Source organism: Capricornis sumatraensis, chromosome 3, assembly GCF_032405125.1.
Source record: "Capricornis sumatraensis isolate serow.1 chromosome 3, serow.2, whole genome shotgun sequence".
In the NCBI taxonomy this organism is placed as follows: Eukaryota; Metazoa; Chordata; class Mammalia; order Artiodactyla; family Bovidae; genus Capricornis; species Capricornis sumatraensis.
The window spans coordinates 163,995,868-164,139,477 of record NC_091071.1 but is presented as its reverse complement, the minus strand read 5'-3'; the positions used below and the strand labels follow the sequence as shown (position 1 = coordinate 164,139,477).

The 143,610-nt window shown below is 45.3% G+C and overlaps 3 protein-coding genes and 1 non-coding gene across 6 annotated transcripts; 1 reads left to right on the top strand and 3 right to left on the bottom strand.

The window, feature by feature from the left end:
- Positions 1-37,463: 37,463 nt before the first annotated feature.
- On the bottom strand, positions 37,464-57,618 carry COPS7B (COP9 signalosome subunit 7B). 2 transcript variants are annotated; one of them, XM_068967761.1, is made up of 7 exons: positions 57,389-57,618; positions 55,538-55,715; positions 51,921-51,996; positions 49,612-49,700; positions 47,476-47,678; positions 45,010-45,115; positions 37,464-38,681 (listed from the first exon to the last, which is right to left on the bottom strand). In XM_068967761.1, exons 2-7 carry the CDS (start codon positions 55,697-55,699, stop codon positions 38,523-38,525), a joined length of 795 nt encoding a protein of 264 aa, XP_068823862.1. In that variant the 5' UTR covers positions 55,700-55,715; positions 57,389-57,618; the 3' UTR covers positions 37,464-38,522. The 2 variants fall into 2 exon arrangements, with proteins under 2 accessions (XP_068823862.1, XP_068823861.1); XM_068967760.1 differs by lacking the exons at positions 49,612-49,700; positions 51,921-51,996 and having other exon boundaries at positions 57,389-57,496.
- Positions 57,619-62,757: 5,139 nt separating this feature from the next.
- PDE6D (phosphodiesterase 6D) lies at positions 62,758-116,732 on the top strand. Its single transcript, XM_068968915.1, has 5 exons — positions 62,758-62,970; positions 112,730-112,818; positions 113,390-113,515; positions 114,199-114,304; positions 116,192-116,732. Exons 1-5 carry the CDS (start codon positions 62,921-62,923, stop codon positions 116,271-116,273), a joined length of 453 nt encoding a protein of 150 aa, XP_068825016.1. The 5' UTR covers positions 62,758-62,920; the 3' UTR covers positions 116,274-116,732.
- On the bottom strand, positions 83,811-83,883 carry TRNAK-UUU (transfer RNA lysine (anticodon UUU)). Its single transcript has one exon. It is a non-coding gene; the product is annotated as a tRNA-Lys (tRNA).
- A 15,197-nt stretch (positions 116,733-131,929) lies between the features above and the next one.
- On the bottom strand, positions 131,930-136,958 carry PTMA (prothymosin alpha). 2 transcript variants are annotated; one of them, XM_068967188.1, is made up of 5 exons: positions 136,730-136,958; positions 133,837-133,908; positions 133,482-133,578; positions 132,920-132,993; positions 131,930-132,672 (listed from the first exon to the last, which is right to left on the bottom strand). In XM_068967188.1, exons 1-5 carry the CDS (start codon positions 136,772-136,774, stop codon positions 132,625-132,627), a joined length of 336 nt encoding a protein of 111 aa, XP_068823289.1. In that variant the 5' UTR covers positions 136,775-136,958; the 3' UTR covers positions 131,930-132,624. The 2 variants fall into 2 exon arrangements, with proteins under 2 accessions (XP_068823289.1, XP_068823290.1); XM_068967189.1 differs by having other exon boundaries at positions 133,482-133,575; positions 136,730-136,957.
- Positions 136,959-143,610: the final 6,652 nt, after the last annotated feature.

Genomic DNA, 143,610 nt, shown 5'->3' with positions numbered 1-143,610 from the left:
TGCATTAGCACACCTAGATTTGCAGCTTGCCTCTGACACTTTTAACTGTATTTGTAGGGGGCTGTACTACAGAGTCAGTCCTGGGAGCAGCAGGGAACCCTGTTCTAAAGGGAACACACTCTACCCCTGGGTCCTTTCTGAAAGCAGCAGTTCCTAGTAAGGGAGCCCATGGGCTGTGTTACACTGACCACAGCTGATTGGCCAGAAGGGCTTCTGACCCATGAGTGCCTGGCATGAAAGGAGAATCAATCAGATTTTGTTTCAGAAATCTTATTTGGGAAAAACAAGGAGCAAGTCGTTCAGTTGGTCAAGAGGTGGGCTGGGGACCAGGCACCAGTGAGCAGCCAGAAAGCCTGGCCAGCTGCAGCTCTTTTATAAAAAAAAAAATTGGCCACCTCATGTGAAGCGTTGACTCATTGGAAAAGACTTTGATGCTGGGAGGGATTGGGGGCAGGAGAAGAAGGGGATGACAGAGGATGAGATGGCTGGATGGCATCACTGACTCGATGGACGTGAGTCTGAGTGAACTCCGGGAGTTGGTAATGGACAGGGAGGCCTGGCGTGCTGCGATTCATAGGGTCTCAACGAGTCAGACATGACTGAGCGACTGAACTGAACTGAAGGTATAGCTGATTAACAATGTTGTGATAGTTTCAGGTGAACAGCAAAGGGACTCAGCCATACATACACATGTATCCATTCTCCCCTGAGCTCCCCTCCCATCCAGGCTGCCACATGACATTGAGCAGAGTTCCCTGTGCTAAGGTGTATGTCCTTGTTGGTTATCCATTTTAAATATAGCAGTGTGTACATAACCTTCCCAAAGTCCCTAAGTATCCCATGCGCCTGTGGTTCCCCCCAGCAACCATAAGCTCTCTATTGAAGTCTGTGAGTCTGTTTCTGTTTTGTAAATAAGTTCATTTGTATCATTTCTTTTTAGATTCCACCTCTAAGAGATGTCATGATAGTTCTCCTCTGTCTGACTTACTTCACTCAGTATGACACTCTCAGGTCCATCCACGTTGTGAAGCTCCTCTTTTGAACAGATGACAGAATATCTGGTCCTGGAGTTGCCTTAAATCTACAACCACTCATCTTCAAGCAGGGGTACCCCAGGGTCCCTGTGCTTGGAGTGTGGCAGGACACTTCTCTGTCCTGTTATATAAAGAAAACACCTTTGCCTGGGGTAGAGGAGGAGGTGATGGAGGCAACCTGCTTGTGGGGGAGGTAAAAAAAAAGTGGGAAGGGTAATGCCTCTGGCACTTCTTTGGTGCTTCCAAAACATGGGCTAGGGGAGCTCTCTGTTTAGCAGAGAATATTATTGGGTTTGGGGTCCAGGGAGGCCCAGGACCCAGTGTTGGGGGATTAAACTGGTCAGCATAATGAGAAGGCCAAGTTTTAAGGGAGCAAAGTAGAATTAGCTTAGGTTGGGGGCACCTCTCTGGCGCTCTGGAGGCTACAGGTAGTTAAGAGGGATTCATGGAAATTCTTGTGATGGAGACGGAAAGCCTTAAGACTATAAAAATATTCACAGTGAAGCAGTTTGTGCCTTTCCACATCCAACACCTTCAATAAAATAGTACAAAATAGCCATTTAAAAGATACCGCAGAAGACAGCACCTGGAAATTTCCAGATTGCTCAAGGAGCACCCACAGCCCGAGACAACCAGAGCAAGCCTCTTGCTCCTGGAACCAAGAGTCTACAGTAGAACCTTGCCCACTGCGGGCTGCATGGACCCAGAAAACAGTGTCCACTGAGTGCCCAACAGCGCCTGGCCCAGAGCGGGAGCCCAGCACACATACCACACAGAAGTCAACCAGGACCAGCTCCAGAGTATCCACTGGGAGGAACATGCAAAGATCTTACTGAGATAAGCAAGAGCCTTGTTGACCTAGGGACTGAGAGGGCAGGCGCATTTGTCAGGAGAAAATTTAATGCCCCCGAAGCATCTTCCCCAGGTGCTAGATGCTTCAAAGGGACTACTGTGCCACCTGAAAGACCAACGTGCTCTGGATTTTGCATGGCCCATTTCCCCAGACCCTGCGGCAGTTACCTGTTGTCTCGCTGTTCCTCACTGTGCACACGGTTCGCTGGACCCAGGGTAAGCAAGGCACAAGTGGGGAAGCTGGAAGAAAGTGCCGTAGGAACTGCAGACACGTTTATTCTCTGCAGGCTGGCACAGCAGCTATAGCATTAGACACGCTGTATTCTCACCTCTCGTGGTTGATACAGCTGAAACACAGCCACAGGGGCTTCTCAGGTGGTGTTTATATAGATCAAAAGTGGCCGCTGGTCAAGCGGGTCCACCATGACATGCATGAGCAGTAGTATAAGTCAGCTCAGCTGTTACATGACCTTCTATTTACAAAACGCAGGGCAAGAGAGCCTGACCACGGCCATCTTGGCTAATTTGCTCTTTCCCTCCTTTCCACCCCTTCAGGGTCTCTCGCCTCACGCACAGTCCGTCTTGTGCGATATTCTCTTGGCGACTAACACCGACCTTTGAACCCACCATCTGCAACAGCAGTAGATGCTACAACAACAAACAGTTACACCCCCAACACATAGCCAGACCCAATGCCAGGTATCACCTGGAACTCTTGTTGCAGTCCTTGCCCTCATGGGGCTAGAAGAGCCACCCACCAGGACTGGGCCTTTATCTTCCATGGGCAAGGGCAGTCCACACTGTGTCCTTGTGAGATTGCAGGAAAGCCCCCACGAGGGCAACTCCACCTTTCGTTTCTGTTCCCCCAAAGACGGAAAAACCCCCAACAGGCACAAGGCCCACCCCATCAAGGAGGGGATTTTTGTGGCATTCACAGCCCACCACGTGATTCCAAATGCTTTCACACTGTCCTAAATCTGCAAGAGAAACAGATGTTAGTAACACACCATACACAGCCTTTACAGCACACTGCCTACTAAGTGTACATCATCTGGCCACCACAGCCAGCAATGCAGGCTCTAGGGCCAGGAAACTGCTTCAACTCTCCATAAACAAGGCCGCGTTCAGCACCGGCGTCAACCAGGGCTGTCACTCTCTGCACATTGGCTAGTGACCAGTGAATTGTACATGGGGCCTCCAGTGCCTGGCTTGGGCTCTTTGGGTGGGCACCTTGGTCTGAGGCCTATTCAAAGCGGAAAAGGAGCATCCTTGGGTGCCATGTAATCTTCTAACTGAACCACCTGTATCTCTTGCTGTGGGTGCTTCCCAAACTTGGTAAACTGCTGCTCCCACCTCAGTTGCCTCCACAGCTCCAGGAGTGGAGCATTGGGCTGTCCATCATTTTCATTTCTGTCAACTCCCGCTGCCAGAAAATCAGTCCACATTTGTGATACACGGATTGGGCCTTTACCAGCTCGGCCCCCTGCAGGGTGTATCTCACTCCTCATCCCCTTTGCCTGCTGCCATCCCTCGACTTCTCCCCAAGCTTGCCACTATCGAGGTAGCAGTTAGGGAACCAAAAAGAGCTGGACGGGGCATTGTTTAAAATGGCATCTCGTGTGATGTCTGTAAAACGCCCACCATCTGCTGGAGGCTCCTCCATCTGCCCAGCCGGTGTAAAGGCTGAGAGGGTGGACCTCCAGCTGGCTCCAAGCATCGCAGTAGTTTCCCCCATCGTCGTCCACCACCCTGAAGTGCAGGTCCACACTGTATTTCCTGAACTTCACTTGCTGTCCTGAGTGACGTTTCTGTCTGCAGACGCGGTGGCCTCCTCAGGGCTCCTCAGGGATGGGCTCGGCAGGCCCTGATCCAGCTCTAAACTCTCCCCTGTGGTTTCCCTTCCCTTTTTCCTTTCTTCTCTCTCTCCAGTGGGATTGCTCCTTGGTCCTTGTCGGCCTTCCTGGACTTCATCATGGCTGCAGAGTCGATGCTAATCCCCTCTGGCCTCCTCAGTGCCCAAGGCCTCCCGGGGCTTCCATGCCTTCTTGGCCCCATCCTGCTGCAGAACAGGCCTCGCTAACCAGTGGGGACCCTCAGTCTCAAAACGTTCCTTAGTTTCATAATGTTTATCATCACTGTCCCTTACTGCCTCACTCTCAGAGACCCTGGGTTCTTCAGGGCCACAGGGTTCTTGCTCTAATGTCAGCATACATTGCTCTAGTTCTTCCAAGCATCTCTGCACACTGCACGCCTGCATGGTTTCACATAGGGCACTGTCCATATTCGCTTTCAGAGAAGTCTGGAAAATCTGCCCCACAGTGCCAGCAGCAGTCCATGCCACTTTGTCCGGCAAATGGGAACTCACTGCCCATAACACATTTTCAACGTTCTCCAGTGACCCGTCCACTACCTCCCAGTCATCCACTTGGCCCATGCCGAGAGGGCCACAGCCACTGGTACCACATGCTATGTGGTGGCCCCTGGCTTCCTCCATCCATTGGTGCCTCAGGCTTCTCTACCTGCTGGGAATCCTACCGACCTATGCCAACTGTCTTGCTATTTCTCACTGTGCACACCATTCACTGAACCCAGGGTAGACAGGGGATGAGCAGGGAAGTTGGAAGAAAACTCGAGGAGCCATAGGAACTGCAGACATGTTTATTCTCTCCTTGCTGGTGTGGCAGCCTTAGCAGCAGAAATTCTGTATTCTCTCCTCTCGTGCACAACCCAGTGGACACACCTGTAACGCAGCCACAAGGGCTTCTCAGGTGACGCTTACATAGGACAAAGTGGCCTATGGTCAAGCAGGTCCACCATGATGCATGCACAGTAATATAAGTGATCTCAGCTGTTACATAATCTTGCATTTACAAAACGTGGGGCGAGAGAACCTGACCACCGTCATCTTGGCTAATTTACTCTTTCCCTACATCTGTATTCTGGGGGAATAACCCCCATCTACTCCCAAGAATGCTCCCCTTTGCAAAGCTCCCCACAGGCATGCTCTAGGAACCCCCGGAGGTTACCACACAGAAGCTCCTGGGGTGTTTGACAGCCACCCCATCTGTTCCAGGCAGGCACAGATGCCTCCCTTCAGCAGAGCCTCCAATACTTTGGATGCCTCAAAGGGCCAGAGCTGCACCAGTGTCCCCTGGGCAGATGGCACTCAAAGGGCTATGAAGCATGCCCAGAACAATGGTTCAGATGTGAGTCTTAAAGAACATGTCGTTCTGGGGACTTCCCTAATAGTCCAGAAGTAAAGACTTTGCCTCCAATGCAGGGGGTGTGGGTTCAATCCCTTGTCAGGGGACAAAGTTCCCACAAGCCACATGGTGAGGTCAAAAAAAAAAGGTCATTCTGCTCCTTGACCCAAGCTGTCAGAACCACCAACTGAAAAGGTGCTCAAGCCAGCTTCAACACCGCAAGCAAGTTGGCTCCAGGGTCACAGTCATCAGCTCGTTCCTCTACAGAGCAATGGCTCACTTATTCATCCAACATACCTGTTCCAAGGGCTCCGCCAGGTTTACACTGAACTTGGCATTTCCAGGCCAGATTCTGTGAGGGGTGCTCTGGATGTCTTGTGATAATCAGTGTGCCATCTGGGGCACAAACTATGATATGTTCACCAAGCAGTATTCCCTTCCTCCTAGGCATCTCTGGTTGTTACTGCCCAGTCTCGTGCTGAGGTGCGGGCCTGTGGCTGAGTTCCAGTCTGTAGGTTGTGGGCAGAAATGACATGTCTTGCTCCCAGACCTGGCCTGTGGAAAGCTCCCGTATGTGGGTCTCCATACTCCTCACCCCTCGGTCAGTTCAGGACAAGCATGATGACCCCAGAAGCGACAGGCTGCAGAGATCAGAATCCTGGGTGCAGGCATCAGTGCTTGGAAGAGAGCCAGTGAGCCAAGCACAATACCCACCTGGACTTCCTAGACGTTTCAGCCCTAGGTATTTTGATGTCTGTTTGTCACAGCCACTAGCACTATTTTAAAGTAAAGTAAAAGCTGGAAGGAAAGCCAGCTGGAAGATATATTTGACCATTAGAGAAAATGTGGTTCTATTCTAAACTTTGAAACCTAGATGTGTTTGTGGTAAACATCTGCTTCCTTCCTAAAAGCTGCTCAAACTAATTCGATTTTGCAAAATACTGAAAATTAGTCTATGGTGCTAAGGGTATGGGCTTCCCTCATGGCTCAAACAGTAAAGAATCCACCTGCAAGGTGGGAGACATGGGTTTGATCCCTAGGTTGGGAAGATCCCCTGGAGGAGGGCATGGCAACCCACTTTAGTATTCTTGCCTGGAGAATCCCCATGGACAGAGGAGCCTGGAGAGCTACAGTGCATGGGGTCACAGCGTCAGACACAACTGAAGCAACTAAGTGTACTGAGAGGAGCAGCAGGACTTCACTCCACCAGCTTAGCACACAAAAAGGAGTCTCACGTCTCTCTGAATTTCCAATCGCACGTCTACAGGCTTCTATGAGCAGGACACTCAGTGCTTCCACCTGAGGCCTCTCTAACATGCACCAGATGAGGGCAGCCAGATGCTGTCTTTGCCACTGATGCCATCACCCAGCGTCACTCTGAAAACTGGTCCCAAAGTCTGCAGGATGCTGAGGGCCACTGCAGTGATGCCCCTGCAGGTTCTGACCCATGGGTACCCCTCTTTGGGGCTCCAAAGCCTCAGTTTCCTTAGGCTATCTTCACAAACCTCCACATCAGCAGGGTGGCTGGACTTCCAGGCTCAGCCCACACTGTGCCAGGAACTGCATAGCCCTGTCAGTCAAGCAACTTTGGCCAGAGTCCGTTAGATGGCTCTACAGGCCTCCCTAACTTCAAAATCTCAGGCAGAAGGGGCTGGGGTCTCAGGAGGCCCTTGGTTTGCTTGTGCCAGATCTCTGCACACAGGGGAAGCCAGCACCTGCTAAGCCTGTTCTTCACTGACCCCCACCTGGAAAATGAGAGATCACTCTCCTTCCGTCATAAAACAAAGGGGCCACCCAGTGACTCCCCACAGACCCAGCTCTAAGACGTCTTCTGTCTTGGCTTCTTCAAAAGAAAAAAAAAGAAAAAAAAAACAGCTGGGAGCTTTTTCTTCTCTATTAAAAAAAAAATTTCTGCATATTACACTGAGCTGAGGGAATGGATGATGAGCCCCTGGGAAGAGATTAATTTCCATTTTGCTACAAAAACATGCAAGCAGGCTGCTGAGAATCTGATCCCCTCATTTTGTTTGTAAAACATGTTTTGTATTAGTTCCTTCCTTTTTCCAGAGTATATTAATTTGCATTTGCTCCTATTTAGAGTTTGGCTAATGACTTATTAATTTTTTAAGGCTGACTGTAAGGGAAATTGCCCCTTCAGATAAACATAACGTTAAATCCTCAAAAGAACCAATCCCCAAAGAACCTGTGAGCCCAGCATAACCAGTCTCCCCTCTCTGAGCCCACACTGGCCGACTTGTGCCCCAACTATAGCCAGCACAGGGTTTCTGATCCCCACCTGCTCTGGTCGCGGAGCAGGAAAAACCTTTTCCCCATCAGGGTGAAATTTTTTAAACTGTTACTAAAACCAAGTGAGACAGAGGGAATGGAAGACACAACAAGCAGCGTGAGGCTAGAGGGGGTTACACAGGGCACACACACTGCTCACCACAAGCTCTGCACCTCGCTTTTCCTGGATACTGGGTCCACCAGGTGCTGTCCTAACTGTGAGCATCCTCTACCCCGCCCCACGAACTTCCAGGCTGGCTGGGGCAGGAACTCCAGTCAAGAGATCATGGCCAGTGGGTGGCCACAAGGTCAACAGAACCCCCTGGCTCAAGCTCACCTACCTCCCCGCCACCCCCACCCCCCCTCCCCCAGCATCTGAGTAGAAGGAAGAGCCAGGCTGCCTGCTGCTACTGCTGCTGCTAAGTCACTTCAGTCGTGTCCGACTCTGTACAACCCTAGAGATGGCAGCCCACCAGGCTACCCCATCCCTGGGATTCTCCAGGCAAGAAAACTAGAGTGGGCTGCCATTTCCTTCTCCAGGGCATGAAAGTGAAAAGTGAAAGTGAAGTTGCTCAATCGTGTCCAACTTTTAGTGACCCCATGGACTGCAGCCCACCAGGCTCCATGGGATTTTCCAGGCAAGAGCACTGGAGTGGGGTGCCACTGCCTTCTCCACAGGCTGCCTGGTGGGACCCAAGTCTCTTCCTCCATCCTATCCCTCTTTGCCCCACTCAGCTGAAGGGCCATTTCTTCCCATGTGCTATTGATTAAATTTATCAATTCTCTCCTTCCTCCATTTTGCCTAAATTTATTACTTCCTTTTTCTCCTTTCTGTTGGTTTCTAACTTAAAGGGAACAAAGTTCATCAGGTATCGACTTGATTTATTGTTTCACTCTTTTTTTTCCCCTCCCTAATATAAGCCCTGGGAACAATAAATCTCCCCTAAGTACTGCATTGGCAGTTTCCCAGAAATCGAGATATGTCACTTGCATTCTTTTATTCTTTAAATATTCTGTAGAGTCCTAAATGTCTTCCCTAATGAAAGGTTTATTTAAGAAAGGATCTGCTCTGCCAAACGCAATAAAAAACAGCTGAAAAAGAGGTTCAACTAGAGGAAGGGAAGGAAGGAGATAAAATTGTCATTTGTTGATAATGTGATTTTATTCCTAAGATAATCAAATGAAAAATTTTTAGGATTGATAAAACTTTAGTTGAAGTGAATGGATACAAAGTAAACATTCACAAATCAATTCCTTTCCTCCATATGAACAATTAGAAAATAAGAGTCGGGTGGAAGGGGGGCAGATATCTCCATCATAGCAACTGTGAGAGTAAAGTACCCTGAAAATGACTTTAACAGTAAATATGCAGGAACTATATGAAAACTGAGGGTCATAAAAGAAGACAAGGAAATACAGAGACTCGTGGTAAGACTCAACATTGTAACGATGTCATTTTTTTTTTTTTCAAATTGATGTATATATTTAAACAATGTCCATCACAATCTCAGTGGAAGCTTTTGGGAACCATGCCCAAATGATTCTGAAGCTCATCTGGAAAAATAAAGAGACCAAGAGACTTGCCTTTCCCTACCTCTCCTCCTGGGCTGCGTTGAGGGGGCCTAATGGCAGGGGTGGGAGGGAAAAATGGGGACAGAGGACTAGCTGTCACTTGAGGTCTCACTGTGCCTGAGCTTTCAAAGGAGACTTTGGGTTTTTCCCACTGAGGAGGGTGTGAGTTTATTTTAGTTGTTCAGCAAATATTCACTGAGCTTCGGGTATGACTGTAGGAACCAGGGATGGAGTGCTAAACAAGACAAAACCCTGCCCTGCGGAGCTGATGTTAGCTGGGGAGGCCGACCACGGACCAGGAGCTTGTGTTAGACATCAAGGTGCTATAAGGACCCAAGCCAGAGTGAGTGGGAAGGAAGGCGCCCATGGGGGGTGGGATTATTGCTGTGCGGTCCAGAGGGCATCTCCAAAACTGGACCCGTGAGAGCAAGGGGCAGGAGCTGGGCAGGGGAGGGCTGGGTTGGCGATCCCCTCTCTCCTGCTTCACTCCCTTTTCACAGAAGCCTCGCTGCCCCAGAAGGCATGGCCATGCCCAGTTAGAGAGACACCGGACCTGAGACAGCCAGGCAGTCTCTCTCAGAGAATTTTAAATCAGACACATTGACTGAACAGAATCCTTGAGTAAAGGGGCGCTGAGCAGCAGGGGGTGGGGAGTGAGGGGCAGTGGGCAGGCTGGACCACCTGCCAGCTGAGGAGTGGGGAGATGAAAGCAGCTGAAGCTGTTTAAGGGAAAGCAGGGACTTGGGTGTCCCCAGAAGAGAGAGACAGAGAAAAACACAGAGGGACAGAGAGAGAAAGAGAGATGCAGGTGGAGACAGAGGGACAAAAGAGAGACAGAAACAAGGAAACAGAGAAACCACCCATGACCTTCCAGGGCCCCCTGACTCTCAGTTTTGGGGGGTCTCACAATTCTTTTTTATCAATTGTCCCCAAGTGATCACTTCACCAAATTAGATTGTACATTGATTTTCAAAGCACTATTTTAGGGAATATGATTTTTAATTGTTTAATATTCTTTTTTAATATCTTACCATCATTTTAAGAAATGTTCAAATTGTTGAAAACTATCCCAATTTAGCCTTTTGACTTCATTCTTTATGTTCAGTTCAGTTCAGTTCAGTTGAGTCGCTCAGTCGTGTCCGACTCTTTGCGACCCCATGAATCGCAGCACACCAGGCCTCCCTGTCCATCACCAACTCCCGGAGATCACTCAGATTCACGTCCATCGAGTCAGTGATGCCATCCAGCCATCACATCCTCTGTCGTCCCCTTCTCCTCCTGCCCCCAATCCCTCCCAGCATCAAAGTCTTTTCCAGTGAGTCAACTCCTCCCATGAGGTGGCCAAAGTACTGGAGCTTCAGCTTCAGCATCATTCCCTCCAAAGAAATCCCAGGGTTGATCTCCTTCAGAATGGACTGGTTGGATTTCCTTGCAGTCCAAAGGACTCTCAAGAGTCTTCTCCAACACCACAGTTCAAAAGCATCAATTCTTCAGTGCTCAGCCTTCTTCACAGTCCAACTCTCACATCCATACATGACCACAGGAAAAACCATAGCCTTGACTAGACGGACCTTAGTCAGCAAAGTAATGTCTCTGCTTTTGAATATGCTATCTAGGTTGGTCATAACTTTTCTTCCAAGGAGTAAGCGTCTTTTAATTTCATGGCTGCAGTCACCATCTGCAGTGATTTTGGAGCCCCCCAAAAATAAAGTCTGACACTGTTTCTACTGTTTCCCCATCTATTTCCCATGAAGTGATGGGACTGGATGCCATGATCTTCTTTTTCTGAATGTTGAGCTTTAAGCCAACTTTTTCACTCTCCTCTTTTACTTTCATCAAGAGGCTTTTTAGTTCCTCTTCACTTTCTGCCATAAGGGTGGTGTCATCTGCATATCTGAGGTGATTGATATTTCTTCTGGCAATCTTGATTCCAGCTTGTGTTTCTTCCAGTCCAGCGTTTCTCATGATGTACTCTGCATATAAGTTAAATAAGCAGGGTGACAATATACAGCCTTGACGTACTCCTTTTTATATTAAGATGTTCCAAATTTAAAACAATTCATATAGAAATTTTCAGTTTACACCGATTTCTCTTGAATTCTTTTGAGTTATCTTCTGTTTTGCCAATATTTAGCACTGTTAGAATTCTCATACCAATTTCTGAGTGACCAATCTGATAAGTTTAGCTGATGTACAGATGTACAGATTCATGGCCTCTCATTGTCTATAAAAGCTGACAATTTGTATTTCATGGAATGTTTTACAAGATGCAAAAGCAGTTTTGATTTTGTCTTCGATGGTATTCTAAGGAATGTTCAGTGTGCCTCCACCTCAGAGCAAAAGAGAGGAGAGAAAATAGACAGGAGATCTGGGAGGCTGGGGCAGAGGGAGGGAGGAGAATTCGTAAGCAAGTGGGAAAGGGGTGATGGATCTTAGGTGCACATGAAGGCTGTCAAGAGCAGCTGGGGGATTAGGGCAGACGCACAAGGAAAGTGGAGCAGACCACAGGAAGCCCCGGAGGAAGGATGAGAGCCTGTCCCAGGCCCCTGGCCGCCTTGCAACAAACCCCATATGAGTCTCTTCCTTGCAGCTGGAAAAACCAAAGTAAAGCACAAGTAAATGAAATATTTACCTAACCCCATGCATATGTATAATGAGGCTGTTTCTGCTTTTTTCTATTATAATAATGTTATACCAGATACAGTTGGACATTGAGCTTTCACCATGTATAGAAGTATTGTCTTAGGATAGAATGCCTGGAAATTAGTGGGTCAGAAAGTTAAAACACCAACGTTCATGCCAAAGGACTTCCCCACTTGAGGGAAGAAGGTTTTACCAGTTGATACCAGCAGTGTCTAACAGAGCCTATTGGCCTGTACCCTCCATGCCCAGTATGAGCTCCTTAAAGTAGCCTACGGTTTCATGATCTACAGCCGCAAGGGGCTTCCCAGGTGGCGTTAATGGTAAAGAACTCGCCTGCAATCCCTGGGTCAGGAATATCCCCTGGAGAAGGAAATGGCCACCCACTCCAGTATTCTTACCTGGAAAATCCCATGGACAGAGGAGCCTGGGGGGCTAAGTCCGTGGGGTCCCAAAGGGACAAACACAACTGAGCGACTAACACACACAGCTGCAAACCACGAAAGGGCAACTTCGGTTTCGCTCCTGAAACATAAATCAAGCCCGGCTGCCAGCTCCTAGCCTCTCCTGTCACACACAGCAGACTCTGACGGGGTGGAGCAGCGGCGTCTTCTGGCTCTGTTGCTGCATTCGAGGTGCCTCTCCTTCACGTTGGGTCCTGCCCCAAGGCCGCAGGTGCGGGGCCTTGCCCCAAGGCCGCAGAGGCAGAGCCCAGAATCGAGGACACCTCAGAGGCTGACTGAGCCCCTTTGCCAAAACCTCCTGATCATCACTAACAAGCTTCCTGACTCCCCATTTGGCAAAGATGCCCACTCCAGTAAACACCCTATAGCACCCAACCAATCACCTAACACCAACCTCCAGCAGGAATTTTCTTTGTTTTGAGGCTATAAAAATTGACTACTAACCCACAAAAACTGTCAACTCTCCCTGGTTTGTCAGGAGGTTGGCCCACTGCGCTCGCAGTGCCCACATTATCTCTGCTCTTTGTTCTTAATAAACTCCCTCCATTCTGAAATGCTTTGCGTCTGGAAATTCTTTTCCAACCCGTGCTTGGGCTGCCTCAACACTTCACATCCAATCTGCACATGCTGAACCTGGAGCTCTGCATTCCCCAAACAGAGGCAGTGACTTTCATCGCTGCGCACTGTTAACATTCTCGAGAAGCTGCCTGACCTGCAGAGGGAGTCGTGTCAGGGAGGGAAAAGAAGTGGTGAAGAAGTCCTGGGTAGAGCTCCAAACGCAGAAAGTCTGGCTGCAACAACAACAAAGTCTCACCCTTGCTTATTCTGAGAGTGAACAGAGTGGAGGGAGGAACTTCAAGTCAGCTGCCCTCACTTTTTTCTCTCCTGCAGGTAAAAGGGCTGATGACGGCAGATTGTGGTCAAGAGAGGGGCAAGGAGGGGGCCTCCATGTGGACCCTGATGTCTCAGTACAAGTAACTGTCCTCAGCAAACAATGGACAAGTTCAGAAATCATGCTACATCTCAATTTAAAACCCCACATAGGTTTCTGCTTTGAAATGCTCTTCATTTAGTGATCAGATGTGTGTGTGCTAAGTCACTTCAGTCGTGTCCAACTCTGCAGCCCCATGGACTGTAGCCCACCAGGCTCCTCTGTCCATAGGGATTCTCCAGGCAAGAATACTGGAGTGGGTCGCCATGCCCTCCTCCCAACTCAGGGGATCTTCCCAACCCAGGGGTTGAAGCTGCATGTCCTGCAGCTCCTGCATTGCAGGTGGATTCTTTACTGCTGAGCTACTGGGGAAGCCCTAGTGATCTCATATGAAGAGGCAGATTCTTGCATAAAAAATTTTTGTCTGGGTGTGTGTTAAGTCATTTCAGTCGTGTCCGACTCTTTGCAACCCTATGGACTGTAGCCCATCATGCTCCTCTGTCCACAGGATTCTCCAGGAAGAACACTGGAGTAGGTTGTCACGCCCTCCTCCAGGGGATCTTCCCAACCCAGGGAGCAAACCCTTGTCTCTTACGTCTTCTGCATGGGCAGGCAGGGTTTTTACCACTAGCACCACCTGGGAAGCCCTTTGTGTGGGAAAAGTATTAAACTGGTAGGTTTTTAATGGTTTCTAGGAAAACTGCTGCCTCAAAATCCTGGATTTCACACCCACTGCCCCCTCTCAACAGATGATGAAAATGCCCAGGGAACAGCTTTGGACTTTGTACTGGTCCAAAGGGAGAAACCAGTGTCAGCGTCTGGGTGGAGACTCCCAGCACCCTCCAGTTGCAAGATGGTCCCTGTTGGAATCCTCGGGCTGGGGGCCATGGACTTTGTTCCTGGATCTGACCAGGCTGCCCACACACTGACAGCTACCTATTTGGATTTCCTTAGGCACCCATCCAGGAGACTCCAAGTGACTAGCAGGAAGACTCTCAGAAGCCAAGGGCCTCAAGAAGAGGGTGACAGATTCTCTCGACTGGCTCTCGACTGGGCCCAGACCTGAGCTCCCAGATTCCACTGGGATTCCCAGACCACTGCAGAGGCTTCACCCATCGAACCCAGACTCCCCACCCCAAAGGTTCTGTCACTCCTGGTCTCACCTGCCTTCTGAGTCCCGGGGGAAAAGTCAGGAACAGTAGGTGGGAGACAAGCGCTCTGGAGGCCAGGGGGTTATCACCTTCCCCTGGAGAAGGATAACACCCAGAGCCAGAGCCAGGACTTCATTCCTAGAACCTGGACAGCTCAGGACAAGTCTCACTCTCCAAAAGGAAGCAGCAGATCGTGTATTCATGCATTCATGGAGCACCTACTGTGTGCCATGTATTCTGCTGGCTGCTTCTGTAAGGGTAGATACAAATCTAATTTAAAATTAATTTTGATTTCCCTTGGTGCCAGTTGTGTCTGACTCTTTTTCGGACCCCATGGACTGCAGCCCACCAGGTTCTTCTGTCCATGGGTTTTCCAGGCCAGAATACTGGAGTGAGTAGCCATACCCTTCTCCAGGGGATCTTCCCAACCCAGGGATCAAACTCGGGTCTCCTGCATTGCAGGCAGATTCTTCCCCATCTGAGCCACTGGGAAAGGGAATGTCCCTCCTCTTTAGCATCCCCTTTAGAAATGTGAAATTGGAATGCTTTCTCTGCCTCTGAGATGTATGTAAATCTTTTTAAAAGCCAGATAAGTCTGTTGTTAGTTTTGCAGCTGCTGGAATGCCTTTCTTGGTGGTCTTGAAGCCATCTCTGAAATGTGACCATCAATATGGGGGACCCCCTTCTGTTTGTCTCTATGGGAATTTTAGCCTAGGTGCTTGACTCCAGATGCAACTTCCTGCTGATTGAGAAGATCTGAGTTGTTTTACATAGAAAACAAACATATAGATACTAAGGGGAGACGTGAGGGTGGGGTGGATTGGGATTTTCAATTATACACTGCTATGTATAAAATAGATAACTAATAAGAACCAACTGTATAGCATAGGGAATTCTAATTAGCGCTTTGTGTTGACCTAAATGGGAAGGACGGAGAAGGCAATGGCACCCCACTCCAGTACTCTTGCCTGGAAAATCCCATGGGCAGAGGAGCCTGGAAGGCTGCAGTTCATGGGTTCACTGAGAGTCGGACATGACTGAGCGACTTCACTTTCACTTTTCACTTTCATGCATTGATTGGAGAAGGAAAAGGCAACCCACTCCAGTGTTCTTGCCTGGAGAATCCCAGGGACGGCAGAGCCTGGTGTGCTGCCGTCTATGGGGTCACACAGAGTCGGACACGACTGAAGTGACTTAGCAGCAGCAGCAAATGGGAAGGAAATCCACAAAAGAGGGGATATGTGTGTATGTATAGCTGATTCACTTTGCTGTACAGCAGAAACTAACACAACACTGGAAAGCAACTATACTCCAATAAAAAAAAAATAAGAAGAAAGAAAGTAAAGGATCTGAGCTGTTTTACCTTTCCTTCAGATAAAGACAGTTAGCATATATGTAATGGGCTGGCTCTGCCTGGCTATATGAAAGGCTGAGATTTCTTTCTGTCTTTCCAATCTCTTTGGTGGATACCTATAATGTTCATGCAGTCTTGTTCAATGTTTATTCAATAGTAAAACTGTTTTCTTTCTCTTCCACCTTTGTGGAGAGTTTTTCTGGGTTGGCAGGTATCTTAGTCCATTTGGGCTATGATAACAAAATAACATAAATTTATATTTCTCACAATTCTGGAGGAAAAATAGTTCAGAGTTCAGCGTGGTCAGGTTCTAGTGAGAACCATTTTCCAGGTGGCAGACTGACGATTTCTGTGTCCCCACTGGTGGAAGGGATGAGCTAGCTCTGTGGGGTCTCGTAAGGGCACTTACTGCAATCCTGAGGGCTCCACCTTCATGACCTAATCACTTCCCAAAGGCCTCATGTCCTATTACTATTACCTTGGGGGTTAGGTTTCAATATAGACATGAGTTTGAGCAAACTCCAGGAAATAGTGAAGGACAGAGAAGCCTAGTGTGCCATAGTCCATGGGGTCACAAAGAGTCAGACACAACTTAGCAATTGAACAACAACAATAGGTTTCAACATATGAATTTTTTTTTTTTGGAAGGGACACAGACATTAAAACCATAGCAGCAGGAACATTTATTTTTAGTTACTTTCCTAACAATTGAGATATAGCAGTGAACAAGGCAAAAATGGTCCTTGCTTTTATGAGTCTCCAATCTATTGGTTTGAGGCAAGATACAGAAACCTTTAAACACTGAGGAAGTAAAGACAAAGGGTTAGGAACAACCCTGAACAATAGGAGAGTCCCTCTTCTCAGGACCATCCAGGCCCCCTTTCCTGGGGGAAGACAGGGAGGCCTGTTACCCCCAGTTTCTCCTGGGTTATTAGCACATCAGCACTGGAAGTGTTACCCAGAATACAACTAGAACAAAGACCAAAAGAGAACTTGATCGACTGTAAAATTAAACTCTGCTGGCAAAAGGAATATACTGTACTCAGACGCAAAGGAAGAAATCACAAAGGAAAACGTGAACAGATGTGATTATATAGGAATTTACAACTTCTGTAGTTTTCCTCTTTTACCTTACCATAATCATAAGGCTTATCCAAGTATGGAAAATATTTACAGCAAACTTATATAAAGAGTTCATAAAGGCTGATAAAAACACTAAGCCCTTAAAAGCAGATAGGCAAGGGGGTGAAAACTGGTCCTTCTCAAAAAAGAAAACATAGCATAGGAAATACATTCCAGCTGGAAATAAAAACATCCGCAACTTAAACCGGCAACAGGAGACCATTTCCCACGTCTTATAAGTAGAGCACCTGCTGGCTCAGTAGTGAAGAATCTGCCTGCCAATGTAGGAGATCCCACATGCCACGGACCAACTAGGCCTGTGCGACACAACTCCTGAGCCCGTGCTCTGCCATGAGACACCCGCGCACCACAACTAGAGAGTAGCCCCTGCTTGCCGCAACTAGAGAAAAGCCCTGCAGCAGCGAAAACCCAACACAGCCAAAAAATTGAAAAATTAAGTAATTCATTTTTTAAAAAAAGAATTAAAAATGGAGCACCTACTAAGGGCAAGGGCTAGAGGTAACACAAAGAGGAACAGAGTCCAGTGAGCCTCGGGGAGCCTCGCACCTACAGGTGGGTGAAGAAGGGATTGGGTAAGTGCTTTAAGAGAGGCTCCTGATGAGGTACAGAAGGAGACAGGCACTGGGTGGAGGCTACGTTTGGGGAGAAGTTTTCAGGGAGGACTTAGCCTTGAAGGAAGGTGATTCGTGGACAGGGACAACTAGCAGCAGGAGGGAGAACTAGATGACAGAAGAATATTCATGTGGGCTGAAGTGTTGTGAGAGAGAAAGCAGGAGAGAGAGGGCTGGCCATCCTGCAGCACATACATTCACACAGGGAGTGGGGCAGAGCATATGGGAGCAGGCGTCAAACTCACACCCAGGCCCCAGTTCCCTAAGAAACAATCCTGCCCTGTCCTGCAAAGGCACCTATGGGCCTCATACCAGCCACATGCCTGCTGCCCCGAAGTAAGTCCCGCCCTACCAAGGCCTCTGCCTGGGGGGTCTGAGCACCAGGCCTCAGGGGACAGCTGATGAGAATCATGGTTTTGGAAGCGTATCATTTATAAAGGAATTTCACTACGATGGGAGCTCAGTTCAGTTCAGTTCAGTCGCTCAGTCGTGTCCAACTCTTTGCAACCCCATGAATCACAGCACGCCAGGCCTCCCTGTCCATCACCATCTCCCGGAGTTCACTCAGACTCACGTCCATCGAGTCCGTGATGCCATCCAGCCATCACATCCTCAGTCATCCCCTTCTCCTCCTGCCCCCGATCCTTCCCACCATTAGAGTCTTTTCCAATGAGTCAACTCTTCCCATGAGGTGGCCAAAGTACTGGAGCTTCAGCTTTAGCATCATTCCTTCCAAAGAAATCCCAGGGCTGATCTCCTTCAGAATGGACTGGTTGGATCTCCTTGCAGTCCAGGGGACTCTCAAGAGTCTTCTCCAACACCACAGTTCAAAAGCATCAATTCTTCGGCGCTCAGCCTTCTTCACAGTCCAACTCTCACATCCATACATGACCACAGGAAAAACCATAGCCTTGACTAGACGAACCTTAGTCGGCAAAGTAATGTCTCTGCTTTTGAATATACTATCTAGGTTGGTCATAACTTTTCTTCCAAGGAGTAAGCATGTTTTAATTTCATGGCTGCAGTCACCATCTGCAGTGATTTTGGAGCCCAAAAAAATAAAGTCTGACACTGTTTCCACTGTTTCCCCATCTATTTCCCATGAAGTGATGGGACCGGATGCCATGATCTTCATTTTCTGAATGTTGAGCTTTAAGCCAACTTTTTCGCTCTCCTCTTTTACTTTCATCAAGAGGCTTTTTAGTTCCTCTTCACTTTCTGCCATAAGGGTGGTGTCATCTGCATATCTGAGGTGATTGATATTTCTTCTGGCAATCTTGATTCCAGCTTGTGTTTCTTCCAGTCCGGCGTTTCTCATGATGTACTCTGCATAGAAGTTAAATAAGCAGGGTGACAATATACAGCCTTGACGTACTCCTTTTCCTATTTGGAACCAGTCTGTTGTTCCATGTCCAGTTCTAACTGTTGCTTCCTGACCTGCATACAGATTTCTCAAGAGGCAGGTCAGGTGGTCTGGTATTCCCATCTCTTTCAGAATTTTCCACAGTTGATTGTGATCCACACAGTCAAAGGCTTTGGCATAGTCAATAAAGCAGAAATAGATGTTTTTCTGGAACTCTCTTGCTTTTTCCATGATCCAGCGGATCTTGGCAATTTGATCTCTGGTTCCTCTGCCTTTTCTAAAACCAGCTTGAACATTAGGGAGTTCACAGTTCACGTATTGCTGAAGCCTGGCTTGGAGAATTTTGAGCATTCCTTTACTAGCATGTGAGATGAGTGCAATTGTGCAGTAGTTTGAGCATTCTTTGGCATTGCCTTTCTTTGGAATTGGAATGAAAACTGACCTTTTCCAGTCCTGTGGCCACTGCTGAGTTTTCCCAATTTGCTGGTATATTGAGTGCAGCACTTTCACAGCATCATCTTTCCGGATTTGAAACAGCTCAACTGGAATTCCATCACCTCCACTAGCTTTGTTCGTAGTGATGCTTTCTAAGGCCCACTTGACTTCACATTCCAAGACGTCTGGCTCTAGATTAGTAATCACATCATCATGATTATCTTGGTCGTGAAGATCTTTTCTGTACAGTTCTTCCGTATATTCTTGCCACCTCTTCTTAATATCTTCTGCTTCTATTAGGTCCAGACCATTTCTGTCCTTTATCGAGTCCATCTTTGCATGACATGTTCCCTTGGTATCTCTAATTTTCTTGACGAGATCTCTAGTCTTTCCGAGCTCAGTGGCGGCCGGGAGGAGACACCCCGCGTCCGAGGTCAGGGGCGGCAGCCAAGAGGAGCTACCCCGTGTCTGAGGTCAGTGGCGGCTGGGAGGAGACACGATGGGAGCTCATTCTTGGTGAAAGTTCGGCTGGTTTGTTTAACTCTCCTATGTGTGTCGAAGAACCATACATCTTCAAAGAGCTATAAAAAGAAAGCTTCTGAGCCAGATAATAAACTTCCATTGTGCCATTTACTGACAAAGATAAGGAAGTTTTTCAATGACAGTGTTAAAGTATAAGTGAGGTGTTAAATGCCCATATAAATTATGGCTGAGGCCAGGTTAATTTTTTTCTAGGGTTACATATGGATGAGAAAAAGAGTGTTCGCATTTTTATGAGGTCACAGAATGTCAGAGCTGACTAATGTCTCTGGTGAACTATATCATGGATAGAATTTAATCTCCCAGATGCCTCTGAGAGGAAAGCCCAGATAGGGGGACAGCCACCTAGCGTCTGCCATGCTTGTGTTAGAGTACTTACTTTCCAATGTGGAGGCCCATGGACTCACTCTTCGTGGCAGAAAAGCACTGATGACCACCCTCCTGTCCCTTTGGGATGCTGGACCAAACAACAAAACGTGCACATGCCTGTCACCATACTCACTGTCTTCACGGTTTGGGAGTCACATTTCAGGCCCCATTCCCAGAGGCCCTGCAATAGTGCCTGATTAGTTATGGGTGAGTGCTTGACAGCACTCCTCAGGGCTTACATTAAGGCTTTTCCCACCTCCCCAGTAACGTAGAAGACAGAGGGAAAAGACTGTCCTCTAAGTGGTATCAAAAACAGCCTGGAAAGAACACTCATCCAGGAGTCTGCCTGATCCGTCTCTGACCACCACCTTTCAACTGAGAGAAGGGCTAACATTCGTGTCCAGGTTTCTGTGCAGACGTGTATTTTCAGTTTTCTTGGGTATACACCTAAGAGTGGAATTGCCATGTCAAATGAGAGCTCTGGGTTAAACTTTTTGAGGATTGCCATATTGTCCAGAGTGGTTGCACCATTTCACATCACCACCAGCAGTGTATGAAGCTTCCCGTATCTCCACATTCTCATCTCACTTGGCATTAACTGCCTTTTTGATGATAGCTTATTCTAGTAAGTGTGGCATGCATGCTAAGTCGCTTCAGTCATGCCCAGACTCTCTGCAATGCCATGGACTATAGCCCACAAGGCTCTTCTGTTCATGGGATTTTCTGGACAAGAATACTGGGGTGGGTTGCCATGCCCTCCTCCAAGTAAGTGTAGAGTGGTATCTATTTGTGGTTTTCATTTGCATTTCCCCAATAAAATATGTTGGGCACCTTTTCAAATGTCTATTCAGATCCTTTGCCCATTTTTCAGTTGGTGAGTGGTTTTTTTTTTCCTGACACAAACATGTGGTATCGTTTCCAGTCTCACTTTTCCAACCTTCCAGCACCAACTGAAGGGAGTCCTACAATTTAATCCTGTACTGACACTACCTGGAGTGAGCATCAGATTCCATAGGTTTAAGAACTGAGTCCTCTAAGACTGGCCCATTTCAGACACCAGCCACAAGGATCAAGTTCCCAGGTTACCTGTAATTCTGTCCAACTTGGCTACAGTCAGAGACTCCCACCTGCCCCAGGTTCAACAGTTTGCTAACAACTCATAGCACTCGGGAGAATGCCAGTGAATCCTGAGCACAGGGGCCTCTGTCCCTATAGAGTCCCTGTGTGCACCCTTCTGGCATATGGATATGTTCACCTACAAATCAGCTCTCCAAACAGCATGATTTAAGGGTTCTTATGAGAACTTAATGTGCCCATTGGTGGCTTTTTTTTTTTAACACTTTCATTTTTTATTTTTGGGTCTTTGCTGCTCGCAGGCTACTCTCTAGTTGCAGTGTGTGGGCTTGTCACTGCAGCAGCTTCTCTTGTTGAGGAGCAGGGGCTCTAGACACTTAGGCTTCAGAAGTTGTAGCTCTTGGGCTCAGTAGTTGTGGCACACTGGCTTCGTTGCTTCATGGCATGTGGGATCTTCCTGGACTAGGGATCGAACCCGTGTCTCCTGCATTGGCAGGCAGATTCTTAACCACCAGGCCACTACTGGAGTCTCGACCATTGGTGATTAACTCTATCTCCAGCTCTTCTCTCCTCCCTGAAGGTGGGGTGTGGAACTGAAAGTTCCAAGCTTACAATTAAGGCTTGGTCTTTCTGGGAACCAGTTCCCATCCTGAGCTACCTAGGGGTACACCCAAATCACCTCAGTAGTAACAAAAGATGTACTTTTACCCTTATCACTTGGGAAATTTCAAAGGTTTTAGGAGCTCTGTGCCAGGAACTAGGACCAAACATCTTTCTTACTATACCGCAGTTGTATTGTCTTTTAATTATTGAGCTATAAGAGTTTTTATATAGTCCCATAGCAGATATATAATTTGTAAATCTTTTCTCTCATTCAGTGGGTTGTCCTTTAATTTTCTTGTTGGTGTCTTTTGAAGTACAAAAGCTTTTGCAGAAGTCCAATTTACCTTTTTTCCCCTTGGTTTCTTATGCTTTTGGTGTCATATCTAAAAAGCCATTACCAGTAAAGGTGATGAAATTTTACTCCTGTGGATTTTTTCCTAAGAATTTTATAGTTGTAGCTCATATTTAAGTCCATGATTCATTTGGGGCTAATTTTGTATCTGGTGTGCTGAGGGTTTATAACTTTAACTTTTTTGTACTTCAGTTTCCAGTTGTCCCAGCACCACTGGTTTAAAGACACTGATTTGTCTTGGCAACCTTGTAAAAATTCAATTGACTGAAAATGTGAGGTTTATTTGTGGACTTTAAATTCTATTCCATTGTTCTACATGTCTATTCTTAAGCCACTACCACGCTGTCTTAATCACTGTTCTTTTTATTAAATTTTGAAATTGATAAATCCCCCAACTTTCTTCTTTTTGAAGATTGTTTTGATGTTCTTGAGTTTTCATATGAATTTTAAGGTAAGTTTGTCAGTTCCTGCAAAGAAGCCAGCTGGGATTATGACAGTATTGCATTGACTCTTTCGTTGACTAGAGGGCTACTCCATTTCTTCAAAGGAATTCTTGCCTACAATAGTAGATGTAATGGTCATCTGAATTAAATTCACCCATTCAGGTCCATTTTAGTTCACTGATTTCTAAAATGTCGATGTTCACTCTTGCCATCTCCTGTTTAACCACTTCCAATTTACCGTGATTCATGGACCTAACATGAATCTGTACAGCATAGGCCTTTACTCCCATCACCAGTCACACCCACAACTCGGGGTTGTTTTCACTTTGACTCAGCCCCTTCGTTCCTTCTGGGGCTATTTCTCTGCTCTTCTCCAGTAGCATATTGGGTTCCTCCTGACCTGGGAAGTTCATCTTTCAGTGTCATAGCTTAGTAAATTTTAGTAAATTTACTGGATATTAAAGGGGAAAAATCCTTTAGACATCCATGGGGAAAGGAATAAGTGACTTATGAGAAAATGAAAATTAGATTATCATCAGACTTTTCAACAACACTGCTTTGCACCAGAAGAAAGGGGTGTGACCTATCTAAGGGGGTGAAAGAGTAAGCCAAGGAAAACTGACTTTATATCCAGGAAAACTATCAAGTATAAAAGGTACAAACTGTTATCAGCATACAAGAACTCAGGGAGCATTGTTCCTAAGAACCCTTCCTGAAGGGTTTACTGGAAAACAAGCCTCAGGCTGCCAAAATTACTAGACCCATCAGCATAAGATAGCATAAAAACTAGCAGAGAGCATTAAATACATTACTTGGAGTACCAAAACAATATGAGGAGTAGAAGGAAGAGAGTATAAATGTGGACTCTAAAAAACAACACAAATAAAACAAAAACAGACCCTTGGACACAGAGAATGAACAGGCAGTTGCCAGAAGGGAGAGGTGGGGGGGAGACAGCAGGGATTAAGAGATACAAACCTCCAGTTAAACAATAAGTGAGTCACGGGGACGTAGCACACAGCCTAAGGAATATGGTCAGTAATACTGTAAGAACTGTATGGGAACAGATGGTTACCAGACTTACTGTGGTGATCATTTCGAAATGCATGCGAATGTCAAATCGTTATATAGTACACCTGACCTAACGTAATCCTGTACGTCAGCTATGCGTGCATGTCTGCTAAGTTGGTTCAGTCATGTCTAACTCTTTGTGACCTCGTGGACTATAGCTCACTAGGCTCCTCTATCCATGGGATTCTCCAAGCATGAATACTGGAGTGGGTTACCATGCCCTCCTCCGGGAATCTTCCCGACCCAGGGATCGAACCCTTGTCTCTTATGTCTCCTGCATTGGCAGGTAGGTTCTTTCCTACCTGTGTCACCTGGGAACCCCATACTCCAACTGTGTTTCAATAAAAAACATAAGCTAAAAATAAGAGAAGATGGTATAAGAGGCTATAGGCTCAATTGATGTAGATATTCAATAGCTATAATGGGGGTGAGAACTTTAAAACTATTTTCACTTATCATTCTGGTGGTGGTAGCATTAGTATTCCCTGTTGTGTGTGTAATGTTGCCTGAAACAAATGAGTAATTATGGGATATTTTAAGTGTTATCCCCTGTGTCCTGAAACTCAGGATTCTCAGTATGGAAGAAAAGAGATACAGCAGTAATTTTTTTTTTACGATTAAATATAAAATCTGTAGTTCTGAAATTTAATTGAAAATAACAGCATGACCTTATAAGGTATTTGATCTATCATTCTATCTGTATCTATTAGCTCTAACCACTGAAACGACCTAGGAACCACGACCCACTGAGTAGCACTGAGAATACCCAGAGTCCACACTGTGGTCAGGAAATACCATTTCCCACTAAAAGTCATGGCTGTGTGGAGAAGTGACTGATTGCTGGTCTGGGGAGAAAATGTACAAAAGGAGCCTGGAACATCTTGACATAAATGACAGCACACAAGCCACCACAGATAAGCCACATGCAGACTGGACCAGTGCCAAAAGAACCCAGGAGGGACTGTCCCTGTCTGTCCAGTGATTACAACTTCACCTTCCAGTGCAGGGGGTGTGGGTTTGACCCCTGGTTGGGGAACTAAGATCGCACATGCCTCGTGGCCAAAAATCCAAAATATAAAACAGAAGCAATATTATAACAAATTCAATAAAGATTTTTTAAATGGTCCACATTAAAAAAAAAAAAACCACAAGCACCCCCAAGAAGCTGCCTGACAAACAAGAGACGAGGGTTCAGTCCCTGAGTTGAGAAGATCCCCTGGAGAAGGACATGGCAACCCATTCCAGTATTCATGTGTGGAGAATCCCAGGGACAGAGGAGCTTGGCAGGTGACAATCCAGGGGGTCGCAAAGAATCTAACATGATTGATTTAACAACAACAAAAACTCACCAAATTTATTTAAATCCATGAGTTCATGATGATACTGAAAAAATGAAATGGTCTCCACCAGAGGATAATAAGGAACCAGTTCACTATTTTGCAAACTGGCAAATACAGGAAAAGAAGGGAGCATTTATCCTGCCTATCTTCTGTGAGCTATACCACTGGGTAGCCTCATGATAGATGAAAGGAAGCATCTGTTTATGAAGAATTCCAGCAAATACATGAAAAAGAAATGATGGAATGAGAATAGCATCATCATTTTGCAGGGCGGAAGCTGTAGTGCTTTTCATTATGTAAAACACGGGGACAGTCTCATCAACGTTGCCATCATCTGTTGAACTCAAGTATATTTTTCTCAAAGCCTATTTACTTACAAATTGTGTGGAATGACAAAATTAATAAGCAATAAAATGTGAACCACAGCACAGTGAAAAGAATGTATATCACCATGTTGGCCCCCCAGTGAAGTAATGGATCCAGGGCCTGAGCCTCCACGGCTAAGAACATCCAGCAGAGAGGCAGCTGGTGCAGGAACCCATAGAGCCTTGTCAAAAGGACAGAAGCTGGGTCTGGTGGAGTCACTAGATCAGCTGACCATGGGCAGCAAGCACAGAGGGCAGAGGAGCGCAATGAACTGTCCCAAGAGTGGGCAGCAACTGTCCCAAGAGTGGGCAGCCAGCAAAATCCAGACTGTGGGAAACAATGCAGTCAGATGGCCTGGTTTCCTCAAGCAGTAAAATGAAAGGAAGAGAAAGCAATGAAGGAAGAACTTGTGCCTTATAAGAGGTAAAATATTGGGTGTTTTTAAGGGGGCAAGACTGAACCATAGTTGAAAGATGCACAGTTGGATGATGAAACTGTCAAGAAACATGAGGAAGTGACTGCAGTAAAAGTCAAATGGGGATGGTGGAGGAGTAGGTGGACGTGGAGTACATCTCTCTCCATGGGTACATCAGGAATACACCTTCAGACACGGAAGCGCTTGCAGAACACCAGGGGAGAACAGACAGGAGTACCTGACCACGGGGAAAAAGCCAGGTGGCGGTTCCTCCCGCTGTGGCAGAGAAGGGCTACCACTGGAACAGGCAACATGGAGGAGCTGCCGGAGTGGCTGCAATGTTCCATCTCTTGGGTTACAAGAGCACTGGGGGTATTTGCCTTATTAAACTTCATTAAACTCTATGTTTATCTCATACCTTTTTCTGTATTTTATTTCACAAAAAGATGTTCAAAATAAGGACTGTTTACAAATTGATGCATATCTATTAAAAATAAGTCATAAACTAGAATGGCATGAACAGCATGCCTGGAGAAATGCGGACCTTTTCCATAAACCTGAGTGACCCTAGAAGCCACCTTGCCCACCTTCCCACGCCCACTGGGAACGGATGGACTTCATGGTGGGGAGTAGGGAGGAGCAGAGCAGGAAACTGATGTCTGCACTGGGCAGCAGGAAGGCACCAAGGGCAGCCAGTGGGCATGGTGCGCTGTGGGGAGTCCTGCCTAAACACCTCCCAAGCCCTGCCCAACATATACAGTTGAAGCCCAGGATCCTACTTCAAACATAGCATCTCCTCTGTTGCTCCCTGGGCCCCTGAAGACCTACAGCAGGCCAGGGGCAGTGGCTAGAAATGCCATGACCAGGGTAACGTCCTGAGGCGAGGGGAGATGAGCAGCAGCACTGTTTTAGACACATAAACCCTGACTGTGGTAGAGACCTCCTGGGGCACCTGTCCAACAGTCACTCCCCGGAAGCAAGAACTGACCCCTATCCCAGGAGACATGTCTGTACCACATGGTCCGGTCCTCCCGGTCACAGCTGATTTGATCAGGGAGGGACAGACTCCATGCCAAAGATGGGGGACACCTACGGTTTACTGCCAGCATCTATTCCCGCTCTCTAGTAATATCACCCCAAATTTCTTTTCAGACACTTCCCCTGTCCCATGTAGTCAGGGTGGAATAGACCAACCTTCTGTCTGAGATTAAACCAATAAATTATCCCAATCACCAGGTGTTCATGGAGGGGTTAGGAGTCCAGGCAAGAGCCAACTAGTGTAGCTCATTCTCCTGGCCCTGTGATTGGTTGAGGTGTGAGCCCTGGATCCAAGCGAGTGCAATCAGAACGAATCCTACAACTTCTATAGGAATGAAGAGACTCGCCCTACCCTCCCCCCCAACCCTGCATCTTCTGTGGTGTGGGATGATGATGAAAGGTCTGGAATCACCACAGCCACAGCCACAGCCACTGTTGGGACCTTAAGGGAGGATGTCTGAGAATAAAACCAGAACTGAGATGTGCAGAGAGAGGGGTCACTGCAGAAAAAAGAGTGAGCTCTCACATGACCTCCTGAACCACTGACACCAGTTAGGTCATTCCTCTGGATTTCATTACATGAACCAATATTCCTCCCCCTTTCTTTTTTCTTTTCTTTTTAAATTGAGCCAGTTTGCATGAGGTTTTCTGTACCTTGTAATTAGATGTTATGGTTAGGAATGTTAAGGCTTCAAGTACAAAAAGCTCTACGAACGATAAGTTAAACAAATACAGGTACCCTTTTACACAAAGCCCAAAAGATGGAGATCCAGAGCTTCTCATACAGCCCAGCAATGTCACGTGTGCGCACACACACACACACACACACACACACACACACACACGTGCATGAATTGGAATAAGGCCTGAATTGAACCAAAGTCAATTTCCTGGTTAAAGTTACATGAGATGTTATCATTAGGGATAAGTGGGTGAAAGGTACACAGAGCCTCTCTACTGTTTTTGCAACTATGTCTGAATCTAGAATTATTTAAAAAGTTAATTTTTTTTTACCAGGGCTTCCCTGGTGGTTCAAACAGTAAAGAATTCCCCTGTGGTGCAGGAGACTCGGGTTCCATCCCTGGGTCAGGAATATCCCCTGGAGAGGGAATGGCTACCCACTCCAGTATTCTTGCCTGGAGAATTCCATGGACAGAGGAGCCTGGTGGGCTACAGTCCATGGGGTCACAGAGAGTCTGACATGACTGAGCAACAAACACACAAATGTAAGTACATAGACAATTCTGCATATGATTTCAGGGGTTTTTGATCTCCCTGAGGCTCATCCAGCTTCCTCCTGGGAGAGGCAAAGAAGTACCCACTGGCTGGCCCCCTTCTAGGACCCCCCACTCCTACATGACTACCCAGGCCCTGCCTATCAAGCAGCTTCAATTTCTCAGTGAGACAGAGGAGAAGCCAGCTCAGAGAGAGAGGATAGTATATGTGAAGCTTATTCAGCTATCTTTCTAGAGGGTGGGTGTACATTTTTATTCACACACATACCCCATTATTCTGGCGACAACCTGAGTCTCCAATCAGACACTCTGGGACCTACTGGTTTATCCTCTTCTCGTTCCTAGCCCACCTATAGACTTTCAGACAAATAATTCAACTTGGAGATGAAATTAACCACATTATTTGTTCTAAGTTTCCCTAATCCATTGATGCCAAGGCCCCAGGGGCCAGGCTGTGTTTTTGTCCAAAATATACTGTTAAGCTTCAGGTTCCAGCACCATCCCCTTGGTATCCTGATGCACTGCTGCCCTCTGCTGGTGACTTCTAGGTATTACTTAGAAATTCTTGGGCTTCCCTGGTGGTTCAGAGGGTACAGAATCTGCCTGCAATGCAGAAAACCTGGATTCAATCCCTGGGTCAGGAAGAGTCCCTGGAGAAAGGGATGGCAACCCGCTCCAGAATTCTTGCCTGGAGAATTCCATGGACAGAGGAGCCTGGTGGGCTATAGTCTGTGAGGTCGTGTCGGACTCTCTGTGACCCTATGGACTGTAGCCCGCCAGGCTCCTCTGTCCATGGAATTCTCCAGGCAAGAATACTGGAGTGGGTAGTTCCAGAGCTGGACACAACTGAGTGACTAACACTTTCATTTTCTTTTCATGATCCTGACCCCACTGGAATGCAAACATCTACAACCAAAATATGAAAGTCAGTTACCCAGCACTAACACCTGTGCTCATAGCAATCTGGCTTTGCTTCCTATAATTCTCACAACACTTTACAGAGGAAGGAAGAAGTCAGAGGGGCCGGCCACACTGCCTGCTGCCGAGTTGCTTCCCCAAGCAGCAGGCCATATTGCCTCTCCCTGGCCCTGCCCCACTCAAGACCTCAGGTGTTCAAGAAACTTGTGAGGTGAGTGAAGGTGCTCTTCCTGCCAGAACCATCAGAACCTGCCAGAACACTCCGATTCACAACTCATTCTCAATGGCCAGCAGCACAGAAAGACCAATGGTTTAGTGGGAACATCCTGGCATATTTACCGAAATGACAATGTGGTCCCTGGAGTTAATATATATGGTACTTTATCATGTTAAGGAAGCATCCTTCTCTTAGATTCCTAAAAGGTTGTTTAGGATTGTATATCTAATTTTATAGAATTCTTTTCATCTACATTCATAAATGAAATGAGACCAAGGGGGGAAAAAAAAACTAACTTTGTTAGATTTTGGTTAATAGGACTAACCTAGAAACTTTTGTTTTCCATTCCATTTTTTTAAAACAAAAACCTGTTCAGCCTATGATGATGAAGGGAATCACTGAATCATTTAATAAGAATTCACCCAGTAAATAATATGAACCCGGAGCCTTGTGAAGCCTTGTTAGGGGCTTCCCTGATAGCTCAGTTGGTAAAGAATCCGCCTGCAATGCAGGAGACCCCAGTTCAATTCCTGGGTCAGGACGATCCACTGGAGAAGGGAGAGTCTGCCCACTCCAGTGTTCCTGGGCTTCCCTGGCGGCTCAGCTGGTAAAGCATCCACCTGCAGACCTGGGTCTGATCCCTGGGTTGGGAGATCCTCTGGAGGAGGGAAAGGCTACCTACTCCACTATTCTGGCCTGGAGAGTTCCTAACAGTCCATGGGGTCACAAACAGTTGGATACAACTGCGAGACTTTCACTTTCAGACCCTTGTTAAAGATACATCTTCAGTAGCATTTAAGTTTCATTTCTTGGTTTTTAGCCAGTTCTAGCATTTTATTTCTTGAGTGAATTATGGTCACTCAATTTTCCAGAAAATTCTCTTTATCACTGAATTTCAAATAGATTGATGTAACATCTTACAGTTTTAAAAATGTTCTCTTTATTCACTTATTGCCTTTTATTAATTAGATTTGCCAGGTATATGTCTTTTTCATTATTTAAAAAGCCCTCTTAAACTAAATTTTGATCTGGCCAGTTAATCTATTTTTGCATTTATCTTTATCGTTTCCTTCCAGATACTTTTCTTTTTTTTTTTTTTTTTTTTCATATGAATTATTTATTTTTTTTCTTTTTTTTTTTTTATTAAATTTTAAAATCTTTAATTCTTACATGTGTTCCCAAACATGAAACCCCCTCCCACCTCCCTCCCCATAACATCTCCGTGGGTGATCCCCATGCACCAGCCCCAAGCATGCTGTATCCTGCGTCAGACATAGACTGGCGATTCAATTCTTACATGATAGTATACATGATAGAATGCCATTCTCCCAAATCATCCCGCCCTCTCCCTCTCTCTCTGAGTCCAAAAGTCCGTTATACACAGCTGTGTCTTTTTTCCTGTCTTGCATACAGGGTCGTCATTGCCATCTTTCTAAATTCCATATATATGTGTTAGTATACTGTATTGGTGTTTTTCTTTCTGGCTTACTTCACTCTGTATAATCGGCTCCAGTTTCATCCATCTCATCAGAACTGATTCAAATGAATTCTTTTTAATGGCTGAGTAATACTCCATCGTGTATATGTACCAAAGCTTCCTTATCCATTCATCTGCTGATGGACATCTAGGTTGTTTCCATGTCCTGGCTATTATAAACAGTGCTGCGATGAACATTGGGGTACATGTGTCTCTTTCAATTCTGGTTTCCTCGGTGTGTATACCCAGCAGTGGGATTGCTGGGTCATAAGGTAGTTCTATTTGCAATTTTTTAAGGAATCTCCACACTGTTCTCCATAGTGGCTGTACTAGTTTGCATTCCCACCAACAGTGTAGGAGGGTTCCCTTTTCTCCACACCCTCTCCAGCATTTGTTGCTTGCAGATTTTTGGATCGCAGCCATTCTGACTGGTGTGAAGTGGTACCTCATTGTGGTTTTGATTTGCATTTCTCTGATAATGAGTGATGTTGAGCATCTTTTCATGTGTTTGTTAGCCATCCGTATGTCTTCTTTGGAGAAATGTCTATTTAGTTCTTTGGCCCATTTTTTGATTGGGTCGTTTATTTTTCTGGAATTGAGCTGCATAAGTTGCTTGTATATTTTTGAGATTAGTTGTTTGTCAGTTGCTTCATTTGCTATTATTTTCTCCCATTCAGAAGGCTGTCTTTTCACCTTGCTTATAGTTTCCTTTGTTGTGCAGAAGCTTTTAATTTTAATTAGATCCCATTTGTTTATTTTTGCTTTTATTTCCAGAATTCTGGGAGGTGGATCATAGAGGATCCTGCTGTGATTTATGTCTGAGAGTGTTTTGCCTATATTCTCCTCTAGGAGTTTTATAGTTTCTGGTCTTACATTTAGATCTTTAATCCATTTTGAGTTTATTTTTGTGTGCGGTGTTAGAAAGTGATCTAGTTTCATTCTTTTACAAGTGGTTGACCAGTTTTCCCAGCACCACTTGTTAAAGAGATTGTCTTTACTCCATTGTATATTCTTGCCTCCTTTGTCAAAGATAAGGTGTCCATATGTGTGTGGATTTATCTCTGGGCTTTCTATTTTGTTCCATTGATCTATATGTCTGTCTTTGTGCCAGTACCATACTGTTTTGATGACTGTGGCTTTGTAGTAGAGCCTGAAGTCAGGCAAGTTGATTCCTCCAGTTCCATTCTTCTTTCTCAAGATTGCTTTGGCTATTCGAGGTTTTTTGTATTTCCATACAAATCTTGAAATTATCAGATACTTTTCTTAATTTCATATTTTTAACTTTTCTTTGGCTGTCTTCCTACTACTAACATATAGTGGGTATCCACAGAGTACACTGAATGAATGAATGTTCAAAGACATGAAGAGGCAGAAAAATGGGGAAAAGATGGGTTCAAAAACCACTAAAAATAGAATAGTGAGGATGTGGTATATCAGATGTGAGGTAGGAGGAATTGAGGATAAACCCCCAAAGGAGGAATTGAGGATAAACCCCCAAGTTCTGGCTCAGGTAACTGTGTTATGGGACTGAATTACATTCTCCCCAAATTTATATATATTAAAGTTTTAACCCCGATATGACTGTACTAGGCCTTTAAAATAATTAAGGTTAAATGAAGTCATAAAGGTGGAGCCCTAATCTAATATGACCGATGTCTTTATGAGAAGAAAAGACACCAGGGATGCAGAGGCTCAGAGAAAGGCCATGTGAGGAAACAGGTGATGTGCTGTCTGCACGGCAAGGAGAGAAGCCTCAGGAGGCATCAACCCTGCCAACACTTTGATCCTGGACCTCCAGCCTCCAGAACTGTGAGCGAATACATTTCTGTTGCTTAAGCCAGCTAGTCTGTGTGCTTCATTATGACAGCCCAATAAAACAATTCATTTGATGAACTGTGGGCATCATCTACTGTCTACGAGAATAGACCTGGGAAGAAAACCACCAACAGGTGGCTGGCAATAGGAGACACGTGGCAGAAGATTTAGGTGTGGATGAAGGAGGAAGTAGAAACAAAGTGTACACAACTCTCAAGAAACTTGTTAAAGACAAAGAGCAGTGGCGGTTATAAAGAGACACCAGGTTCAGAGAGGGTCTCCTTAACGTAAAATTCTCCATCACATACAGCCACTGCTGCTGCTGCTGCTAAGTCGCTTCAGTTGTGTCCGACTCTGTGTGACCCCATAGGCGGCAGCCCGCCAGGCTCCCCCTTCCCTGGGATTCTCCAGGCAAGAACCCTGGAGTGGGTTGCCATTTCCTTCTCCAATGCATAAAGTGAAAAGTGAAAGTGAAGTCGCTCAGTCGTGTCTGACTCTGCGACCCCACGAGCTGCAGCCCACCAGGCTCCTCCGTCCATGGGATTTTCCAGGCAAGAGTACTGGAGTGGGGTGCCATTGTCTTCTCTGCGTACAGCCACTTCAGTTCAGTTCAGTCGCTCAGTCGTGTCCGACTCTTTGCGACCCCATGAATCGCAGCATGCCAGGCCTCCCTGTCCATCACCAACTCCCGGAGTTCACTCAGACTCACGTCCATCAAGTCAGTGATGCCATCCAGCCATCTTATACAGCCACTAGGAGAGGCCAAAGACAAGTGAAAACTCTTGGGAGAAGAGGTGAGGTGGATTCCTACCACACAGGTGGACAAAGTACACTCCTGTGGAAGGAGGCTGTGTTTTCCACTGTGTCAAGAAGACATGTAAAGGGTGGATGTAGGTGATTCTGTAGATGAAACACAAGAAATCTTGTGAGATTTTCACTCTGAAGTAGGAATATAGTCATCTGCTGAAAGTGAGGGGTAAGGTGGAATAAATGATTTTAAAACAACAGTGAATCAACACAACACTGAATTAAATTTAAAAAAAAAAAAAGAAACTTAGCTCTAGGGAACGAGTGAGAGCTGACAAGAGGTGTGTGATGGGATGGCCCCACAGCTCTGCGGAGCCCGTTTAGAGACAAGAGGTACCACCCTGCAGCTGTGTGCCTTCTCTAGTGCCTGTATGAAATACTGTATGAGGCCCCATTCTCCTTAGATTCCATGGGCTCTCTGTTGTAACATTTCTTCAGGGACAGCACTTCCTTTAGAACCCACCAAAGTATCTGCTACGGTTCCACTGTGACTTCTTTCACTTGTATACATTCTCCACAGCTTATATGATCCATACCCATGGTGACACCCATTTCCTGTGACTCAAAAATTTGGAAAGCTAACCAACTGGATGAGACCTTAATAGGGTTTTGCTAGGAAAAAGCAATATAAGACAGGAACAAGTGACCCCAAAATTTGGGCTGCCTCTGATCTTTGCTCTCCCAGTTCACTTCATTGTGGGTTTCATCCTTAACCAAAGGATAAAGTTCTCAACCCTAATGGACCAACCAGTCTGTTGTTCCATGTCCAGTTCTAACTGTTGCTTCCTGAACCTCATACAGATTTCTCAAGAGGCAGGTCAGGTGGTCTGGTATTCCCATCTTTAACAATTTTCCAGTTTGCTGTGATCCACACGAGACTAGCTCCAAATAGGGAAAGGAGTACGTCAATGCTGTGTATTGTCACCCTGCTTATTTAACTTATATGCAGAATACATGAGAAACGCTGGGCTGGATGAAGCACAAGCTGGAATCAAGATTGCCGGGAGAAATATCAATAACCTCAGATATGCAGATGACACCACACTTAGGGCAGAAAGTGAAGAACTAAAGAGCCTCTTGATGAAAGTGAAAGAGGAGAGTGAAAAAGCTGGCTTAAAACTCAACATTCAGAAAACTAAGATCATGGCATTCAGTCCCATCACTTTATGGCAAATAGATGGGGAAACAGTGGAAGCAGTGGCTGACTTTGAGGGTCTCCAAAATCACTGCAGATGGTGACTGTAACCATGAAATTAAAAGACGCTTGCTCTTTGGAAGAAAAGTTATGACCAACCTAGACAGCATATTAAAAAGCAGAGATATTACTTTGCCAACAAAGGTCTGTCTAGTCAAAGCTCTGGTTTTTCCAGTAGTCATGTATAGATGTGAGAGTTGGACTATAAGAAAGCTGAATGCTGAAGAACTGATGTTTTTGAACTGTGGTGTTGAAGAAGACTCTTCAGAGTCCCTTGAACAGCAAGGAATCCAACCAGTCCATCCTAAAGGTAATCAGTCCTGAATATTCATTGGAAGGACTGATGCTGAAGCTGAAACTCCAATACTTAGACCACGTGATGTGAACATGCACTGGAAAAGACCCTGATGCTAGGGAAGATTGAAGGTGGGAGAAGGGGACGACAAAGAATGAGATGGTTGCATGGCATTACTGACTCGATGGACATGAGTTTGAGCAAGCTCTGGGAGTTGGTGATGGACAGGGAGGCGTGGCGTGCTGTAGTCCATGGGGCCGCAGAGTCGGACACAGCTGAACGGAACTGAATAGATCAACACTCCCTTCTTAGAATGACCATGTATTGTACCCACTTTTACAGTCCTAAGGTCATTATAAATAATCTACCTCATGTAAGTTCATTTTTTTAAATGATCTGTTTATTTTTTGGCTGCACTGGGTGTTCCTGGCTACGCACAGGCTTTCTCTAGTTGCAGTGAGCAGGGGCTGCTCCTTTCGGTGTGCGGGCTTCTTGCTGCAGTGGCTTCTCTTGCTGTGGAGCACAGGCTCTAGGTTCGTGTGCTTCAGAAGTTGCAGCAAGAGGGCTCAGTAGTTGAGGCTCGCAGGCCCTAGACAACAGGCTCAGGGGTTGCAGCACACGGATTTAGCTGCCTTGCAGCATATGGACTCTTCCTGGAGCGTGGGTTAGACCAGTGTCCCCGAACTGGCAGGCAGATTTTCAACCTCTGGACCACCAGGGAAGTTCCAGACATAAATTTAAAGGATCTACTTAATGGCCTCAGGGTAATGTAAAGGAAATGTAAAATGAAATTTATAGTAAAAAATATACCTTAATCTGTAAATCTCAAGCGTAACTATAAGAATAAAGACTTAATGAAGTAGTCAAATGCTCATGGCTGTATACAGATCCCCAGGAAGACAGGATCACAGACTGAAAAGGGTATAATACACTTGGAAATCAAACACATGAGTACTGAGACACTCCAGCAGGTCCAGTAAAAATGAACCAACTGCTGCATTTAAAACAAATGTTTGGAGTCTCAAGCTGTTAATGACTTTAAGTACAAAAACTTAAATGTGGTTTGGTTTCAGGTACCCCAGCGCATGAGATACGGAAAACTGCCTTTACATAAAACATCACAGGTACTAGCTTCTTTGATGACCACCCTTTCCCATTACTCTCAAGTTTGGAGACGGAAATGCTATCAGTGGTGGTCATCTGATCTGGGGGACTCTGACCGCCTCCCTCATGTTATCCAAGAAGAAACATAATGCCTCTCATCCGGACAGAAAGTAAAGACGACCAACGAGGCCTCGAGGAAGTGGACGGGTTAGGGGTCAAAGACGGGCGCTACTACCAAGCTAACTGCTTCATACTGCAGTGTCTCCTTCCCGAACTCAGAGGGTTCCCTGCCGCTGAGGACACCTCTTCTGAACATTCATTGTGTTGATATGGAAAATACTCATGCAGATTTTAGACCGAAGCCTGCCTAACATAGCAGGCCAGGCGGGAAACTGCAGAGCTCGGAGGGCAGGCCTCCTAGAGCCCAGCAGAGCCAAGAACCTCCAGCTGTTCCCACGATGCCTGGTGCCCCACGCCACCTTCTGCTTCCTTACCAAGTGGCTGGCTGGGTCTGGGGGGGGTAGGGGGACAGGCTGTGATGCGCTGGGCGTCAGTTAAGAGTGAGAGGGGCCCACAGAGGAATAAGCAAGTAGAAGGGTACTGAGGGTGTTTGGGGACCAGCTAGAGAAGACAGCTGGGCACTCAAGTCCAGAGATCCAGGAGTCTTCGTTTCACCCCTGAACACCAGGGGTCTCTGAATCTCTGAGCTTCCATTTTCTCACATGTAAAGTGAGGATGGCTCTAACAATACTTACCTTACCAATCTCAGGAGACTGTTTAGTGGGAGGGACTTACTGTAGATGAAGCCATTCGGTAGGGCTCCTTGTGGGTCTTGTTCTTATGACTGTCACTACTATTTGTAAGGAACAGCAGACCCGTGGAAGGTGAACCTGGAGCCCCTGAGGGCCTGGGGCAGTCAGACAAGTGGGTGCACACTTCCTACAGATGAGTCACGTTTCCTAACCTGCTCCCTGGCAGGAAACATAAGGATCGATGACCACTTGCAAGAACAAGTGACTATTTTGGATCTAGAAGGAATAGGTGGGAAAACCTATAAGGCTGGGAGGTGTTTTTGAAAAATACTATGTTTCCAAAAATATCCCCAAAATGTGTTCCACTAAAAATAACCAAAAAGGATTGGGTGCTGAGATGAGTGTGGGAACCGGCTTCCTCCCCCAGGCCTCCTCTGAGACCTTAACAATGAACTTCCAGTGAGGATATGGGATGCAGGATGTGCCAGATTTATTTAACAACAGAACCCCCTTTCCACAGAGCATCTACCAAAGGGTTTCATGAAACATACTTTGGGAATTAAACCCTCCAGCTGGGCATGTAATATGGGGACATGGATTATAAGAAAGGAAACAAGAACACTTTGTTAACATTCAGTCAATGGCAGGCAGCTGCTGGACATTTTGGAAAAAGGAGAAATCTGTTCTTCACCATGGCACTGACACAGTATCACCTGTTCCCTGAACCCCCTAATTCCAGCCCCTTGAGATCCACCAGCTATGCAACCCCACATTTTACAGTCACATACATTAAATCTACGTTTATTTTTTGTTCTAAAATGTGCTTTTTCTCTCTTTAATATCGGCCCAGGACCTCCACCTCCCCTTAAAAAAAAAAACCAACAAACACCACCACACGCACACATACACACACACCACCCTCCAAGCAGGTGAAAACCCCCGGCGATTAGTCTATAACAAATATTGACACGAGGGGGAAAAAAGGCATGTTGAAATGTATTAGAATCAGAACCTGTACAAAAAAAAAAAAAAAATTAAAATATAACCTGAAACTGTTCAAGTTCAGAAAGGCTACTAGTCAAGTCCTTTTCTCTTGCCAGGAGAATGCCATCATCAGAGGGCTCTGGGGCACCAGCCAGGGAGGGTGGGAAGAAAGAAACAGAAGCAGCAACAAATCCTTCACCGGAGGGGCCGCGACACACCATCCCCACCACAGATGCAGCCGGGAGGAATTAAAGACCTCGGGAGAGTGAATGTTGGCAGACAGCCCCCGTGGGCGGCCGGGGCCTTCACACCAAAGGCCAGTCTGAGTAGTCACAAGGCAGCAGGGAGCGAAGCCACCAGAGAACACCAAGCTGGAAGAGACTTCTGCCACCCAGCAGACCCATGGCAACCCAGCACTGGTGCTCAGATACCAGGGGTAAAGACAGCCCAGTGCTCCCAGCTAATGAGAGATTGGAGCTGGGCATTAAGAGGCTGAAAACCCGCAGGTTTGGTAAACACAGCCCAGCGTCGGCATCCCTCCATGGCCTGATCGGAGCTGCCAACAAGGGGTAAGGCAGGAGAGGGAAAACGAAGCATTTTGATACCTGGCTACTAGAGAGCGCCCACACCTCTGTGGGTACTGTGTACAAGGGGCTGGAGAAGGAATGCGGCCCCCTCACTCAGAGAGCACCCATCCCTGTGGGCCAGTTAAAGCTGCTTCCGGCTTATGAACAGCCTGACAAAATGACACGAAGCAAAAGGAAAACTGGGAGGGAGACAAGCCCTTAGACAGAAACAAGAACCTCCTGGAGGGAAGCTGGGCAGTGTCAGCCCTGTTGGGATGGCATCCGTGGAGCCCCTGAGTCTGAAGGGAGCAACTGGGGACAGGGGCGGTGGGGTGGGGGGAGGGACTTTAACGGTTCTTCTGGAACAGTACCAACGAGGGGGGAGGCGCTGGTGAGGGGACGGGCAGGTCTGGAACTCACGGAAGGTGGAGAGGGGAGGAAGCAGGCCCTCAGTGTCCCCTCCCCACCTGACCCAGGCCTGGTGAGTGCCAGCTGCCCCAGCCGGCCCTAGTGGCGGCTGGAGACCAGACCTTTCACTTTGGACATCTTCTTAGTGGGCTGCCTCTGCTCGGCGTGAGGGGGACATTCTCGTTCGGCCAACTGCTGTTCCATCTCCTGAGCCGAGGAGGACGCGGTAGCTTTGAGGGTCTTCTTAATGTTGGTAACCTGGAGGGAGACAGAGAATTGGCGTGCTCAGCTCGTACGTGCCAGAAACTCACAAGTTGCTCCTGCAACAACCGGGGCCACTCAGCGAAGAAACCAGAGCCCTCTGCAAGAAGACCTGAGATTATCTCCAGAAACCCACACAAGGGGAGAATGAGCAGGGGCTGCTCACAGAAGGCATGTGGAAATGAGTCAAGCAGAAAAGCGGAACGAATGATGCTTTCTTGGTTGAAAACGGGAAACAAGCCAAGTGGTAGTGGACCATTTGGCAAAAAGGTACAACAGAGCAGGTGAAGAAAGCACTGACTGAAGTGGCCATGGAAAAAGAAAGGGTGACACAAGATGCTATACTCAGCTGACCGCTGTTGAGGTATGAAACCGCAGACTATTTTCACAGGAACTCTGGAATACAACTGCACGAGCCTTTATTTCGGCTTCCCTGGTGGCTCCGATGGTAAAGAATCGGCCTGTAATGCAGGAGACCTGGGTTCGACCCCTGGAGAAGGGAATGGCAACCCACTCCAGTATTCTTGCCTGGAGAATTCCATGGACACAGGAGCCTGGTGTGCTGCATTCCATGGGGTCACAAAGAACACGACTGAGCAACTAATACTTTCTTTCTTGAATAAGCAACTAGAAGGTAAACTTCAGCCAACTAAGTGACCAATGACAAAAAATGTAGTCAAAATCAGCAGACCTTTCTTAATGGATATTTAAGCACCTCCTCCTGAACATATCCTATACAGTAACATGGATGTACTGTTCTACGAATGTTCTACCATTTCTTAATTAGTTCCTAGCTTGCTTTTCACTTATGTATGGTGCTTCAATGAACAGCCTCTGCATACTTTTGTGAACACCTGTGGAGCTTTCCAGATCAAAGGGTTTACACATTTTACTTTAGTTAACTACTGCTATACTGCCTTCTGAAACATGACTGTACCAACTTGTCCTACAAACTGTGTGCTCCTATGCCCATATTTATACACGTTTCCCAATGCCAGTTCTAAAGGATCATTCATATCTTTGCCCTTCAGCTAGCTGAGAATAATAACAAAGGGAAGAAAAACAGAAGAGGAAATATCAACTTTTTTCCCCAATCATTAGAAGGAAGGAAGAGGAGAAGGCTGGTGCAGAGAAAAGTGTACACTTGTTGGTAAGAAAGTAAGCAGCTTCGTCTGTTTGGTGGCTTCTGTGTTCTCTGGGAAGAAGCCCTGGTTTCTTACAGAACAAAAAGGGAGCTATCACCGTCAATACTTCTCAACAGTCAGAGTATCAGGAGCTTGAGTAAGAGACAGTCCAAATGCAGAAAGGAAAGCAACATAAAAATTAGGTTCCTGGAGGAGAGCTGTCATCTGCGAAATGGGCCTAGACTAGACTGCAGGTCATTTTGTTTTTGTTGTTCTGAGATGTAGGAACAGCCACGCCTCAAAACTGCTGTCCCCTCAGTCATCTCAATGACATTTCTAAGAGGACCATCAACAGAGGGCTGTGAACGGGGACAGTGGACACAGAGGGCCACCGAATCCAAGGCTGGGTGCATCCAGTGTCTGCCAGGCCAAGACTTGCCATCTCAGGACCCCAGGCATCCCACGTTCCCACGCTCACCGCTACTCTGTTATCTCCTGTTCAAGAGAGTTACTTGGTGAGGTAGTGAGCGAAGAATTTGAAGCAAGTGGACAGCCTGCTGCTCTTTCTCTTACTTCAAGGCCTATTTTGATGGCCGTGGAGGAGAGATTAAGAAATGTAACTTCTCAGTTATCACTGCTTTATAAAACAACACTCCAAGGCTTGTCCGGTTTGATACGTTCTCTAAGCATTCAAGTGCCTATTTACCTCTTCAGTTTCTTATAGAAACTATCTCCCAATAAGCTGATATTTGGGGTGGTTAGTGACACTGGCATGCCACATGAAGAAATGAGACCTACCTCAAAGACAAATCTGGCTTGTTTTCCATTTCTGACACACCACTCAAGACCTTGTACCATCCTTCCCTTCACAACACATGCCCTCCATTCGAGCCACGCCAAGTCCCCGACCGCACACGCGGGAGCAGTCATTTCCCTCTGCCTAGCTGCCTGTCCTGCACACCCTGTCATTCCAGCCTGGGCAGGCCTCCTCCTTCACTAGCCCCCTCCGACCCCACCTCTTCCACAAACTCACCCTGACTACTCACCCACGCTGACCTGTCTCCCCTCAATTACACTGCCTGGCAGCGCCTCTCACTGTGAGATGGTGGCCTCCTACATGCTGTGTCCCCTCTGTGTTTCAGGGGTTCCAATCTGGCTTCCTGTAGTTACGACTACATGCTGACAAAGCTGAGCCCTCCACAGTTGGGTAAACACGACCCAGGTGAAAAGAGGGCTTCCTGAAGAAATGAGGCCCTTTATCCTCACAAGGCCTCTCAGCTGGATGGGGTGGGGGTGGGGTCATGACATGGCTCACAATGGGTCGTTATGCATATACCGTGCTCAATCAGTTTGACTGTTGGCATTTAAACACATGGAACTTACAAAGGAGACTGCTGAGCCAGTTACAGACTCTCAGAGTTGAAAGGGAGAGTCAACCAGCTTTCTATAACTCCCCAGGTCTAACCATAGACACCTCCTTCTAGAACCCAAGAGTGGCCACTCAGGCAGGTCCGTCAGTTAAGTCTGTCTCAGCTCCATGGAACAATCCTGAGAAGTCTAACTCTGCCTTCACAGAGGCACCCTTGAAACAATGACTGATATCCTGCAGGCTGAGCTTCTTTGGCCTCAGTGTCGTGCTGCCTTCTAATTTTCTTCCTTGAGCAGTCTGGCTTGCAGGCCAGCGCCATCCCATTACCCCAGATGACCTAGAGTTCGGCAGGTCCCTCAGATTATGAGCGCCTGCTAACACAATCACAGCCTAGTTCTACTAGAGACTTTAGATATTCAGGTAAAAGGAGAATCGAGACAGCTCTCGGGCAGGAAAACACCTTTGAGCTGTGGGGCTGAGCAAAGGCAGACAACAGCAGCAGAGCACACAGTAGGGAAAGGGCCACAGGGAAAAGGAGACCAGGGAGACGGCAAGAAGTCTCCCAGGAGGCACGGGGAAGCACACGCCAACAGCCCACGGGCTCAAGGTCTGTCACTAACTCAGCTTCTGGGAGATTCTCCATATTGAAAAAGAAGAGTGTACTTTGTCCAGTTATGCTGTATTACCTACCGGACTGGAAAATGGCCTATTTTGTAAATGCAGCAAGAGCTATACGTTGACATTCCACAGAACATCAGACTTATAAGCACATTCAAATAGGAAGAAGAATACATTCCAAAATCAAATATAAGTGATGAGGTACTTTGTGGAGGTGATCATTACCTCCCTCCAGAGCATTTGCTTGGAGATGACAAACAGTTCGTGACGTCACTGCTCTATCTCCTGCAGGTATGCTGGCATTGTGACTAATTAGTGTTATTTCTGTGAAAGACTAAAAGGAGAGATTATTCTTAGGCAGTTTGTATGGGGCTGACTTCATTACGAGGGAAGGCTCTTAAAGCTAATAGCCACCAGAAGTTTGCTGTTATAAGATTTGAGGGGAAAAAAAACGAAGGTTTCCCCTCTGAGAACACCAATCTAACTTAAAAATAAACACAGATCGACTTAGCTGAGAAGAGGACTAAACAAGCTAAGAGCAACAGAAGCAACAGAAGCATAGGTACAAGCAGAATAGAACAGAATTACAACTTGGTGGTAGATCTGTTTCCAAGTCAACAAACACTCAGGGAGCACCTTCCCTCTTGTGCCTTCAGCCAGGGCACAATCAGCACCCTGCAGGTAGTAGCCAGGCCAGGCGTTTAGAAAAACTGACTAGGCTCTGGGCTTTAGCCACGCTCCCACTCTTCTCATAGTTGTCTGTTCTAGATTTCCTAGAAGAGTATCAAATTAGTGAAAAGTCAAAGTGTTAGTTGCTCAGTCGTGTCCAACTCTTTGCAACCCCATGGACTGTGGCCCGCCAGGCTCCTCTGTCCATGGGATATTTCCCAGGCAAGAATACTGGGGTGGGCATCCATGCCCTTTTCCAGGGTATCTTCCCAGCCCAGGGATTAAACCCAGGTCTCCTGCATTATAGGCAGATTCTTCACTGTCTGAGCCACCAGGAAAGACCAAATTAGAAGGCTGCTTTAATTGGTAGTAGAGGTAACCTTGGTTGTTGTCGCTGTTCAATTGCTAAGTTGTGTCCAATTCTTTGTGACCCCATGGACTGCAGCACATCAGGCTTCCCTGTCCTTTAGTTGGCCCAAATTTCTTTCTCTTGCACTTAAGCAAGCCCTTACTGCCACCTGGTGGCAGCATCAGGCCCTGCCAGCTGGAGCAGCTGTGTTTTCCAGCAGCGGACTGCTGACGGCAAGTCCACGCGTGCTGGCTCTCTCGTTTAATAACCGTACTTTAAGAAGTCCACACTGTTGTCTAAGTACTGGTCGGGCTTCCACATTAGGCAGTCAGTGCCTTCTTTCATCAGATGCCATTTATTATGGAAATAAACTGGAGCCATTCAAAGTTCTACAACTAGTATCATTCATTTTGGCAAACCACCACAATCAAGCCCACCACCTGCCACACAATTGGCAGCAGTCCAATCACCCTGGTTCGCTTCTTGACTCAGGAAGATCCCGTGGAGAAGGGATAGGCTACCCACTCCAGTATTCTTGGGCTTCCCTTGTGGCTCAGCTGGTAAAGAATCGCCTGCAATGCAGGAGACCTGGGTTCAATCCCTGGGTTGGCAAGATGCCCTGGAAAAGGGAAAGGCTACCAACTCCAGTATTCTAGCCTGGAGAATTCCATGGCCTGTACAGTCCACAGAGTCACAAAGAGTCGGACACAATTCAGTGACTTTCACTTCACTTCAACCACACTGGGGCAGCCAGCAGTGATCAGGCTCCTCCTGGGCAACCAACCAGGTTAAAGAGCATTTCAGGTGATCCCGGGTCAGGTGGGCATTTTGCCTCTAAATCTCCTATTTCCTAGGTCTGATTTATAGGGAAGAGTCAGTGAAGAGGAGAGAGAGAGGTCGGTGAAGAGGAGAGAGGTTAGCCTTTCCTACTTCACTCAGACATCCATCCCAGGTCAGAGAAAAAACTACAATCTTCAACAGGGGATCACAGAGCTCATTAGGGAAACTGCAGGCTTATTTTCCTAATTGTATCTGTCTTTGACTAATGCTAAACTAAATATAGATCACACTTCTCCTGCAAGAAGTAGGGTTAAAAATTTACAACAGGTGGAACATTCCCAGAGTAGGTGTGCCTGTGTAGTATACACGAGTGTTTGTGCACATAAAATAAATTCTCTCTAGTTTGTGAAAAGCAGACTTCGGCAGTTCTCTGATACTTACAGGGTGTGCCTGAAATATATAACAATCATTTGAGCACTTATTATGCATAAGGCACGGGACAAAGAGCTGGTCTTACAAAGATCAGGTTTTAATTTAAATAAGATACAGGTTTTATTTTCAAGAAATACATACAAGAGTAGGGGAAATCTTCAAATTTCACAAATCCCCCTTTGAAAGACATGACCACCTATTTCTTATGTTCCTTACCTCTAACTCTGGGTTCCAGTCTGCCATACTCTAGGACACCTGACTTTTAAAATTCATTAAATATCATTAATGCCTCAAGCTCCACCATACCAGAAAAGAACTTTCAGTGCTAAAATTTTGATCTTCAGAGCTCCAAACAAATTGGGAGATGACTCCCACGGGTGTCCAGGCTACAGGCTCACAAACGCCCATTCAGATGCAGGGCTGGAGCCTGCGTCTCCCAGAGGATGAAACTGTCCTGAATAACCAGGTGTCTAATACCACAATCACACACTTTTACCTTCACTTGTGTTCCATCCATTGAATTTTTTCCCTTTCTTTCTTGTTCAGGATAAAACATATGATGCATTTTCAAAGGTTATGACAAACACACACAGATTAGAGAATAAAATGAACACGGCGTAACCACCACACAGCGGAGGAGCACAGCATTAGGCCTGGATGCCAGGTGCCTCCCCCCAGCCTAGTAACCATCAACTCTCCACCCACCCTGAAGGCCATCCCCAAACTCGTTTCTTGTGTTGTGCAGCTGCAAAGTGTGTGTGAGCTAAGGAATTACAACATGCTGGTCTCCAAGCCCACTCACCCTCTGGCGACCGGGAATCAGAAAGGAGACGGAGAGCACCAAGCCCAGGGATGGGTCACACTGTCCTCTACACAAGCACCTTGCCCAAGGCCCACTTGTGAGCACTTCATCTATGCCAAGATTCAGGAGACAAGGAACAAACAGGGATACCTGGGAGTGGGGACAGACAGTCCCTGCCTTACCTCGGCCTCTACCTGCTGCTGAGTTCGGCTGTGGTTCTCCTTGTACTGGTTGGCTCTCAGAACTTGCTGCTCGATGCCCAGCAGGACTGCCTCGCAGCCATCACACCTACACAGAAGAGAACCAGCCCCGAGCTGCAGAGAAGCCTGGGAGTCCACCAGTCTCCCAAATCTCCCTCCCCAGCTCCATAGACACTTGCTGGAACATTCCATCTGCAGGGGCTCTTGCCCCTTCACTCCTGCCATAAGACAGGTTGTTACTAAATACATAAGACAGGGCATATGGAAACAAACACAGAGGACATGGAGCGATTTCCCAAGAGTTTATTTTTGACCATGGCATGCAGAATGCAGGATCTTAGTTCCCTAACCAGGGATAAAACCCACGCCCCAAGCAGTGGGAGCACGGAGTCTTAACCACAGGACCACCAAGGAAGTCCCTGGGGTGGTTTCTTAGAATACAGCTTCAATTTCCAACCTCTGTGTCCCACAAGAAAGTGACACAGACCATGCAATTAAAGGAATTAGGAGAGACTGCACAGGTGGCAATGACTGATCAGTTTTCTCAACAGAAAAAATTATTTTCTAAAAGCATTCTATTTTGAAGATTGCCCTTTTTCTTAGAAGTGTGTTACTTCCTGGTTGCCACCCACCTCCTCATTATTTCATTTTCCACACTTTTTATTTTGCAAATTTTTAAATATAAAAAAAAAAGTTGAAGCTATAGTACAGTAAATACCCACCTCCCCTCCACTTCAGAGTCAGCAGTTGTGAACATTCTGCCGTACCTGTGATATCACTCTATGTACCAGCTTTGTTTCAAATCTAACTCCAATGCCTAAAAACAAGGGGTAAGAATTCGTGGCACCCTGGGAGCTAGGAGAGCCCTGAGTGCAAATACGCTGACGCCAGATGTTGGAGGTGAAAACTGTGTTGGTCATCTCAAAGACAGAAACAGACAGCCAACTTCAGCAGGACTAGACACCGAAAGCTTCTCTTCCAGACCATGTTCACGTTAGGAGTATTTTGTAAGTTTCTTTCCCATCTATTCTGACTTAACAGTTTTACATTCTTTTGAAAGCTCCTGTTTGTGTCACATGTTGTAAAGGGAAGATGTATAGAGTCACACCTAGGACAGAACCCGGGGTAAAGCGTGGGCAGCAACAGCCCGGGGGTCTGACAGGAGCTGCAGCGAGGGAAGCTCAGAGGGCTTTGGACCTCTAGAAGGTCAAAGCTGGGCCGTACCTCCCTGGATATACACCTCCTGCGGCTAAGCCGGGAGAAGGAAATGGCAACCCACTCCAGTGTTCTTGCCTGGAGAATCCCAGGGACGGCGGAGCCTGGTGGGCTGCCATCTATGGGGTAGCACAGAGTCGGACATGACTGAAGCGACTTAGCAGCAGCAGCAGCAGCAGCAGCAGGAGCAGCAGCAGCTAAGCCGGAGAGTCAGTCTGAGAGTCAGTCTGCTTAAAGACAATTTTCACCCCCACCCCTTGCACAAAGCTGACCTGCCCTGCTTCATGATCTCAAACATGCCATGAGCCCACCTGCAACTGTACTCTCCTCACCTCCAACTATACTCTCATCCTGGCCCTCCTTCACAACTTGGTTTTTAATAACTATAACAAATTCTTGTAGAATGGGAATGTGCAACAGCTCTCACAAGCATCCAATTCCATTAAAATAGCATATGTGCAAATATCCCACTCCTTTTTATATACCAGAATATGGTTATCAAATATTCTATACCTGAGTCTATGTCCCAATTCAGAATAACCCATTCCTTGTCTTCAATATCCCTCACGGTGTTTTACAAACGCTAGCCCAATGTTACTGATGCTGAATATGGTTCTCTTATCCACAAAGTCTTACTGACACAAATTCCCTAGCTTGGTCAAAGGCTGAGGGTGAGTCTGCAAAGCAATAGGATCAGTGTCAGGCTTAAGAGACTCCACCTGCCAACCCTGGGCACTTCACAGCCTGCTGCTAAATAGCCCCCATTTGCACAGGACAAGAACAATTTTACAACTATGACATTAGGCAGCCTGAAGTGATTCTTGCTGTCACAAAGCTATAGTCACAAATGCAGCTCACACCCTGCTTGCTGTCCTAAGGTCCCAGCACCCAGGCAGCCCCCGCTGATACCTGAAGACCACATTTCCCCAAAGAGAAGCACAAAGGCCAGGCTAGATATGCCCTTCCTAAAGGCGGGTGGCAGGGGGCAGTTGGCTTCCCTGGTGGCTCGGTGGTCAAGAATCCGCCTACAGTGCAGGAGATGTGGGTTCAATCCCTGGGTCGGGAAAATCCCCTGGAGAAGGAAATGGCGACCCACTCTAGGATTCTCATCTGGGAAATCCCATGGACAGAGGAGCCTGGCAGGCTGCAGCTCTTGGGGTCACAAAAGAGTCAGACACAACTTAGCGACTAAACAACAACAAAGATGGGGGCGCCTCCTTCTCTGAGCCTCACCATTCATGCAAGGTCTTGACAATATTATTGATATCTTTCTTTCGGATGTCACGGCCAATGCAGAAATCCACTTCCAGCAGCTGGTTTCGCTGGTCCAGCTTGCCCTGGATGATGTCAGTGTAGACCGCCTCAATGATGAGGTCCTCCAGTTCCCGGAGGTTCCGCATCTCCAGGTCCCTCAGCAGCACGGAGTAAGGGATACACTGTAGAGAAGGTGTGCGTCATACTTACAAAACCACTGGTAAACATTCAAGAAAATTCCAGTTATTACCCAGATAGCCAACGTCTGCCTCAGGACTTTGGGAAGTGCGGTCCAGTGGTAATTAGTAACATTTACAGTGCGGTGAGATCTGGGCTTCCCTGGTGGCTCAGCTGGTAAAGAATCTGCCTGCAATGCAGGAGAGCTGGGTTCCAATCCTGGGTTGGGAAGATCCCCTAAAGAGGGGAAAGGCTACCCACTCCAGTAATTCTGGTCTAGAGAATTCCACGGACTACACAATCCATGGGGTCACAAAGAGTCGGACACGACTGAGCGACTTTCACTCATGGCAACAAGAGATGGATAAAAGAGCTGTGAGACCAGTGGGATCCAAACCAGACCCACAGTATCTTAGGAATGCATTCTCCTCCATCCTCTGCCTAGTGGACGTTGCTCACTTTTCAGCTGAGAAGAGAAAAATACTCAGTATCTGGCACTGTGCTGCCTTCTGGAAGCTTGCAGAATTTGTGTAACATGCTAGGTCATCAAAAAACTCCCAACAATCTCAGACACCAGAGAGACAAACTGGCTGCTTGCCCAGCAGAGCACAAATTTTAAAAACTTAGAGGCTAACACACCCACCTACAAGTGGCCACTGGGTACTGCCAGCTCAAAGGTCATCCTGAAATTTACATTTGCTTTCTTAGTCTCTTACCCAACAAAGTCAACTCCCCAATAGTAGTCCTGTAATGGGCTGTACCAAAATTCTGCATAACTCCAAGGAAACTGGATATTTAAATACCCAGTTTTCTGCAATTCCTCTGACACATCACTATTCGCTTGAAAATTAACAGAGCAATCAAATCTGCAGAAACAGACAGAAGGAAGATGTATGCAGAGAATATGACAAACCTATCTGAGGGGTGTTCTATGACTAAAGGTCTGAAATCCAGAGTTGGTACATGGGCTTACAATGAGAGGTTGCAAAAACGAGGTAAAGAGTCACTACTACTCTTTGCTATACTTGAGAAGTCCATGATCAGGACAAAAGAAAAAAAAAAAGAGTTCAGGTCCTCATTCCCTAACAAAACAGGCCTCCCACCTGTAATGCCCAGCTGAGAATCAGAAATCTGTGATTAGACCAGATAAAATAATATTAATAAGTGAAAACAACAATCCAAGAACAAATATACATCTTTCTGGCTCAATCACAGAGGGAAAATACAAAGAGCAAGCTTTTTCAAAGGCACAGCTTCACGAAAACTGAAGAAATTTAGGTTAGGATTGAGCAGAGAACCAAAAACCAACTATAAATTGACTGAACCTGGATCTTCTTTGTTAATGGCTATGAGCAGATGGTTGCATGTCATCTAAACTGAGTGGAGCAAAGAACTCAGAGATATAGTGGAGTGGTATTTTACAGGAGGTTAGGGTCAGAAGTTAGCATAGGGAAAAAGTTCCAGTTAGTATATTCAACCTTGAAAATCCCCAGAGGAAGGCAGCCTATTAAAAAATCGACCTCTCAGTAAGTCCAACATACAAGTTATTCCTCCAGCACGGGAACAGTTCACTGTGTATTGAGCAACAGCTGAAGTGGCTAACTTGCCTTGAGATGCCTTGCTGTTTGAAAAATCTGTATCTTGAAACAGCAGTCTCCTTTAAGCATGGCAAATGCTCGAGCACGTGGGGTACCACGGCATGCCAGAACTGAGACCTGCTGATTCACATCACTCCTGGGCATACTCTTCCTAAACAGAATCGTGAGTAATTATCTACACTATTTTAACTGCTATCTTATTCTCTTTTGTCCTTTGCCAGGCAAATTTTATGCATTTATGATGCAACTCTGCCGTGTGCAGCTGGGAGTTTCCACACTGATGCCAACGAGATACCTGCCTCGAGGTGAGGAAGAAGACAGGAAAGGGCTGGGGCCGTACCTTCATCCTCGACGCCAAGCTCACGATGGTGAGGTGCTTCAGCTTGTTCTGCTGAGCTGTGCTCAGTTCTGGCAGGCTCTCCTTGTTGGCTGCTCAGTCCCACCCACCACAAAAATCAAGACACAAAACAAAATTAGGATTTCTTCATGGAATAAGCACACAAACTCCCCACATCAAACCTACTACTGAATCACTGTCATGACTCTGCACTTACTCATGAGGCAAATGTTCCATCAGCGCCTCCTGTCTTCACTCAAAGACCATGTGCTTCCAAAGAAGAAAAAAACTGAATGTCTACACCTAAGCTGGGTCTCCTAAGAAGCCAGGCATGACTGCACAAAATGATATGAAAATTATCTTAATGGAATACTATTTTCAATGTCTTCCCAGAGTACCTGTTATGTGCAATGCACTATCTTAAGTGATTCAAGGGGAATAAGATGGGCCTTATTGGGGCTGCTGCACCCCACAACTCCAGGAGCACCAACCACCACCCAGAGCTGGGCAACTCAATGGCCCTGGACTTGTCCTTAGTTGTCACCTGACGTTTCAACAGCTACAAATGCAAGACAACTACCAGAAGAAAGGTACAAGTTACCAGAAGACGACAAGAGGGTGAGAAGAACAAAGGGAAAAAGAGAGCACACAAGTGAGTGCAATCAGACTGGGGAGATAGAAAAACAGAAAAAAAGGTGGAGCTTCAGATGACTGTGGAAGGACGGGCACAATGTGAGCAACAGTAATAATGAAAACAACAGCGATGACAGCAGCCAAGGGAACAGACGGCAAGTTGTACTTAGTGCAAGTGTACACACAGATACACACGTACACACACACAACCAGGGAGTCCTCACAACCACCCCACAAATCAGATTCCTAATGTCTTTGGTTCCTTACCCATAATTCTAGATTCCAATTGGTGAATCCAAACTGCCTTTTTTCCCCTTTGAGCACCCTGCTGAAATTCACGTGGTACCAATTCCTGACCTAAACTGAATTAGGCTTTTTAATCCCATTTGTTGTGAATAGTCATTTGTTTTGCTGCAAAACTTGAATGCGTTTGATTACCGGTTTTGCCCACATCTCTCAAGGGTGTTACATAAAAAAGTATATGCATCATACTTTTAATATCATATAACCTTTTTAGAATCCCTGAAATTCTAAATGATGAAACATCCAGCCCAAGAAGTGCAGATACAGGACTGTGGACCTTTTTATCACTCCCCTTTGACAGATGAGGGGACTGAGGTACAGAAGATCACTTAATTTGCCAAAGGACACACAACTGGTGGAAGTGGAGACAGAGTATAAAAGCCCAGAATCCCGGTTCCAGAGTCTGTAAAATGCTGCTCTTTCGTGAGGATGGAGACAAAGGATTCACTCACTGGAACAAAGTGCAGGTCAGAAAAAACTGTCAAGTGGCAAACTGTCCAGTGCGATGGCAGCACAGAGTTAAGTGGAAGTGACCAAGGGGAAAGAAAGTGCAAGAAAAGAGCAGTCAGGGATACCACAGTGAGGACCTTGAGTCACACCACTAAAATAAATGCCAGGTCTATGTCATACCACTAAAATAAACTAGGAAAGCCAGACAAAAATGGTTTGAGTGGAATGTAAGTTAGTGTTTGGACATGCATGTACTTCATTCCTGACAGTTACAATGACTATGCTGTACAATAACTTACAATGACTCAAATGATCTAGAAGAGAACTGGGTAAGTAGATTATGGAGTATTAGATTATGAAATATTAAAAATGACTATAAAGATGTAAAACATGGATAAACGCCTATGAAATAAGTGAATAAAGCAAGATATAAAACTGCACACATAATCTAATTATACCTATAGAAATCATAAGCACAAGGGAGGAAAAGTCCAGGACCATAAAACGAAAAGTGGTTATGGGTGGTACAACTACAAGTGACTTTTTTCCCTATTTTCCAAACCTTCAATATGGTGATGGTATTTAGATAATATTTAACACTTAAAGACTTTCCAAATGGGTATTCTGACATTTCAAAACACTCCAAGTGCTCTACCAACACCAGTCCTCAAGAATCTCATCTGAAAAAAAACAAGGGCTGTATTTATGGATGAGCATAAACATAGTCCCCTTTAACCCACTGGAAAATAAAAGGAGGGAACCAAAGTCCTCATGGCATGTCACCTACAGAGCACAGTGAGATGAGAAACAGCCAGGTAAGCGCCCACCCCATTATATCCCAGACCTCTGTGACCCTCGGGAAGACAACACATCCAGGCAGAGTAACATAATGAAGAGATGTCTGTGGAGGATCTTAACCAACTCACCTATGTAATCTGGGTATGTTCCATAGGCAAACAGATTCAGCAACTGCAAATAAGCAGCATTTGCTCCCTCTGCAAGCTGAGGAGGGAAAAAAGAAAACAGTTCACAGAGTGAGCTGTCTACCCATCACTGCAGCATTTGAGCAGAGGGCAGGTGATCACGGGCCACAGTTCTGTACTGTTTTATTGCTTGGTCCCTGAGATCCCTCCCAACTCTGATTCTTTGGGAAAAAATAAATAAGGTTATTAAGGGCCCATATTTAAATTATCTCTCTCAGGAATACACACTTCACACTCTACCCAGCTTGCCCAAGGGAACTACTTTTGTCACAGAGATGCGCGTACATGCACACAAAGTAATAAGCACTGGGAGCAAGTGGAATTTTCTCAGCATTCCCCATGATTGAAACAAGGACTGGGGCAGCTTTGTCAACACCCCAGCTTGGTGGGTGCAGGGTAAGTCACTCTTAATCCAAACTGAAAAAAGTACAGGGGTGGCTCCAAGTTTCAGGACTACAAGTAGACTGTGAATGCTGGAGATTAGCAAAGCCTAAGATTTGATAGCACAGCACAGCCCCAAACAAAACTGTCCATTAAAATTACCTACTCCTCGCTAATACTAACGGCAAAGAGCCACCTGTGGAAGAAAAAGAAAAGTGGTCCTGCTCTGCTGAGAGCTGCTCTACTCTGCTCTGCTCTGCTGTCAATCACCATAACTATGTGCTTTCCCTACTCGCAAATATGACCTGTTACTCTCCCAATTTACCAAACTCAGGAAAGTCTAAACAGGAACCAAGTGGCATTCTGTAGAATAATAATACCACTCAACTTTAAAAGGTTCCAAAAACTACATCTGTAATTTCTGACCACTGAAAGGCAACTAGCTTATTCCCAGCTCACAAATGGAAAGAAAATCAACTGTGGGAAGATAAAGGTGCTCTGCTGAACACGCCAATGAGAACTCTGGCATCCTAATACCCTGGCCTACCTTCTCAGATTATCAAGAATCTCCCGAGGTCCTGAATCAGAAGTGGATGAGACCATCAAATCTAGTCCCCACTTTTCAGACAGACAATTTCAAAACTAGCCATAAAAGACTATTTTCTCTAGGGCAGACACTCCAAAATTTCGCCCACTGGCCCAAATCAGTAACATTTTTCTGACTTTAATTTGCATCCATCTCCTCTTACCCAAACTTCCATAAAAAACAACTACTTGTTTATATTCATTCAGGCTTTTCACAAACCTGAAGAAACAAATTACTCCTGGCCATCTCTTCTTTTGAAAGATGATGACCTATCAAGCCACAAAAAGGCACGGCGGAAATTTAAATGCAGTATTACTAAGTGAAAGAAGCCAATCTGAAAAGGCTACATATGTATGTTTCCAACTATATGACATTCTGGGAGAAGTAACATCAGTGGTTGTCAGGGACTAGAGGGGAGGAGGAGAATCTTGGGGGCAGTGAAACGCTCTCCCTGATACTGTAATGGTGGATACATGCCATCAAACGCTTCTCTAAATCCATAAGGGCTTCCCACGTGGTGCCGTGGTAAGGAATCCACCTGCCAATGGAGGGGACACAAGAGACATGGGTTCAATCCCTGGGTCAGAAAGATCCCCTGGAGGAGGGCACGACAACCCACTCCAGTATTCTTGCCTGGGAAATCCCACGGACAGAGAAGCCTGATGAGCTGTGTAGTCCATAGGGTCTCAAAAGAGTCAGACACAACTGAGCACACACACACACACACACACACACACAGACCCCACAGACTGTACAACACCAAGTGTGAACCCTAACAGAAACTCTGGTCTCCAGGTGACAGTCATGCATCAGTGACATTCCACACTGGTGGGGGACACTGGTAACCGGGCAGGCCATGCATGCATGAGAGCAAGGGATACATTAGAACTCTCTGTACCTCCCTCTCAACTTTGCTGTGAATCTAAACTGATCTCAAACAATTAAGTCTTAAAAAAAAAAAAAAACTCAAATTTTCTTAAATTTTCCTCACAGGATTCCTTTTCTATCTCTGGTAATTAAATTTTTACTGAAAGTCTATGGTGTGTCAGAGTACATAAGAAGCTCTAAGAAAACAACAGGGAGCAGAATAGACCTTACCCTCACAGAGCTTACAGTCCAGCAAGCCAGTCTGATGTTAAATAAAAATTTACAAAAAAAAAAAAGTGGGTCTTTCTGTTTTCAACTGTTACAGGGACAGGAACTGATGCCACACCCATACATCTGCACAGGATGATCCAGGGGAACTGCTCGAGCTTCTTAATCAAGAGGAATGAGCACATGTACAACAGCAAGTTCAGTAACCGGAAGACCCAACTCCTTTTGCTACAACGGGCTGACTCACAGCAGGGCTATAAGCGTGAAGCCAGCAGCCAATGGCAAAGGCATTTGTCTTGCTGTCATGAACTGAAGAACTAGCCAGTAAAGGTCAGTCACCCGATTTACATGGACCATCATCGACAAGAAAGCCCGGGCAACTCTAAGTAGCATCATGCACCTGATCCTCAAGAACAAGGACCACCAAGACCTGCACATGGCAGCCTTCAGCAGAGCAGGAGTAACACTGGGCAACCAGGAAGAAGTTCTGACGCTGTAGAGGAAGCCAGCCTTCCATACCAAGAGCTCCTGGTGTAATAAAGTATGTAATACAATAAGGTATGTAATAAAGTATGTAATAAAGATGTCACCAGACTTTTAAATCAATCAACATAAGAGCATCAATCAATAAATATGAAAATATCCTAGGTGGAAAGCAGAGGTGGAAAAGTATGGGATCCTTTACAGCTCTGTTCCACCTGATTATTCTCATTTTTAAGATACAACAACCAAAGGTGATACCCAAGGTTTTAATAACCACTACCAAACAAGCAAACAAAGCAAAAAGAACTACTTCCCAGCTTTTCATGTCACATTGTTTTTACACATCTTTAGCACTCAACTGCCCTTTTCACAGAAATAATATATTCTTTATCCATGCCCATCTCATGCTCAATAACAAATACTTCCTGCTAGTATGTGCCTGACCAATCTTCAATGTCCATATTTATACCAGAGGCTTTTTGTCCCTACGAATGACTGAAACTACCAGTAACATCATTCATGCTGATACTATACTTTTCTAATTTATCAGGTTCAACTGGATTTTTCCCCTATCTTTCAAATTACTACCACTTCCCTGGTGACTCAGAGAGTAAAGAATCTGCCTGCAGTGCAGGAGACCAGGGTTCGATCCCTGGGTCAGGAAGATCCGTTGGCAAAGGGAATGCCACTCTAGTATTCTTGCCTGGAGAGTTCCATGGAAAGAGGAGCCTAGCAGGCTACAGTCCATGGGGTCACAAAAAGTTGGACATGACTGAGCAACTAACGCTACTACTAATCTCAATTTACTCCAAATTCAGATGAAAATACTGACCAGAAGGAACCCAGAATTTCATCCCCATTCACTTCCCCTGGCTCACCAATTCCCATCCCTCACTCAAAAATAGCACCTCACAGGTCCACAATGCTTCAGCACCAATAATCCCTGGAAGCCTGGAGAATCTCGGGAAGGTTTAAAACAAAGAAGACAGAGAAATTGTCTGAAAATTGCCCTTACCTCCTGCACGTTGGCCAGCTCCAGCAGTTCTCCGAAGACATATACTCCAGGAGCCTCCAAAACTTGGCTTATGAGAGCAGTGAGGGCTGAACCACTGGTACCTTTGGCTAGTAAGATAAACTGTTCCAGGAGGTTACTTGAGGGCTTCTGTTCACCTGCCATTCTCTGGCCTTGAGATCTGTCCAAAAGAAAGCATTTCAGTCATTCTTCCTCCTCCTCTGCAAAATCTATGCTTATTTCATGCCCGATCAGACATCAGAATAGTTTTGTAGTATTCAAAACGAAAAAACAGCTCCTGAGTCCAGATCTCACTTTGTGACATGGTAGGGTCTAACCTGGAGTTACAGGGATTTGGTTCTTTTTCTGAGGTTTGAAACATTTAATAAAAGCCACTTTATTCCATCTGAACCTTCCCCAAAGGCAGCACCTTCGAAGCCCTTAAACCTAACCAGGACCTGAAGAAACACACAGGAGTATCTCAGTAGCTGTCTTATATTCACCTCATTTTTAGACTCTGGTTAAGAAGCAGAGACTCTTGTCAAAACACAGAGGCATCAGATGTAAGCAAAAGCAATCAGTTATAGCTTCCATTGTGTCATTAGAATCCCACCTACAACCAGCTACAGATAAGGAAAAATAAAAGGCAGACAACAAAGATGATGCATTTAATAAAAAATATCACTGACTGAATAGAAAAGGGGAGGGGGAATCAACTTGAAAGATAAAGAGCAACATATTCAAACTAAGAAAATACATGCACACATGCTGTTTAAGTCCATGTGGAAAATCCCTTTATTTGGCCTCCTGCTGGTATGTAACATTTCACCAAATACGACTTCAGAATTTGTAGAACACCTCCAGAAAACAATAAAAAGATTTGAGGAAACAATGAAGATAGCCATCCTGAAGACATTAGGACAGGAGGGTTCCTCGATTGTAAAATCTACTGACAACAAGCTGAGTGTATGTGAACATACACACACTGTATATCTACTCTACAGGAATTACTTCTCTAAGAATGATATATCCTGGGCAGTGTGACAAAATGAAGGAGTAGTAGAGGGAAGAAGAGAACAAACCGAAAAAGGATAGCTTGCTACAACAGAAACTAAGTTTTCCTTTGGAGGCAGGCACCAAGAGCTGCAGTCCTTTCATAGTATTACAGGAACAAGCAAGTCGTTTCACCAGGGTTACTTAGAAGGTCTTGTTGGAAACAGAAAAAAATGAAGTGCTAAATAAAAGGCATAAAGGTTGCTAAGGAAAGGGGAAACTGGAGGGAGAAGAGTAGAGGGTATGAGGGAGATGTCGGGGGAAGGTGATGTGTTCGGAGAGGAAAAAACAAAAACCTCCCTTCCAAGTGGAGATGTGTGAAGACACTGAATGATAGGGGATGGAGAAGGGGTAAAAACATGGACAGAACTTCGGTCCCTCAAAAAAAAATCTCGGCCTAAAAAGCAAACCCCGTGGGGGCAAAGAGATAATAAGGAGGCGCTGATAACCGCTTTCTTCTGGAGTGGGAGGGCCCAAGGAGGCGGCTAGGAACTCAGGGGAGAATTCCCGTCCTGCGGGGGGCGCTATTTTCATGGACCGCAGAGGGGCAAAGCCGCAGCCTTTGCGGGTGGAGAAGCGAGAGCAAGCACAGTGCGGACGCTGAGAGTCGCGGGCTGGGGTGGGCTTTAGGGCGGGCAGCGTGTACCGCGCAGGGCCGCGGGTGCAGGGTGAGGAGCAGAGGGGCGCGCTCCGGGGCGGGGGCGGGGCGGTGTGGCCGCGGGCTTTTCCCACGGCTGGCGCTAGGCCTGACCGCCCAGCCGCGCCTGGCGCGCCGGGCCCCACCCTCTAGCCGGCCCCTACCTGTCCTCGGCCGCCTCTCTGTCGTCTCGGTCGCTGGCTTGGCCTCCCGGCGCCTGCCCGCAGGTTGTCAAGCGTCCATGATCTGCCCGGCGTCCGACGCTTTTCTGCCTCCGCCGACCCGTTGCCCTTGCGGCTCCCCCGGAAGCCTCCCTCCGCTGCACTCGAGTTCCGCCCACACTCGGTTCCCCTGCCGCGTTCGCAGCCTCGGAGCTCCAGAGAGGCCTCCACCAGAGAAAGGGGGTCCGAGCCGGCTGGGGTGGGGGTCCTGAGGAGAGTAATGCAGCCTAGGCAGGACTAGGGGCCCAAACCATCGCCATCTGCAGCTTTGGGCCGTAAATCCATTCTCCCTGCCTAACTGTGGCTACCCATTGGGTACAGAGCATCTTTGCATATGCTGGTGCCGAATGCTGTACACCGTCTGGTTGAATTCTTAAAACAACTCCAGGCCTGTAATATTATTCCCATTTTTTAAGATCCAAAAGCCAGTGTGTCGAAGTCTGCTTTGAAACCCAGGCTCTCTGAAGCCAAAGACCATGTTCTTCGCCTCTATTCAGAAAATGTTTAAAAATAAGTAAAAGACGGGTTGAACCAACCATGATTCTGTGACCAAAATGATATTTGTGGCGTTGCATCTGGTATTTACCAACTCCCCTGGAAGATGGCTAGGAATGCCACCCAACTGAACACCTAAGCTGGCTCCTTTAACATGTACACCAGACTAAGGTCTTGAAAATGAAAAGAAAGGGGAAAAAAAGGGCCCTATTTACCTTTCGTGAATTCAAGTGCAAAAATCAGACAGCGGCAAAGGTGCGGAGCACCACCACATTCATTTTGAAAATTTCTTTGGCGCCTATTATGTTCTAGAAGGTTCTATGAAGATAAAGTTCTTGCCCTCAAAAAGCTTCAATCTGTTAAGTGCTATGAGAGAGAGAGATGACACTTTGGAAGCACAGAAGAGAATGCGCTGGGGAAGAGAAAGTGGGCATCTTATGGGCAAGAGCTGAGAAGAAAAGAGGTCTGCACTATGTAGCGTACACTGATGCAAAAAAGAAACCCAGAGTGACTGGAGCCCAGGGATCATGGGTGAGAGATGGAGGCTGCAGAGCTGGTATCAGGTCATCTTGTGTTCTTGGAAACCACATACAAGACACTATACCCATAAAAACCTAAATACAGCAAAGTTCCTACCTGGGAGAGTTCATGGTTCTGGGGGAGACAGGCCTGTCTGGCCAGGACAGATGGTGCCACAGTTATCCCAGGAGTCCAGCCAAGGCTCTCCTGACTGTGCCCTGGGGAGAGGTGATTCAAGGCAGGCTTCTAGAGCAGATGAGGCTTGAGTTGAGCCTGGAAGAATGAGCAAGCAAATCAGAAAGAGGACAAGCCATGTGAAAGAGTTTTTCTTTTATCTTAGAGGCACTGGGGAGTTGTTGAGGGTTTTTAAGCTGTGGAGAGGTCTGAATAATTGCCATTTTGGACACTAGCTGCTATAGGAATGGACTGGATATGGAGAAAACTAGCAGCAGCAGCAGCAGCAGCAGAGGCTGGGAAACCCTTGAGGTGACTGATGGATTCCCATTAAGAGATGTGAGATCTTGAACAAAGGTGGCAGCAGTTGGGCTTGAAATAGAAAGGTCCTTGTTGGAGATGTTTAGACCATAGAATCTATCAGACCTGGCAACCAGTTGAATGCAGGGATAGGGAAGGAAGATATCACCCAGGATTCTGGCTGAGGAGGCCAGAGCTGTCTGGAAGTGGTGGTAAGTGAACAGGGCTGAGGAGGAGAAGGGACAAATTTGGTGTTGGAAGGAGGACTAATAAGTCTTGTTTAAGTTCATAAATATTCTGGCTGTGCCTCTGGTTCCTCCAGAATAATGTTCATATTTGAAGGCTCAGTATGGCTCCCCCACCCCATCCCGCTTTGTCTCATTGCCCTCCCCCCATTAGAGCTCAAACTCCATGCCATCCCAACACAACAGGACTCAGATCTTCCCTCTCTGACACCAGGGCCTAGGCTCAGACTTGCTCTCTCTTCCTTTGTGCAGTGCTCTTCCCTCATATTTGTCTGCTCAAATTCCACCAACTATGTAGGTAAAGAGTTAAAAAATTAAAAAAGTACTAATCATGAAAAGGAAACACTGAACTATGGCCCTTCATTAAAATTAAGAATTGCTCTTTCTCAAAAGACACCAGTACAAGACTAAAGGGACAAGCCACAGACTTGGAAAAGATATCTGTAAAGCCTGTATCAGACAAGGAACTCCGTATCTAGACCATATAAAGAACTACAAATCAACAAGAAGATAATCAGCCCAATTTAAAAAGTGGGCAAAAGACTTGAACAAGCACTTCACAAAAGAGGATAGCAAACAGTCAACAACCATATGACAAGGATTCAACACCAAAGACAATGTAAACAAAAATATAATGGGATACCACTTTTAGTCAAAATGGCTAGGATTTTTAAAAACTGACACTGTTCTCTATCGCCAAGGATAAGAGTCAGCCAGAACTCTGTTATGTTGCTGTTTAAGGTGAAAATTGGTACAAATATTTTGGAAAACTGGCAATATCTACTTTTGCTGATCACACACCCTCCACACAAGCCAGCAACTTCTCTCCTACAAATAAGTGCACGAGTCCACAAAAAGAACCGCTTAAGAATGTTCACTGCAGCTTTGTTAATAAAAGCCAAAAATTGGTAAATGAAAACGTAAATGGCCATGAACAGTAGAGAAGATAAACAGTGCTACATACCTACAATGGAATACTACTTAGCAATTAAAAAGTAAAAAAACTTAGGTACTGCTACATACAGCATAGATGAATCTCACAAAAATACTGAACAAAAAAAGCCAGACTTATACTGTACATGGGAATTCAAGGGACTTCCCTGGTAGTCCAGTGATTAAGAATCCACCCTCCAATGCAGAAGACATAAGTTCAGTCCTTGGTCTGGGAACTAAGATCCCACAAGCCATGGAGAAATAGGGCCCATGCACCACAACTCCTGAGCCTGCCAGCCCTAGAGCCCATGCTCTGCAACGAGAGAAACCACCACAATAAGAAGCCAGGGCACCGCACCTAGACAGTAGCCCCCACTCGCCTAAACTAGAGAAGGCCAGCATGCAGCAACACAGACCCAGCTCAGCCAAAAATAAAGAAATAATACATAAATAAATGAAATTCAAGAACAGGCAAAACTGATCTATGGTAATAGAAGTCAGAAGAGTGATTATCAGGATGGAAGGATGACTGGGAAGGGGCAAAGGGGTGCTGGAAACATTACCTGGATTTAGGGGTTCATGACACAAGTGTATACATAGGCAAAAATTGTGCCCTTGCTGTATGTGTTATATTTCATTAACAAAAACAATTTACAGATAAAAATTTTAACATAGAAAAAAATCCTACTCCTGCCACCTCCTCCATCAAGTTTTGCCAACTGAATATATCTTTTCATGGGGGCCTCTGTAGCATTCTAATGTCCTTTCTTTTGTACCATTCCTAACAGTTCATCTTGAATTTCAGTGGAATCTCTTTATTTCCCTAACTAGATGGTTATCTTCCTGGTGGTAGTGACCATGTCTTTCACCTTCTACCAACAAAGTCTGACAAATAACAAAAACTGAAAAAGGTGTTTGTTGAATCACACGGAAGGAAAAATCGGGTGGGTGCCCAGATGGGCAAAAGAGGTAAAGGAAGAGGAAGGAAGGCCTAGAAAAAAGAGTAGCAGATCGCTACAGAAACTTTAGCTTAAACTACAGTATTTATCTAGTTTCTGAAATCATATTAAAGCTTTACTGTCTGAGCTACCAGGGAAGCCCTTGAACACAGAACAAATCAAAACACCAAGTCTTACCTAGACTGAGGATAAACAAAGACTGCACTCCTTCACTTGCAGGAAAGTCACCAAATAAATGTTCACCTAATATCCACTGAAGAAAAACACACAACCTAAAACTTGCAAGTTAGGTTTTATACAGGGACCTTACTGAGGACTATAGCCCAGGAGACAGCCTCATATAGCCCTGAGGAACTGCTCCAAAAAAGAAAGGGAGGAGCCAGGATATTAGCAGTTTTTGCTGAAAAGAGAGCTTGTAGTTGAACATCAAAAGATTACTGCCAATTAACAAGAAACAGACAACTCGAATGATTTCTGTGGTTTTCTATGCATGGGAAGATGCAAGTGTCTGGGCTCATTGAAATCATTCCTTAGACATGCATCTTAATTATCTAGGGCAAGTTCCTATTTTTCTCCCTCCTGAATCCTCCTCTGGGCCCATCTTCAGCGGTGGCTTCAGTGGCTGATGGCTTGACGGTGGGCAACGTTTGTTGTTGTTTACTGAAATGTCAGGCAACATTTTTTTGTCCACAGTAACTTCACCAAGGAGAGGAAGATTGCATAGCCATGTTGCTAAAAATATCACTACCCTAGTGTAGTGCAAAAAGCCCAGACTGCAGTAGTCTTAGAGCTGAATTTTAACTCTGCCCCAACTTTCTGTGACCCCGACCATCTCTCTGCCTCTCTGGGCCTCAGTTTCTTCATACGTAAAATAACAGAGGTTGGATTAGCAAATCCTCTGAATTCTGACTGCATTGATAGTCTGAGTACACAACCTTTACATCTCTTGGTCCACCGCAGGAGCACACCAGAAATCCCTGCGAAATACCTAACCGGCTCCCCAGGCCAACAAACAAGTACGACTTGAAGGAGTCATTCTGTTACATTCTTTTTCATGATTTAATCAGTGTTTGTGTTTGTTGTTTCAGCCTTACCACGATTTGCAGGAGATTTCTGGGTTCCATGTAAATAGAAGTTACTTGTCTGTGGGCTGTCATCTTTTGAGGCTGAAGAGGATCTTCCCGCCCGGTTTCAACCCCTGGGATTCAGAAACCACCAAGCCTACAAGCAGATTTACGGGTTTGCGCACACTGCGCGGCACACTGGAATCGAAGTTAGAGGAACTGAGTGCGGGGAATGCTGGGATTTGTAGTCCCTGGGCTTTCTGTTGCTTGCTGGGATCTGTGGTCCCCCCGGGCGCCCCCTGGAATGCTGGGAAGTGTAGTCTCCACCACATCGCACAGGGCAACGTGCTGTCATCTCAAAGCCCTACTGTACCCAGCCGCAGGAGAGCCTCTGCAAATCTGAAGCAAACTCTCCTCTGGGACAAACTCTAGGCAACCACGCCGAATGAAAATTTTGTCCTACGGGACTTCCCCGTGAGGGCCCTTCCCATTGACGCTCTCCGTCCCCATGTGAAGCCGCTGAGTGTTTCTATTGGTCGATCAAGATGCCAATCGCCGAGGCAGGCTTCCTATTGGCTTCAAGGCGGGCGCTCAGAGGCTAGAGGGAAGAAGAAGGGATAAGGAGCGGGAGCTGAGGGGAGGGAGAGGCCGGTTTGGGTCTGGCCGCTGCAGCTGTTCGCCCGAGGTCTTCAGGCCGGCCTGCGGCTCCGTCTTCAGTTCCTGGGCACCGTCTGCGAGGCTCCGCCAGGCCGGCGTGAGAGAGCCGCAGGCGGCGGCCGCCGCATCATGTCAGCCAAGGACGAGCGTGCCAGGGAGATCCTGAGGGGCTTCAAACTGTATCCGCCCGGGAGCGGGGCGGGGCCGGGAGGACTCGGGAGGCAGCCGCTCGCTGAGGAGACGGGCCGGGGGCGGGGGCCGCGCCAGGTGGGCACCCGAGGAGAGGGTGGCGGGAAAGGGGAACAGGAACGGCGGCCGGGGGGCCCCGGCGGGACCCGGCGCGGGAGGCGGGGAAAGGGGCGTCTGGAGGAAAGGAGGGGACGTTGATAGGAGCCCTGTGGGTAGAGGCAGAGGAGCCGCCGAATGGGGCTGGGAGAGGCTCCGGGGGTCGGAAACCGGAGTCGGGGAGGCGCGCTTGGGTCCGAGAAGGGAGGCCGGGAAGGGGCTGCGGCCCGTAGGGGAGGGCCGAGGGGGCGCGGTGGGCTGACCTCGAAGCCTAGCAGCCTCTGGCGGGAAGCCCACCGGACAGCAGGGGGAAAGTGACTTGGAGCGAGTGACCTTGTGTGGGACAAATACAGATGCTGGTGTTGAACTCTCAATGCGAGTGGGGTTCTCGCATCCCACTCCGCACCCCCCAACCCTACCCCAGACGCCACTCCCCTTCTTGTTTCCACAACTTCTCTTCCTCACTTGTGGCTCCTTCCAGGGCTGGAGCGGAGGAGGTTGGGAGTGAGGAGTCCGAGATGGACCTCACCTTAACTCTGTCTTGGCCCTTGGAGGCGTTGGACGGTCGCTGCGTCTCCCTCAGCTCCTCAGTTGTCTTTCTAGCGAAATGAGGACCCTAGATGTGTGTGTGAGATGCCTTGAGGCGTTTTGGTTTTGCACTGGGACTCCTGGTGAAGGGGTGTGTCTGCTCGCACAAGTTTGTGTGGTTAAGGCGTAGACAGGCTGAACTGTCCAGCAATTATTTGATTACGCTGGGGACACGGTAGGGTTTAGTAGGGTGTAGAAATCATTGCCTCGGGCCTGTTGTGGTGCTGCGAATACTACCTTCTTACCATAGTGAAACTGTGTTTGAATGGAGTGTTTATCTGTGACCATATGATGCAGATGGAAAAGTGCAACCTTCTCCGTTCCAATCTCACATTTTCCTGCTGACCTTAATCTCTTCTTACATCCTATGTTTACAATATGGAACATTCTTCACTTCGTCTCTTAATGAACATATAGTCATCCCTGTAGGGCTCCTCCCCTGGAGATTTAGTCAAGCACTGTTCTCTGAGCTGACTGTTTCCAGTGTCCATTTCACCCTGCAGATTTTCATTGCCTTGTCATAATCAGAAACCAAGTTGGTGGTAAGTTTTAGAACCCAACAGCAAAAAAGTTTAACAGAAAGTTTTGGAGGTACAAATTAAGTTTTTCAAAGGGGAACTGATCTACTATGCTTTTTTTTTTAAGGGAAGGCAATATTACCTAAGCTTACTGCCATTCATGATAAACTTTCAATACTTTCATGCAGTGAAGTTTCCTAACAGCCTCTTTTACATATTAATAGCTTCATATAACTTCCCCTGTTTCTCTTCCTGATAGTGCCTATAGATAGGAATGGCTGAAGTGTTACAAAAGCTATGATGTGGATTTTTTTTTCCCTTAAGTAATTTATATTGTTACTTTACATTTATGCTGTAAACAGTGAACTGAAGACTATGAAGAATTGAGAGATTTCAGAAGCCATGTTTTTATCTGATTGGAGTTAACATGTTGCTGAAAATAAGAACGGGTCTTTCAAACCAAAAAGGGAAAGTTTGAGCTACTCACCTTCAGTCTTGGTTCTTGAATGTTGTTCAAGAGAAACTTTGGCTCTTGAGAAAGAGGCAAAGGACAAATATGGAAAAGAATAGAAAGTAGAACCTGTGTTGTTTAGTGCATCATGAAACAGGCTTTCAGGGAAAATTTGACCAGGGCTGATTAAATCACAAGGGGAGCAGCCACCAAGAAAATTTAGCGTGGAGACAACAGAATATCCTCTGGTAGCTTTTATTCACATCCGAGAATTAAGAGAGAAAAGAAAAGAGTTCTAGGATTTGTTACTACCTTCAGGGAAAAATAAAATTAATATTTTAATAAGAAAATACCTGTTATCCATCTTTTATTGTATAAATTGTTCCGAGTATCTTTTTCTGTAAGAAGAGTCATTTCTACAAAAAGAAATCACCATTTTATTCTGCCAACAATGTTGATAGTACTTATTTTCCACATTGACTGTGTTGGTCTTTTTCTTTTTGTCAGTTTTAACAGTAGATGACATCTTGTTTTAACTTGTGTTTCCCTGATACTGCTATCTCTAGAGAGGTAACAGCATAGTGTTTAAGAGATACACTGTCTTGAGAGCTTTACTATCTGCAGTGGAATTCCAGCTCAGGTTGTGTGTCCCTGAGGAGCTTCTTTTAACTGCTGTTACAATTTCCTCAGCAGTTAAAAAAGGATAAAAATAGTATCTTATCTCCTAGAGTTATTGTGAGCATTAAATGAGTTGATATCTAAAGCATTTAGCCAAGCACTTGATGCCTGTAAGCACATTGTATTAGCTATTATCGCTGTCATTGTTATTATTAGAAGAAGTCACAAAATCTGTTTGGCCATTTCTTTTTCTTCTGTGAATTGTTTGTTGATTTTGTTTTTGCCCATTTCACTATTGAATTGCGTATTTTTCTTATTGCTTTGTAGGTGTTCTTTATTGTAATGTCAATCCTTTGTGTATATTACATATTGCCAATGTTTTCTCTCGCCGGTTTACTTTTTTTGTTGAACAGAAGTTTAATACTATAAATTCATCAATATTTTTCATGTGACTTTTGAATTTTGTGTCTTGTTTAAGAAGACCTTCCTTATCTTACTGTTAATAAATATCCTCCTATGTTTTTTCTCTTTTCAATGTTTAGCTGTTTAATTCACCTGAAATGTATTTATACATATGGTAGTGAAGTGAAGTCGCTCAGTCGTGTCCAACTCTTTGCGACCCCATGGAGTGTAGCCTACCAGGCTCCTCCCTCCATGGGATTCTCCAGGCAAGAGTACTGGAGTGGGTTGCCATTTCCTTCTCCAGGGGATCTTCCCAACCCAAGGATCGAACCCGGGTCTCCCGCATTCCAGGCAGACGCTTTAACCTCTGAGCCACCAGGGAAGTGCTAATACATATGGTATGCGGTAGAAATCTAATTTCCTCTGCTGTTTGGATAGACCGCTGTCCACTACCATTTACTAAGTAGTTAGGCCATCCTTTCCCCACTGTTTTGAAAGCTATCTTTGTCATGTACATGTACTAAGTCTCCATAAGACCTGGGTGTATTTTTGGAATATTTTGTTTAGCTCTTCCCATTCCTTTCCTGTATGCATTGGTTTAATATAGTTTTATAGCATGATTTAGTATAGTTTACAATAGGATTGATATGTCACAGAGTTATGTGTTTTAAGTCATATAAGTTCCTTATAAATATTCATGTACTGTTTATACAAACAGAACTTTGCCCATGTGCTTATAATAGGTATTCAATAAATATGAATAACAGTACTTCATAAATCAGGGATAATCTTTGTGTCTAAGAGAATCCAACATGAACTTTATATTTGTCATAATTTTTTCAAAAATGAAATAGTAAAAAAAAATTTTTGGCTGCTCAGGCTTGCAGAATCTCAGTTCCCGAGCCAGGGATCGAACCCATATACACTGCAGTAGAAGCTCAGAGCCCTTAACCAGTGGACCCCTGGGGAATTCCCAAGATTTCTTTTTCACATCACTTCTACACCACCTGCTTTTAGCTCATACACTTTAGGAACTAAAGTTGTGAATGAAATATGACTTGGGGAGCAAATGTGATTCTCCTGCAAGGTTTTGCATTTGAGTATTTAAGTAGCTAATATGGAGATTTTGTTTGTGAATTCTGCATTCTGTATTTTATTCATTCAATAAATGTCTGTTGGGCGATTTCTGAACAGGACACTGTGCACTTAAGGGACATAAAAATGAATGAGTCACGGACCCTTCAGAAGTCTAACTATTTTTGTGTCTGTTTAGAAGGGGTATCTTATAAAGCAATGCATTTTTTAAAATAGTATTAATTTTTCTTTTACAGACTCCAGCTACCTAGATATGACCTTTGTTAATATTTTAATATAATCTTCTAGTGTAGCTAATATTTATTGTATTTCCTTTTATTAAATGGAATCATAAGTATTATTTTGAAACTTTTTAAACTGAACAAATTTATCATGTTCATAATTTTTGAAGATAGGTATTAATACTTTGAGTTGCAGTCAGTGACATAGATTTGTCACGGAAAGCCTTATACTAGTTTTGTAGTGTAGGCTGTAATGCACTGTTCTGCCTATCAGATTAATTTTTCCTCAACATAAATCTATAATTTTATTAAGTTAATATCAAGAAACTGACATACTGCCAGAAGAAAGAATTATGTTTTTATGATCTCATTATTTTTAATCTGTCTGGAATTTGCTTTGGTATAAGGTATGAAGCAGTGATTTAATTTTTTAATAAAGATTACTAATTATCTTTATTTCTTCATTTCCTTATACTCCAAATATTAATATAATATCCAGAATATAAGTGACTGCCTACAAATCAATAAGATAAATACTTAATTCAAAATAGGCAAAGGATATGAAAAACAGTTCACAGAAGAAAAATGCAAATGACCAATGAATAAATTCAGAGATGTACAACCTTCTTAAAACAACAAGGGACTTCCCTGGTGTTCCAGTGGCTGAGACTTCTGCTTCCACTGTAGGGAGTGTTCCTCGATCTCTGGTTGAGGAACTAAGATCCCATATGCCTTATGGTGTGACCAAAAAAAAAATTTTTTTCCCAAATTAGTTGACAAAAACTTAAAAGATTGATAATAGTCAGTGTTGGCAACTATTGGGGAAAAGGGGTGCTTTGTTTGTTCTGTGTGTGTGTGTGTCTGTGTAAGACCTTATGGAAAGTGATTAGTATCTATCAAAAGTGTATATATATAGCTGCAGCAAAGCACAGAGCAGTCTTTGGAGCATGGACTATAGATTCAGATTTTATTACCTCTACCACTGTGACCCTAGGCAGAGCCCTCAACTCTGAACCTCAGGATCCATTTCATTTCTTTAGAGGGTTGTTAAGAGGATTAGATGAGACTGCATATAAAATGATTGGTACAGTGCCTGGCTCATAGTAAGTAATAAATGTTAAGTGCTATATTATTTGCTTTATTAATACTTATTATTATTAACAGTAATAGTAATGTTAATATTACTGTAAGTGAAAAAAGTGAAAGTGTTAGTTGCTCAATCATGTTCAACTCTTTGTGACCCCAGGGACTGTAGCCCGCCAGGCTCCTCTGTCCATGGAATTCTCCAGGCAAGAATAGTGGAGTGGATAGGCATTCCCTTCTGGAGGGGATCTTTCCAACCCAGGAATCAAACCCAGGTCTCCTGCGTTGCAGGTGGATTCTTTGCCCTCTGAGCCAACAGGGAAAGCCACTTATTTTTCTGAGGTATAACCAATGACTTCATGCTATCATTATTACTGAACAGCTATAATATCTGTTTTGCTTCTTTGAAGAAATGGTTCAGTTAAGTAGCATCGATGTATACCTAGTATTTATTTTGTTTTCTAGCAACTAGTCACATTCCAATTTGTGGCAGTAAGCAAAAAAAAGAACAAGTTTGACTCAGAGGTTTCTGAAAGCAATTTTCACTTATGTTCTCGCATTTCCTCTCTATAGTTTGCTCCTGGATCCCCCCACCTTCTCTTTCTCAGAGCACCTTGATCTTTGACTTTACTTCCAGTCAAAAATAATTGGTTTTGCATCATCTAGTCACTTAGATTTCCTCGTTAAGACTACTAGACTGTTGAACTTTCTTGAATGTCAGTATTGCCTAAGAGATACCTTGACCAAGTGTTAAAAGTGAGTCCAGAGTTTATAATTCCTAAAATATAATTTTAATCTTATCAACCCCAAATTTGGGGAAAGTAAAACACACCACCCATACAGCCTGTGAACACACAGACTTTTTTAAAATATTGATTGATTTTATGTATCTGGCTGCCCAAAGTCTCAGTTGCAGCTTGCAGAATCTTTTGGCATGTGGAATCTAGTTCCCTGACCGGGGATCAAACCTGGGCCCTGTCTTGGGAGCGCAGAGTCTTAGCCACTGGACCACCAGGGAAGTCCCCAAACAGGTTGTTTTGATCATAGATCATAGCCTGCATGGAGACTGTGATTGGTAGTCTGTTCTCCAGAACCTCTCTGCGTGGGCTTGGAGAGGTAACTGTTATCCTGAATTGATTAAATGACGATAGCATCCTATTGTTTTTGTTATTTAGGATTTTTAAACAGGAATTGCTGCTTTTGCATTTGGGGGAGGAATTTAGAACTTAAATTCTTCTTCAGACCTTCTAAATTTCTTTCCAGGATTATATTTATAGTGAAATATAGTATTGACTTCTGGAAAAATGGAACAGAATATGGTAAAACTGTCATGGAAAATTCCAGTTGTATCATCATTGTATTTGATAGAAGACTAGCAGTGGTGCTGAGGTTTGCCAGCTCTAGGTTCTTATTAGGCTTGACCTCACTTTTGCCTCACAGGCATCACTTGTCAGGACTCTGCATCCACAAATCACCATGTTAGAGGAGGACTTGACTTCTAAAAGTATGGGCCTGTCCCTGTTCCTGAGCTTTGGCATCAGAGGTAGATACTATAACGGCAAGGCCATCTTGTCTAATAAAATCTGTTCCAACCATTGCTTGAATGCATAAAACTCAAATCAAGATTTTAGGAACAACATTCTTCTTTTGCTTTTCACCTGCTGATAATTTTGAAGTTGAGAGGAAAAGCAAATATATTTTCTTAAGTCCAATATCCATAAAGATCTCAGTGGATTGGACTAAAGACGCACACTGTTTATAGAGGAATTTGCTTAGACTGCAGTGAGGATGGGGGGACACAGCGATGTGGAGCTGGTCCAGAGAAGAGACACTTGAAAAATGTGAGCACAATAATTGGAGAACTGAGGAGGATTAACCCGAAGATGAATTGGGCAAAGGATATGAGTGTTGTAAAGTTTTAGAAAACTGTTCTAAAGAGTTAAAATTGAATATATTCTTTGTGGCTCTCAGAGAACACAAGGTTAGCAGTTATAAGGGACAGCGTTTAGCCCAGTTGTTTTTTGTCTTGGAGGATTTAGCGGGGTGGGCCTCTGTGTAGCAGGCAGTATCTTAGTTCCCTGACCAGGGATGAAACCTGTACCCGCTGCAGTAGAAGCAGAGTCTTAACCACAGGACCACCAGGGAAGTCCCAGCCCACTTTTAATAATTAGAGTTACCTGAAGAGAAAAATTTTTTCCAGAAAATATTTTAAGCAGCAGATGGATGCCTATCCATCAGGAGTATTGCAGAAGGGAATTATATATGCATCAAACAAGATATTAGAGTAGATGGTTTCCAAAAGGACTCAAATCCTTTCAACACTGCACTTCTTTGATTTGGTGACAAACTTTCTTAGTTAACAAGGACTCTTCAGCAGCTTATTTCTATTGAGATATGTACTACACCTAAAATAGGCAAAACACTTTTTGTGATTTGATATAATGAAAGCATGGTGTCGTTTCCTTTTTGTTTTTCAGACAACTCTTTAGGAACTCAGTATTGTTAATGTGTTTTGTTTAGTGTATTGTGGATCCACTGATTCAAAGTTATAGAGAGCAATTTTTGCCTCTGAATTTGAATACAGTCTAGAGAACTAAACATAAGTAGCTCTAATATAAAAACACTTTATATGTAGCCACAAGAAGAAAGGGGATAGTCTAATAATACCTCACATTCTTGTAGTCTTTTTCAGTTTTTCAAAGCCCTTTGATGTATTATTACATTATTATTATATACAACTCTACACAATATTAACCTCACTTTATTGACAAGAAAAGTAAGGATTGACAAGGTTGTCACTAAGATAAAGGCAGAATCAACTTAAACCTTGGCTTGTCTTTTTACAAACTTACTATTTTCTATAGCATATCATGATGCCTCTCTGGAGAATTTATTTTTGTTGCTATATTATCGGTTTTGAGTTTGAGATTTTTCCTCAAAAAAAAAAAAAAGAAAATTTTCTTCAGTGGTCAAGTCACAGATTTATTTTTCAGTTGGAAATTATTCTCTTCTGTTTTGATCCTACCCCCTATATTCTTTGTTTTTCCTCAATTCTCAGATACAGAGGGCAGGATTTAGCTTGGGGTAAGGGAGAATTTCCTAACAATTAGAGTTAGCTGGGGAGAAGGCAATGGCACCCCACTCCAGTACTCTTGCCTGGAAAATCCCATGGATGGAGGAGCCTGGTGGGCTGCAGTCCATGGGGTTGCTACTAGTTGGACACGACTGAGCGACTTCACTTTCCCTTTTCACTTTCATGCATTGGAGAAGGAAATGGCAACCGACTCCAGTGTTCTTGCCTGGAGAATCCCGGGGACGGGGGAGCCTGGTGGGCTTCCGTCTATGGGGTCGCACAGTCAGACGCGACTGAAGCGACTTAGCAGCAGCAGCAGCAGAGTTAGCTGGGGGGAAAAAAAGATGTTTTCCAGAAAAAGACATTTCCCCCACAGACTGGGGGCCTTCTCACAGTTCTAGAGGCTCGGAAGTCCAAAATCAAGATACTGACTGATTTAGTCCCTGGCTTCCAGCTGGCCACCTTCTCCCTGAGTCCTCACGTGGTGGAGAGAGAATAGATGGGCAAATCGTAGGAGAGTCATAACTCTACCACATGTGGCACTGCTGCCTGGCCAACAGTTCTACTTGGAAAGGGTGATTCGTAGGCAGGTCACTGCCAAATAAACGTTTTTAAGGGACTAAATCTGAGAATCTAGCCTGATCACTTACCTTCATGGAATAGAAATTGAGAGATTTAAAATAAACGTCTTTTGCTTTTGAGCCACTTTCTGTGAGAAGGATAAAGGCTGAGGAACTCTGGCCTTAGGGCTGCTGCTTACTGGTGGTTCATTCAGACATTTGTTAGCAGGGTCTGTAACTGCCAGGTAATTTACTAAACCCAAGAGATGCAGAATAATAAGCCAGTTTCTGTATCCAAAGAGCTTTTATGAGGGAGGGAGAGACCGAGACAGAGATGATAACAAGCAGAATACAATGCGATAAGTGCCTAGTAGTATGAAGTACTGAGGAACCTCAGAATACTGTGGAACCTGCGGCTGGAGGCGTTCTAGAAGACTTCAGAATTGTCATTTGAATCAGGTCTTGGATGATGAGTAGGTGTTGAGCAGTTTAATTTTAAAGATACAAGACAGTAACATAGAGGAAGGAAAGTGATGGCATGGAAAATGAGGAAAGAGAGGATTTCAGAGGGGAGTTGGGGTCAAAAATGAGAAAGAGGGCTTCCCTGCTGGCGCAATGATCCCCGGTCTGAGAAGATTCCACATGCCGCGGACCAAATGAACCAGTGCAGCACAACTACCGAGTCCATGCCCTGGAGCCCACGAGCCGCAAGTACTGAAGCCCGTGAGCTCTAGAGCCCACGTGCTGCAACTCCTGAGCCCGCATGCCTAGGGCCCAGTGCTCCACAGCAAGAGAAACCCCCACAGTGCCCTGAACAGGCTAAACAGGGTGGCAACACTACTTTAAACCTCATTCTCTTATGGAACCTGCAAAATTTGCAAGCTGCAGTAAAATCCTTTATTCAAATGCTGAATTAAAAAAGAAAGAGAAGCCACCACAATAAGCTTACACACTGCTACGAAAAGTAACCCCTGCTTGCTGCAGCTACAGAAAGCCCACTCACAACAACAAAGACCCTGCACAGCCATAAATAAACAAATTAAAAAAAAAAAATGAGAAAGGATGAGGATCAAAAACAAGTCCTTGAGATTGCTGGAAATTTCATTCACTCATTGACTATTTGAGACTCTACTGAAAGTTCCATGATCCTTTCTTGGTGATCTTTTTGAGAATAGTAGCTATTTGGGGAAACAAATTAACTACCAAGATTTAAAAAGTGGATAATAGATGAGGAAATAAATTCAGAAAGAATAGGTTACTTTTCCAAGAAATCTGGTGACCTGAGAAAGCAGAGATTAGGGAAGTAGCTTGAGTAGGCAGAGAGACTTTTTTATTAAAGAGTAGAAGTCACTTATTAAAGCTTACCCAACTTTATGCAAGTTGCTTAACACTTATAAGACAAGGATAATGCTTGTTCCATCTGCCTCATAGAGATATTATGAAATTTGAGTGGAATAATGTTTGTCACCTCACTTTAAAAACGGTAGCCTGTTAAATTATTTATCTTTGCTTTAAATTTCAGGATTGCTTTCTATTTTTCAAATTTTACGTTCCATGTTTCAGGGTGTTGATAAAACCAGAGCCTTAGTGATCCTTTTTTTAACTCCAGATTAGACATCTGAAGCCTTTTTCACAATTCTGGAGGGTAATTATGGCTGCTGGAGTCATGAAATAAGCCCCCTCCAAGGCACATATGCTGCATTTGAAAGCCAAAATCATCTTTGGTTTTCCTTTTTTTTTTTTTTTAAAGGGTTATAACTTGAGGACATTGATTTTTCAATACTGTAGCATTTTTAAAGCTAGGTAAAATTTGGGATCTCTAAATGTGGATTTCGATAGGATTTAAGGTAATATTCCTGTTCCTCTGAATAATGTATAAGAAACAGCTGCTGATCCTTTTGGGAAAGTACCCTGTGTTGTCTCTTCCTCCATCAGGAGGTTTTGGGAAGTGAGTAAAAATGCGAAGGGAGTCTCTATGAATCTCTTTGGTTATGTCTCTTCTAGCTTATTTCTGAGCAGTTTCAGGCACATAACCACACATATATCAGTAGAAGAATACACCTACTAGAAAAAGAGAGGTTTGTTTCATTGTTTGTCTTTGCTAGTGAGAAGGCTGTTATGTTTCAAATACTGATCTTTTTCTCCTTATAAATTACTTGCCTCCACTCTTTTCCCAGGCCAGTTTGCATTTTGATTACACATTTTCCAAGCATAGAACCTCTGCCAGGCCAGAGTATTATTTCACTGGGATATCACCACTGATCACGGTGTGCATATTATGTTTCAAGGATACTGATACCAAGTTTCTCAAGGATCCATTTATATTTTCTCACCTGTGCCCATGTATATGAGAAATACCACATGGAAAAATCACTGGGAACTTATCGGGCAAAGAAAAATGTTGTTGTTCAGTCGCCACATCATGTCCAACTCTTTGCAATTCCATGGACTGCAGGAAGCCAGGCTTCCCTGTCCCTCACCATATCTTGGAGTTTAAATGCCCATCAATTAGAACTGGTTTTTTAAACATACTAAAAAATAGGATGCTCTCTATAACCAGTGCTAGGGCAGAAGGAGCCTAGAAGGAGGGTTTTGGTATTTAAGAATTAATGAAAGGCAGGGGGAGTTATCTGGTGGTTCAGTGGCTAAGACTCTGTGCTCCCAAAGCAGGGGGCCCGGTTTCCATTCCTGGTCAGGGAATTAGATCCCATATGCCACAACTAAGACCCAGTGCAGCCAAATAAATAATCTTTTAAAGGATAGCTGAATGAATACCTTATTTAAAAAAAAAAAAAAAAGAATGATAATGGGAATAAGAGAAGGAAGTGAATTTAGAAAGTGAGCAAGGAAGAGAAGGTTCTAGAGGGGAGAGATCATAAAGGCAGAGTGTTAAAGTACAGAGAACAAGAACAAAAAGAAAAAGCTACAACCAAAAATGAGGAAAGCAGAGCAAAGAAAGGCACTCCTATGATGAAAATGCTCAGAATACCACTAAATAGAAACTCCCTTTGTTTATTGCTGGTCATTGCAGCTGCTTCCACCCCAGAGGAATGAGAAGGGGGAGGTTTTTCCTCATGCCTGTGACCTTGGTGTTGACGCTTTGCCTCCTATTGCTCAGGTCACCCATAGTAGACGTTAGCATATGTCATTTATGCTTAGTCAGCCATTTTGCCTGACAATTCTACTTACCTTGAAATTCCTCCAGACTATAGGTAATGAGCCGCATTCCCATGTATAATTTACTCTGCCAAGTGATGAATTCAACTTAATACAGAATGGGCTTTTCATTCTAGTGTGTTTTCATGTACAGTTTGGCTTAGTGATGAAACTGTTCTCCCTAAGGAGAATGGGGTTTTGGGGTCTGTTGCCTTTTTTTTTTGCCGAGCTCCATCGCTAAGCTGGCCTTTCCATAGCCTATTGAACCCTGAATGAGCAGCTCTACTTGTTTGGCTTCTAGGCACTTTTCAGTGAGCCTTGCTTTCTGGTTGCTCAGCCTGAACAAGAATCCTATCAACCCCTCTGACTTGCTCTCTGATGCTCAGTGTGGTTCAACACGTATGTGAAAGGCAATTATGTGCTGAGCACTGAGAAGAGAAGGGTAAATAATACAGTGCCCATGGAATTTGACTCGCAGATTTATATTCATGGTACATTCTGATAAGTAATGTGATGCAAGTTTAAACAAGTGTAGAAGTGCACTGAAGAGGGATAAGAGCTTTGCCTCAGGGTGTGTCAGGGACCATGGTCAGAGAGGTTGACAGCAACACTTGAGTCCTTAAGAAGAGTACTGGATGGGGGGATACACATTCTAGATGGAGTGGAACACTAGTCTGTTAAACATTCAAACAAAAGAAAATAATGTCTTTGGGAAGTATAGCAATTAGGGGTAGCTGGAGGGTAGGCTGTGCCTAGGAACTAAGGTAGGAGGTGACTGGAGAATGGAAAGGATGGCTGAGACTAGACTCAGTGTCTTCCTCCCTCCAGTAAGCCTTGACTGACCCTCTTAACTTCACTCCAGGCTTTCAGCAGTTCATCATACCTACTACCCTCCTGGCTGCCTGTTGGTTTCCTGTTCTTTATTAAATTGTCCTTTCTACTTGACCTACCTTCTTATCTCACCCTTCTCCATTGTTCTTTTAACCTATTATTAACTTACAACCCTTAAAAAAAGGGTCAGTATTCCCCAAACCTATTTACAAAGCTTGAACTTTATATAAAGTTCCTTAGAAATGTGTGTATCTGAGGATGGAAAGATTTTTTTTAACGCTCACATGGGATTAATTGTGCCCATGTCAAGCAAGAGCCAAGGTCTTATCTTTCTGTCCTCTCGAATAGGGGTCCCCAACCTCTGGATCTAACACCTGATGATCTGGGGTGGAGATGATGTAATAATAATAGAAATCAAATGCACAGTAATTGTAATGCACTTTAATCATCCTGAAATCATCCCTTACCCCAATCCAGGGAAAAATTATCTTCCACAAATCCAGTCCCTGGTGTCAGAAAGGTTGGGGACTGCAGCTTTGGATCAATGCTACTTAAACTATTACTAGTAACAAGCCAGATTTTCACTTCTAATCCTTTATAGACTGATGTTTTCATAAAATAAATAAAAATGAGTTATTAGAAAGATGACATACAAAATGCCAAAAATTTTATTATTAGAATCAACACTCAAATTACTCTGCTAAATTCCTGTTAAACTTTTTAGACCCTTGTCATAGACAGGTAACCAGTGCATTCACAAACCAGCATCAGTCTGTGGACCACGTTTTGAGTAACATGGCTGTAGAATCCCCAGTACAATTTGTGCCTGATACACAGTCGAACTTCAATGTGTGTTTAAAGAGTAAGTATGTGAATGAGATGGTTAGCATGATTATAGTAGTAGAAAAGGGAAAATGAACAATGGCAGCTCTCTTTGGAGAGTTGAAGGGAAATAATTTAGTGAGAAAGTAAAGAGTACCGTAGCAGTATTACCCTCCATGTAAAACAAGCTTTCTGTCATCACTTTCTGAACATTGTGCCTTTGGCTCTCTACGCAAATGCTAGTAAATAACCTATGTGAATTTATGAGAAATACTAGTTTTGATCTTGACAAAAATATAAAAGTTACTGTGACTGTCTGTAGAAAACTGTCAACCTGCTTATCTGAACTAGTTTTCAGGAGCAAAGCTACAGTTGGCAAGGATTGATTCAGATAGTAACTCTGCTCTTTCAGTCAAAGTATCCTCCGTGTCATAATATGGACCATACTGCCAAATGCTTTCCCTACCTAAGATTTCCTTGTTTCCTTTTGCATCTTTTCAAAGATTAGCTGAATAAGGTAAGATGTCTTTATATCAAAAACTTTATAATAAACAACAAGCTTTCTGTGTCAGGTAAGATAACTTCAGATTGCTTATTACACTACAAATTTTCAGTTCCTTCAAGCAAGTTGTAAGGTCTTGAATTCCTTTCAAATAAGAAATCCATGCTATTGTTCAGAGGATAGAAAAGCAGGAGGTGTACTCTGATATTTGAACGCATGGCTGCATTTCAAGGAGATCATTAATCTAGAATATTTAATTAACTGAATGCAGCTTATAACAGGGGACTTCTGCTGTCATAAGTAGAATCTTGTTTCCATTGTGGATCAGTATAAACCAGCCTTCCGTATTCATGGGTTCCACATCCAGGGATTCAACCAACTACATTATCAGAAATATTTAGGGGACTTCCCTGGTGGCGCAGTGGTTAGGACTCCATCCTTCCAATGAGGGGGCATGGGTGTGATCCCTGGTTGGGGAACTAGAATCCCACATGCCTAGTGGTGCAGCTAAATTTTAAAAATATATATATTCAAGAAAAAAAATTCCAGAAAGTTTGCAAAAAGCAAAACTTGAATTTGCCATGCCAGCAACTATTTACATAGCATTTACATTGTATTATGGGGCTTCCCTGGTGGCTCAGACGGTAGACCGTCTGCGTGCAATGCGGGAGACCTGGGTTCGATTCCTATGTCACGAAGATCCCCTGGAGAAGGAAATGGCAATCCACTCCAGCACTCTTACCTGGAAAATCCCATGGACAGAGGAGCCTGATAGGCTATAGTCCATGGGGTCACAAAGAGTCAGACATGACTGAGCAACTTCACTTTCACTTTACATTGTATTATATATTATAAATACTCTAGAGATTATTTAAAGTATAGGGAGAATGTGCATAAGTTATATGCAAATACTATACCATTTTATAAAGAAGGGATTTGATCATCCACAGATTATGATATGAGGGGTTCCTACAACCAGTCCCCCACAGATAACTGAGGGTACAGCTATACAGCATCAATAGCTCAATCCATAGTCCTTATTCTCTACTAACCATATCCCAAGAGAACATTGTTAGGTGGAGCAAAAGGACCATTTTTGTGGAATGTTTGAGGTCTGCCTGCCTTTATCATCCTCTCATCAGTTTCTTCAGCTCTTCTAGCACTGGAGGCCTGTCTTCATAAAGATACCCAGGACCTTGCAGCTGCCTGAAGTCACTTCTTTTCAAGAACATGTAGTATGGACAGGTCTCACCTGAATGCGAGCTGTGTTGAGTACCTGAGTACATTTCTCATGAGTTCCTGAGAAAGGAACTTCTGAGATCAGTTTCATGTGCATGTCATTATCAAGTGAGATAAGGTTGAAAAATGGAAAAGGGAGGGGCTCTTAGGACAGTGCTCAACTGGTATATTGAATGTAGGTACTCAGATAGTAGTTCTTTCCCCTGCCTCTTTCTTTGAAAGACTAGCTTTAAGCGATTAATGTAGCCAAATAAGGCTGGAAATACTGTTTACCTTTTCCCTAGTAAGTTTGCAGTTATCAAGTTGAACAAGACTGCTAGGAAATAGGCTTCTCAGGTGGCTTAGTGGTAAAGAATTCGCCTGCTAAGACAGGAGACGTGGGTCCCATCCCTGGGTGGGGAAGATCCTCTGGAGAGGGAAATGGCAACCCACTCCAGTATTCTTGCCTGTGAAATTCCACGGACAGAGGAGCTAGGCGGGCTACAGCCCAGTGTCCCAAAGAGTTGAACGTGACTGAGCACGAATGCATGCTAGGTAGCTAGCTCTGAGAAATGCAAAAAAGTTAGGACTTTCTTTATCTGTCTGCACTGGTAATGAATCATTCATTAAGAATTATTGATCTTTGTTGCCACTGTTCTGCTAATACCTTCAGTGGGGTTTCCCGTAGCCTTTGGAGATTTTTACAGAAACTCAGTAGAAAGACAGAAACCTCAATATGAGACACATTTCTTTTTTCCTAGTCCTGACTGGACTAGATTATCCAGCAACACCCCTTACCATTTGAATGTGAAGGAGACCAACCCCTCAACTAGTACTAAATCTCTTATCTGGACATTGTTGTGGCTTCCTTGACTTTATAGGGTTAGAGTGGTTCAGTAATTTCTGGAAAGCTTGCCTAGGCTAAAAGAAACTATGTCTATAGTCACATAGTGTGTCCCCTTTGTAAATAGGTCTTCTGCTCATCCAGAATATATAAAAGATCAAGAATCAGGGACCCCAAGGTAGGGGGTCCAAAGGTAGATGAGTTCCGACCCATGGAATACACCAGCAGCATAATCTGAGCTGACATGCCACAACACCATATGGCATCCTGTATTCTACAGTGTTTGAAGTACCTTTCCAGCCTCGTGTCCCAGAAGAACTGCTTGTCCTGTTCCACAAGCTTAGACATCGTAACTTACCTTCTGTCCTCCAGTCTTAAGTATAGTTTTTCCCTGGTTCAGACTTAGCACACAGGAGGGCTGTTTATGTCATATAAATATTAAGAGAATACGTATTGAAATCAGGCACTCAAAAACCAGCGTTATGACATACTGGCTTCATGACCTTTGAGCATGGTACTTGCCATCCCTAAACCACAGATTTATTATCCATACAAGGACTGTAATAATCATGCCTATTTCATAGGGTTGTGCAGATTAACTTAGCTGTGGATAAAGCACTTAGCCAACATCTGGCACTCAACACATGTTAACCATTACCATTACACAGTAAGTGCCGAATATACAGATCAGTGGAACCATTATGGTTGGGTATGATTCTGCCAAAGATTCTTAGATCCAGGAGATGTGTAACATGAATCATATGACAGAATTCTTTTCATTACTTGGTAAAGTCTTCCCCTTTAGTTTCTTCCTCTTTAGTTTATTTGAACAGAACTTTACCCAGACATGGCTGAGCTGATAAGGAATATCCGATAAAGTATACCAGCTGATTCAAATAATTTTCCAGATAAGTTTATGCAAAAGTTTTCCTATTTTATTGTTTTTAGAAGGTATTTTGAAGGAGAGTCTGGTGATTTATGAAAACTTATGTTTTCTGTTTATGAATACTTACATAGTTTGTCATTCTACAAAATAGGCTAAACTTTTCTAATTTTCAGGAGGAAAAAAAACCCGTTTTTGTTCCATCTCCATTGAAATTAAGAAATCTGAAATAGAGTGTTACCAAGAAGCTTCATGCATGCTGAGTCGCTTCATTCGTGTCCAACTCTTTGCGACCCCATGGACTTAGCCCGCCAGCCTCCTCTGTCCATGAGATTCACCAGGCAAGAATACTGGGGTGGGTTGCCATTTCCTACTCCAGAGGATCTTCCCAACCTAAGGATCAAACCCCTTTCTCTTAGATCTCCTGCATTGTCAGGCAGATTCTTTACCACTAGTGCCACCTGGGAAGCCCCAAGAAGCTTCATAAGACCCCATGTTTGAGCATCTCAGTGTTCTTTCTGCACACAGTGAGAAGCATGTGGGCAAATAGTCCACTGTTTGTTGTTGGTTCCTTAAGTGCTGCCAGGAGAGACTTATACTCCTGGGGTCTCTTCTTAGGTCCCAGGAGTGGGTTGATAGAGGATGGTTAGTAATCTGTACCAACTTCAGTTTATTAGCTGTACTGCTTCCCAAACATGTTTTGGCAGTGAAATATTCTACAGATCTCCTTGTAGTGTTTCTCCATCCATTGCCAGCATAGCAGCCAAGGATTTTATTTTTCCCATAACAACTTTTAGACAGTTGATGGTTTTTTTTTTCCTTACACTGCCCACCTTTCTTGTCTTCATTCTCTCTTGTCCTTCTTTGTGCACATGAACTATATAAGCTCTAGTGACTGTTTTCCCCTGAAAAATGTAGTTATTCCATACGTTCGCTTCCCTAAAATCTTATTTTTTAGAAACATCTTTTAACTCCCCGTATCAGTTCTTTGTCCATCCGTGGTAGACTGCCCTCCCTGCCTGGTGGCATAGAGCGTGGGCTTCAGTGGCTGTAAATTGTTTTTTTCCATTTAAGAGTTTTCCTTCCCAGAACGCTGTAGCTACTCAGACCATGGCCCTTGAGCCAATGCTGAATCTCAATTCCTACCCCAGACCTACTGAGCCAGAATCTAGATTTTGACAAGATTTCCACATGATTTATATGCACATGAAAGTTTAAGAAAGCACTGCTATAACTCACGTTTTACTCAAAGCAGGGAAAGCTGTCAAGTAGTGGTTCTCAACCCTGGTGTTCAGTGGAGTCACCTGGGGAACTCTGAGAAATACTAATGCCTAGGTCCCATCTCCAGAGATTCTGATTTAATTGGTCTGTGGGAGTGGTCCAGACATTGGGAATTTTAAATATTCCCCAAGGCGATTCTAATATGTAGCCAAGGTTGAAAACCACTCATGTGCATGAATCTTATAATTTACCTTAGTTTCCTAAAATGTCATTATATGTTAATCAGTGCAAGACTAATGACTAAGCAAAAGATTAAGTTTTTCACAATTACATTTATTGGGAGGACATATATATATATGATAGAAAAAATTGGAAATACCAACACAAATATTAAATGGTAATCTCTGGTTTATAGGAATACAGCTATTGTTTTTTGTCCTCTATTTTCCAAATTTTCTATAATAGACATGAATCCTTTTGGTAAAAAACCCTCATATATATATATATATATATATATATATATATATATGTACTTTTTAATAAATGTGATCACATAATATGTGTTTTGTAAACTTTTTAATTTTAAAATTTTATCTTTTTTCACACACCAATAAATAACATTTTCTCATACCATTAAATGTCATTTAAATAGGTTTTTATATTCTTTAAAGTGAATCTTGACCCAGGATTGTATTTTTACTTAAAAGATACGTTTATATACTGACTAGAATCTTTGAGAGACTAACTCCTAGAGAAACCTATAGTGTTTGGAAGCTTTCCCTGTCCACAGAAGGAACTGTGTTTAAATGAAGACATCAGAATTGCAGTGAGGTCAGGTTAGACCTTCCCAGAGGCTTTTGCAACTGTCATCAGTTGAGTACCAGCATTTTTTGAGCACTTGAACTTAACACAGAAAACTTGACTTTACCATCCCAGAAGATGCTGCCCCCTAGGAAATCCTTAATGATACTTGGATTGCAGCCTACATGTCCTGTTGAAGGGCATTATATTTCTGAATTTCCTCTGCAAATCCTTTTAGGTTTAGTTGGAATTGTGCTTCAAGACAATAAATGCCTTTCACAGTTTGAGTCTCCTCTGCATTACTGTGTACATTATGGTATGTAAAGCTAGAATATCCTTTGAGCAAAATCTTGAAAACATCAACAGTATATTATAGTGGGCCAGGCTGTGTTGTAATTAAAAAGATTCAAGTACCTCCTTTTTCCCAAACTTGGGAATAAATACTAGTCCTCCCCCAACTTCAAAAGAAAAAATAAGTTATCAGCCTATTCTTCTTGACTGTTCTATTCTTGACCGAGTCCAGTTGCACTATATGGGAAAGGAATAATTTTGCTGATAGTGTCTTTACAATTGGAAGAAAGGAGATACATTCTATAGTTGGGGAACCTTTTAAAAGATATACAGTAGCTGACTTTGTGGGAGAAAAATTCTGCTTTTACTCCATTTAACCTTTTCTCTACCAGAATCTATATATAAAAGGTTCAGAAATATACAGTCTTTAATTTCAGAGAAATAGGCTTAATGTTTTATTTGCCTATTTGTAGTTCTAACTGAGCTTTTAAACTTAGCTTTTCTTCTGAAGAGAAAAATTTCGAAACACTTCACAACCTAAAGACTTCAGGAGCTATACCTACTAAGATCATGAGGGAATTTATGTTCCTTTGAGTAGTATTTGATCTGAGTTTGTGCCTTAACCTGAGACAGTAGTGCTATCAACCTGGGCTATCTTGCCTGATTATGCAAATCAGGAAGAGAGGAGACACCTGGGTATGACACAGTACTGAAAGGTGATACAGGTCAGTGAGTGGCTCTTCAGCTTTAGAGGCATGTTTTAGTCACTGATACTTATCTCACAAGACCCGATCATAAGCAAGCCAAAGATGGTACTTTGTACAAGTCTTCATTATATATAGTTGTTCTCACATTGCATTGTAATTATTCTTTTACCTAATAGTTTTCCCTACCTGGAGGAGCACTCCAGAGAACATGCACACAGTCATGTCTTACTAATCACGGTGTGTGCTAGCCTAACATTCATAAATGTTCAGTAAAGTTAGACAAATGAAATGTCCAATTCAGCCATGTTGTAATACAGAACCCTCTGGCCATATTCAATTGATTTCTTTCTTTTTTCCCAACAATTATAGGTTGATCATTACTTAACACCAGTGTTTAACAACTGAATAGTAGATGATTGTTCTGGAGTTCTGGACATTCTGGAAGGAAAATAAAGGGGAAATGATTTAGGAAAACTTCTATCTAAAATTATGTCAAAATTGGGGATTAGCTTTTCAGACCATATTTATTTATGTTCAGACTGGTATTATGTTTTGGAGGACATATATATACTATACTGTCTGTCATTATAGTGCCTTAATTCTTAAATAAGATATGAAAACACAAGTTAAGGAAAGACAATTTCCTGATATAAGTATATTAAGTAAATTAAATGGTTGAGATACACATTTGACTTTTGGATGTGCAGCAAAGTTATTGCCCGAAAGCATTACTTTGACTTCTTAGCCATTAGTCAAACTCTGTAACAGTCAGCTTGGAATTTGTACATTTCTGAGTAATTGTTTTTGAAGGTTTTTTTTGGCTGCACTACACAGCTTATGGGATCTTAGCTTCCCAACGAGGGATTGAACCTAGGGCCACAGCAGTAAAAGTGCCAAGTCCTGACCACTGGACCACCAGGGAACTCCCCATGTAATTGTTTTTTGATTTTTTAAAAATAAAATATATGATTGAAATTAATATAGAATATATATTATACTGTATATTAAACTATGTTTCAATATGGACCAAACTGCTATTTAAAATTAGTTCTGAACACTTTTTGTAAGAGAAAATTCAACAAGAAAAAAATTATATTTATTACAAGAATATTGTATACAAAAGAGCAGTTTCTTTATAAACTTAGAAAGTGGCCTAGGTTCTAATCTGTCTATGCCTCTCACTAGGTGTGAGGCTTTAAATGTCTGTTAATGTTTCTGAGGCTATTTCTTCATCTTTAAAATGGGGGTGATACCTGCTTTGAGAGGATCAGCTGAGATAAAATGTGTAAAAGTGATTTATAAACTTCAAGGTTCTATGCAAATAAATGATGGATTTCATTGATGGCCTTAGTAAATCTGATAGCCTAATTCTGTATCTTTTTATTATTATTAGAGCAATGATTTAGAAAATATTAGGGTGGAAGGTGTGTTTGGCATGAGAAATAACTACTACTAAGCTCTTCCTTGGAGAAGGCAATGGCACCCCACTCCAGTACTCTTGCCTGGAAAATCCCATGGACGGAGGAGCCTGGTGGGCTACAGTCCATGGGGTCGCTAAGAGTCGGAGACAACTGAGCGACTTCACTTTGACTTTTCACGTTCATGCATTGGAGAAGGAAATGGCAACCGACTCCAGTATTCTTGCCTGGAGAATCCCAGGGATGGCAGAGCCTGGTGGGCTGCCATCTATGGGGTCGCACAACGACTGAAGCGACTTAGTAGTAGTAGTAGTAAGCTCTTCCTATATCTAAAGAGTCCATGCGCAGACCAGACCTTTTTTGTTATTTATTAATATCAAATAAAACTGCAAAAAAAAAAAGAGGGGGGAACAGTTTGTGTTAGACTCTCCCTCTTGTGTTTTCTAAATTTTTTCTAGTTTTATTGAGATAGAATTGACATATAATATGTTTTTTAAATTGAAATATAGTTGATTTGCAAAGTTGTATTAATTTCAGGTGTATAGCCAAGTTGTTCAGAGATACAGTTCAGTTCATTCACTCAGTCGTGTCCGACTCTTTGCGAGAGATATTCAGAGATAGATATTCTTTTTCAGATTCTTTCTCATTATAGGTTATTACCAGATATTGAATATAGTTCCCTATGCTATACAGTAGGTCTTTGTTTATCTTTTTTATATATGAAATAAAGTGTTAGTCACTCAGTTGTGCCCAACTCTTTTCTACCCCATGGACTTTAGCCTGCCAGGCTCCTCTGTCCATATAATCATATGAATGATTTCCCAGGCAAGAATACTGGAGGAGGTTGCCATGCCCTCCTCCAGGTATCTTCCCACCAGGGATCAAACTGGAGTCTCCTGCATTGCAGGCAGATTCTGTACCATCTGAGGTACCAGGGAAGCCCAGGGATTAACATATACACACTACTATATAATGTGGCTCAGACGGCTGAGGTCTCTGGGGTCTCAAAGACTTTCACTTTTCATATATTATCCCAAACTTCCAGTTTATCCCTCCCCCGCCACAGTGTGTATTTTAAAAATTTGTTTTTCAGAATAGATCCAGACCAAGGATGCTTTTACTTTCTTTCTAGTCCTACAGCTTTCCTTTTCTCATACTTACCAAGTGTTTTTATGCTTCTTTTGTGGATTTTTGTTTTTGAAACATTTCCTGAGCTTTTCATTAATTTTGAAGCCTTTTTCTTGATATCCTTGTAATTCTTTTTATTTATTTTCCTAGTGTGGTAATTTTTTAATATAAATTTATTTACCTGTAATTCTTTTTAAAATACACATTTAACAGCTTTATTGAGATACAATTTGCCCATTTATAATGTACAGTTCAGTGGGTTTTATTCTATTCACAATGTTATGCAGCCATCAATAGTCACTTTGGGAACATTTCATCACCTTTTTAAAAGAAACCCTGTTTCTCTAGCAGTCATTCTTCATTTCCTCCACCCTCCCATCCTAGCTGTGCTGCTGCTGCTGCTGCTAAGTCGCTTCAGTCGTGGCCGACTCTGTGCAACCCCAGAGACAGCAGCCCACCAGGCTCCCCCGTCCCTGGGATTCTCCAGGCAAGAACACTGGATTGGGTTGCCATTTCCTTCTCCAATGCTTGAAAGTGAAAAGTGAAAGTGAAGTTGCTCAGTCGTGTCTGACTCCTAGTGACCCCATGGACTGCAGCCTACCAGGCTCCTCCGTCCATGGGATTTGCCAGGCAAGAGTACTGGAGTGGGGTGCCATTGCCTTCTCCCATCCTAGCTGTAGGAAACCACTAATCTACCTTCTGCTTCTATAGATTTCACTATTCTGGATATTTCATATAAATGGAATCAAGGAATTTGGGGGCTTTTGTGACTGATTTCTTTCACTTAATGTTTTCAAGGTTCATCCATGCTATAGCATATATTAGTGTCTAATTCCATTTCAATTCCAGATAATAGTCCATAGTGTGGATGTACCACAATTTATTTATCCATTCATCAGTTGATGAACATTTGGGTTGTCTTCACTTTTTTTTTGGTTATTAAGACTAATATTGCTATCAACATTCATGTACAAGTTTTTGTGTGAACATTATGTTTTCATTTCTCTTGGGCATATACCTAGGAGCAGAATAGCTGGGCTATAAGGTAACTCTGTTTGACCTTCTGAGGAACTGCCAGGCTCTTTCAAAAGTTGCACCATTTTACATTTCCACCAGCAGTGTATGAGGGTTCTAGTTTCTCTACATGGTTTTGAACACATGTCTTCCTACTAATAGTCGTCCTAGAGGGTGTAAAGTAATATCTCAGTGTGGTTTTAATCTGCATTCCCTGGTGACTCATGATGTTGAGCATCTTTTCATGTGCTTTTGACCATTTTTGTATCTTCTTTGGAGAAATGTCTATTCAGATTCTTGCCCATTTTTCAGTTGGGTTATTTGTCTTATTGACTTATAAGAGTTCTTTATATATTCTGGATACAATTTGCTCCTCAGCTCCGTGATCTGCAAATATTTTCTCCCACTATGTGGGTTGTTTTTCCATTTTCTTAATGGTGTCCTTTGGAGCATAGGAGTTTTTAACTTTGATGAAATCCAGTTTATTTCTTTTTTTTTCTTTTGTTATCGTGTTTTTCTAGTCTGTCATATCTAAGAAGGATTTTAACTAACCCAGGGTCACAAAGAGTTATTCCTGTATTGCTCCTAAGAGTTTTGTAATTTTAGCTCTTACATGTGGACCTATGATCCACTTTAAGTTAATTTTTCTGTATGATGTGAATGTTGGGGGTCCAGCTTTATTTTTTTGCATGTAGATAGCCCATTGTCCCAGCACCATCTGTTGAAAAAACTATTCTTTCTCCCACTGAATTGTCTTGGCAGCCTTGTCAGACATCAAGTGACCATAAATGTGAGGTTTATTTATGGACTCTCAGTTCTTCCATTGATCTATATGTCTGTCCTTATGCCAGTACCACACCATCTGATTACTGTAGCTTCATAGCAAGTTTTGAAATCAGGAAGTGTGATTTGGCCAACTTTGTTTTCTCTCTCAAGGTTGTTTGAATTCTCTGAGTCCCTTGATTTCCATATGAATTTTAGGATCATTTTGTCAATTTCAGCCAAAAAATAGCCACTGGGATTTTATTAAGTTGAATTTGTAGAGCAGTTTGGGAAATATCACCATCTTAATCCCTCCAGTCCTCATAATTCTCTTCCGACATGTAGGAGAGAAGCATTGTAAAGAAAAAAGTTCTTTGCCCTCTTTCCACAAGTAAAGACCCTCTGAGCAGAATTTGATAAGTGGGTGAATGAAGGGAGAAAACTTAAAACTCCTGTTGGTCATCCACCAATCTCAGTCCCCCAACTCAGGAAGTTACCAACACTGAGCCTTAGAGAATCCATGCCCAGGGTGTCTGTCCAGAGGCTGGCAGTGGGCAGCTCCCCTACTGATAGGAATGTATATCTACTCCTTCTGGCCTCTAAAGTACCCTTGGTAGTTAAGAAACAGTAGAGCGGGGGAGACATGTTTATTTCTTAAGTAGATGAACTTGTTTTGTTTTATGGCTGTTGGTTTCTTTTGTTTGCTTGTTTTAAAGAAGTTCTTTAACCTTTATCAGGCAAAACAGTTTGAGAGTTAGCAAGATAAAACTTGCAGGTTTCACACAGAGGCAGTGCTTTCTCATGGTCTGGAAACTGTAGGCTCCTAAAGAGGCCTAATGTGTGATGATTCTACTGGCAATCAGTTTGTAAACATAATTACCATGTCAGTTAATACAGTGGTTCATTTTTATGTTCGTACAGTTCTTACCAAACAAATCTAGTTGTATGTACTGGCACTCTCATGTAATAGATCAGAATAAATAATACACAGTTGTGGGATCTGTCCTTCTTTTGTCCTTTTGTCTTTCTGACTCTTTAAGACTCACACTCTTTTAAATGTTGCCTTTGGGAAAGGTTGGCCTCTTCTGTTCTCAGAAGGCTTGGTTCTTTCTATTAAGAGTCTCTCTTTCTCCTCAGAAAGACAGGGTGCTTCTCTTTGATGGAAACCTGGTTTTTGTTCTGATGCCTTATGGCATGATTTCTCACGCCAGAAATGATCTTCCTCTCTTCTTATAACAAAACATGGGGCTTCTAGTGTGCTTTCTTTCTTAAAGTCAAAGGGTCAGAGCAGTCGCTGGAGGAAAGCGCAGGCTCTGGCTGTTTGGGGAGCGAAGCTGAAGCCAGATCTGGTGACGGTGCTCAGTTCTCCCTGGGAGGAAATCTCCTGGTGAGGGAAGACCAGACCTGACTCATTAGGACTGTCCCGAGATCATTCATGGAAATCGCAGACAGTTTTCAACCTTAAAAATAGATCAATCAAAAGAAAATCACCTGCTTCTTCCTTCCAGCTGTTTAATATTAGGTTTGGTTTTTAATATCTCCGAACTTTTTCCCATCCAGAAAGTGAAGTGATGGAAGTAACAGTACCTAACCCATGTGGTTTTGTGTACGTAAAGCACCTAACACAGGGCTTTACGTCCAGTGTTAATGAGTATAAAACATCTAAATGTAAGAGAGAAAATAGCAGTGCACACAAGCACCAAATCGTAAGAAAAACTTTATACTCAGAGAAAATAAATGTATTTTGGACAGTAATAATGAGTACTATCTAGTGAGCTTCCAGGCATTACTACTGATCTCCTGTGCTCCAGGCAGTGTTAGTTTTACATACATCAGTTCTCATTGAATCTTCACAAAAATCATACAAATATTTATTACATTTTGGAGTTGAGGCAAACTAAGCCTTAAGGAAACCGCTTCCCTGGTGGCTCTGACGGTAAAGAATCTGTCTGCAATGACAGAGACCTGAGTTCAGTCCCTGGGTCAGGAAGATCCCTTGGAGAAGGAAATGGCAGCCCACTCCAGTATTCTTGCCTGGAAAATCCCGTGGACAGAGAACACTGGTGGGCTACAGTCCATGGGGTCACAAAGAGTTGGACATGACTGAAGCAACTTAGCATGCAAACATAAAGAAAGTGACCCCAAGGTCACAAAACTATTAAATAATGGTGCCATGATTATCACCGGGTCTGTGAGACTCCACTCTTGTGCTTTAAGCACATTGTATACTCGTGGGAGAAGAGGGGATGAAACTGAATATGAAAGAATGCTAGATCATGGAGAAGTAAAAAGGAAAGGGTCTTTCGAGTGTGAAATCAGACTTAGGAAAAACATAAAAAGGGTTTTGGGGGGATGGTGGCACATACAGGGACAGGTCTGTGATGGAACCAATTTGGCTGGAGCAGGTGTTTTTGAAGTGAACCTGAGACTCCTCGTGGTGTGTCTATGCTTGACCCAGTGACAGCAGAAAGCACTGAGAGGTTTATGAGCAAGAAGGAGACAAGATCGAAGTGATATTTTAGAAACAATAGTCTGGCAGTAGTGTGCAGATTGGATAGAGGGGGAAAAAGGTGAAACTGCATTTTAATGGAAGAAAATAGCAGAACTTGGTGACTGACTGAAAAGGAAGGTCAAGAGAGGTCAGGAAGGTCAATGCCCAAAGAAACAAAGCCCTTGGGCAAGTTTAGTACCAAAATAATTTTGTCAAAAGTTGGAAACCTTGAGAACAGGCTATAAATGACTCCATAAACTTCCTGTACCCTCCCAAAGCGCAGGCTCCTCCAGACACCAGTCCATTCTGGTGGTCTCACCCTCTTGCCTCTTATTCCACCCAATTCTCCCCAACACCACCCCATCAGAAAACCCTTTTCTGCTCTAAACACGGTCTCCTCCCTCCAGGAACACTTCCTGGAGCCCTCCCCTTCCCTGAAACCTGATCCTCCCTCAAGGAGGCACCTCTCCCTTGGGGTCCCAGGGAGGCAGCTCTTTCTCTCTCCTTCTGTGAGGGCCAGGCTGGGCTGGGGGAGTGTGACAGGTGAAAACTTGCATTTCCTGCATAATTTTGCTTACTGTTCTTTTGAGCCATTTTGTCTTTTTCTCATGTAAGTGCTCCTTCTGTGGTAAAGACATTGTCCCTTTGCCTGTCATATTTTTCTAGTTTTTCATTTGAGTTAACTTTGTTTGATGATTTTGAGGTATAAAGTGTTCTATGGTTTGACTTTTGAGATACTTCTTAAATTAAGTAATAGGGATACATTCTTCTTGTAAAAACTTAAAATAGTTTGAAAAACCTAGTCTGCTTCAATCTCTGTCCCCAGAGCACTCTGTCTAGTACTCTCCCCCTCCTGCTGAAACCACTTGGGTTTTAAACTGTTTTTCTGGAATTTATACACACTTCATTTTTTATGTTTTTTTTCTTTTGCATTTCTTTTTAGAGAGGCCTTCTTTATCCTTAGGTTACATATTCATCTGTATTTTTTTATATGTAATTCTTGAGACCAATTGCAGTATTTTATAGTAAACAATATGAGATAATCAACCATTTTTCTTCAGTGATTTGGGATTTAGCATATGGTGTAGAATGAAGCAGGGCTTCCCTGGTGGCTCAGATAGTAAATTTGCCTACAATACAGGAGACCCGGGTTCGATCCTGGGGTTGAGAAGGTCTGCTGGAGAAGGAAATAGCAACCCACTCCAGTATTATTGCCTGGGAAATCCCATGGACAGAGGAACCTGATGGACTACAGTCCATGGGGTTGCAAAGAGTCAGGCATGACTGAGCATGCTCATAGAGTCTTAAATGTCTTAAAAACTAGTACTAGTGTAATATACATATGGGTGTCTGGGTTTTTTTATTTTCAAATTCCATTTTGGAATAGTTTTAGGCCACAATAAGTTGTGAAAATAGAAAGTGAGTTCTCATGTACCTTTCATCCAATGTCCCTCAATGATAACATCTTACATAGCTATACTACATTATCAAAACTGGGAAAGGGGCATTGGTACAGTACCATTAACTACTGTTTTTCCAGGGTCAAATACCTTCTAGGATTACCCTGAGAGTCCACTTGGTGAATAACCATGCAAAACAGTCGTGGAAGTAGTTGCTTTTCAGCTATCTTATTTACAGTCAGACTCTACAATGTGTATTAAAAGAATTAAGAAGTGGAGTAAAGAAACCAAGGATATCAACGAAGGTAGCAGACATTCTGGTCAAAGCCAGCTCTATACAATTTCCTTTTTTCCCTTCCTCTGACAGAGTTTTCCATGTTCCCCAAGTAGCCAACCAAACATTTCATAGAATAGCAGATTTCTTGTCCTGTTTAGTAACAATACATCTGTCTCCAGCTTTACTGTGTTTCCAGGCGAGGAGCCAGGAGTCAGGTTCATCAGGGCAGCAGAGGGAATCCATAACCTCTGCTGTTGTTACAAGTTAGAAGCAAACCCTGTTGCCCTCCCCTGTGGCTTCTGACTGAGACAAAGCAAAATAATGTGACAGGGGCGAATTGACAGCAGCCACCTCTGCCAGCAAACGCTAATACAGGCGAGAATTTCAGGTTACCTTGGTTGAGTAAACTTAGTGCTGCCCTGGACGTTGTTTCTCATGCAGATAATTTGGTCTTGGCACTTGCTTGAGGTCATATTGAAAGAAAATGAAAGTATTAGTCGCTTAGTCATGTATGATTCTTTGCACCATGAACTGTATCTCACCAGGCTCCTCTGTCCCTGGGATTCTCCAGGCCAGAATACTGGAGTGGGTTGCCATTCCCTTCTCCAGGGGATCTTCCCAACCCAGGGACAGAACCCAGGTTTCCCACACTGCAGGCAGATTCTTTACCACCTGAGCCACCAGGGAAGCCTAGCTATGCTTATTATACGGTGCCATTGATGTGATAATGATGCACTTCAAGTTCTTAGGCTTAGGAAAAAAAAAGAAAAAAATGTAACTTTATGAAGACATCAAAGATATCTTTTTCTAAGAGAGAGGCCTTGTGTGGTAGGGAAAGATATATTACAGTGGTGTGACAAATTAAGTTCTGGCTTTTTAGGGGGTTCAGATCTGAAATATGATTATATCTAACTGGGGTATAATCTTCAGAAGTTGTTAACTAACATGACTGGCATTTTTTCCTATCACAATGAAGACTTACCATGGATGTGCCCTGCCTGAAGAAATCACAGTAAACAGAAATTCGCGTTTAGAGATTTGCTGCTGCTGCTGCTGCTGCTGCTGCTAAATCACTTCAGTCGTGTCCAACTCTGCGACCCCATAGACGGCAGCACACCAGGCTCCCCCGTCCCTGGGATTCTCCAGGCAAGACCACTGGAGTGGGTTGCCATTTCCTTCTCCAGTGCATGAAAGTGAAAAGTGAAAGTGAAGTTGCTCAGTCGTGTCCGACTCTTAGCGACCCCATGCCTAGTTAATCTCAAATCAGGGCTTTAAACATTAATTTACAGAAAATTTTCTCCATTTATGAGGTAACTTATTTGGTACTTTTAAAACAATAAATTCCTGCAGAGCGATTTAAACCATGTAATTTACAAAAACAAACAAACAAAAGCCACACTTCATTTTCACACAACTGTTCTAAACTGCTAACATTAAATTCACCTGCATAAAAAAGCAGGGGCACTCTCCCCCTCTCTCACTCCCTCTCCCATTTTTCTTTCCCCCTTCTCCCCCCTTCCCTCCCTCCCCTCCTCTCTCTTTCCCTCCCCCTCTCCATATCTATCTATATCTCTGTCTCTCTTCTCTCCCTCTTTTCTCTCTCAATCTCTCTCTCCTGTTATATGAAGGAATATCACAGGATCTTAAATATGGTACCTCATTCTAGTTAAATGTGTGCATTCAAATGACCTGCAGGCAGACGTTTATTTTTACAAACTAACAAATCTCTAAAAATAGTATGAAAATATAAAGAATACTCTTCTATTTGTAATGATAATAGTCCATTTAAAAATTATCCCTTTCTCTTTGGTCAAATTTCAAGCTAACAGAGCTAGTGATTTTTGTTTTCTCTGGCATAGTTTAGGAATGTGCCCCTGTTTTGATTTTGGTAGCATCTGCAAGAGACTACATTTTCGAAAGTTTATAATTCTTAACTATAATTAAAATGGAAGAAAAGGATTATGTCTAGAAATTGATTACTTTTAGGAAGACTGGAAATGAGAACCAAGTCCTCAGTAAACAAGAACTGTACAATAACCTTAAGATACTTGTTAATAGTGAAGTGAAAGTCACTCAGATGGAATTCTCCAGGCCAGAATACTGGAGTGGGTAGCCTTTCCCTTCTCCAGGGTATCTTCTCAACCTAGGGACTGAACCCAGGTCTCCTGCATTGCAGCTGAGCCACCAGGGAAGAATAAGTGTCATGAAAAAAATGTACTTTACAAAGTGGAATAAAAATAAAATACTAATTAAGAAATTAATCCCTTTTTTGCCTTAATTCAAGCCTTATCCTAAAAGAAAAATCCTTTCTAAGAAAACATACTCTATGAAAACTAATGTTGACTATCCTTATACAGAGTACCCTAGATTAATAATTTGGAAGCAAATTCTTGTTCATTCTACTTAGCCCTATTACCCCACCCAACCCCCCCCCTTTTTTTTTTTTGCTAATTAACTTTTGGCACACTGGAAAGTTACTGATTGAAGTGATGCAAAAGCCAGGATAGCCCAAGGTTTCCCTGTTTTTTGCTATCAGTTCAATGAGTGGGAATACCTCTGCCCTCAGTAAGTCCATAAACCAAATTAGGGAAACAGTAACTAGTACACAAAACAGCTGCTAAAAGCCTGTGAGTGTTCAGAATAAAAGGAATAATGAGGAGCAAGTACTAGAAAATCAGACAGAGGAGGACAAAAATAGGCACTCAGGAGAGCCATTTGGCAAGCAGAGGCTCATTTTTAAATCTTGATTCATTCAGAGATGTTTGATTATAGTGTCTGTCTTAGCCAGGAGATAGAAACATGTGACACGATTATTCTGCCCCTTTTTTTAAAGAAGCCTGCACACCACTGCCTTTATAAAGACAGTGACTCCAGAACTGACCGGGGCAGAACCTGCTGCAAAGGTTAATCTGATCAAATTCAATAGATCCTCCTGGAATATCCTCTCCCTCCGCAGAAGTTACCATATAGTAGAGAAGTGAGGGAGCCAGGGCCAAGTCTTCACTACTGAGAAAAGCTTCCAGAGAAAGAAATTCAGGTGACCTAGGGTATGAAAAATTAGGCCTCTTCTTTGGTGAAGAATTAGGAAGTGATTCTTATTGAAGTTATCTGTGCTTTTGTTTTTAAGTAATATACAGATTAAAATGTTTTCAAATAGTATAAAAGGTTATACAGTGAAAACTAAAACTTTTGCAGTTTAAAAGCTGAACTATGTTTTCTTAAAGAAAATCAGATGGAGGAATACATTACGTATTAAAAGAAATAGCCTCTAGAAGATCTAAACGGGAGGAATAAGACAATGACAGAAGAAATGAGGATTTCTGGCAGTTTGCAGTTTTGGTCAGAGAAGGAAGAGACTTCTGTAAAGGCTTCTGGATTTTTCATCATATTATACCTTTCCCAATCCTACATTATAAAAACAATCCCCATATTTCCCTTTGTACTTTTCTCCTTCCTTTCTTTCTTTTTTAACTTTGATCTGTCTGAAGTACATTTTAATAGAAGGAGTTGAGGCAGAGATTTAATTTTTCTATATGACCACCCTTTTGTCCTAACACTATTTATTCAATATCCCATCCTTTTTTTGCCACTGATTTTAAATGTTTCTGTTAATATGTTCAATTCAGTTCAGTTGCTCAGTCATGTCCGACTCTTTGTGACCCCATGGACTGCAACACGCCAGGCTTCTCTGTCCATCACCAACCCTTGGAGTTTGTGCAAACTCATGTCCATCAAGTCAATGATGCCATCCAACCATCTCATCGTTTGTCGTCCCCTTCTCCTCCTGCCTTCAGTCTTTCCCAGCATCAGGGTCTTTTCAAATGAGTCAGCTCTTCGTATCAGGTGGCCAGAGTATTGGAGTTTCAGCTTCAACATCAGTCCTTCCAATGAATATTCCGAACTGATTTCCTTTAGGATGGCCTGGTTGGATCTCTTTGCAGTCCAAGGAACTCTCAAGAGTCTTCTCCAACTCCACAGTTCAAAAGCATCAATTCTTTGGCGCTCAGCTTTCTTTATAGTCCAACTCTCACATCCATACATGACTATTGGAAAAACCATATCTTTTTTCTGAACGAACCTTTGTTGGCAAAGTAATGTCTCTGCTTTTTAATATGCTGTCTAGGTTTGTCATAGCTTTTCTTCCAAGGAGCAAGCATCTTTTAATATCATGGCTGCAGTCACCATCTGCAGTGATTTTGGAGCCCCCCAAAATAAAGTCTGTCACTGTTTCCATTGTCTCCCCATCTATTTGCCATGAAGTGATGGGACCAGATGCCATGATCTTAGTTTTCTGAATGTTGAGTTTTAAGCCAGCTTTTTTACTCTCCTCTTTCATTTTTACCAAGAGATTCTTTAGTTCTTCACTTTCTGCCCTAAGTGTGGTGTCATCTGCATATCTGAGGTTATTGATATTTATCCTGGCAATCTTGATTCCAGCTTGTGATTCATCCAGCCCAGCATTTCTCGTGATGTACTCTGCATGTAAGTTAAATAAACAAGGTGACAATATGCCTGGTGGGCTGCCGTCTGTGGGGTTGCCCAGAGTTGGACACGACTGAAGTGACTTAGCAAACAGCCTTGACATACTCCTTTCCCAATTTGGAACCAGTCTGTTGTTCCATGTCCAGTTCTAATTGTTGCTTCTTGACCTGCATACAGATTTCTCAGGAGGCAGATCAGGTGGTCCGGTATTCCCATCTGTTTAAGAATTTTCCCATCTCTTTAAAAATTCTCTTTAAGAATTTTAATATGTACTGAATTCCATGTGATTTTTTTCTCTTCCACTGGTCTGTCTAGTCATATTCAACACTATTTTAGTTGTTATAACTTTATAAGTTTTAATATCTGTAAGGATATATTTCTTGTTATTCTTCAGGATTTTCCTGATGATTCTCATACTTTTCGTATGGATTTTAAGATCAGTTTTCGAGTTTTTTAAAAATCCTATAGTTTACATTTATTTGAATTGCATTAAATTTACGGATGAATCTATGGCATTAATTTTTTCCATCCAAAATTAGGGTATGCTTTTCCATTTATTTAATATTTCTTTTGTGTCCCTCAGTAGCATTTAGAGTTTTTTTCTGATAGAGCTTGAGTCAAGCAGCCTTACTTTTATTGTTTGTTATTTACAGTAACTTTTCTTTTGATTCTTTTCAGTTTTCCAGATATATAATGATATCACTGGCCCATAACGATTATTTTATTTTCTCTTTTCCAATTTTTATATTTCCTGTTTCTTTCTCTTATAATTGTGTTGTCTAGTACCTCCAGAATAAAGTAAATAATAGTGGTGCTAGAAGATGTCTCTGCCCTACTTCTGACTTTAAAGGGAATGTTTCTAGTGTTTACCCAGTAAGTGTGAATCATGGCTTGTTTTACATAAACATCTTTATTTCTCCTTACTCAGCATTTTTTTGGGGAATGGGGTAAAGTAGAAAAGGGTAGCTTTGTTGCTTTGCCAAGCAAAGGGAGCCACAGTGGGCTGATAGCCTCAAAGTAAGTGTCCCTTACTTAACGTTTCTTTTTTTTTTTAAAGGGGAAATAATCTTTAATTTGTAAATCTCTTACGTGAGTTGAGAATAAAAAAGAACCAACAATTTCTAAAAGTGAAATAGATAATATTGGCATATTTAAAGTTTACTGAGTGGAACTTCTTTTTTTTTTTTTATTGGAGTATAGTTGATTTGCTTACTGAGTGGAACTTTTTTTTTTTAAGTGGAGTATAGTTGATTTGCAATGTTGTATTAGTTTCTGCTGTACAGCAAAATGAATCAGTTATACATATTCATATATCCACTCCTTTTTATTTTTTTATTTTAGGTTTTTTCTTTTTGGCCACACCGCACAGCTTTTGGGATCTCGGTTCCCCAGTCAGGAATTGAACCTGGGCCACAGATGTGAAAGCCTGGAATCCTAACCACTAGGCAACGAGGGAACTCCCTCTCCACTCTTTTTTAGATTCTCTTGTCATGTAGGCCATTACAGAGTACTGAGGATAAAGTTCCCTGTGCTATACAATAGGTCCTTACTAGTTGTGTATTTTATATATAGCAGTGTGTATGTGTCAATCTGGGTCTCCCGATTTATCCCTCCACCCCATCTCTTTTCCCCCTTGTTAACCATAAGTTTGTTTTCTGCACCTGTGACTCTCTGTTTTGTAAATGAGTACATTTATACTCCACATTTCTTGACTCATTCTCTCCCCTGAATACATCCATAGTTAAAAACTTGTATTTGTTCTTCCATTGCCTAATAGTCATCCTTAATTGCATCATCCAAAAACAGTAAAACTCAGGGTGTGGACGAATGAGCAAAAGTAAGGGGACCTGAATTAATGGTTGAAAGAATTAAAAGCTCTGTTCTACCTGTGAATCAGTTTCCTGAGCAATCAGCTTCACCTAGAGTAGAAGCCACTGACTGAAACTGGAATTGCCATTGGCTTGAGCAGTTTGGTGTTTCTAGAAGTGCTGAAGACTTAAGAGTTTTTCTGGGTCTTTTTAAAAATAAGTTGTTTGGAACTCCCATTAAGAAAAAAACATGATAGTTTTAAAAATTGTAATAGAAGAGTGGATTTTAATCTTTGAAGGAAAGGAAAAGAAATCTACTCCCTGTCATGGAGAGGCAGTGAGAATAGTGGAAGGATTTTAAGCTTCAGAGTCTGACCATCATTCCAAATCCTGGGCTGCTGCCTCTTGGCTGTGCAACTTTGGTTAGGATACTGAGCAGCTCTGCTTTATGGTCTTTTTCTTAGTCTCATCACATGAGAAACTGCCGTTCTTTGGGACAAGTTTTGCTCTATAGCATTTATGGCATTATATGAAAATGGCATAAATGAGTATTTAAGCCACAAAGAGTATTTCCTTCTCTCAGTAATGGAAGTAAAGACTAGTCACACTTGATATATTTTAGGGAGATTTTCTTGGGATGACTGGGGGCCTTTTGCTCTGCAGTTGATGCATCTGGGGCAATTATAGCCAGCCTCTGCCAATGATAATTACTGTGTCTTTGTTACTCTGCTTCTCTGTCATGATTGCCTCCACAAGGGTCCTCTGAGCTAAAGACCGGTTTCTTCCCATCTCCTTTTGTCAGCTTGTCTGGTGTAGCCTTGTGGTGATCATAACACTTGATTGGGTTCCCAAAAAGCAGCTCAACTCTCTTGATCTTTCTGGCTCCTCTTATGAGAGACTTCAGACAAGTATCCAAGCTGACCAAAGAGCACAGAGGTGCGTGTGCATGCAGGCTAGATTGCTTCATTTGTGTCTGACTCTTTGCAACCCTATGGACCATAGCCTGGCAGGCTTCTCTGTCCATAGGGTTCTCTAGATAAAAATACTGAAGTGGGTTGCCATGCCCTCCTCCAGAGGATCTGCCAGACCCAGGGATCGAACCTGCGTCTCTTATGTCCCTTGTATTGGCAAGAGGGTTCTTTACCACTAGTGCCATCTAGGAAGCCCCTGGAGGTGTATGGGCCATAGTATATTCACTGTGCCTAGATAAGAATGGGGTACAGGAAGGGATCAGAAAGGATATGAAGCAGAAATGTAAAGAATTTTAAAAACCAAGCTAAAAAATTAGGAACAGTGAAAATCTTTTGAAAAGTTTTGAAGAGGAAGTAATGATATGATCCACCTTGTACTTTAGAAGTGTAACTCTAGACATAGATTGTAAAGGCTAGACAAATGGTACTTCAACTGTATTGCACATAAGAATTGCTTTTTAGAATGAACATCGCCAGGCCTCACCTGAAGAGATTCTGATTAAGACTGAGATGATGCCTTGGGAACAGTGTTTTTAACAAGATCATCAAACCACACTTTAAGAAAACAATGGACTGCAGATTGAAGGAGAGAAATTAGTTGGCAGACTATTGTATCAATAATATACAGGAGAAAAAATGCCTCAAGAGAACTAGCTTTAACAAGTACAGTAGAAGAAAAAATCATTTTCTAGTGACTTTTCTCAAAAATATCACCTAATTTTTAATTTTAGTTAATACTGATATCAGTGTAAAGTCAAAGTGAAAAATGGAAGTGTTAGTTGCTCAGGTGTGTTCAACTCTTTGAGATCCCATAGACTGTAGCCTACCAGGCTCCTCTGTCCTTGAAATTTTCCAGGCAAGAACGCTGGAGTGGGTTGCCATTCCCGTCTCCAGGGGATCTTCCCAACCCAGGAATCAAACCCAGGTCTCCTGCATTGCAGGCAGATTTTTTACTGTCTGAGCCACTAGGGAAGCCCTCTCAGTGTAAAATGTGAGTCAAACAAAAAACCAGAAGGAGTTATTAATAAAAGCTAGGTTTCATTTCAAATGGGAAAACTAAGAGAGCCATCCCTGCCTTTATTTTTTTTTTCAGGTTAAAATATTCAAACCCCTAAATACAATTTCTGCTCTCTATCTATCTAATATTTAGGATATATGTATTTACAAGTATAAAGAAGGTTTGCTGCTGCTGCTAAGTTGCTTCAGTCGTGTCCGACTCTATGCGACCCTATGGACAGCAGCCCACCAGGCTCCTCTGGCCACTGGATTCTCTAGGCAAGAATACTGGAATGGGTTGCCATTTCCTTCTCCAATAAAGTAGGTTTAGGACTCACCTATACTCTTAAATGGGCTTCCCAGGTAGCACAGTGGTAAAGAATCTGCCTGCCAATGTAGGAGACCCAAGAGACGATCCCTGGGGTCGATCCCTGGGTCAGGAAGATCCCCTGGAGTAGGAAATGGCAACCCGCTCCAGTATTCTTGCCTGGGAAATTCCATGGACAGAGGAGCCTGGTGGGCTATAGTCCTTGGGGTCACAAAGAGACACAACTGAGCAGCTAAGCACACATATGTACATTTAAACAGATGAAGGTGGGAAAAGAAATGCTGATTAATATATGAGCAACGAAAAGGACATCAAGAGATTTTCTAGGAGTTATAAGGTTTTGAGTGAATAAACCAAAGTCAAACATTAATTCATATAACGAAACTTGTAATTTTTCCCTTGTTGAAGATTATACAGCATTTAAGATAATGTGCTTTATTAGAGAATGTGAAATAGCTCAGAAGAAGTTGCTTCCTTTTTTTCTTTTTCCAGTCTTGAATAATTATGATATAATAATGTCATACTTTTGTATCAAGTTTGTGGGTGTGCTCGGTCTTGTCTGACTCTGCAACCCCCATGGACTGTGGCCCACCAGGCTTCTCTGTCCATGCTATTTTCCAGGCAAGAATACTAGAGCAGGTTATCATTTCCTACTCCAGGGGTTCTTCCCGACCCAGAGACTGAACCCACATCTCTTGTGTCTCCTACACTGGCACGCAGATTCTTTATCATGGTGCCTTCTGGGTAGCCCTGTATCAAGTTTATCAGTGTATAAACCATTTTTATAAGTATTTCATATAATCCTGCAGTAACCTTAAGGCTTAAAGTATTATCACTAGTTGACAAACTAAAACTCGGGCAGGATAAATGACTTAATCTAAGATCACACAACTATTATACGGTAGAAATTGGACTTTCATCCAGGTGTTCTGCTCCAAACCAATTTTGTTTTCCTCTGTCTCAGCTTTCCCTTTCACTGTATACTAATATACCCTATGGTGTCTGTCTTCCCCTCTACAATCCAAATGAATCCCTGAGACTTAGAGGTGAGCATCTTAAATATTTTTTTTAATATTTACTTACTTTTATTATTTATTTGGCTGAACCAAGTCTTAGTTGAGGCATGCAAACTCTTAGTTGCAGCATGTGGGATCTAGTTCCTTGACCAGGGATGGAGCACAGGCCCTGTTCATTGAGACAGCTGAGTCTTAGCCACTGAACCACCAAGGAAGTCCCATCTTAAATATTTTTAAACAAATTGCTTAGTGTTGAAATATTTTCATGTGGATAGATAATTTAGGTATCAGAGCACAGTTATTTGATAATAAAACCAACTGAACTGATATAAATAAATAATTTGATTTAAAAATAAATAGGAAAATAGACAAATCTCCATTGCAGAGTTCCAGATAATTCATCTAGTTATTCTTCCCACTGGGACGTGGAGTATAACTCCCCACCCCTTAATTCATGCTGCTTACATTGACTTCCTTCTAAGAGTACCATATGGAAAGAAGGGGAAATGACTGTGTACAATGGAGAAGGCTGACAACTACTACCTCAGCCGGGCAATTGAGGTCAGCATCAACAGTGATAAGTCATGTTGACATTATGTACCCTTGACATGATGTGATGGAGATGGCCCTTTACTTCAGTGGTCTTGCTCCTCAAAACCCACAACTCCAGTCTAATCATAAGAAAAAACATCAGACAAAACCCAGTTGATGGACATCCAGAAAATACCTGACCAGTGCTCCTCAACACTGTCAAGGTCACCAAAAACAAGGAAGGTCTGAGAAATTCTCACAGCCAAGAAGAGCTTCAGGGGACTTCCCTGGTGGTCCAGTGGTTAAGACTTGGTGTTCCCAATGCAGGGGACACCAGTTCAGTCCCTGGATGGGGAACTAAGATCCTGCAGGCTGCATAGTGGCACAACCAAAATAAATAAATAAAAATAATTGTTTAAAAAAGAAGAACTTCAGGAGACACGACAACTAAATGTAACGTGGATTCCTGAATGGGATCCTGGGACAGAAAAAGGACATTACATTAAAAGTAAGGAAATGTGAACAAACTATGAAGTGAAGTGAAAGTCGCTCAGTCATGTCTGATTCTGTGATCCCATGGACTGTACGGTCTGTGGAATTCTCCAGGCCAGAATACTGGAGTGGGTAGCCTTCCCCTTCTCCAGTGAATCTTCCCAACCCAAGGATTGAACCCAGGACTTTAATTAATGATAATATATCAGTGTGGGTTCGTAAGTTGCAGCAAACATAAGATTTTTATAAAAAGGGAAACTGGTATTGGGTATATGAGAACTCTACTATCTTACAGCTTTTCTGTAAATCTAAAACTATTCTAAAATTTAAAGTTTATTTTTGTAAAAGGCTAGAATAGAATAACACTTGATAAACCAATTCCCTTCTTGGTGAATTGCTATGAATTGAAATCTTATTTGTCTTCCATCCTTAGATTGATATCAGGGTTGCAGTTAATATCATTAAGAATTATCTCAGTATCATTGCAGATTATCCAGCTGGAGTATGAATTATCTTTAAAGAAGTGAGTAAATTTTTTGCTTTTAAGTAAAGAAAACCCACAAAATTATCAAAATAATTCCTAAATATATGGTGACCCTGAATATAAGGCAATTTCTTATCATTCCAATGAAAAAATATTTTAAAAAGGAATGTGGATGAAATATTTTTGCATACATATTTAAGATCATAATTTTAATAAAATAATATGAATTTAGAACTATTATTTCCCTCCACCTGGTACTTTTTTTTTTTTTTTTTTAGTTCTACCAGTTTATTGCTATCAACTCATCTCCCTCCACCCTGATGCACTCATGGTCAGTCAGATAACCCCATGGACTGCAGCCCACCAGGCTCCTCTGTCCATGGACTTTTCCAGGCAAGAATACTGGAGTGGGTCACCTGTCACTTTTTATGAAACAACATTGCCTAGATTTTTTTCACATGTGACTTTGATGTCAATCTTTGGCACACAGTAGGTTGTCAGTAAGCATTTACTGAATGAATGATAGTTTGAAATCAGATATATGGGGAGCCCTGCATCAGTCTGGGAGGATCCATTGAAGGTTTTTGACCAAGAGAGCAACACACAAAGATGGAGGGGTAGCCTTTTTTTCAGGGGAGATGAAGGTACCACAAATCCTCTGCTTCTGGGAAGCCAGCTGTGGCCAGGTGTTGACCCTGGGGCAAGAAGAAACCCTGACGCAGGAATCAGGCAGATCTGATTTTAGAAACTGCTGGAAATTGAGTGGTCCCAGGTGTCTTTGAGGAGGTGGCGCTGAAGCCATGACCTGAGGGTGTGCAGAGTGAGGACAAAAGCAGGGAGAAGAGACTGTGTCAGAGACATAGAAGGAGCCCACTGTGAGCAGAAGGTAGCAACTAGGGGACCCTGGAAACCACACAAAGGACTTTTTTTTTTCTAAGTGCAAAGGAAAAAATGGGGATTGACATCTGATTTACAGTTCTAAAAAACCACTTCCATCTGTGGGAATGGGTTTGAGGAGGAGGCAAGAATGGCAACAGAACTTCCCTGGTGGTCCAGTGGTTAAGAATCTGCCTGCCAGTGCAGGGGACATGGGTTCAATCCCTGGTCTGGGAAGATTCCACATGTTCATGGGATTCTCCAGGCAAGAATACTGGACTGATAGCCATTCCTGTCCTCAGGGGACCTTCCTGACCCAGGTCTCCTGCATTGCAGGCAGATTCTTTACCATCTGAACCACCAGGGAAGCTATACTCCATTTATAGTTACTATGAAATATGGCTGTATTCCCCATGTTGTTCAGTGTATCCTTGTAGCTTATTTTATAGCTAATAGTTTGTACTTCCTCTTCACGTCCTCCTATATTGCCCCTCAAAACATACCCTCTCCCCACTGGTAACCACAGTTTGGATAATAAATGCCAGAAAACTATGAATCAGCCAATTAACACTGTCAGAGGGGCTTAATGGTTGGATTGCTGCTTCCTTCTCCACCCATCAATTTCAAACCATTCTGTAAAAGTCATTAACCAAAACGCTCTATAGTGCAATATTAAAGTAGAAAAAACTAGAATCTGACCTCTCCACTTGCCGAACCTCTTCCTCTCTGTTCCCTTCTGTCCTCACCCTGTCTCTTGGTTCTGAGTTCTTCTTTAACTCTCTCACCTCGAGTCCCTTTTCCTGTTCTTGTGTGCCGTGTGTTTCTTTCCTCTTTCCCCTCTTTGCCTTCCTCATTCCCTCTCTATTCCCTTGCCTTGCCTTAATGTCCCTCATTTTTCCCTCCCTTAACTGGCCAGTGAGATACTGGCATGTCCAGTGACTCTGTTCTGTTCAACAGATTAATGTTGTTAATATAATGCATATTATATATATAGTATAATAATGAATGTTCATCTTATTCAGTAATCAATCAAAAATTAATGTTTACTATTTCCATTTAAAATGAATTAAGGGCTGGATGGCATCACTGACTCGATGGACGCAAGTCTGAGTGAACTCCGGGAGTTGGTGATGGACAGGGAGGCCTGGCGTGCTGCGATTCATGGGGTCGCAAAGAGTCGGACACAACTGAACTGAACTGAACTGAAGACCCACAAGACTCAATGTACTCTTCCAAAATGCTTCTATAGATGATTGTTATGAAGTATTTTAAGTCTTTGTATCCCAGTTCCTGAACTGACATCTCTAGGAGAAATTTACCTAGTACCCGGTTCATCTCCAGTATTCTTTCCTGGAGAATCCCATGGACAGACAATCCTGGCAGGCTACAGTCTATGGGATCACAGGAGTTGGACACAACTTAGCGACTAAACCACCACCACAACCACTCATCTAACTGGTTTCTTCCAACCCTCACATGCTCCCTTCCCACTCCACTACCACCTCTGCACCTCCACTGCCTTCTGTACCTTAGGACTGTCCCCAGCTCCTACACTGGACTGCATCTAATTCATACCAGACCATGTCTTTCTTTAAAACATCAGAGGACTTATACAACTGTCCACGTTGAACCGATTGTCTCATTCTTCCATAATGTTTCTCTTAGTTTATTTCCTCTATTAACTTTCGTAAAGCTTGATACTTTACAAACTATTGCTTTTGTTCTGAAGCTTCTTTTTAAGATGCTTTTATTTTACATGTGAGAGTGCATCTCCTTTTGGGTGCCTGGTTCCAAATATAGAGGTACCGGGGACAACCCCTCTTCCCCAGCACAGGCTTCCCTTAGTAAAGGAGCGTTCCTCTGTGCTCATCTCGTATATAAATCACCAGGGAGCTTTTAAATGAGAAAAGACCTGGCTGACCCAGAAGGTGGTATTTATAAATAGTCCTCCAGCTCTCCCTCCTTAAAGCTTGTCCACCTAATCCTCTTCTCTCAAGATAGGAAGTGACTTGAACTTTGAGCCTTATAACTCAGGTTCTTTTTTCTTTTAAAAATCTGGTTGGCAAAAAGCTGTTAAAAAATGTTTTCAGCCAGATGATTATCAGTCATAAGAGCTTGTCTTTCATTTCCAGCACTTTTAGGCAAATATGCTTCTTTTGTGGACCAGTTTTTCTCAGTGTTACTATTTTAAGACACTTTCCTCAATCATTTTTATTTCTTTTTACTGATAGGGTATCATGGATTTGTATTTTTATGATTTAGAAAGCTGTTCCCAAATGACTCCATAGGAGATGTGGGTTCGATCCCTGGGTCAGGACAGTCCCCTGGAGGAGGAAATGGCAACCCACTCCAGTATTCTTGCCTGGGGAATCCGATGGACAGAGGAGCCTGGTGAGCTACAGTCAATGGGGTCGCAAAGAGTCGGACATGACTTAGTGTCCAACTAATAACAACAACAACAAAAATGACTGCATCTCTATCATGAGCTAAGAGCCTTTCTTTTCACCCCTAAAATCACAGAACTTGGAGGGTCTCTAAGTAACCTTCACCCCAGTATCTTTGAATGGAGCTCTGTTTGTATTTCTCTGATTTTGTATTGTATGTGTGGGTGTGTGTGTATATATGTGCTCAGTCACTTAGTCTTGTCCAACTCTGTGCGACCCCTTGGACTGTGGCCCACCAGGCTCCTCTGTCCATGGGATTCCCCAGGCAAGAATACTGGAGTGGGTTGCCATTTCCTCCTCCAGAGGATCTTCCCGACCCTGGGATCAAACCCATGTCTCCTGCATTGGCAGGTGGATTCTTTACCTCTCTGCTACCTGGGAAGCTTTTTGTGTTATTTATTGAAGCTAAAATGTCACAGGTTTAGGATTATGAAATGAACATATGATACAGACACTAGTAAATAATATTTCAGATTAGGGTACATACAGGAAATGCCTAATTGTTGAAGTGGCCGAAGATACTTTTTTTTTTTTTTACTATATTTTCCCCAAAGATAATTAAGTCCTTAATCTGATTATTTATAAAGAGAAGAGATGCTTATATTAAGGAATTAAGCTATATGTTTTTAGCAGCCTCTCTGCCTTATAAAATGGAGGAAACAAATTCACTATCCACTATCAGACAGAATAATTTAAGGCTATTTTCTCTTTATCCCCCGACAGATTGAAGAGTAAGTCCTGGTCCCAGGCTTTTGTTTGCTGACCTGGGTCAGGGACAGTAATGCTTTTTCTAGAAGCTACTAGGTCTGATCCATCTGTTGCTTTGTGAGGAGAACTTCCCCAAGGCTTTTCTTATAGTAGTTTTGCTAGAATGTCCTACTTGCATTGTGAGCCTGGAAATTTAGAAGTAATTTTAGTTCTCTTATTTAAGAAAGGCTGGTGTCCATTGTGGCTATATTAGTACATAAGAGACTATCTGCAGGAAAAGAATGAAAAGCATGTACACTGCAGGTTGAATGAGTACTGTGTCTTCTGAAAACCTTGGGCTTAAATGTCTAAGGCAGTTCTGTTTAGATCTGAGTTCAGCATGGACTTGCTAGAGCAGTAGTGCCTGTTTTATTTCTCCAGGTGGGGAAGCTTTCTCTTAATACATGGAGACTCTAGAATGGGTAAGTATATGTATGTTGTTGTTCAGTTGCAGATTTGTGTCTGACTCTTTGCAACCCCCATGGACACCAGGCTTCCCTGTCCTTCACTATCTCCCAGAGTTTGCTCAAACTCATGTCCGTCGAGTCAGTGATGCCATCCAACCATCTCATCCTCTGTCACCCCCTTCTCCTCCTGCCCTTATTCTTTACCAGCATCAGGGTCTTTTCCAATGAGTCAGCTCTTTGTTTCAGCATCAGTCCTTCCAATGAATATTCAGGACTGATTTCCTTTAGGATGAACAGGTTGGATCTCCTTTCTGTCCAAGGGACTCTCAAGAGTCTTCTCCAGCACCACAATTTGAAAGCATCATTTCTTCGGTGCTCAGCCTTCTTTGTGGTCCAGCTCTTACACATGTACATGAATACTGGAAAAACCATAGCTTTGACTCTGTGGACCTTTGTTGGCAAAGTGATGTCTCTGCTTTTTAATACGCTGTCTAGGTTTGTCATAGCTTTCCTTCCAAGGAGCAAACATCTTTTAATTCCGTGGCTGCAGTCACCATCCACAGTGATTTTGGAGCCCAAGAAAAGAAAAACCGTTCACACTTTTTAAGATACCTAAGCAAATGTGGATACTTTTAACTTGCTTTTAGATTCAGTTACTAAAATTAAAAAGTGGAATGTAGAAATATGAAAGAGGTGAGAAAACCACGTAGGTGCAACAGAGCAACTGTATCAAGAGATATAATGAGCTTGCAGGAGAATTTGTTAGGATTTCGCACACTGAGAGGAGAGTGGCACAACCAACACAATTTCAGAGCAGTGGTGGGTGCATGTCCGAGGACAGTGCCCAAGCATGTCCAGGGCACGGGAGGTTTAGGTGCCAATCACATTCGGGCACACTACTGGATAACCCTTGGTTCTCTTTTGTGACCTTTTTTATATAGCAGCAAAACTTAAGAGTCTCTCCAGAGGGTTAAATGTAGAACCATTCCGTACATAATGATGCTCATCAACTGTGTTGTTCAGAGTTCTGCACTGCAAGCTACCCAACCCATGGAAAAGACTCTCAGAGGCTGTCTGCTGCTTCAGAACTGACTGGCAGTCAGGGGGACAAGGGACACACTGCAGGGAGCGTCAGGTTGGCACAACCTGCTGCCCTACCCTGAGGAACTGCTGGCTTTTCCTCAAATCTTTGTGTGATGACAGCTTCAGGGCCCGGGGTGTCCCAGCCTAGGTCATATGCTTGCCCCTAGCTGCACCGTGACTAGGAGAGAAGCTGAATCTTCTAGTTGCTATAGTGCAGAGCACTCACTGCCTCCCTCAGGGGAAAGAAGGCTGTGGGGTGCTGGTTGGGAAGAAGGTTTGGTTGCTAGACAGCCAGGGGGAAAAAAAAAGACATATAAACTATCAACTGTATTTGTCTGGAGCTCAGTCTCTTTACAAATATTAACCATCTTTTTCAGGCTCAGCTATGCATGGAGAATATTAATTTTCTTTTCCTTTAATGCTTTGTTCATTGTCTTTAAAAACAAACAAAACAAACTTCAGACTATCTTTTTTAAACTTAGTCTTTATTTTTGTCAGAGTTGTATGTATACTTCACATAGAGTCATAGTTCTCCCTGGTTTCTGAAGACAAAGAGTATTTCATTGCTCACACTGCGATTTTCTTCTCCCTAGAGAAAACTTTTCACTTCTTTCCAACTGATTTATTTGGTGTTTATCTTGATATTTCCAAGTAGTGCACCGTGGTTATATCTTAATATTTCCCTTTTAAGCATTATTTATCGACTTTCCATGATGAAAATGAGTTTTGTTCTGTCTCAGTACTTTCCTCTTAATCACACATGCATTCTCTTCTCCTTTTCCCGTCCTCCCGGGATGATTGTGGTGAACCTGTGATCTGTGTTTTCATCATCACTTTGTCAGTGCTGTGATAAAGCTGTGTGTTATGCTGTGACTACTCCTTTCTCCAGTACCACATTTAATTTTTCCCTGATGCTAATAATTGTTTTTTTTTAATTTGCTTAAGTTTTCTATACTTCTCACTAATTTGACCCCCAAGCCTCTCTTAATTGAATCAACCCTCTTTCCATATAAACACATCAGTTCAGTTCAGTTCAGTCGCTCAGTCGTGTCCGACTCTTTGCAACCCCATGGATTGCAGCACTCCAGGGCTCCCTGTCCATCACCAACTCCCGGAGTTCACTCAGACTCACGTCCATCAAGTCGGTGATACCATCCAGCCATCTCATCCTCTGTCGTCCCCTTGTCCTCCTATCCCCAATCCCTCCCAGCATCAGAGTGTTTTCCAATGAGTCAACTCTTCTTATGAGGTGGCCAAAGTACTGGAGTTTCAGCTTTAGCATCACTCCTTCCAAAGAACACCCAGGACTGCTATCCTTTAGAATGGACTGGTTGGATCTCCTTGTAGTCCGAGGGACTCTCAAGAGTCTTCTCCAAAACCAAAAGCATTAATTCTTCGGCTCTCAGCTTTCTTCACAGTCCAACTCTCACATCCATACATGACCACAGGAAAAACCATAGCCTTGACTAGATGGATCTTTGTTGGCAAAGTGATGTCTCTGCTTTTCAATATGCTATCTAGGTTGGTCATAACTTTCCTTCCAAGGAGTAAGCGTCTTTTAATTTCATGGCTGCAATCACCATCTGCAGTGATTTTGGAGCCCAAAAAAATAAAGTCTGACACTGTTTCAACTGTTTCCCCATCTATTTCCCATGAAGTGATGGGACCGGATGCCAAGGTCTTCGTTTTCTGAATGTTGAGCTTTAAGCCAACTTTTTCACTCTCCTCTTTCACTTTCATCAAGAGGCTTTTTAGTTCCTCTTCACTTTCTGCCATAAGGGTGGTATCATCTGCATATCTGAGCATAAACACATCAGATATATGAATTTCATCTTTTTGTTTTTGTTGTTTTTAATTTCATCTTCTTAAATGTCTCCGTGAGTGTTATGGCTTGCTCTTGTCTGGACCCTGGACCTGTTGCCCTCCAGGCCTGTTAAGGAGCTCTTGTCTTGGGGTCTCCTTCACCATCACTCTGAGGACCCCTTTGCTGTTTCTTGTTTTAGATCCCTTGCTTTCTGGATTCCGTGTTATCCTCTTCCTTGGTCTTCCCTGTCATTGTGAAGGAGCATGTTACTATTAGTTTCTTGAGAAAGTAAAGGCTTGTTAGTTTTAGGAATCATTTCTTTAAGAATTTTAAAGGCACTGCTCCATTTTTTTCTGTCCTCCAGAGTCCCTGTTGAAAAGTCTTATGCATTCTGATTTTGACCTTTTGGGTAACAACTCATTTTCCTTCTGAAAGCTTGTCTTTTAACCTTGATGTTCTGCAAGTTCACAGTGATGCGATTCAGGCCCTTGCTGGACCTTTTCAATCTGGGACATTTTCTGGAATTCATTTTTTTGATGACTTCCTCTCCTTGTTTTTTTCTCTTCTTTCTCAAAGTTATATTTGCTGATGTTGGGCCTGTTGTACTATGTCCAGTTTTTGTATCTTTACTCTCATTTTCTATCCTTTTGTGTTTTTTTCTTTCTAAAAGTATCTCTCAACTTTGTCTTTCATCCCAGGGGACTGGGGCAGTCCCAGGGGCAGGGTCCCAGTTCTCACAGCTTATTGTCCCTGACCTGGCAATAGGAGGGAACAGCAGAGGTCATTTTGGTCTTGGAAGCTGACTTCTTTGGAATGCCGCCTTCAGTTAGGCTCTTCATGTGTTCAGCTCGATGGCCAACTTCCATCTCTGTCTATATTGTACTTGTCATGTTGACTCAAAGAGGCGCCACCTGAGACAGTCATCTGTAAAGGCTGGAGATGTGGGGTCACTGTTTTTGTGTCTCTGTCTTGGGAATGGGCTGTTTACTGTTAAAGTGATGTTTGTGAAGCCATTGCCTTGAGGCCCAGAATAACCAGGCATCTTAAAGTAGACCAGGGATGAGGTGCTTGAGGTTCAGGTTCAGGATGTTTCAGACTGAGGCACCTATGAACATTCAGTCATTTTATGTGTTCCAAATGTATTTTTATAATCATATGTGTGACATGTATGTACATATATGCATGTATCTCTCAGGAAGTAGGGAATTGGAAATGAGGATATTATAACCTCAAAATGGTGGTAAAGAACGTGCTTGCCAATGCAGGAGATGCGAGAGATGCACTTTTGATCCCTGGGTTGGGAGGAGGGCAGGGGGAACCCACTCCAGTATTCTTGCCTGGAGAATTCCATGGACAAAAGAAGCTGTCAGGCTAAGAACCATAGGGTGGCAAAGAGTTGAACATGACTGAAGTGACTTAACATGTGCACAGGCTAAAAGTTAGGTAAGAGACATTCGCGTACTTACAATGAATTGTGATAGAAATGTGATCTTCCCATGTCATTGGGAAACTTGTTTTCTGCTCAGGCCCTCAGAGAATCGTAGATCTTTGGGGTGAGGACTAAGTGAGTCCCCATTGGGTTTTTCTACATAGCAAACAGACGGTATGGCAAGCTTGACACCTGTCCCCTCTTGCTGCCTAGGCTAGGTTTGTCCTGAGAACATCCCACAGCAGTTTAATATCATCTCCATGACCTTTGGGTGTCCTGTGCCCAGCTTGAGGAGGCCAAGGTCTACTCAGCAGCTCTTCCTGCTCCCAGGTTAATGGACTTGATAGATCCCTTGTCCCTGCCTCCCCACTTGTCTTACAGGAAACAACATCTAGGAAATTTGTAAGTGTAAAGACTATGCTGAGCCCATGTGACCTCCTTAGGCTCCCTGCTGGTCTCTGCCTGCCAGCTTGCCAGATTGATATCTCAGCTTTGACTTTAATGTTTTCTAGGCTAGGGGAGCAGCCTAACCCAGACATAGCCCATTGGCTTCCTTTGCAGCAGCTACTTAACTCGGACAGAGCCAAGGGGACCCCCTTTTGCCTGTGGCTATGATGTCCTTCACGGGCCTGGCTCCAGCAAGGACAGCCAAATTCCAATCTCAGACCCTGGCTTTCCTGAGATTGAGGCCTGGGGCTTACCATTTGGAATACAAAGTGAAGGGGTTTTTTTTCCATTTTTTAAAATATAAACTTGATCATTTTATTGCCAATTTAAAAATAAATGACTTTATATTGATTGTGAGGGGGGAAGAAAGCTACTTGAGGGAACTGGAACTCCTTGGCAGTGGTTAGGACTCTATGCTTTCACTGCTGGGCCCAAGTTCAATCCCTAGTCAAGGAACTAAAATCCCAGAAGCTAAGTGGCACAGCCAAAAAAAAAGCATTGCTTGAGAGGTCTGGATTTGTGAGTAACACTTGTGGACAGTGATTTTCACTGTAGGGCGATCTCCATGAGTCATGTCCTGGGATTTCTCTCATACCTGTTTCTTCAGGTCTTTTTATTTCAGCTGGTCAGTTTCTGTTGGAAAATTTTATTTTAAATTTTGCACTGTTCATTTTCTACCTCTTTCTTGCAATTGCCAGACGTGTACCATCTGTGAGCTCTCATGTTGCAGATAAAAATATCTCCCCTGGGTCTCTGCATCTTCTTTAGATGTCTACTGCACTCTCTTCCACATTTGTATTTGCTTTCTTGGCACTTAGCAGTCAGGCCAGCTTGCTGAGAAGTAAACAGGAGTCAATAGGAGCACATCTGAAATACCTGGAGGACAAAGTAGGAGGCTTTAGGGTCTTCTTTTTCCTTAATATACTTGATCAGAAATTGGATGAACCTTCGGGATGCTGAGACAGGGAAGATACTCTGGCAAGGAACAGAAGACCTGTCAGTCCCTGGCGTGGAGCACGAAGGTACTTTCCACCCTTTTCTGCACAGGGCTGATGACGCAGAGCAGGCCCAGGGCGTCAGGGAGCTGAGTTGACACAGCACCACCAGTGGGCAGGCCTCTACAGGCATAGCATGTCCATCCATGTGATGCTGAGATTTCTAGTGCCTTCCTTATGTTTCTTTCTCCTACTTCCCAAAACCAACTCTGTGCTGAAATTTTAGCATTAGAACATACCCAAAGCTATAAAGTAAGATCTTGACTTCTTTTCTGAAAGAAAATTTGTGTTTTTATCTCACTGAAATAAAAGAAAAACCAAGGGGTTAAAACCGACAGGACAGACTAGAAAGAAGGCTCCCATTCAGCCTCCTTCCTGATAAGAGGGCCTGGATAAGGCCTTTCTGTGCACTAAATCTGGTGTTCCTTGAAGATCTTTCAGTCAGATGCATTGGATCAATTTGGGACCTCTGCCTCTAATCAAAAAGTATAATTCTGTTACTGAGGCATTCTCTGAGATTTAGCATAGATAAGATATGCTCTAAATCATCTCTAAGAAGCTCCCAGAAATGGTTTCAGTATTTCTTTTTCTTTACCAGCCCGTGTTCCCAAGAAAATCCTCAAATGCAAGGCAGTGTCTCGAGAACTGAACTTCTCTTCAGCAGAGCAAATGGAAAAATTCCGCCTGGAACAAAAAGTCTACTTCAAAGGGCAATGTCTGGAAGGTATTCTGCTGCCTACATGCCTCGTATCTGGGCTTAGGGTGACAGGGGCAGAAGTCAAGACTCGGGGAACTAAAGCCCTGCTTTGATAACATCCATTTTGCAACTCAGCTTGGATAGGGTTCCTACACCCTGGCAGATTGGGAGCTTGGGCAAAAAGCAGAAACAAAGCTGGCAACTGTGAGGGGCTCTGAGCCCAGTGAGAGGATTACTGACCCTGGAGGGCCTAGGGGTGGTGCCAGCTTTGTCACTGATGCGGTCACGAGGAAGCTGCTGGTTAGGCCCTGGTACAGTGCACTCCATGCTGTCACATACAGATTCCACTGGCAAGGGCACCCTGCAGTGAGTTTTCTTCACCATTTAGTGTAAGAGTGCACTCTGTGTCTTAGATCTGAAGTGACAAGTGAAAAGGCCTGTTCTATGCCTCTGTGTATAATTTACATCCAGCCTACTTATAAGAAAATGCTGCTGGTCCTAGTCCTTTAGATCTCAGAGCATAGGAACAGGCCTCTGGTGTGGTTCAGGGGGCTTCCATGTCCTTTCTCGTGGCCTCTGGCCTGGGAGGTTTCTGATGGCTTCATTGGTGGTTCCTGAGGTAGGAAGAGTCTTGCTCAAAAGGATGGGGACACAGAGCCCCGAGACTCTGCCTAGGGCTCCAGCTCACCCACTTTTCCTTCTTCCTTCAGAGTGGTTCTTCGAGTTTGGCTTTGTGATCCCTAACTCAACAAACACCTGGCAGTCCCTGATAGAGGCCGCACCCGAGTCCCAGATGATGCCAGCCAGCGTGCTAACGTGAGTGACCGGGCCGCAGGGATGGTGGAGGTGTCTTGAAGCAGCAAGTCCAGGCACATGGGACACATGGTTCCGTTCAGCAGGCAGGCAACCTAGGTTGAGAACAGGGGTAAGAGTATCCAGGGTATCCAAGGTTACAGCTTACTGACGTCAGTCACGTGAAAAAGACAGTATGATAGAGTGGAAAGAATTAAAAACTTCAGACTAGACCTTTAGACTAAATTCCTGATTAACCCTGACTAGCTGTGTACTTTACTTGGGCTATGTACTTTACTTCTCTGGGCCTTACTCTTCTCTCTAAACAGAGAATTAATAATCCTGTCTCACAGAGGTAGAGTGAGGATAAAATGAGATCGTATGTAAGGAAACTAGCACATAACATAAATTAAATCTATGCTAATTTGCTCCCTTTCCTGACTATCAAACTTCTGATACTCTGTACTTCTTTTGACCCTCAGCAGAATCTGGCAAAGTCCTAATTCTGTCTTAGAGGATGATGTTTGATTGTAGTTTTTCAGAGACTCACTTACCATTTTTATAAATTTGCTTCCTGCTCAAAGAATAATTAGTTTGTCCTTTGTCCCCCAAATCAATCAGTCATTGCGCACCTACCATTTTCTCTTGGGAAAAGATTTTAGTCTTTTAAAGGTTTTAACAGTACTGCCTGGTAGCAAATCATATACACAAATAGATAATTGTGTGACATTGGATCACCTCTTTAAACAGGTCCTTAATGAAAATCACATTGAATTTATAAATAGAGGTTTTTTTATGTCTTGGATAGATTTTTATTTACATAATAGTATAAACTATAAAATACTATAACTACATAATGGTATAAATTATAAAATAATTAAATTTATATTTAATCAGTCAGTTAGATTTTGAGTTCCTTATTATAATTAATTACCAGCAAAAATGTATCTGGTAGATATTAACTACCCTAGGAAAGTACAGTGTCATATGTAAATGGGCATTTTTTAGATTTTGTTAACCCTTACTTGATTTCTTGGCCAGGCCTGATTTCTTTTAGGTGCTAACACCAGCAAGTCTATGATAATATATTCAGGTTATTTAAGTTGTCTTACTTTTTAGAACCCCAGAATAGCACCACTCTTGCTTTTAACTCAGTTCAAGAGGACTTTGATTTGGAAACACTGACATACCCACCAAGAAGAATGAAATTGCACACTGTGTACAAAACAGGCGTATCGTTTGGGGTTATTGAGCCATAAGCCACAGAAACTGACTCTGGCTTACAGGACAGAGTTGAAAGGGTAGGGCTGAGCTAGAGGATGCAGGTGGCAGGAATCATGGATGGATTCCTCAAGGAGCAGCCAAGGGAAGGATTTTGCTCAGGGGAGAGATTCTGATTGGCTCAAATTATATGCTGTGCCTGCCCCTTTGTCAGTCAAGGGAGGGGCCACTTAACTGACCATGGACTGGAGATAGGGGATCCCCCAAGAGAAGAACAGAGTGCTGTTACCCAAAGTGAGGAGAAAGATTCAGGACAGGCCAACCCACAGCTTCCACCAGAGTGAGTTTTATAGGAAAAATACCACCCCTGCAGTCTCAGGTTTTCACGTGAATCAGGAAGTCATATTTATAGGCACCTCTGCATGCAGAGCACTCAGAGGCCCTTGGGTGTACTGTGGGTTAAGACATGCTCCCTCTTCTAATTTCTAAACTTGAAGAAGATGAACCTCATCACATAAGTTAAAAGGTCATGTGAGATGTCTAACCCCATGTGATCTTAATATCTCCAAGCCAAGGTTGTATAGGTGAGTGCATGTCCACGGGCCCAGTAAACCCAGACCGAAACTACTTTGTGGAAATGAAATCTGTTGCTAACACGCTCACTCTTCTGCCCTCTCTTCTGACTTACAGTGGAAATGTTATCATAGAGACAAAGTTTTTTGACGACGATCTTCTCGTAAGCACATCCAGAGTGAGGCTTTTCTACGTTTGAGAGAAGAATGTGTGTGCATTTCAAGAATTCATTTTTTTAGAGGGATGGAGGAAACTGGTTACTTATTTCCTCTATACCTTTGATTTTTGGCACTTTCACCCCGGATTCCTTCTACGGCAAAACCCACCTGCGGCCACCAGGGGACCAGCTCTGTGTAGGTAACCAGATGGCTTTTTTCTCTCAAGCCACCATCTTCCGTTGACCAGGGTATAAACTCCCAGTCCCAGACCAGGGCAGAGGGCATGCCTCGACTCCTTCCTGGAGTAGACCCAGGGACAGACACACATCACGAGCTGTTCCCATCACCCTCCCTGCCTCCTCCTTGGGCCCTGCAGGCAACACATCTTTTGGCCCCTGGTTTTGGAAAACTTCATGTTCCTGACCTGCGTTTAGTTTTTTCCTACCATTTCTATTTCATACATTCTCATACATTTAACTTGTAAAATAGACTGATATTATTATTATTACATAATTAATTAAAACGTTAATTAAAATATTCCTACGTCTTTAGCATGACACTTCTTTGATTTCTCCTTTTTTTGGAATGTGAACCTGGCTCCATGATGGGAAGAATGACATTTATCAGACTGTAGGATCACAGCTCTGTTTTGCTCCAGAGAGGACTGATAGATCTTGCAGTGCCTGAGTGCTTCAGTCACTGCTTTCCAAGAACGTACAACACACTTGAGCAAGACCCATGACCTTGACATTTGTCTTTTAGATGTGGTATTTAGTGGCTCTCTTCTACAACATACATGTGCCCTCCATTTGTCTATTGTTTTTAACTTTTCCCCTTCTTTTATAATGTGCATTTGTTCAAGAGGTTTCCAGAGAGGCTGGAAGTTCTAAGTTGGTCGAGTAAGGACTCTTACCTTCCTAAACGAGACACTAGAAGTTACAAAATGAAGAAAAGGTCTCCCTAAACTCACCTGGAGAACAGTGATGGGGAAGTGCTTGGATGGGGAGGGATGCTGGGAGACCTTGAAAACCGAGGTCAGAGGGAGCCCGTGTAGGGGAGCAGAAGTTATATCTGCAGTGCTTTTTAAGTCTGACAATAGAAAGAAAACTAAAATGGGTTCTTCTAGGGACTTCCTTGGCGGTTCAGGGGCTAAGCATCTGCCTTGCAATGCACGGGACTCAGGTTTGATCTCTGATTGGGAGCTAAGATCCCACATGCTGAGTAGGGTGGCCAAAAGAGTTTAAAAAAACAAAACACAGAGAACAACAAGAAAGGGTTCTTTTTTAGGAACTTACCTGTGAACTATCAGTAGCCTTCACTGTACTTAATAAAATACCAGCAATGAAAAGTCTTCTGGTTCTGGGACTACGCTGGAGGCCCAGGGGTTAAGACCTCACCTTCCAGTGTACATGCCTTCTCACATGCCTCACTACCAAGAAAACAAACTTAAAAGAGAAGCAATATTGTAACAAATTCAATAATGGACTTTAAAAAATGGTCCACATCCAAAAAAAAATTTTTTTAAGCAAAATTTTCTGGTTCCTAAAGTAGTAAGGTCTGAGGCCAGAGGAGGGAAAATACACTGAGTGGGCCCTCTTGGTGGAGCCCCTGCTCCTAGATCCCTGCTCTCCTTCCATCTGTTACCGCAAAGGGCCTGTTTGCATCTGTGGGTGGGAGAAGAAGCAGAACATTTTTAGTACTGTATCTCCATCTTTCAGTGATGACTCCATTCTTAGATCTGTTATCTTCAAAACCTAATTTTTAAATACCAAAGGTTGGATTAAAAAAAAAGATAAAAGTGAGTCAAGCTTTTCTTTTTCCAAAAATGCCTTGTCTTTTCTCAGCATCAACCTGTCTCTTTCCTTTTTCCTGGACTGTGTCTTCTCCCCAGAATCCCCCCCGGGAAGGCTCTTGGACCTGGACACATCCTGATGGAGAAAAGACTTCCCAAGGGGCTTCTCCACCTGCTTAGACTTCTTTCACTGCCCTGCTCCACTCACCCACCCAGCTAGCACTGCTTTGCTAGCTGCTCTGAGAAAAACAAAAAGAACCATGGCCCAGTCCTTCTTAGAAGCTTGCCATCTCTCCAAGGTACATGTGCTCAGGAAATATTGAACATTTACAAAGAACTGATGCTTTTTTACTGTGGTGCTCAAGAAGACTCTTGAGAGTTCCTTGGAGAGCAAGGAGATCAAACAAGTCAATCCTAAAGGAAATCAAGCCTGAATACTCAATGGAAGGATTGATGCTGAAGCTGAAGCTCCAGTACTTTGGCCACCTGATGAGAAGAGCGAACTCATTGGGAAAGACCCTGATGCTGGGAAAGATTGAAGGCAAGAGGAGAAGTGGACGACAGAGGATGAGATGGTTGGATGGCATCGCTGACTCAATGGACATGGGTTTGAGCAAATTCCAGGAGATAGTGGAAGACAGGGAAGCCTGCCCTGCTGCAGTCCATGGGGTCGCAAAGAGTTAGACATGACTGAGTGACTGAACAACAACAGCAAACCATGAAACAAACAAGGAAGAAAAGCGTGTGCTTTGGGAACAATGCCGATCAAGGAGTTCCAAGCACAAGTGGGACTTGAACTGATGGGGAGGATAACTGAATGCTGTGGTGAGAGGAGAAGGGAGGTGGTACAGGCCAGGTGGAAAGAGAGGACACGGGAGCTGCAGGGACCAGGATCCTTGGTGGGTTCAGGTCAGCCCCTGCAGGGTGAATGCTGGTCCAAATGCCTGAAAATCTGTGTGGGGTTGGGGGTGGATATATTAAAGATCACAAAATGTTATTGGAAGGAGATGCATTCAGATCAGACCTGGCACAGTGTACAGCCACTGTTTCTCTAACATTTATGGACATCTGCCCATCCCCAGAAATGATGACCCAGCGGGTGTCAGGCCCAGATACCTGCCTATGGAAGCACCCCAGCGGGTGTCAGGCCCAGATACCTGCCTATGGAAGCACCCCGGCTGATTCTGCTACAGGTGGTCTGTGGAACAATCTTTGAAATACAGCACTGTCCCTGTATTTCAACAGGGATACAAATACAACACAGTGTGTCCCTGACAGTGCTGGCTGGGTGGGTGAGTGGAGCAGGGCAGTGAAGGAAGTCTAAGCAGGTGGAGAAGCCCCTTGGGAAGTCCTTTCTCCATCAGGATGTGTCCAGGCCCGAGAGCCTTCCCTGGGTGGATTCTGGGGAGAAGACAGTCCAGGAAAAAGGAAAGAGACAGGTTGATGCTGAGAAAAGACAAGGCATTTTTGGAAAGCAAAATAAAAGCTGACCCACTTTTACATTTTTTTTTTAATCCAAAATACTGGCATTCATTATTAGAGACATAATGTGTCCACTGGTAACCATAAGATAAACTGAGATCTCTAAGCAGCATGCTTAAGGAACAAAGGCAGTCCCAGTTCTGACTTGTGCAAGTGGCCTGTTCTGACCTGTGCAAGTTCTGACCTGTCCAGTTGCTTGGGGCCATCCAGAGGAACTTTGTCATCTTTAGAGGAGGACAGAAAAGCCCCAGGCAGCATGGCATTTGAGAAAGACTTGGGAGAACTTAAGAGACTCTTTCAAACTCAGACTTCTATTTAGAGAGTTTTGGTTAAGGTTTCCTGTGTGACGTGAGTCAGCCGTCTCATCCACCTTCCCATCTGTGTTACTGGCCTGAGTGCTGGGTGGTTTCTGTCATGGGGCATGTGGTGAAGCCCTGAGTCTGGCCCCAGGCGGGCATGGGAGTTGGAGGACGCGCAGTCTGGCAGAGAGGATCTGGCCCATTCAGGCCACACTGTGTACCAGTTAGAGAGCACAGGTCTGCATTTCCGAGCGTCGTCTCCAGTTGAGCAGTTACAAGTGCCTGCCACGAAAAAAGGACAAGGTGGGCATTCAAAGGAAGAGATGACATGCAGTGCAGAAAAAATCAGGAAAGCCCTCTCTTCTCTGGATCCTTCAACTCTCAGCCGACAAAACATGTTCAAGTTACCCTAAAAAAAAGACGAATTTAAAAAAAAAAAAGGCTTTCCATCAATCCTGCATAGCCTTCAGCTCCTGCTTCATCCTCTTTCTCCACAGAGTCAAGTTCCCCAGAATTATCTCCTCGCACTCTTTGCACTCTGCCTCTGCTGCTCACCTGGCTTGTGGCCGCGTCTCCTCTGAGGCATCAGAGAACTCCACTGAGCCCCTGCCCCCGTCCAGCCCTTCTTGCTTTACCTGCTGGGGTCCTGGGAGCCCCTTTCCTGAGCGTTTGCTCCTTGTTACTTTGCAGGCTCTTCATTTTCTTCCAGCTGCCCTATCCCTAAAATGTTGGTAAATTGGGGAATTTTTTTTTTTTTAGTTAGTGTATATTGAAAACATGCTTGTCAAATTCTTTAAGCATTATACATTCACTCCACACATACTTATTGAGTACTTTTTATGTGCCAGACTGAAAAAGGTCAGTTTTCATGCCAGTTCCAAAGAAAGGCAATGCAAAAGAATGCTCAAACTACCATACAATTGCACTCATCTCACATACTAGTAAAGTAATGCTCAAAATTCTCCAAGCCAGGCTTCAGCAATACGTGAACCATGAACTCCCTGATGTTCAAGCTGGTTTTAGAAAAAGCAGAGGAACCAGAGATCAAATTGCCAACATCTGCTGGATCATGAAAAAAGCAAGAGAGTTCCAGAAAAACATCTATTTCTGCTTTATTGACGAATATGCCAAAGCCTTTGACTGTATGGATCACAATAAACTGTGGAAAATCCTGAAAGAGATGGGAATACCAGACCACCTAACCAGCCTCTTGAGAAATCTGTATGCAGGTCAGGAAGCAACAGTTCGAACTGGACATGGAACACAGACTGGTTCCAAACAGGAAAAGGAGTACGTCAAGGCTGTATATTGTCACCCTGCTTATTTAACTTCTATGCAGAGTACATCATGAGAAACGCTGGACTGGAAGAAACACAAGCTGGAATCAAGATTGCCGGGAGAAATATCAATCACCTCAGATACGCAGATGACACCACCCTTATGGCAGAAAGTGAAGAGGAGCTAAAAAGCCTCTTGATGAAAGTGAAAGAGTTGACTTAAACCTCAACATTCAGAAAACTAAGATCATGGCATCTGGTCCCATCACTTCATGGGAAATAGATGGGGAAACAGTGGAAACAGTGTCAGACTTTATTGTTTTGGGCTCCAAAATCACTGCAGATGGTGACTGCAGCCATGAAATTAAAAGACACTTACTCCTTGGAAGAAGAGTTATTACCAACCTAGATAGTATATTCAAAAGCAGAGACATTACTTTGCCAACTAAAGTCCGCCTAGTCAAGGCTATGGTTTTTCCTGTGGTCATGGTATGGATGTGAGAGTTGGACTGTGAAGAAGGCTGAGTGCCGAAGAATTGATGCTTTTGAACTGTGGTGTTGGAGAAGACTCTTGAGGGTCCCTTGGACTGCAAGGAGATCCAACCAGTCCATTCTAAAGGAGATCAGCCCTGGGATTTCTTTGGAAGGAATGATGCTAAAGCTGAAGCTCCAGTACTTTGGCCACCTCATGCGAAGAGTTGACTCATTGGAAAAGACTCTGATGCTGGGAGAGATTGGGGGCAGGAGGAGAAGGGGACCACCCAGGATGAGATGGCTGGATGGCATCATGGACTCGATGGACGTGAGTCTGAGTGAACTCTGGGAGATGGTGATGGACAGGGAAGCTTGGTGTGCTGCGATTCATGGGGTCACAAAGAGTCGGACACGACCGAGCGACTGAACTGAACTGAACTGAACTGATATTGAAAACATGCTTGTCAAATTCTTTAAGCATTATACATTCACTCCACATATACTTATTGAGCACTTTTTATGTGCCAGACACTGTTTTAAGTTACGGAGACACTTGCTGGACAAGATGAGCGAAGTCCCTACCACGAGTGCCTAATGAGAAGAGACAGAAAGCAGATAATTTCAGATGGTAATCAATTTGCTCTGAAGAAAACAGGGCAGTGCAGTGGCATCATGCCTGAAATGAGGAGGTGAAAAAACGGAAAGAAGTCAGCATTCAGCCCTTGACCCCGAAACAAGGATTGACAAGCCCCCGCAGCAAGCCAGCAGTCTGGAAAGCCAGGTTTGACTCAAACAGAAAGATTTTTACACTCTTTAACCTGTCATCAACAAAGTAAGAACCAGATGTGCCAGGCTTGATAGTACAAAGACCTCCGGGTGTGATGGGGAAAGCCCTGCCCTGTGGGAGGAGTGACTACCTGCCCCTTCCACCTGGTGAAGGATGGAGAGGAGGGTGAGGAGGAAGCAGGGCACAGATGCCCGTGCTGACATCCTTGCTCTCCACCCCTCAGGCCTGGAGGGGATGGCCGGATAGAAACATCTGCCTAGGACTTTCCTGGTGGCTCAGCCGTTGAATCTGCCTGCCAATGCAACTCCTGCAGGTTCGACCCCTGATCCGGGAAGATCCCACACGCGGCCGAGCAGCTAAGCCCGTGCGCCGCAGCTACTGAGTTTGTGCTCCTGAGCCCGAGTGCTGCAACTGCTGAAGCCGGCGCGCTCGAGAGAGGCCGCGCTCTGCAACAAGCGGAGTCACTGCAGCGAGAAGCCCAGGCGCACCGCGACCAGAGAGAAGCCCGGGCTCGCGGAAACTCGAGAAACACCTGCACAGCCAAATAAATGCATAATTATTATTTCTTTTTAATCTTCCCAGGTGTGGGGGATGATGGGGCCTTCTGGAGGCTAGTAGGGAGGGTGGGCTGCCCGCCATCCAGTAGACGGGACCCTGTTGACTCAGCTTCCATAAGCATCTCCCCCATCGTGTCCTCCATCCCCACCGCCCCTGCTAAAAGTTCCTATAACCTTCTGGGGCCGGTCCAGCCAGCGGCATGCCTGCCCCGCACCCCTGTTTATCCTTCACACCACAACCAGAGAGCGCCCCAGGGGGTGCATATGCTCACCAATCCCTGTGTACTGGCGAGTTTATTTTTAGAATTTCTGGCTAGTGACCTGGTACTTGTTTTGCCGCCTTCCATAAATGCACCGTTAAAATGGCCCTCAAAGTGAAAACATAAAGCCATTTAGCAGCTCCTCAGGTGCTTTTATTTGGTATGAAACTGAGCAGCTTTGACTATGGCTTTGAAGAACCTGAGAAATGCGATGCAGTGGAGTGAGAAGCAGAAATTTAGTAAATATCGGGTTGGCCAAAAAGTCCGTTTGGGCTTTTCTATGGCAGCATACCAAAAACCCAAACGAACTTTCTGGCCAACCCAATACATTTGTTTCCCAATCTGTACACTGAGGCACCCCAGAGCACTGCAGTGAATTCACAGGGGTGGCACAGGATCTTTTAGTTTTTAAAAGCGATGTAATGGTCCAGGACATCTGTTACACCCTGCTGAAAATCACTGTGAAGAGGAAATGAGGGTTGTGGTCCAATATGACTCCAGGTTGGAAAAGATGTGCTGGGTTCCACAGGCACACACGCTCCGTTCGTAAGTCCTTGTGATTATAAATGAAATAAAAATATTTTTGCTCTCTATTTATGTGGCTTTTCTTTTTCCAAAATAATATGACGGCTAGTAAGTAGGACATTAATACTGAATAAGTTGTTCGGACCTAACTACTTAATAAAGAGAATTGTTAGTTATTTGTTTTGGTCTAGTTGCACTGTGAAAAACATTTCTGAGACAGAAAGATTTCTGTGAACAGAGAGCATTTGGGGCTCTCGGATAAAACCTTTAGTTTAAAATTATGTCTTTCAGAGGATTAGAAACATGCTTAAACACACAAATATCACCATCACTGACAGCAGTACCAACAAAGGGGTATTAAGCACCCAGGTCCGAACTCTGAAACAGCTGCGTGTTTCCATAAAATGCTTTTAAAGTCTTGCAGTTTTTTGGAGGAAATGTATTCAAAGTTAAAAAATAGCATTTACTCAATTTTTTTAGAATGATTTCTTAGGTGAGTTGATTCATTCAAATCAACCCCCAATAGCTCTTCTCAATTATAAGGGAATAAGGAAAATTATTGTCACCTTGAATGTTTCAGGTATATTATCATTATTGCTTTTGTGTTGGGCTAAAATGTGTATTTTGAGCTATCAATATGCCATCTGCATGGTACACGGGACACCCCTGTATAATCAAGCTGTACGTGATTGGTCTACCTGTTTAGAGAAAAAGAATTTCATTCCACTGCTTTGTGCTGTTATCACAGAAGTTGATCATGGTCATTTCTTTTCTTTCCTGGTACATTGTCGGTCATACATATTGGTTACTTGGACCACAACCCTTGGCTACAACTGGAATCCACCTCATCTCTTCCAGCAGATTGTCTAAGTGTTACTCTCTTTTAATTGACTTGTATTCAGCAACCATATATAATGTATTTGGTAGAATTAGACTAAGGTTTTTCTTGGAGGGTTTGTGCGTGTGTGCATGGAGGCTCAGTCCCTCGGTCACGTCAGACTCTTGGCAACCCTATGGACTGTAGACCACTAGGCTCCTCTGTCCATGGAACTTTCCAGGCAAAAATACTGGACTGGGTTGCCACTTCCTACTTCAGGGGATCTTCCTGACAAAGGGATCAAACGTGTATCTCTTGTGTCTCCTGCAATGGCAGGCCAGATTCTTTACCACTGCACCACCTGGGAAACTCTTGGAGGGTTCACATTTACTTAAAAGTAGATGTTTCATGATACTGAAATAGTTTTATGACCAATAGTGATCCTCAGTGTTTCCAGGCTCTCAAATAGTATTATTATGACCCAGAATTCTGGTAGCTCCATTGTGGATGTGGTGGTGTTCTGGAGGACACAATTATTTGCAAAGGAAAAGCTTGCCTCTGCTCACAAACACCTCCTTGACCTCCCTGGGAGGCCAGTAGCCGCTGGGAGTACCCATCTGAAAAATGTCATTGAATGACAAGAGACTACCATTTAAAAGTCAAATCTGTGATTTTGGCAGGATTCCCATCCCCTCCCCAAGCAGAACAGGAAAATAATAGAAAGCCCACCCACCTAATAATGGGACCCCTTAAGTGCCAAGGTCAGTAAAATGTTTTTTCTTTAAAATGGATTCAGGGACTTCCCTGATGGTCCAGTGGTTAAGACTGCATTTCCAATGCAGGGGGCACAGGTTTGATCCCTAGTTGAGCAACTAAGATCCCACATGCCAAAAATAAATAAATAAAATAAATACAAATGTTAAAATGGGTCAGACCACACTGGTCTCAGAGGAAAGGAAGGAGCTTTTCCTGGGGAGAGACACTCACTAGTAGGTATGATGATGATTAGAGCGGCTCACCAGGGACAATGTTGACAAAGGGGTCAGAATTGTAGAAGCCACTGTCACTTCCCCCTGGGACTGGGAACACCCTTCCCCTCTCCCCGCCCCACCCCGCACCATTCTTCAGCCTCTTTGAGGCTGGGTGACTGCCCAGCAGGCCAAGCCCTGGGCTCCAGTAGAGTCAGACCTGGGACATTGTGGGGAGACTGGCAAGAAGGGTGAGAAGAGGTAGAGATTTTTCTAGGATGCAGAATGGCATTGCAGGTGAATTTCTATCACAAAAAAGTATGTACATATTTTGTGAATCTTGATATTTAGGGTCAAATGCTTTCTAGAAGGGTCTGTACCAGTTCCCCTTTCACCTCCCAGGCTGTGTTAACAAGGGCCACTGCTGTGGGCACAGGGCCCCAGGCCACCTGCAGCCCAGGGAGCCTGCGTGAGGCCCTTCCAGGGCTCTGAAAGCCAGACTGTGGAACCAGTTCCCAAGGGAATCCTTTCCCATCATCTGCTTAGTTCAGCAAATATTCCCTGAGCCCTGCAGATGGTCCTTGTGCAAGATCAGCTTTTTCTGGACATGAATGTCCTTCAACATGTTAATAGACTTACTATGAAAAAAATACAGGTCAAATAAACTTGGGACAAGCTGCATGTTAAACCTTATTCCTGCAGACTCCTTGGTATATTAAAGATCCCATGAGTTCTGTGGAAAGAAGACACTTTGACACTGGTTAGCCTAGCACTTCTCCACACAGGGGATCTCACCTCTCACGCCCAACTTGAGGCAGAGAAACAGTTGGGAGGCACCAGGCGGCATAAAGACAGAGTCTCACCTCTCACCTCTGGCCTTCGAGAGCAATCGAGTTAGTTCAGTGAGACTTTGACTGTGAGGCATAGGTGGGAATTCTGGAAGTTCAGTGAGTCGCTGGGAGATCAGAGGACCAGAGAGTCCTGGGACTAGAGATGAAGGAAAGGGGGTCTCCAGGCGGGTGATACATGAGGGGCAGCTCAGATGACCCGGGCCCTCTCTCCCCGATGCCCACCCCTAGTTGAGAATGAATCTAGCAGTATTCTGCCATCCTGCTGAGAGATAGGCCATGAGCATCACAGCCTCTTCCAAGGCTGATTCACCTCCCTCTGTTCCCTCTCAACCTGGAAACCTCACCAGAGAAGCAATCCCCCACACCTCCATGCTCCTCCTCCTTCAGATTGTCTTTGTTCATGGAAGCCTGGTTGGCCTTGGAGACTGGAGCCTGGAGCCCTCTATTCACCTGTTCACTGGTATGACTCAGAGACCACAAAAAACTCAACGTGAACCGGCCTAAGCTAAGAAGAAATTTACTGACATGTATAATTAACAAGTCAAAAGATTGTTCTAGCTTCAGGCATGACTAGACTCAGGGGCTCAAGCAATGTCATCAGAAAACTCAGGGTTCCTCTGCTTCTTGGCTCAACTCTGCTGCTATCCATGTGGGCTGCAGCCTCAGCTTCTTACTCAGCTGCCCAAGTTCAATGCCCAGGGCTCAGAATCAAGAATCAAGTTTGTTCTCTTCCCAGCAACTCAGGCAAAAATCTCAGGGCTCACTCTGATTGGATCAACTTGAGCCAATCTGTTTAGCCAGAGGGGGCCTCCAGGCACTGATTGGCCAGGACAAAACCACATCCTTTCTGTGAGGCTTGATTAAGATTGGGAGAGGGGAAATTATCCAGGAGGCAGACTGGACAGTTTCAGATTATTGCCAAGAGAACAGTAAAGACTGCTGGTCGTAAAAACAACAGATGTCCTCAGTACCTTCTGGAATCTTCACTAGCATCTGCTTCCTTCAAGGGATCTGCTTGCTGCCAAGAGCCTCACAGCTGGGCCCCAGCATGGGTGTATGTGAAATGAGCTTGTCTCAAATGACCACCTGGCACTTCACGTTGCTATGGGCAGCAGCCTTGATGAAAAGCTCCCGAGGGCACATACACCCTGCTAACTGGGTTCTTGGCTATGCCCAGAACTTTGTGGAATCCCACAACAGTCACTGGCTGCTAGGCCATCTCCATAAATAGTACACATGTCATTCACCTAGTATATAAGGTCAATGTCCCAGGCGGTTTTAGGATGTTTCACCTCTGTTTCCTTATTGGAGCCTTCATCACCTCTCTGAGCTCAGACCAGACCCTGTGGGCATAGACTGAGGTCTCCATAGGCTGAGGATAGCCCTGTCCTTGCCTACAAAGGGTTGAGGTTGGGAGGGACAAGCAGCCACACAGCAGAAGTGGACCAGCTCAAATAAAGCTGTTACCGGGGTTTCCATCCTCACGAAACAACTTCCACCAGGAGGGACCAAAGTGGCCAGGGACCTGAGGCAAGCAGGACTGGCCTGCATCCAGGACATAGGAGGCCACAGGGGAGACTGGGCATCAGGGTCCTGGAAGGACTGGGACCTGGGAGGCCTTTGGGCCCTTGGGCCAGCAACGGAGCTGTGGAGAGGTGACCCCAGATCCTGGCCCTCAGGCCTGGGGCAGCCTGGAAGGGAGGCAGAGTTCCAGAGAGTACAGCTGGGAACCCCTGCCCCCTGCCCCCAAATCCAATCAGTTGAGGCACTAGAGCCTCATCAGAGCAGCAGCCACTGTGTGGAGTCCTACAATAGGGCCCAGAGGTGGCCAAAAGCTATGCCTGCCCTAGGAGGACACTCTGCACACCATGCATTTCAACAGAACTAAACAAGAGAGAGGGCTTCCCTGGTATTCAGCTGGTAAAGAATCTCCCTGCAGTGCAGGGGACCCCGGGTTCAATTCCTGGGTCGGGAAGATTCCCTGGAGAAGGGAAGGGCAATGGACAGAGGAGCCTTGGCAGGCTACAGTTTACAGGGTCGCAAAGAGTCAGACATGACTGAGTAGCTAACACTTTCAAACAAGAGGGAGTTTGAAACAAGAGGGTCCAGAATCCAGGGGACTCCCACGACTACAGAGGAGCCAACCCTGGCCTCAGCTGTGGCTCTGGGAGGCCTGCGGTCTGCACTCCAGGAAAAAAAGGATCAGAACCCTGAGATGGGCCATCAGCTGTCCAGAGGGAAGGCTTGGGAAATGACCACCTACCTTCATGTCTGACTGGGGTTCCAGCAACAGAGAGGGAGGAAGTTCTTGTTTTTGGCCCAGGCTGCGTTTGCTAGGGGCCAGGGCCCAGAATGGCTCTTTCCTGGAAGGTGCTGAACACAAGAGCCACATGCAGTTTCTCTATGTCCACCAGGGGGCGCCCATTCCCCACAAATCTTCCAACTTGGGGTCCCGGGCATCCTGTCCCTCCCCTTGGAGAGAACTTGAATAGGATCCAGGCGACCCTGTACCCCGAGGACACGTCCCAGGCAGTGATAAATTGTGTACTAAACTCAGGACTACAGAGAAGTGGGTTGTGCTGAAGGTAGCAGGGGCTGTTCCAGACCAAATCTTTGGAGGGGTGAGCAGTACGGATGGGAAAATGAGTCTGGTGAGCTCACAGTGCAGACTTAAGACCCTAGGAAAGGCAGCTCTGGGCCATGGCACACACCTCATGCTAGTGTTGCCTTCAGGCAGAGTAGGAGATGGAGGCCCAGCAGGGCTCAGTTATTTGCCCCACAGTAACCTGGGATTTTTTTGGAAGGAATGATGCTAAAGCTGAAACTCCAGTACTTTGGCCACCTCATGCAAAGAACTGACTCATTGGAAAAGACTCTGATGCTGGGAGGGATTGGGGGCAGGAGGAGAAGGGGACGACAGAGGATGAGAAGGCTGGATTGCATCACGGACTCGATGGTCTGAGCGAGTCTGAGTGAAGTCTGGGTGTTGGTGATGGACAGGGAGGCCTGACGTGCTGCGATTCATGGGGTGGCAAAGAGTCGGACGCGACTGAGCGACTGAACTGAACTGAACTAAACCACCTTTATGGCAGAAAGTGAAGAGGAACTAAAAAGCCTCTTGATGAAAGTGAAAGAGGAGAGTGAAAAAGTTGGCTTAAAGCTCAACATTCAGAAAACGAAGATCATGGCATCCGGTCCCATCACTTCATGGGAAATAGATGGGGAAACAGTGGAAACAGTGGCTGACTTTATTTTGGGGGGCTCCAAAATCACTGCAGATGGTGATTGCAGCCATGAAATTAAAAGACACATACTCCTTGGAAGGAAAGTTATAACCAACCTAGACAGCATATTAAAAAGCAGAGACATTACTTTGTCAACAAAGGTCCATCTAGTCAAGGCTATGGCTTTTCCAGTGATCATGTATGGATGTGAGAGTTGGACTATGAAGAAAGCTGAGTGCCGAAGAATTGATGCTTTTGAACTGTGGTGTCGGAGAAGACTCTTGAGAGTCCTCACACCACACACGAGGCTCCTCTGTGGAACCCTCACACCACACACACAAGGCTCTGCTGTGGACCCACCCACACCACACACACACAGGAGGCTCCTCTGTGGACCCTGCCACACCACACACAAGGCTCAGCCGTGGACAGGCCACACCACACACACGAGGCTCCTCTGTGGACCCGTCACACCACACACGAGGCTCTGCTGTGGACCCTGCCACACCACACACGAGGCTCCGCTGTGGACCCCTCACACCACACACGAGGCTCCGCTGTGGACCCTGCCACACCACACACGAGGCTCCGCTGTGGACCCCTCACACCACACACGAGGCTCCGCTGTGGACCCTGCCACACCACACACGAGGCTCCGCTGTGGACCCCTCACACCACACACGAGGCTCCGCTGTGGACCCTGCCACACCACACACGAGGCTCCGCTGTGGACCCCTCACACCACACACACGAGGCTCGTCTGTAGACACCCCACACCACATACAAGGCTCTGCTGAGGACCCCTCACACCACACACGAGGCTCCACTGTGGATACCCCACACCACACACACGAGGCTCCTCTGTGGACCCCTCACACCACACACGAGGCTCCGCTGTGGACCCCTCACACCACACACACGAGGTTCGTCTGTAGACACCCCACACCACACACACGAGGCTCCGCTGTGGACCCCTCACACTACACACACGAGGCTCAGCTGTGGACCCCTCACACTACACACAATGTTCCGCTGTGGACCCCACCACACCACACACACACACCCAAGGCTCCGCTGTGAACATCCCCCACCACACACACACATGAAGCTCTGGTGTGGACACCACCCACATCACACACGAGGCTCCACTGTGGACCCCCTCACACCACACACACACACACACAAAAGGCTCTGGTGTGGACACCCCAAATCACACACACGAGGCTCCAGAGTGGACCCCTCACACCACACATGAGGCTCCTCTGGACCCTCCCCCACCACACAGGAGGCTCCGCTGTGGACACCCCACACCACACACACGAGGCTCCGCTTTGGCCACCTCACATCACACACGAGGCTCTGCTGTGGACACCCTACATCACTCACGAGGCTCCTCTGTGGACCCTCACACCACACATATGAAGCTCATCTGTAGACCCCAGAAGGTTCTTAGAGAGCTCCTCACCACTCTGAAAATTCCAAGCAGCTCACATATCACCCCTTACTGTGCTGAAGGGGCAGGGTGTCTCTCCCCCAACCGAGGTATTTGTTTCTTCTGGAGATCGGAGTTGTGAATAAGTGCAAGGTTGGTAAGGAATCTGCCTGCAATGCAGGAGACCCAGGTTCAGTCCCTGGGTCCAGAAGGTCCCCTAGACAAGAAAATGGCAACCTACTCCAGTATTCTTACCTGGGAAATCCCATGGACAGAGTAGCCTCGCAGGCTACAATCTACAGGGTCCCAATGGTCAGACTTAGCTCTTAGTGACTAAACCTAGGCTGCATTAGTATCCTGGAACGTCTGTCCTAAGAGACCAGAAGGTGCCACGTGTCACCACGAGGGGGAGCCATTCAGTGGCCAGGATAATCCAGTGAGGCCTTTGAGGTGAAGGGCACAGCTAGCAGCTGTCCCACAGGGAGGTGGCATCTCTGGGATCTTTGGCCCTGAGTTTTCACTTGGGCCTGGACAACCCCCTACCCCACCTCCTGGATCCAGAGGGCAGCCCCGCATGTAGCTTGTTCCCCCAGCCTATAGAGGTGTCGGCAGATTTCTAATGAAACTGGGTTAAACAACTTCAGTGAAGATGGTCTCACTACAATCCTAGGAAGGATGAAGCTGGTAAGTGGCTCCCCCTTCAGCCCATAGCTCTATAGTGCTCCATCATGTCCCCATTAGCCAGTTGCAGCTCAGTACTTGACTACAGGATGGCCACCCACCAGACCCTGGTGCCAAGGGGCACACCTCCCCCAACTGAGGTCTCCAACCCACTGTCCCCAGGAAGGACAGCAGGTTCCAGATCTTCCCCTCTTCTTGCCCCTGCCCCTCTGGAAAAAGCCTAAAGAAACCAAAACAGAAAAACCAGGCCTGAGACAGCTTTGTTAGAACAACTCAGCAAAATAAAATTCCGGTTTATTGTTGGACAACATTGTTTCACACATACATCAAACAGGCCAAAAAAATAAACAGCAACTTCATAGACAAAAAAAGGAAAAAAAAGAAACCTTTTATCTTTGGCCTTTTTAACCATCTCATACAAACCAACTACTTATAGTACAGCTAAGTACATACACAAAAAAAGTTACTGGAATGCTCGGAATAAGATTGTTTTTTTTTGTTGTTGTTTTTGCTTTTTTTACAAGGTTTTTTTTCTCCTTTGAGATTATAATGAACATGGTCACACCACAAGTAAAGTCAGAGTAGGACAGAGAACGCTCCGAAGGCTGGTTTGGTCATCCGAGATCATTAAAAATGGCTGACCCCTAACAATATGTACAAAAATATAAAATGTAAATAAAAAATACAAACAAATTTTCCTTTTTAAAGTACTTTAAGAAAAAAAGCAGGGCCTTGGAAGTTTTGGTTCTTTCTTTTTTCCTCCCCTGTTGCAAATTCACGTTGTGGTTTTGGTTGGGTGGTGGAGAGCGCTGTCGTCTGTGGGTGGCGCTGCCCGCCAGGGGCGGGCGGGCGGGCCTCTCTACTCGAAGGTGACCACGTTTAGATTCTGAGACGGGAAGTGGAGGGTGAATAGGTCACGGTGGCCTTTTTTTTTTTTTTTAAGTTTAACTTTTCCTTTTTTGCTGTCTAGTCATCCTCATCAGTCTTCTGCTTCTTGGTATCCACATCGTCATCCTGGGAAGGGAAGGATTGTCAAGGCCTATTCCAATCCCCTGGGCCCACCCACCCACTGGCTGAGCTCCTAAGGGCCAAACTAAAACCAGGCATGCGCGGTTCCATAGGGCCCCTGTTCCCACTCCAGCTCAAGAGGAGAAGGACCACACACCGCATCTTATAACCACTTTTAAGTTCCATCAAGCCCTCCAGTGTTAGTGTCTCAGATCCCAGCCCTCTGGCCCAACTCAAGCCAGACCAGACCCACCTCGTCATCTTCAGCTGCCCGTTTGCCCGTAGCTGCCTCAGCCTCCTCATCTTCATCTCCGTCCTCTTCCTCACCTGGTGAGAACAAAGCCCAGGTAAACCGCTCTGCCTTCCTCAACTAACCGGGCACAGTGGGACTCTCCCACTCAGTGGCAGGCAGCAACAGGTAGGGTTGGGGGGTGGACACGATGACAGGAAAACTGCAGCTCCTTGGGCAATCTCCAGCAACAGAGTAACCAGGGTTGAGTGCCGCTGAGCCATCTCTGCTGCCTAACAAACTGGGCAGTCACTGCACCCACACTGCCCATCACGGGCAGCTTGTCATCAGAGGTAAGACCCAAGCGAAACCAGAGAAGCCCCACCAACCAACTGATCAGGGCATGGAGGGCACTCTCCAGTGGGCGTTGAGTGTGGTGCTAGGGGCACAGCCCCACAGGCTGGCTCTGTGGCTACAAGCCCAGTTGGAGGTGGTGCCTTGGACCTGCCACCCCCCCCAGGAAGACCCCAGTCCCTCCCCATCTGCTAGGAAGACCAGAAGGTACTAGAGGAACAAAGCTACTCACCATCACCTTCCTCCTCCTCCTCCTCTTCCTCCCCACCTTCCTCCTCTTCTTCGTCTACCTCGTTGTCAGCCTCCTGCTCCCCATTTTCCTCATTCTCCTCGACAGAAAGCAGAGCAGCTTGTTGATGAGGACAGAACATCACTCTGCCCCCAACATCACTTCTTCCAGACCCTACCCTGGGCTTCTACAGACCAGACCCCCAGAGAGATGCCCCCTGAAGTTCCAGCCAGAGATCCCAGTACAGAACTGGCTAAGGCCTCGGCCCCCCGCCCGACCCTTGATTAAGCCCAAAGTCTTAAGTAAGAACTCCAGGCCAGGAGCTGCCGGGGGGGTCATGACCACAACAGACACTCACAGCATTCCCATTGGCAGGTGCCTCTCTCCCATTCTCCGCCTCCTCCACAACTTCCTTCTTCTCCTTTAAGTCCTTCAAAAAGGAAAAGGGAACCAGTAAGTCTTCTGAGTAGCCTAGGGCTGGCAAAGGGGCCCGAATCTACAGGTAGGAGGGATTCAGTGCCAATCCTGATGTCCCAAGTAACAAGCTTGAAGTTGCAGGTGGGAGAGAGCAAAGAATACTGAGTGTCTGTGGCTGGGATCTCATCCTACTTCTCTACTCTTAAAAACACACACATTTTTAAAAACGGATCCAGGACAGCGGTTCCCACCGCACCTTTACTCATGCTTCTTAGGAAACAAGCCATGTGGCACCACAGACCGAAACCTGTCTGGCCGGGCAGACGAGCCCGGGAACACTTCACTCACACTCTCTCATCACAGAGTTGTTTCCAACCAGAGAGCTCCGCCTCTCACAAATCCTTCTTGGAAGACAGCAGGTATGTGCCATAAATAAATAAGGCAATGGGGGAGGGCCCTGACACTGAGGGAGGATTCCCGTGGGTGGACTAGCCTGGGAAGGGAATGGGAGGGAACTAACTGGCAAAACTGGGGAAGCCGCTTCTCCAGCCAGAGGCCCCGCAGCCGAGCTCGAGCTCGGAGCCCACGATCTGGCAAGCGCAGGGCTTTCTTTGAAGGCACCAGAATCCCACCGATCCCTCCGTAAGCCACAGCCATCCCAGGAGGAGGCAGACCACAGCCCTGGACTTGGGCACCGGCTCAGGCGACACACTCCTGGGCCCGAGTAGGGCCTTGCTGCACTCAGGCGCTCAGTCCCTGAAATTTGGCAGTTGGGAGAGCCAAAATGTCCCTCCGTGGCTCTCTCGCCCGTCCGAGGGCCAGCTCGGTGTCCGTCAGGCCGCGCCTCCCACGAGCCCCAAGGGGCAGCGCCGCCGCGGGCACCCCGCTGCCCCGTAATTTTTCCCATCCAGTGCAGCACACTGCCGCCAACACAAACAGGCTCGAGCAGCCCGGGAACTGGAGGCCGCTAGGACGCCTTCCGGTGAAGGGCCCCGGGACACCTGCCGGCCGCATCCTCCTGGTGCTCCCTGTCCTACACGGCGCGGACCCGGCACCGCCCGCTCCCGCCCCCTGGCGGCCGGAGCCCCGGGGAGTTGTGGGGGCGGGGAGGTCGTGGCGCGCAGGCGCGCACCCCCGCCCGGCGGGCTTTGCGCGCGGGCCTCTGCACGCACCGCGCGCGCGGAGCACGTGGCCCCGGGGCCTCCGAGTGCGCCCCTGACCCTGGAAACCTGGCGCCCGCTGGCTGCACTGGCACCGCCGGGCGCGCGCCAGTTGGTCTCCAGTCTTTCTGGGCCTCTGGGCGCCCCCGCCGCCTCCCCTCGCAGGCCTAGATGCGCGGGCCTACGTCTCTGTATTTGGCGGGCAAAGTCCCGCGGGAGGCCGCCACGAAGTCCGCGGGGCTTTAGCAGTCCCGTAGCCCGAGGCCTTCGGAGACGCATTCCACAGGGGCATTTAGGGCTCCTAGCGGGAAATCACCTTGGGGGAAAAGCGAACCCCCGCGCTGGGAAGGGCTGACCCTCTCCTTCAAACTAGTTCCCTGGCTGGACCCAGAGAGGACCGGAGGGAGCCCCGGCGGAGATCCGTGTCCCAAGCCCCGCTCCTCTCGGGGAGTCGCCCCTGGGAAAGAACCAGGGGTGACTCCAGGGGCACAGGGGTTAAGGAGACGCCAAGGTGACTCGCGCCTGTCTCCGCAGGGGCACGAATAAGGACCAAAAGATTAAAAAAAAGCGGTTCCTCCTTAAAGCGCCGTGCTCCCGCCAAGGGCGGAGACACTCCCCAGGGCAGGGAGCGGGACCGACACGGCGCGCAGGAGCGGAGCTGCGCCAAACGCGCAGGATCTCAAAACCGAGGGCAGTGAATCCGCATCACCGGGCCTCAACAGCCCCCGGCGCGCGGCTCGGCCCGCAAGAAGGTAGTCGGGGCCGCAGCTTTTGTTCGCCCGCGTAGTCCCCGAAGCAGCCGCACACTCGGTGCCCCCGGGCAGCCGCGAGGGGCGCCCATCGTCGCCCCGGCGCGCCGATCCTTCACTTTCCGTTTCCTCCCCTCAGGCGCGTGGGCTCGCCGCCTCCTCAGCGATGCCTGGTACCGCTGGTGAATTACTGTGGCGGGGCGGCTGCTCCTGGCACACTCCTCCACACCGTGGGAAACCCACCTCCCCTCCCCGAGGGCAGCCAGAGCGGAGGAGACCTTCACACCTCCGCGGGAAGACAACCTACACCGCGGCCCCGCCGCCCCACTCCGCCTTATCGGAGCCTAGTCCAGATAAACCTCTTCGGATCCACTACAAGGCGCGAAAACTCGGCCGCCCGGCGCCTAACAAAGAGCAGCGCCGCGGACGGGCGCTCGCCACGGAGCCGCCACTTCCCACAGCCGGTCCGCGCCCGCACACGCGGGCCCCCCCAACGCCGGCAGTTCCGATTCCAAAAGCGCTCCAGTTTCAAAGTTATCTCAGCGCGCCCCGTGGGCCGACGACCCCCTAGCCTGGCCCCTATCCTCCGGCCGCCACTACTGAGAGTCACAAACAAGTTTCGGGAGCCCGTGCAGCAGCCTCCCCTCGAGCCTGTTGGCCTCCGCACTCGCATCTCCGGGTCCCTGAGGGCCCTCAGGTCACTCCCGGATGGCCATCACGTTTGCCCACGGCGCTTCCCGCCCCCTCCCCCGCACGCGCACAAAGAGTGGGCTACCTAGTAACCTAGGCCGGGAGCGGGCGGGCTCCGCAGCGAATGGGAGTAACAGCGGGCTCGGGGCAGAGCCGGGTGCGGCGCGCTAAACACCGCTCCGGCAGTAGCGGCGCGCGGACCCCAAAAGGGCGGGCGGGCGGCGTCTAACCTCACCTTGGTGGTGATCTCGGAGCTGGTGTCCACGGCCGCGTCTGACATGATGGGGCACTCCGGTGATCCGATGCAACGGACTGAGAAGAAAAGCGGGAGTTCGAGGACTCTGGCGGTAAAGCTGCCGGAGTCCGCGGCGGCGGAGATGGCGCGCGGCGGAGGTGGCTGCGGCGATCGGGGAAGCCGGAGACAGGAACAATGCAAAGATGGCTTTTCAGAGCAGCCAGTGGGGAACTCACGCGGCGCCAGAACCTTTAATATAGATTAGTGGGCGGCGCTCGTCCTCCTTTGCCCGAACGCCATTGGCTTCGGGCTGGGAGCGGGCGCTCGCTCATTGGCTCGATTCCGAACAATGGGCAAGCATGCTTAAAGCGGCAGTGCCTTGGTGCGTCCGTGCTGCGCAGTCGCCGGCCGCCCTGTCATTCGGGGTCTGAGTTTGCCGGGTGTCGGCCGCCCGACGCCGCGGGGGGAGGGGCGCGCGCTCGCTCTCAGGGCGCGCGCTCCCGCCGCTGTTTTGCTCGGTGCTGCTGACGCAGAAAGCCAAAGCGCGGCAAAGCTGCCCGCCCAGCCCCCACCTTCCCCCTACTCCGTCCTCACTCCTGCCCGCGGATGCTCGGAAGGAGGGGGGTAGGGAAGAGGAGGAGGCGGCGGCTGGCCCATACGACGGCTGCCAGCGAGGGGGAGGGGCAGGCCGGGTGCTGGGCTGTGCTCGCCCCGGGCGGTGCCCTGTGTAGTGCCCGGGGATGCTCACCCCTCCACCCCCGCCGCTTGGCACGTTCCACCACGAATTTTCCCAGCGCAAGTCGGTGGAAAGCCCCACGACGAGCGATGAGGGCGTGAGGCCGAGACCCGCGTACCTGGGCCACCCCCTACGTCCTCTATCCGCGTCTAGTTCAGGGTGCCCCGAGTCTTTGGGGAGGTGACCCCTTCGCCCACTACCCAGCCTAGGCGCCCGCCGCCAAAGCCAGCCGACGAGTGGGCTTCGTGCCAAGCATTCACATTGGGGGTATTCGTGCACAGAGGGGACTCGAGGGCCGATATGGGCTCTGTCGTCGAGCTGAACAGCCCACGGCCGTCGCAACACACAGCGGGTGCCCGCACTTCAGGGTTCTGGTTTGCGCCTGCCCCGAGCGGTCACTGCCGTCGCGACAACTACTGGGATGCTTCTAGAACCCGGCCTTCGAGTGTCGCTCTCCCTCCCCACTTAAAGCTCTGTGAAGGGCACTTGAACATCTTCTTGCTAGGTTATTCGAGGGGAAGTAATCGTCCCTCAGACCGGGTGGGCTAGTCCTTGGGGGCTCCTTGAAGTTTTGGGCGCCATTTAGAGAACACGCGGAGCCCGAAGGGAACCATCTGGACGCCGCACTCAAGATGGCGCTGGGCTCGGCGAGCGTGTCGTGACGTGGCGACCCAACCCACTCGGACGATCCAAAAACCGTAGGCGACCCTCTTCTTATTGCCACCGCACTTGACTGTCGAGCTGAGACACCGGCTTTGTGGCAGGAAAGATCGAAGTGAGTGCAAAGACGTTCGAGAGAAAAATACCTGTGCCACACACAAGATGGCGACAGATAGTGTTCATCCTCGTGTTGCCAGAAGGGGGCGCCCGACACGGAAGGCGGGACTCGGGAGAAGCGATCGCACACTGGCTGAGAGTGGCGGGCGAACACAAAGTTGACGCTTTGCGTCCTGCCATTGGCAGGTTCCTCTGTCTGTCTCTTGGGGGCCGCCAATTTGGGAATGGAGAAAACCCGGAGTCTGGGATCGCGGAGGAGGGGCGATTGCCAAGTCCAGCAGTGCTTGAAGTCGGGGGGCGAGAAGAGACTGGGTCGCCCTTCTTTTTTATTTAAGTCAAGGACCCGTGGCCCTGTTCCCACCGCGAGACACCCCCCCCCCACCTTAACTAAGCTCAGCGCGCACTCGCCTGGCTGCACCCCCCTCGGGCCACGGACTCCGCTGCCCAGCCGGGAGCAGGCGCGCAGTGCCGGGGCGCCACTCGGGTCGGGGTCCCCCTGTCGCTTGCTTCTCAGGCTCGCATCCCCGTTTACATCTGCTTTTCTGGCCGCTGGCCTGTGGGGCTTTCCCGAGCGAGTTTGTCCTTTGGGGAAAAGAGAAGCCCGGACTCCTGTCCTCTGGCAGAAGGGAACGTGGGGCAGGTGCTGGACAGGACAGAGCACCGCGCCACCTCCCGCTGCCTGGCGGTCGCCATCCTGTCCTGGGTACGCAACCGCGGAGGTGGGGCGCCCGCCGGGTCCCCGCCCTGCCCCAGGGCGCCCCGATGGCTGGAGGTGCGATTCTCCCCCAGGTTGGGCGCCTGCCAAACCAAAAGACTGGCAAGTGGTGTCCCCAGGGGCCACGCGTCCCAACCTTTTTATTCACTCCGCTCCCGCCCGCCGTCAGTTGCCTTTGCTGAGACGGAGACCCGGGCCGCCCTTCGCCCCAGAGTAGGAAGGGTCTCCTTGGCCGCTGCGACTGCGACCCTTCCTTTGTATCACGTTATCCCAAGAGGTGGAGGGATTGTGCGGTTCCTACATGGGGTACAAGAGCGCCTCCTGCGGTGCGACCCTTAAACTCTCGTTACCCTGGAAGGGATTGTTTAGTCCATGAAACGCGGATGCATTGAGAGTTTGTTCTGTGCCGCATTTGAGCGACTGAGTCTTCTTCCCTAAATGGATAGTGGCCTTGGGCAGTCGTCTCTTGTGTCCACGGCTGAAAACCGGTCACGAATGTTCTGGATTCTGACCTTAGTGAACGGGGGAGGGGAGGCGAGGGGAAGGGGCAGATCTTGGGAGGAACTGGGTGAATGTGAATTTCCCTCGAAGAACTGCTTTGCCTGACGCTGTCCCTGTGCAGCTGGTTTGGCTAGGTGGGTAAGTAAGGCTCATGCCCACCTGATTCTGGAACCAGCGTTCCCTTCACTGAGCACACACTGGGTGCCTGCTGTGTAGGTGGCAGTGAGCCTCTGGCTCATGCTTCAAGCATTTTTAGGTATTCTCCACACTTTCCAAAGTAGGTAGGACAATTATAGGGTTGGGTTTTATGAAACTGATGTTTTTTTGAATGTCAAAACCAACTGAAAATCGGCAGATTTATAGGTTCAACCTCTAATATGCTATCACTCTCCTTTTTTAACAGGTCAGGAAAATGGACCAAGGGATTATAACAAGGAATTTACGGTAACCAAGTGAATCAGTGACCAAGTTGAGGCTAAAACCTTAGAGTGGGGAAATCTTTGTTGTTAAATGAGCCCTGAATCAACTATGGTCTTGAACCTCCATCTTGCCGTAGGCATGTGGTATTTGACACCTCGTAAGACTCTGATGCTAGGAGGGATTGGGGGCAGGAGAAGGGGACGACAAAGGATGAGATGGCTGGATGGCATCACTGACTTGATGGACGTGAGTCTGAGTGAATTCTTGGAGTTGGTGATGGACAGGGAGGCCTGGCGTGCTGTGATTCATGGGGTCGCAAAGAGTCGGACACGACTGAGCGACTGAACTGAACTGAACTGAAGTGAAGGTGTTATTTAGGCTAATGGAGAGCCTCATTCTAGGACTTCCCTGATGGTCCAGTGGTTAGGAATCCTCCTGCCATGGGTTCAATCCCTGTTCTGGGAAGCTCTCATGTAGAGCAACTAAGCCCAGGTGCCACAACTACTGAGCCAGTGCTCTGGAGCCCACCAGCCACAACAACTGAGGCGCATGTGCCTAGCACCCATGCTGTGGAGCCCCCACTTGCTGCAGCTAGAGAAAGCCTGAGCACAGCAGTGAAGGCTCAGCACAGCCAAAAAAGGAAAAAGTCCCATATGTCCAGTGACAGGCAACCCCTGGCCTTCTTCGCTCTTTCTGAACAGGTTGTTCTCCCCTTCCCCTGTCACTTTGACTCACTGGTGCCTCTCGGCCCTTTGCTGCTTCTGTGACCTTTCAACACCCCACCCCCCACCCCAGGACAAACTGGTAATGCCTTGGGAGCCCACATGTCCTGTCCCTGGTCATTTACAGCCTGAGGCGCACTGGCTTAGGTTAGAGCTGCTTTAAGCCAGGGGACCCAATTGGCCTCCAGGCGAGTTTTGGTTTTAGGGAATCTGCATGAGGGACACCTCAGTATGGCCTGCACACTCTCAGCTGGACAACAGGCCTTTCTCTGCTGGCCTGGGGCACACATTTTTTTCAGTTGCCTCACCCTGTAGGCACTTAAGTTTATAATTCTTGCTCCAAAGCCATTTCCAACATATTCCTAATTGGTCATCTCACAATTTCGATACCCAAGAGACCAAAAAGAATATAAATGCTAGTAAAGCTGCCTAGGTTCAAATCCCAGCTCTGCCATATGCTCTCTGTGTGAATTTGGGAGAGTTATCTTCCCACCTTTGAAAAATGGAGATGACAAGAATAGTATCTACCTTCCACGGGTTCTGGTGGGAACTGAACGAGTTCATATGCAGAAAGTGCTTAAAAATAGGGTCTGGCACAACCAGGAAAGCTGTCCGGGTTCTCAGGATTCCACTTTACAGCTGCCATCTGTACCTAAGTGGGTTGGCTTCACAGTTTTCGCAGGACTCTGGACAAAGGAACAATGTCTTCAGCAAATTCTTCCTGTACTCGGTGGGAAGGGAGGGCACCAGCCGAGTTGAGTTTCTGGAAGCCTGTGACTCAGTGCCTGACATCCTCGGCAGCCCCTCTGGCCTCAGAGGAAAGACAGAGTCTGAGAGGAACAAGCCTCCAAAAGACCCGCCTTTAGAAACCCAGGAGTTTCAGGCTGTGGTTTCCTTGCCCAGGCATCAGGACCTGGGGAGCTGCCAGGGCCCTTTCAACTCTCCCGCCCTGCCGAGCCCGGATGGGATTGTGTAAGAGCTGCCCTCCACACGCCTGCTCTCTCATGCAGCACGCCTGGGCCTGCCTGTCCTCCTGGGGAGCCGGGCCAGAAGGCCCTGGTACCCACACAGGTCTGGCCAACTAAAGGCTCCTGCCTGGTTGGGAGAGAGAGGGTGACATCTCTTGAAGTTCAAGGCCTGCTCCCAAACTGATGCCAAACTGGAGTTCTGGGGACGCTTGGGGTGAGAGGTGTGTGCTGTGTACAACACCCTGGCCACCCCCTGAGCACACATGCCCTGGTGTCTCCAGGGATCTTCTGCCGGCTGTACCATTTCCCAAGCCGCCTTCCCTGCATCCTTGTGTCTGTGTGTGTGTCTGTGTGAGCGCCCCTCCCTGCATAGCCCAAGTGGGTGTTTTGCTTAAGCTCTGGGTACTGCTTGTGAGTGTGTGGGCCTAGCATCCCGGTGGCAGGTGAAGGTGCTGGCTGGGGGAGAACATGTGTGGGCGCACACCCAGTTGCCCTGGCCGCGAAAGCAGGGCCTCTGGAGAAAGGTTAATCAGGTCTGTGACCGCAAGGAGGCATTTAGGGGGCATCTCCAAGCCTGGCCCCACGTGGAAACCCAGCAAGGCAGGAACCAAAAGCGGGCCCGAGCTGAGGACCTCAGTGGTCTGGACCAGGCCAGAAATCCCAACCTGGTTAAACTTGAAGCTAGGAGAGGCCGGCTCTTTGACATCTTGAAGGTTCCTCTTCCCTCTTCTCTGTTAAATGGGTCTTTTCTACCTTTCTACCTTTCCATCACCCCTGGCAGAGGAGCCACCCCCAGTCTCGATTACAGCGGAGAAGATATGAGGGGTGGAGGACACACCACCAGCTCCCCCTCTCACAGCCAAGGGGAGTGCAGGCAAGGCGATCGATTTGATGGTTCTGGGGCTCAGAACAGTCAGTGGTCCAACCAGGAAATGCCTAAACACACCGGATGGCTGGTTACCCTGGTCTGGTCCTTACTCATGTGCTGGTAACTATGGCATTCCTGAAGAAATCTGAGACACACTGTCAGGAAAAAGGGACCTGCAGCGCTCAGTCCGAGAACAGCTTCCAGCTCTGATGCTGCCTCTCTGCGGTGGAGAAGCCAGGGTGGCTCCAGGAGCATTTGGTTTGCACATGACAGAGCAGAAGGATGGAGAAGCTTAGCAGAGATCACAGAGCAAGCGGGTGACACCGGGATAGGGCCTCCTGCACCCTCCTGGGAGGGCTTGCAGCTGCGCCGTGCAGCGCATAGGAATCTGTTGGTTTCCAGATCCAGGTGGGAGTGAGGGGAGGAGATTTCAGCCTCCTTTAAAGCAATGTTCTCTCCTCCAAGAGGTTTTCTGAGGATTTCACAGGGGGAAAAAAGTGAGGCTCAGACAGTTCTATAGGAAAGTCTCAAAACAGGATGAAAGGTTACTACAGAGCACAAACCTCCCCAGGGAAGGAAAAGAGGAGCACCCTTCTAAGGAAGTGCAGGCTCCATGGGCATTTAGAGCCTGAGAGGAAAGTCAGAGCTCACACACCTGAACCAAGAGCCCCAGGCCTCCTCAGCTGCAGCGCGTTCTTAACTTACAGTGCTGTGGCCAAGCCTAGAATTGTGACTATGTACTGGCTCTCGGCAGCTTTCTCCAGGACAGGCCGCTCTCTTGCCACTTAGGTGCTTCAAGAGTGTTACTTTGAAAGCATGGGCTAGACACCTCCGCATCCACCTGGTTGCTGGCAAGGCCTCGGTTTTCCCAATCGCTAAGTGGAGGGAAGAATATAGCCCAGGTTCCGGGGAGGGAACAGCACGTCTGTCGGTACCCCCTCCATCCTGAGTCATTCACGGGGCCACATCAAAGTCCCTGGGCAAGACACAGTGTTGAGAACCGCCCCCCACCGCCCCCTGCAAAGTACCTATCACCGAGGGAGTAACCAGTCTCCTCTTGGGCCATATGTGATAGGTTGGAGGTTTCCTCAATGAAGACTTTTAGGATGGTAAAATGTATTCCAGAATGTTCTTCCAAGTCACCACTATAATTAAACAAGAGGCAGCCATGATG

Bases quoted from the DNA above. Each gene is read 5' to 3' on its own strand.
- COPS7B (XM_068967761.1), bottom strand. From the start codon at position 55,699: ATGGCAGGTGAACAGAAGCCCTCAAGTAACCTCCTGGAACAGTTTATC. The intron at 47,679-49,611 runs GTACGGCCCCAG...CCTTCTCTACAG, and splicing joins GCTTGGCGTCGAGGATGAAG to TGTATCCCTTACTCCGTGCT. The intron at 38,682-45,009 runs GTAAGGCAGGGA...GTCTCCCTCCAG, and splicing joins AGCAGCAGGTAGAGGCCGAG to GTTACCAACATTAAGAAGAC.
- PDE6D (XM_068968915.1), top strand. From the start codon at position 62,921: ATGTCAGCCAAGGACGAGCGTGCCAGGGAGATCCTGAGGGGCTTCAAA. The intron at 112,819-113,389 runs GTACTTTCCACC...TTTCTTTACCAG, and splicing joins CCCTGGCGTGGAGCACGAAG to CCCGTGTTCCCAAGAAAATC. The intron at 113,516-114,198 runs GTATTCTGCTGC...TTCTTCCTTCAG, and splicing joins CAAAGGGCAATGTCTGGAAG to AGTGGTTCTTCGAGTTTGGC.
- PTMA (XM_068967188.1), bottom strand. From the start codon at position 136,774: ATGTCAGACGCGGCCGTGGACACCAGCTCCGAGATCACCACCAAG. The intron at 133,909-136,729 runs GTGAGGTTAGAC...TCCTTTTTGAAG, and splicing joins GCTCCGAGATCACCACCAAG to GACTTAAAGGAGAAGAAGGA. The intron at 132,673-132,919 runs GTGGGTCTGGTC...TTCCCTTCCCAG, and splicing joins GGGCAGCTGAAGATGACGAG to GATGACGATGTGGATACCAA.